The sequence below is a fragment of the Pristis pectinata genome, chromosome 14, assembly GCF_009764475.1.
Source record: "Pristis pectinata isolate sPriPec2 chromosome 14, sPriPec2.1.pri, whole genome shotgun sequence".
In the NCBI taxonomy this organism is placed as follows: domain Eukaryota; kingdom Metazoa; phylum Chordata; class Chondrichthyes; order Rhinopristiformes; family Pristidae; genus Pristis; species Pristis pectinata.
Genome location: NC_067418.1, coordinates 50402387 through 50546565, shown reverse-complemented (window position 1 = coordinate 50546565; position 144179 = coordinate 50402387).

Below are 144179 nucleotides of genomic sequence, written 5' to 3'. Positions count from 1 at the left end.
AGCCTGGATGCGTCGATCTCCCTAGCCACCAGGCTGGACAACCAATTCTGGGAATGGCAGAGAGAGAGAGAGGACGGTCTGTCCAACACCTCCAGTCACCCCATGGGTCACCTTCCCAACCTCTCCTGGCCGGAGCTTCTCTGCTCCTTCCGCTCCTAGAGGCACTCCTGACCCGGCCGATTGCACCACCCCGCCTTTCTCCCTCCGAAAGATGTCGGAGGCTAAGAGCTGGGATTTGCCTCTATTGCGGCCAGCCTGGCCACTTTCTTGCCATTTGTCCCCTTCGGCCAAAAGGAGATGGCTCACCAGTGGGGGGGGGGGAGGGGGGGTGGTCCTGGCTCACCAGTAGTGGGGGGGGGGTGGTCCTGGCTCACCAGTAGTGGGGGGGGTGGTCCTGGCTCACCAGTAGTGGGGGGGGGAGGGGTGGTCCTGGCTCACCAGTGGGCGGGGGGTGGTCCTGGTGAGCCAGTGGGGGGGGGGTGGTCCTGGTGAGCCAGTAGTGGGGGGGGGGGTGGTCCTGGCTCACCAGTAGGGGGGGGGTGGTCCTGGTGAGCCAGTAGGGGGGGGGGTGGTCCTGGCTCACCAGTAGGGGGGGGTGGTCCTGGCTCACCAGTGGGGGGGGGGGGTGGTCCTGGTGAGCCAGGCAACTTTCCCTTTTGTTCCCCAGAACCGGATGCTGATCCCAGCTACCATAAGACACCTCCAACAGTCCCGGTCCCTTTCTCTTTCCACCTTGGTGGACTCCGGCACCGAGGGAAATCTTGGATAAAGACGTAGCCCCTGGGTCGGGATTCCTCAGGAGCCACTAAGTACCCCTCTAGAAGTTCAGGCACTAGATGGCAGACTGTTGACCTGAGTCACGCACCGTACCCCTCCGCTCTCATTGCTGATCTCTGGAAACCATTGAGAACAGGTCCAATTTCACCTGATAGCCTCCCCGCAGACTCCGATGGTTCTTGGGTACCCCTGGTTGAGCTACAACAATCCCCACCTCGATTGGACCACGGGCAGGATAGTCAGTTGGAGTCTGTTCTTCCATTCCACGTCTCCAGTCGGCCCTTTCTCCGGTACAAGCTACCGCTAGTTTGTCGGCCGCCGAAGCCCCAGACTTGTCCAGGGTCCCATCAGAGTATCACGACCTGGGGCAAGTATTTAGCAAACAAGGAGCTCTTTCCCTGCCCCAACACCGGCCATACGATTGCGTGATCGACATTCTCCCCAGAGCCCCGCTACCTACCAGTCGGCTATATAACTTGTCCCGACCAGAGAGGGAAGCCGTGGAGGAGTATATCAATGAATCTCTCTCGGCAGGTATTATTCATCCCTCATCCTCCCCAGTAGGTGCAGGGTTCTTCTTTGTGGGGAAGAAGGACGGCTCACTACATCCACTACTGGGGCCTAAATAACATAACTGTCAAAAACAAGTGCCCACTGCCTCTGCTTTTGAACTACTTCATGGGGCCACCATATTCTCTCAAATTGATCTACGAAGCGCTTCCCACCTGGTCAGGATAAGGGAGGGAGACAAGTGAAAACAGCATTTAAGACCCCTCCCGGCCACTTCAAATACCTAGTGATGCCATTCGGCCTCACCAATCCTCCCGCTGTTTTCCAAGCTGATGTCCTACGGGTCTTCATAAATCACTTTGGTGTTTGTCTATCTGGATGACATCCTGATCTTCTCCAGGAGTCTCCAGGAACACACCCATCAGGTCCTCCAGAGGCTTTGGGAGAACAAGCTCTTCGTCAAGGCGGAGAAATGTGAATTCCATGTTCCCTCCGTCAGCTTCTTAGGATACATCATTGAGACCTGGCGGATCCCGAGAAGATCAGGGCGGTGGTGGAGTGGCCTCGACACACGACACGCAAACAACTCCAACGGTTTCTAGGGTTTGCGAATTTCTATCGCCGTTTCATGAGGGATTATAGTTGGGTGGCAGTGCCCCTAACTCAACTCATTTCGCCTACGACCCCTTTCATTGAAACCCCGAAGCTGACTCGGAGTTCTTGGAGCTGCAGAGATGCTTCACGTCCTCCCCCATCCTGGTCCAACCAGACCCCTCCAGCCAATTCATTGTGGAGGTCGATGCCTCTGACTCCAGGGTGGGAGCAGTCCTCTCAACGCTCAGGTCCGGATCAGAAACTGCACTCCTGTGCTCTTTTTTTCCACACCGGTTGTCCCCCGCTGAATGTAATTACAATGTGGGGAACCAGGAGTTACTGGCAATCGAGCTTGCATTAGAGTGGAGGCAATGGCTAGAGGGAGCAGAACATCCATTTATTGTTTGGACAGACCACAAGAACCTGGAATATATACAAACCGCTAAATGCCTGAATTCCTGTCAAGCCCGGTGGGCATTATTCTTTGGCAGGTTCCAGTTTACGTTAACATATCATCCTGGGTCCAAGAACGGGAAGCCCGATGCTCTCTCCTGGCAATACACTATCGAGGAGGACCATCCTAACCCTGAGACCATCCTTCCCCGGTCCTGTCTGGTGGCGGCCCTCACCTGGGAGGTCGAAGCCGTAAGGAAAGAAGCCCAACAGACCCAACCTGACCCAGGTAACGGACCACCCAACTGCCTTTTTGTACCAGAGTCCCTGCGATCTCAGGTTCTGCAGTGGGGACATTCTTCTTGTTTCACCTGCGTTCCGGTGATTGATAGGAATCTCTTCCTCCTGAAGAAGCACTTCTGGTGGCCATCCATGGATGCTGATACTCGTTCTTTTGTTTCTGCCTGTTCTGTCTGTGCCTGTGGAAAAGCCTCCCACCAACCACCTGCTGGACTGCTTCATCCCTTACCCGTACCTAGCCGTCCATGGTCACATATCGCCCTGGATTTTGTCACGGCACTGCCCCCTTCTCACGGGAACACCGCTGTCCTCACCATAGTGGACCGCTTTTCCAAAGCAGTGCATTTTGTGGCCCTTCCCAAACTCCCTACAGCTCGGGAGACAGCCGACCTGCTCATCCAACATGTCTTCCACCTCCATGGAAACCCTGCAGACGTTGTCTCCGACCAGGGCCCCCAGGTTGTCTCTGCAGTATGGAGGTCCTTTTGTCAGGCCCTCAGAACGTCCGTAAGCCTATCATCCAGTTTCCATCCACAGATGAACAGCCACACAGAACGGGCGGATCAAGATTTGGAAACAGCACTATGCTGCATAACGGCGAACAACCTGTCCACATGGAGCACCCACCTCGCTTGGGTTGAGTACGCCCACAACTCTCTGGTCTGCACTGCCACCGGCAGATCCCCCTTCAAATACTCCCTCGGTTACCAACCTCCTCTGTTCTCCATCCGTAAGGGGGACATCGCCGTGCCCTCAGTTCAGGACCATCTCTGCCATTGCCACAAGGTCTGGGAGGACACGCGCGGCCCTGCTCCGTACTGCCGACCACAACTGGAGAATTGCTGATCGTCGGCGGATTCCCGCACCAGTGTACCAGACTGGGCAGGTGGTTTGGCTCTCAGCTAAGGACATCCCCCTCAAGGACGAGCCCAAGAAACTAGCTCCTCGCTTCTTGGGACCTTTTGAAATTGAGTAGATTGTCAATCCCACGACTGTTTGGCTCAAATTGCCTACGACTGAGGATACATCCCACTTTCCATGTGTCTGGTGAAGCCAGTGACTAACAGTCCATTGTGCCCTCCAGCCGATTCCCCCCCCCCCCCCCAACTGCACAGAGTACAGGACAGGGATGTCCCAATAAGAAGGAAGGACAAGGATGGCAAGGTCAGGGAACCTTGGATGTTGAGAGAGGTGGTGAACTTAGTCAAGAAGAATAAGGAAGCATATGTAAGGTTTAGGAAGCTAAAATCAATCAATGCCCTTTAGGACTATAAAGAAGCCAGAGAAGAACTCAAGAAGGAAATTAGGAGAGCCAGGAGGGGCCATGAAAAGTCCTTGGCAAGTAGGATTAAAGAGAATCCCAAGGTATTCTCAAGGTATGTATATGATATATACATACACCAAGAGCAAGCGGATAACTGAGGAGAGGGTCAGACCACTCAAGGATAAAGGAGGGAATATGTGCTTGGAGGCAGAGGATGTGGGTGAGGTTCTAAGTGAGTACTTTGCATTGGTATTTACCAAGGAGAAGAGCGTGGAGGATGGTGAGATCAGTGTGGAGTGTTCTAATATACTACGGCATTTTGATATAAAGAAAGAGGTGGTGTTGGGTCTGTTGAAGAACATTAAGGTGGATCAGTCCCCAGGGCCTGATGGGATATACTCCAGGTTATTGAGAGAGGCAGGAGATGAGATTGCTGGGGCCTTGACCAAGATCTTTGTGTCCTCTCTAGCCACAGGTGAGGGCCCAGAGAACTGGCAAGCAGTTAATGTTGTTCAAGAAGGGAAATAGGGATAATCCTGGAAACTATAGACCGGAGAGTCTCACATCAGTGGTTGGGAAGCTATTGGAGAGGATCCTTAGGGATAGGATATGAGCATATGGAACACCAAGGCCTAATTAGGGACAGTCAGCATGGCTTTGTGTAGGGCAAGTCTTGTCCTACCAACTTGATTGAATTTTTTGAGGAGGTGACGAGGGTGATCGATGAAGGTAGAGCTGTGGATGTTTTCTACATGGATTTTAGTAAGGTGTTTGACAAAGTCCCACATGGTAGGCTCATCCAGAAGATTGAAATCCATGGAATCCACGGTGACTTGGTCATTTGGATTCAGAACTGGCTTGATCATAGAAGACAGGGTTAGTGGTCAATGGATCTTATGCTGGCTGGAGGTCTGTGACTAGTGGTGTTCCACAGGGATCTGTACTGGGACCTCTGCTGTCTGTGATATATATAAATGACTTGGATGAAAACATGGATGGGTGGGTTAGCAAGTTTGCAGACGATACAAAGATAGGTGGTGTTGTGGATAGTGTAGAAAGTTGCCAAAGTATACAGTGAGATATAGATCAGTTGCAGATATGGGCAGAGAAATGGCAGTTGGAGTTTAATCCGGGTAGTGTGAGGTGATGTACCTTGGGAGTATACATTTAATATCAGGACCTTTAACAATGTTGTCCAGTAGGATCTTGGGGTCGAAGTCCATAGCTCCCTGAAAGTGGCTGCAGGGGTTAATAGGGTGGTAAAGAACGCATATGGCGTGCTTGCCTTTAGTCAAGGAATTGAGTTCAAGAAGTTATGTTGCAGTTTTATAAAACTCTGGTGAAGCCACATCTAGAGTATTGCAGTCAGTTCTGGTCGCCCCATTATAGGAAGGATGTGGAGGCTTTGGAGAGGGTGCAGAAGAGGTTTACCAGGATGTTACCTGGATTAGAGGGCATGTACTGTGTGATAAACTTGGGTTGTTTTCTCTGGAGCGGTGGGGGCTGAGGGGAGACCTGACAGAGGTTCATAAGATTATGAGAGGTGTCGATAGGGTAGACAGGTGGTATCTTTTTCTCAGGGTCAAAATGTCTAATACTAGAAGGCATGCATTTTAGCTGAGAGGGGGTAAGTTCAAAGGAGATGTGTGGGGCAAGTTTTTTTTTTAGTGGTGGGTGCCTGGAATGTGCTGCCAGGGCTGGAGGTGGAGGCAGATACAACCGATATTTAAAAGACTCTCAAATAAGCACAGAAATGTGCAGAGAATGGAGGGAGATGGACACTGGGCAGAAGGGATTAGTTTAGTGAGGCATTCAATTCCTTGTTTAATTAGTTAAACACAACATTGTGGGCCTGTTCCTGGGTTGTACTGTTCTATTTCCAACATAAGATCTCTTTATTAGTCACATGTACATCGAAACACACAGTGAAATGCATCTTTTGCGTAGAGTGTTCTGGGGGGCAGCCCGCAAGTGTTGCCACGCTTCCAGCGCCAACATAGCACGCCCACAACTTCCTAACCCGTACGTCTTTGGAATGTGGGAGGAAACTGGAGCACCCGGAGGAAACCCACGCAGACACACGGGGAGAACGTACAAACTCCTTACAGACAGCGGTGGGAATTGTACCCGCGTCACTGTAATAGCGTTGCACTAACCGCTACGCTACCGTGACTGCTGCCATCTGCAGTTCTTTCAATTTTTAAATGTGAACCATGTCACTCCTCGTGTGATCTAAGTGAAATGGCCTGCTCTGTGCACAGGGACTCCTTTATCCATGGATGTGGGCTTCCCTCAAGTGCTGGATAGCATTGTTACACATGCCACATTGATGTCACATTGAGCCAGAGGCAACAGTGCAGGCTAATTCACAAACAGGTACTGCAAAAAAGCATCAAACTTTATTTAAACATGATTCCACGCATTGGTAGTGCTGAGGCCTGTCCTGGACACTGCAGACAAACCTGACCTGATACATCAGAGTGGACATTTATTTTCTCTTTGGCTCCCATTTAGGTGACAGCTTCTATCCCACAGTGATAAGACTATTGAATGGTTCCCTTATACGATGAGATGGACCCTTGACCTCAGAATCTACCTTGTCGTCACCCTGCACCTTATTGTCTACCTGCACTGCACTTCCCTGTAACTGTGACATTTTACTCTGTATTCTGTATTGTTCTTACCCTGTGCTACCTCAATGCACTCTGTACTAACTCAACGTAACTGCACTGTGTAATGAATTGACCTGTACGATCGGTCTGCAAGACAAGTTTTTCACTGTACCTCGGTGCAAGTGACAATAATAAACCAATACCATTTTAGATGAATCAAATTTCTGGGCCAAATTATCCAACCCAATCCCAGTCTCTCCCTGTGACGGTGCTGCACATTCCTCCCACTGCCCAAAGATGTGTGGCTCGGCAGGTGATTGGCCGCTGTAAATTGCCCCGAGTGTGTTGGTGGGTGGTGTAGTTTGGAGGCAGTTGATGAGAAAGGGGGGAGGTGGGGTGAAAAAGTTACAGGGAAAACTATTGGGAAGTGAGGTGACTCTGTAAATGGAATGGACTCAATTGGTTGACAGGCCCCTATTCGTAAGGAAATATGGAATAAGAAAGTGTCTGCTGTGGAGGGATCTGGGATTGTTCAGCTGTAACTTCCCCTGATGTTTATATGGTGTAGCAACATAATTTAATTTGACCTCATTTATTGGCATTGCAGTTTCATAGGTTTATTCTGTAAACACCAACATAAATTCTCTGTGAAGCCAACAGATCCTATCTATCAACCTCAGGCACTTCAGTGCACGGGTTTATTTATGTATGGGCTGTAGGCTGTACTTTACATCAATCTTTCTTGCTGAATCCTTGCAATTACAGGTGCATGACAAGTTGCAGAAATATCTGTGCCAATGTAAGTAAAATGAACATCGGTCGAACAACCGAAAAGTAAGTGTCACATTGGTAAGCTGCACGATAAGAGAAATACCTGTGTGAATACAAAACATATCCCCTGAGGAAAGAACAAAAGCTGCCAGTCCTGATGCCATAAAAAGTGATGTCATGGAGCCTGGAGACAAAACTGTCAAGGTGACCTGTTTGCCCAAGTGGTAACTGGTTGTGCAAACACTTGGCATTTGTCTCCGTTTCCAGCTAACTTATGGACAGATACAACAGATAAGGCATTGAAGCAACAAGCTGTGGGCTGCACTTTTTTTTTGCAACAGAACAGCTTTCAAATGCAGCTTGGCCCTTTCAATATTTCTCCCTTCTGATGGCAGAATTGTTCTCTTTATGGGTCTGCACACCTGACCGCAACCTTGTGGTCTGTACATCTGCATGAAAATCCCAAGGTTACTTGACAGTTACACAGAAATGTCAGCAGCTCTGTGTGTGTATATTTTGTATGCATGCAAATTCTACGTCTATATTTTGTGTATATCTGTCGTGTATGTGTGCATGTTGTGTGCATCTGTGTACATGTGTGCGTGTGTTTGTTATATGAAACTCCCTGTGGATGTTGGAGTCTACAGGAACTGCACAAGCTCACAGTTCTCCCTGTGTTGTGTGTAGCAGCTTTAGTGTAAGATCCACAGTGTTCTGGAGAAATTCTAGTTCTCTCATTTGCTTTGACCAGTTCTGTCAACAATTCGAAAATCCACATTTTTTTGTCATCAGTGCCAGACTGTTGGAGGGAAACAAGAATATTTTTCCTCGGTTTGCTGGAGATGCTTGCTAAAAATATCTATCACCAACTGCAAAACATCAGTTTCACAGTTTGCAAGCAGAAGACACCAGGGTACATTTAATCTGCTCATCTCAACCAAAGCTACAAACCTCAGGTCCTCTCCATTCCTCACTCCTGACAGGAGAGCCCCCTTCCCTCAGGTATCATCTGCATTTCCTGTTCAACGACAATCATTGCTGTCATTTTACAAACCAGCCCTTGGTATCGGTTTATTAGTGTCACTTAGAAGCATGGAAAATCTACAGCACAATTCAGGCCCTTCAGCCCACAAAGCTGTGCCGAACATGTCCCTACCCTAGAAATTACTAGGCTTACCCATAGCCCTCTATTTTACTCAGCTCCATGTACCTATCCAACAGTCTCTTAAGACCCTATCGTATCTGCCTCCACCACCATTGCCGGCAGACCATTCCATGCACTCACCACTCTCTGAGTGAAAAACTTACCCCTGACATCTCCTCTATATCTACTCCCCAGCACCTTAAACCTATGTCCCCTTGTGGCCACCATTTCAGCCCTGGGGAAAAGCCTCTATCTACCAGATCAATACCTCTCATCATCTTATACACCTCTATCAGGTCCCCCCTCATCCTCCGTCTCTCCAAGGAGAAAAGGCCGAGTTCCTTCAACCTACTTTCATAAGGCATGCTCCGCATTCCAGGCAGCATCCTTGTAAATCTCCTCTGCACCCTCTCTATGGCTTCCACATCCTTCCTGTAGTGAGGTGAACAGAACTGAGCACAGTACTCCAGGTATGTACTCAGGTATATAGTCCTTGTACAGAGGTATGGTGAAAAACGTGTCTTGCATACCGTTCGTACAGATCAATTCATTACAGAGTGCCTTGAGGTAGCACAGGGTAAGTTTTTACACAGTGGTGGGTGCGTGGAACGCACTGTCGGCAGAGGTTTTGGGGGCAGATACATTAAGACTCTTAGATAGACACATGAATGATAGAGGGATGGAGGGCTATGGGGGAGGGAAGGGTTAGATAGATCTCAGAGCAGGACAACATCGTGGGCCGAAGGGCCTGTACCGTGCTGTAATGTTCTATGTTCTCTGTTAAACAATACAGAATAAACTGTCACAGCCACAGAGGAAGTGCGGTGCAGATGGACAATAAGGTGCAAGGTTCAGTTCTGATGAAAGGTCATTGACCTGAAATGCAGACTCTTTCTCTTTTTGATGCTGCCTGACCTGCTGAGTATTTCTGGTGCTTTCTGCTTTATTACCTACAGTAGAAACACCTCTTTGCAAGTATAAAAAATGACTATCACTTTTTTGTTGATCTCAATTTGAAAAAAAAATCACTGTAAATGGAGGTGTTGGGGCGGGGTGTTGGTGGCTGGACCAGCCTCAAGCTGGATTCTGTTACTTAATTGAAGAAAATGTCCTTCTTGAAAGTATGGCTCAGGCTGTGAATGCTGAATCAAATAACATTGTGAAATGGAAGTGTTTTGGTCAGGTAAGGGCATCAATGGTTGTGGGAGAAATGCAGGTCGATTGAATCGAAAGACAGATCAGTGGTAAACTGATGAAAGAGCAGGGCATGAATCTCTCGGTGCCTCTTTCCGGGATCAAGTCCTCTTCTGTTTTACTAACTACCCTCCTTCCACTTTGTTTTCTTTCTGCATCTTTTCCCATTTCACGTCCCCCGACTTTCTCAAAACCCCTCGTTCAGCTTGTTTGAGGTGCAACTTCTAATTGTCAAAGGTGCCGGCTTCGTGCCCTCGATCAGAACATTAAGAATAGAAAAAATAAGGTTATTAGTCGCACGTACATGGGAACACACAGTGAAATTGGGTGGTGACTGAGTTAGATCAAGCACAGAAGTTTGGTTAATTCACACCATTTAGATGCTGATTTAGTTAAGATAAGATCTCTTTATTAGTCACATGTGCATCGAAACACACAGTGAAATGCATCTTTTGCGTAGAGTGTTCTGGGGGGCAGCCCGCAAGTGTCGCCACACTTCCGGCGCCAACATAGCACACTCACAACTTCCTAACCTGTACGTCTTTGCAATGTGGGAGGAAACCGGAGCACCCGGAGGAAACCCACACAGACACACGGGGAGAACATACAAACTCCTTACAGACAGCGGCCAGAATTGAACCCGGGTCGCTGGCGCAGTAATAGTGTTACACTAACTGCTACGCTACCATTCCTGCCCACTCAATCCCAAATGTTCCCTTATTTCTACTTTGCTTATTTTTTTGCTCCTCATACATCAAGCAGGTTAACTCCCCTGAAGTTTATTCTGCATTACTTTGGCAAAAGCCCCACATGGGGGGTTCTTTAGCCTTGTAGGATATAGAGTAGTAGAACCTTTGATGAAATGCATCTTAGATTTTTATTATACATGTTTGTATATTTTATCGACTGTTGTTTGACAAGATACTTGCTGAACAATATTGAGTTTACATCATAAAAACAGTAGCTGGAACTGAGCATGGCCTGCCATTGGACATGTTCTTTCCTTGTACTGGTGGAAATGCTTTTGGCACATTGACTGTAAGGTGCAAGATAGAAGCCCACCTCCAGCTTCTCGCAAGCAACTGCCGAAGCTTCATCAGTGGGCTTTGCAAGTAATCCCAACAATTTGAAAACAATCTGAGGCATAAGCTGGGAAATGTTAGTTTTGACAAATAAGGAATTTTTCAGCAAATGCTGTTAATCTTTCATGAGGAGAGCACGCCAAACAGGATCTGGTTTATCTGTGAATGCAATCTGTGGTTTCAGAGGGTGTGACGGTGTCTGTTGTCTTATATATAAAGTTCCAAAGTAGTAGTGTGACCAGTGGTTGGAACAGCTCTGACAGCGAGCCCACATGTGGCCCGAAGGGCTCTCACAATGTTTATATTGCTGAATACGTTGATCTTCTCCAGCTCCATCATCAGCCCTGGTAAGCTCTGTGCAGGCAGAACTGCATTACTGGCCGTTTCTATTGGGACTTGGCCAATGTTTAACAGCTAATATTCATTGTGTGTTGTGCTCTCTCAGTATTCCACTTGCTTTTTTCCCCAGAATTCCAATTATCAGCAGATCCATCCTTGCTACCGCTCCTATGTTTACCTTCTCTGACATTCCTTCTCTCCGCAGGTATCACCTTGTATGTATGCAACAGAAGTTCACTGCTGGTTTCTCATCCACACCCCAGTTTGATAATCTGTTGGTCTTTCTTAATTTAAATTGTCCCTGCTTATGCTCTCCTTTCAAACCACTTTTTTTTCTCTTGTAGTCCATGTTTTAGCAGTAATTGATGTAATCTATGTAACCTTGATGTAATCTATGTAACCTTGTGTGTTACATAGAGCACTACAGCACAGTACAGGCCCTTCAGCCCACAATGTTGTGCCGACATTTTATCCTGCTCTAAGATCTTTCTCACCCTTCCCTCCCACATAGCCCTCCATTTCTCTATCATTCATGTGTCTATCTAAGAGTCTCTTAAATGTCCCTAATGTATCTGCCCCCACAACGTCTCCCTTACATTCTGGACATACATTGCTATTTCTTTTCTGATGATATAACAGAAAGAAAAGTTAATGGGATGTCTATAGTGGAGAAAACTGTTATTTCCCCAAACTTTTTTATGGAATTCCCAAAAATAAGGATGTTTCTTTGGCTGGATGTGGGATTTGTATTGTAAGTGTAGAGCAAATCAATGTAAAATACATGAAATGTAACACCTTCACAACTAGAGATATCTTTATCGGTCACCTGTACATTGAAACACACAGTGAAATGCATCTTTTGCGTCGAGTGTTCTGGGGGCAGCCCGCAAGTGTCACCACGCTTCCAGCGCCAATATAGCACACCCACAGTTTCCTAACCCGTATGTCTTTTGGAACGTGGGAGGAAACCGGAGCACCTGGAGGAAACCCACGCAGATGCACGGGGAGAACGTACAAACTCCTTACAGACAGCGGCGGGAATTGAACCCGGGTCGCTGGCGCTGTAATAGTATTACGCTAACCACTACACTACCGTGCCTGCCTACCTGAGATTATTTGTTAGCACGTGGTTTCTCAGTCTGCATATGTGTCTGGGGCGGTGTGTGGGGAAATAGGGATTGCTCCTGCACTTCTCAGGCAGCTCTGAGACCCATTCTGGAAGTTTGTTTTGGGGTTGATTTTGGAACAGTTGCTTAATTCTACATCTACTGCAAAGAGCTTTGAGGTTGCAAGTTTAAGCACAGAAATTCATAGAAGTGAAATCAGCAATTTATGGGTGGTTCAGTAAAACTACCAGGCTAAAAATATTGACCAACCATTCAAAAATGAGTTTCAAAATTTCTCACACACCCCCAACACAGACCTGCCACATCTCCCTCACTACAGGGATACCTCATTCATGCCATAGAACTGAAGATAAGCTCAAGTTAATATTCCTCCATTGGTTCAAAATCAGACTAAGATTTCAAACATTCAGGCTGCTACTTGGCAGGAGAAAATATTCTTTTAGTTGATCTGCCACATATATGTCGTCTTCCCGGATTTATTCAACTCACTACAAGCTTGAATTTGAAACGGGAGGGTAGGCACGGTACCGTAGCGGTTAGCATAACACTATTACAGTGCCAGCGACCCAGATTCAATTCCCGCCGCTGTCTATAAGGAGTTTGTACGTTCTCCCCGTGTCTGCGTGGGTTTCCTCCGGGTGCTCCAGTTTCCTCCCACATTCCAAAGACGTACGGGTTAGGAAGTTGTGGGCGTGTTACGTTGGCGCCAGAAGCGCGGCGACACTTGCGGCTGCCCCCAGAACACTCTACGCAAAAGATGTATTTCACTGTGTGTTTTGATGTACATGTGACTAATAAAGAAATCTTATCTTAAAAGATGGCAAAGGAATGTGTTACCCATACAGATTTCCAGAAGGCATTTGATAGGGTTCCAATCAAGAAATACTCAGCAAAGTTGAAAGCACTTGGGTTGGATCTAACCTTGTTAATTGGTCTGCAATTGACTGCAAGGTTGGAGGGTCAGTCTCCAAGAGGGAAGTAGACGATGAGTTCAGCGGGGATGATATTTTTAAAAGATTGTGGACTCACCATTATCATGTTTTTGTGACCTTGCACCTTATTGCTCTGCACTTTCTCTGTAGCTGTGACACTTTACTCTGTACTGTTATTGTTTTTACCTGCACTACATCAATGCACCCTGTACTAGCTCAATGTAACTGCACTGTGTAATGAATTGACCTGTACAATTGGTATGCAAGACAATTTTCACTGTACCTCGGTACAAGTGACAATAATAAACCAATACTAATAACAATTTTTGGTCAGAGCTTTGATTTGAGGAAGTTTGGTGGGAATATTGCAGATTTCTCCTGTTTTTAGATTACTCTGGTTTGGACTGGGAGTGGGTGGGCACTTGAAGTCAAGTTTCTCTGCCCAACATGTGACGTATGTTTGAAGATATTTGTGAAGAGTTTGCTTGTTGCCTGACAAGATGTGAAAGCTGATGGCTCTGGTCCTGTGGCTTTTCCATGGATGTAGGGAAAGTCAGATCCGCATCCACAGAGACACAAAATCTGCAGATGCTGGAATCTGGAGCAACGCACACAAAATGCTGATATCAACTTGTAGGGCACGGCAAGGCAAACGATGGAAGCAGGCGTCTGTCCTAGGGACATAGTCAGTGATGTTGCCCCAGAATAGAAACCGGTACTGCTGTTTTCACCATGAACACAAACACCTTCAGCTGAGGAGCCCTGTGCAGAATTTCAAAATCTGTGGATGGCACCTCATGACGGGAATTTTGTCAGCATCTTCCAGCTTTATTTCAGATTTCCAATATTCCTGGTATTTTGCTTTTGTAGCCCTTATCTCAAATGCTTGGAAGGTAGAAGTGAGGTGGTGAAAAACACAACGATGCTGGAGGAACTCAGCAGGCTAGGCAGCATCCGCGGAGAAAAGCAGGCGGTCAACGTTTCGGGTCAGGACCCTTCTTCAGGACTGACGATGGGAAAAGGGGGAAGCCCGATATGTAGGAGGGGAAAGCAGAGCAATGATAGGTGGACAGAAGAGGGGAGGCGGGGTGGGCACAGGGTGGTGATAGGTAGATGCAGGTAAGAGACAGTGATGGGCAGGTGCGGGGGAGGAGGGGAGAGCAGATCCACCAGGGGATGGGTCAAAAGTAAGGAGAGAGAGGGGAAAAAGGGGGAGAGAAAAGAGAGAAAGGCTGGAAAAGGGAAGAAACGTGGTGGTGGGGAGGGGGGTGGGGATTACCTAAAGTGGGGGAATTCAATGTTCATGCCGTCAGGCTGCAAGGTTCCCAGATGGAAAATGAGGTGCTGTTCCTCCAGTTTGCAGTTGGGTGCCTGGAACGTGCTGCCAGGGGAAGTGGTGGAGGCAGATACGATAAGAGGTGTTTAAAAACCTGTCAGACAGACACACAAGTATGCAGGGAATGGATGGACATGGACTATGTACAAGCAGAAGAGAGGTTAGTTTAATTTGGCATCGTGTTCCTGTGCTGTACTGTTCTAAGTTCTATGGACCAGATCGCAATCAGTGAGAAACCTCAGGGCAAAACTCGGCTTATTCCTCACTTCCGAAACTGCACATGGGAGTCAGGAGTCTGCGCACCGCGCCGACATGGGTTACCTCAGGAATCTCTGGTTTCCTCCCCACCTCCCAAAGCTGTGCAGGTCAATAGGACAATTGGTCTCTGAATCACCCCTGGTGTGTCAGTGAATGGGAAAGCTGGGGGAGTTCATGAGAAAGTGGGAAGAATAAAATGGGATGGGTGTAGGATCACTGGAAATGGATGCTGGATGGTTGGCACAGACCCAGTGGGCCAAAGGGCCTGTTCCATGCTATCTGACTTATTGGCACCCAGAACTCGTGTCCCCAGGCCGAGGCTGAGACACGTGGTAGCCTCGGCCCGATTGGCCAGGTCCCGAGGGGTCCTGACATAGGAGAGAATTTTAAATTAAATTAAATTTTAAATTAAGTTTTACTTACAGCGTGGTAACAGGCCCTTTCGGCCCAACGAGTCCACACCACCCATTTTAAACCTTAAATTAACCTACCCGTACGTCTTTGGAATGTGGGAGGAAACCGGAGCACCCAGAGGTATCCCACACAGACACGGGGAGAACGTACAAACTCCTTACCGACAGCGGCGGGAATTGAACCTGGGTCGCTGGCGCTGTGATAACATTGCGCTAACCACTACACTACTGTGTCGAGGAAGAGGGAGGTGGAGTGTAGAATGGAGGGAGGGAGGTGGGGAGGGGAACCGGTGGGGGATGGGCAGATAGAGAGGGTGGGGGGGGGTAGGAGACAGGGTGATGGGGGGGTGGGTGGATCAGGAGGAGAGAGAAAAGGGGTCAGAGGGGAGCGGTTACCAGAAGTTGGAGAATTCGATGTTCATACCACCACGTTGGAGACTGCCCAGGCGGAATACGAGGTGCTGATCCTCTCGTCTGCGTTTAACCTCATCTTGGCAGTAGAGGAGTGGGACATGTCAGTGTGAGAATGGGGAGGTGAATTAAAATGGCTAGCCGCCGGGAGACCCCGTCTGGTACGGTAGACGGAGCGAAAGTGCTCGGTGAAGCGATTCCCCCCAGTCTGCGTCCAGTCCCACCGATGGAGAGGAGGCCGCACCGGCCGCACCGGGAGCACCGGATGCAACAAGTAATGTTGGGGGATCCACACGTGAAAGGCTGCCTCATCTGGAAGGGCTGTTTAGGGCCCTGGATGTTGGTGAGGAGGAGGTGTAGGGGCAGGTGTTACATGTCCTGTGGTTACCGGGGAGGGAGGGGGAGCGGTGAGAGAAGGTTTCATTAGATTACTTGTTTTTGGGAGGATCACTGCAGGTTAAGTAAGATGATGTCAAGTTATTTGTTACTGGAAACATCTCTGTAGGTTAAGTCAGATATGGTTCTCTTAAGGAACATTGCTGGAAGGGTTACTATAGGTTAAGGTCGAGTACTTGTTACTGGCTGTGTCACTGTCGGTTAAGTTCAGGTAGTTGCTGGATGTGTTGTTGTAGGCTAGTTCGAGCACTTTTACTGAAAATGCCAGTCTAGGTTAATTTAGAGTACCTGTAACTAGAAGTGTCCCTGTGGAGTATTGTTACTGGACATGTAACTATAAGTTAAGTTAAAGTACTAGTGACTAGAAGTGCCCTTTTGGGTTAAGTTAGTATAATGTTACTAGAAGGGTCACTATAGGTTAAGTTTGTGAAGGTCAAGTTAGAGTACTTTTTAGTGGATGTAACTGTAGGTTAAGTCAGTGTACGTTACTGGAAGTGCATCTGTTGGTTAAGTTAGTGTATTTCTTACTAGAAGTGCAACAGAAGGTTGAGTTAGAGAAGGTTTACTTAGAGTACTTGTTAATGAAAGAGTCACTGTAGTTAGAGGAGGTCAAGTTGAAATACCTGCTACTGGTAGAATAAATTAGAGTACTCGTTACTGGGAGTTTAACAGTAGATTAATTTAGAGCACTTGTTACCAGGAGTGACTGTGCAGGGTAAGTCAGAGCACCTGTAACTGGCAATGCATCTGGAAGTACTTGTTATCCTCCTTCCACTGCTTTCTGAAGGAGCGGGTTCCATCCTCAGAGGAAAGTGCACCCATCTCTGTTAAGTGGACGATCTCTTGTGGTTAAACAAGTGACTCCTCCTAGATTCTTAGCGCGGTGCTATTACAGCGTCAGCGATCGGGGTTCGAGTCCTGTTGCTGTCTGTGAGGAGTTTGTACGTCCTCCCGTGTCTGCGTGGGTTTCCTCCGGTGTGCTATGTTGGTGCCGGAAGCGTGGCGACACTTGTGGGCCGCCCCCCAGAACATTCTCAGTAATGCAAAAAGACGCATTTCACTGTGTGTTTCGATGTACATGTGACTAATAAATAAATATCTTCTCTTCTGCCTGTTACAGCACCCCTGCCCCTCACCTGAATCCACCTATCACCCGCCAGCTCTTGCTTCAGCCCTTCCCACGACCTTTTTACACTGGCTATCTCTCCTCTATCTTTCAGTCCAGATGAAGGTCTCCACCCGAAACACAGATGCTGCCTGACCCGCTGAGTTCCTCCGGTTTTTTGTGTGTTGTTTCTCTAACAACCTACAGTTACACTTCCAGTAACAAGTATTCTAACTTAACGTACTGAGACACTTCTGGTAAATAGCACACCAACTTAACCTAGTTACACATGCGGTAACAAGTACCCTAACTTAACCTACAGATACCCTACCAATAACCAGTACTTGAAATTACCTACAGAGACACTTCTGATAACAAGAACTGTAATTTGACCTACATCATAATTAAATACCCCGCCCGCCCAGGTCATTCTCTCTTCTCCCCTCTCCCATCAGGCAGAAGATGCAGGAGCCTGAGGGCACAGACCACCAGGCTCAAGGACAGCTTCTACCCCACTGTGATAAGACTATTGAACAGTTCCCTTATACGCTAAGATGGACTCTGATCTCACAATCTACCTTGTTATGACCTTGAACCTTATTGTCTACCTGCAATGCACTTCCCTGTAGCTGTGACACTTTACTCTGTATTCTGTTATTGCTTTTACCCTGTACTGTCTCAATGCACCGTGTAATGAATTGACCTGTACAATCGGTCTGCAAGACAAGCTTTTCACTGTACCTCGGTACAAGTGGCAATAATAAACCAATACATTTACACTTCAGGTAAAAAGTACTCTTACTTAACCTAAATTGACAATTCCCGTAACAAAAACTAAACATACTGCAACACTTCTACAACAATTTCTCTAACTTAATCTCCTCTAACTTAAGACACAAGAAATTTTGCAGATGCTGGATGGATCTGGAGCAACACACAACGCTGGAGGAACTCAGCAGGTCGGGCAGCATCCATGGAGGGAAATGAACATTTCGGGCCGTGACCCTTCATCAGGACTGGAGAGGAAGAGGGCAGAAGCCAGAATAAGAAAGTGGGGGGAGGGGGAGGAGCACAGGCTGGCATGGGACAGGTGAGTCCAGGTGATAGGTGAGTCCAGGTGAGAGGGGGAGGAGGGGGGAGAAGATGTAATAAATTGAGAGGTGATAGGTAGGCCGAGGGCTGAAGAAGGAGGAATCCGGTAGGAGAGGGCAGTGAACCATTGAGGAATCCAGCACTTTTCGTGTATTGATCCTCTAACTTAACCAAGGCGGATCTTCCAGTAATGAGTACTTTTCCTTGGTTACAGGGAAATCAGAAAACCTTCAGGATTACTGGCCTAACACAGATGGTAAGATCATCGACAAAAGTAAGTTCACCTTCACCTCTTTTAAACATAAATGCTGCATGTGGAGCAGTGAAGACATCAATACTGATGGAAAGGATTTTGTGCAAATCATTCTTAATGTGCAATGTACAAGATGATAAGAGGCACAGACCGAGTGGACAGTCAGAGACTTTTTCCCAGGGTGACAATGGCTAACTCGAGGGGACATAATTTTAAGGTGATTGGAGGAAGGTATAAGGGGGATGTCAGGGGTAAGTTTTTTTACACAGAGAGTGGTGGGTGCGTGGAACGCACTGCCGGCAGAGGTGGTGGGGGCAGATAACATTAGGGACATTGAAGAGACTCTTAGACACATGAATGATGGAGAAATGGAGGGCTATGTGGGAGGGAAGGGTTAGATAGATCTTAGAGCAGGATAAAATGTCGGCACAACATTGTGGGCCGAAGGGCCTGTACTGTGCTGTGATGTTCCATGTTCACTCTCCAAGCATCAGCAATGGCAGCTGTGGCAGTGACAACATCCATGGCCGTAGGGTACATATGGAGTGCAAGGAGTAACCCCTGAAATGCCCCAGTGCACATCGCCTCTCTCCCCAACGCACATAAACAGACTCATCCAACTCAATGACATCCCCCAAAATGTATTTGCTATCTTTCTGTGATCACTTCGTGTCCGCTCTTCAAGTCCAGGAACTCATAGCATCTGATACATTTGAACAAAGAGCCAGATCACAAGATGCCCAATTTTGTGAACTTAGTGAAATTATTTTGCGCGTCATTTGGTGCTTGCAAATATCTTCCAGGTCCCACGAGCTGAGAGATTTACTTCTTGCATCTGCTGTTCCTCCAGTCCTGTGTCCAGGTGAACATTGTTGGACTCCACAGTGATCACTAACAGGCTGATCCAATCCTAGCAGATGGCCACTGTTCACGGGTAGGAGAGGACGAGAGGGTTTGGATGGGGGGTAGTGGGGGGGGGGAGGAGTGCAGGAAGTGAGGGCAGGGATATGAGAGGAGGGGATGGGATAAAAGGTGAGGGACAGGGAGCAGAGGGGCATGGCGGTCAGGGGCAGGGAGGAGGAGGGCAGGGGTGGGAGCGCTGAGCGGTGAGGGTGCATGGTGTGAGTGATGGGACGGGGGGGGTGGTCAGGGGAAGGGAGGGGTAGACATGCATAGAAGGGAGGCAGGGAGGACAGCGGAGGGAAGAAGGATCCAAATCTCCTCATTGCCGCATTCCTTCCCACCTCAGCTCGTGCCGTCGACAAACTTGAATGCCTTGCGGTCTGTTCCCACCTCCAAGTCAGTAATGTAGATGAGGGCCAAGGACTGACCCAGTTATTTAAACTCTTTCTTCTACGTCATAACCAGCCTTCAATCCATGTTAATACAGGCAGTTCCCATTCCCCTAACACCATATCTTATGCGCCAGTCTTTATGTGACCGCTTATCAGAGGCCTTCTGGAAATCCAAATACATTTCATCTACAAGGTTCCCACCTCAGAATCAGATTTATTATCACTTACCTATGTGAAATGTGTTGTTTTGTGGCAGCAGTACAGTGCAAACTCATAAAAATCTGTAAATTACAAATATAAATAAATAGTGCGAAATGAAGGAATAACGAGGTAGTGTTCAAGGGTTCATGGACTGTTCAGAAATCTGATGGTGGAGGGGAAGAAGCTGTTCCTGAATTGCTGAGTGTGGGTCTTCAGGCTCCTGTACCTCCTCCCTGATGGTAGTAACGAGAAGAGGGCACGTCCCGGGTGGTGAGGGTCCTTAGTGATGGATGCCGCCTTCTTGAGGCACCGCCTCTTGAAGATGTCCCCGATAGTGGGGAGGGTTGTGCCTGTGAGGGAGCTGGCTGAGTCTACAATGCTCTGCAGCCTCTTGCAATCCTGCACATTGGAGCCTCCATACCAGGCAGTGATGCAACCAGTCAGAATGCTCTCCACCGTACATTTCTGGAAGTTTGTAAGAGTATTTGGTGACATACCAAATCTCCTCAAACTCCTAACGAAGTAGAGCCACTGGCGTGCCATCATTGTGATTGCATCAATGTGTTGGGGCCAGGATAGATCCTCTGAGATGTTGATGCCCAGGAACTTGAAGCTGCTCAGCCTTTGCACCGCTGACCCCTCAATGAGGACTGGTGTGTGTTCTCCCGACTTCCCCTTCCTAAAGTCCACAGTCAGTTCCTTGGTCTTGCTGACGTTGAGTGTGAGCTTGTTGTTGCGACACGCCTCAACCAGTCGATTTATCTCACTCCTGTATGCCTCCTCGTTGCCATCTGAGATCATCCCATATATTGATACTGCTTGTAATATCTTCAAAGAGCTCCAGCGCATTTTTCAAACATGATAAAACCATGACTTGGTTTGATTGCATTAAGCTGACCTGAACGGCTAGCTATGATGTGAAAACTGATGAAAATATTGATTTAAATAATATGCCTTTTCCTTGTTCCCGACCTCTCTGAGTAGGTGGTAGAAGTGCGTACTCTCAACATTTAAGATAAGATCTCTTTATTAATCACATGTTCATTGAAACACACAGTGAAATGCATCTTTTTGCGTAGAGTGTTCTGGGGGCAGCCCGCAAGTGTCACCACGCTTCCGGCGCCAACATAGCACGCCCACAACTTCCTAACCTGTACGTCTTTGGAATGTGGGAGGAAACCGGAGCACCCGGAGGAAACCCACGCAGACACACGGGGAGAACGTACAACTCCTTACAGATGGTGGCCGGAATTGAACCCGGGTCGCTGGCACTGTAATAGCGTCACACTAACCGCTACACTACCGTGCTGTTAGACAAGCCCTGAAGTTGCCAAGTCACTGAGAGCTAAAGACCAAGTAAAGGGATTAGTGTAACTGTCTAACTTAGTATGTTGGGCTGAAGGGCCTGTCTCTGTGCTATATGACACACTGAGCCTCACTCTCAGGTGTCCCACTCCTACTTTATCTGCCCTCCTCCGTAAAATCTCTTGCTGTTTGTTTTGATGTTTTATGCCAATTTTCTCTCGCAATCAATTTTCTTCCTCCGCCACTAGTTCCCGAAAAATTCAGTCTTTGTGTCTACCATCAGCTTCTGCCACTTTGTGTGCCCTCGTTTTCGAATTAATATTTCTCTTGACGCTCACCACTGATGGTTCAACTTTCCCGCCGAGTCCCTCTCTTTGATTGGGATCAATTTCCACAGCGTTATGAAACTAAGTATCTGCCAGTGTTCATCTACAGGCTGCCTCGCGCTATGGCGTTCGGGTTACGGAAATTCGCTCTTACTGTATTCATAAAAGTTGAGATGAGGGATCAAACTCGCTCTCGTGGAATTTATGTGAAACAAACTAAATCAACACAAATCTTTTCTCAGCTCGGGGCATCTCGACACGTGTAGATGACATGGTGTCGTGCTGCGGCAAATTGAGACACAGCCCATTTTCGAGGAACGTAACCCTCCCCTTCCCTTAACGTGGTCACCCGTACTGACTTTTCCTTCAGCCTACTTTCTAGCCCGTTAACTCTTCCTTCATACTTTTGTAATAATTGCCCTTATTTCAGTTGAGGGCGCTGATGATGGACCCAAGGTGTTGGCTGTATCATGTTGCGACAAACTTCTCCTGAGAGGGTCCTTAGCTACAGGGTCTCATATTAATCTGATCTCAGGATACGTAACTAAATCTTAATGGGATTAGGAGAGGTGGGCACATGATGGTCAACGTGAACATGGTTGGCTGAAGGACCTGTTTCTGTGCTGTATGAGGTAAGACAAGATATCTTTATTTGTCACATGTACATTGAAACACACAGTGAAATGCATTTTTTACATAGTGTTCTGGGGCAGCCCACAAGTGTCATCACGCTTCTGGCACCAACAAAGCACACCCACAACTTCCTAACCCATACGTCTTTTTGGAATGTCTGCATCCAGAGGAAACCCACGCAGACACACGGGGAGAACGTACAAGCTCCTTACAGACAGCGGCAGGAATTGAACCCGGGACGCTGGCGCTGTAATAGCGTCGCGCTAACCATTACACTACCGTGCCTGCCCTATTCTCTATGATTCTGAAATACCCAGTGACATACTGCTTTAAGAATCCCTGATGGACTCCACAGATGCCCTGGCCAATATGATCAGCCCAATCAGTATCCTGTGTAAAATCACCTGTGATAGTTGCGATTTCCTTCTTAAATCCCTTTAACATTTCCCCATTTACGTTTTGGCGCCTTGTGGGTCCAGAGACCAGTCCCACCTCTGCCTTCTATCCTCTGCTGTTGAAACCCTCTGTTCTTTCCATCCAACCCTGTTCCACATCACTATCCAGTGTCCCTATATCATGGCTCATCGTAATCTTCATTAATAATTCCCAACCCCCTCCCTTCCCTTTCTGCCTCTTCTTCCAGAAGACCAAATTACCCCAAATATTTAGTTCCCAGTCCCGTTCGCCCTGCAACCTCTTCTCTGCAATGGTTATTGAGTCAAACTCATTCATGCCAGCAGTTTGGAACAAATGCTACATGCATTCAGGTCAGGAGCCTCAAGCTTTGATATGTTACACTTGCTACTTACTCCGAATTTAATTCTGCCACAACATTTTCCTCACATAGAACAAAGAACAGTAAGCACGGGAACACGGTATTGTGCCAAACTAATTTAAGCTATCAACACTTAATTCCTTCTGCCTACACGTGGTCCGTATACCTGCATTCCCTGCATTTCATGCGCCTGTCTACAAGTCTTTTGAAGGCCTCTGTCATATTTGCCTCCACCACCACCCCCGGCAGCACATTCCAGGCACCCACCGCTCTGTGTAAAAAAAAATGTATCCCGCACATTTTTGAATTTACCCCTTCTCACCTTAAATTTATGCCCTCCAGTATTGATCCTGGGAAAAAGATACCAGCTGTCTTCTCTGTCTATGCCTCTCATAATCTTATAAACCTCTATCAGGTCTCCCCTCAGCCACTGCTGCTCCATAGGAAAGAACCCAAGTTTGTCCAACCTCTCCTTATGGTTTATACCCTCTAATCCAGGCAGCATTCTGGTGAACCTCTTCTGCACCCTCTCCAAAGCCTCCACATCCTTCCTGTTGTGGGACAACCAGAGCTAAATGCAATACTCCAGTTGTGGCCTAACCAGAGTTTTATAAAGCTGCAACATAACTTCCTGACTCTTGAACTCAGTGCCATGACTAATTAAGGCAAGCGTGCCGTACGCCTTCTTTACCGCCCTATCAACCAGTGCAGCCACTTTCAGGGAGCTATGGACTCGTTCCCCAAGGTCCCTCTGTATATCAACGCTGTTAAGGGTCCTGCCATTAACTGTGTCTTTTCCCTCTACATTTGATCTTGCAAAGTGCAACCCCTCACACTTGGCCGGATTAAACTCCATCTGCCAGTCCTCCACCAATACCTGCAACAGATCGATATCCCACTGTATCCTTTGGCAATCCTCTACACCATCCACAACACCACCAATCTTTGTATCATCTGCAAACTTACCAACCCACCCATCTACATTTTCATCCAAGTCATTTATATACGTCACAAACAGCAGAGGTCCCAACACAGATCCCTGTGGAACACCACTAGTCACAGACCTCCAGCCAGAGTAAGTCCCATCGACCACTACCCCCTGTCTTCTATGGGCAAGCCAATTCTAAATCCAAACAGCCAAGTCACCGTGGATCCCATGAGCCTCCCATGGGATCTTGTCAAACTAAAATCCATGCAGACAGCATTCACTGCCCTCCCTTCATCAATCATCTTCATCACCTCCTCGCAAAACTCATAGCATGACCTGCCCCGCACAAAGCCATGCTGACTGTCCCTAATTAGGCCATGCTTTCCCAAATGCTCATAAATCCTATCCCTAAGAATCCTCTGCAATAACTTCCCTGCCACTGACATGAGATTCACTGGACTATTTCCCTTCACGAACAACGGAACAACATTAGCGACTCGCCAGTCCTCCTGGACCTCACCTGTGGCTAGAGAGGACACAAAGATCTTGGTCAGGGCCCCAGCAATCTCTTCTCTTGTCTCTCTCAATAACCTGAGGTATACCCCGTCAGGCCCTGAGGACTTATCCACCTTAATGTTCTTCAAGAGACCCAACACCACCTCTTTCTTTATATCAAAACGCCCAAGCATATTAGCACGCTCCATGCTGATCTCACCATCCTCCACGCCCTTCTCCTTGGTGAATGCCGATGCAATGTATTCATTTAGGACCTCACCCACATCCTCCACCTCCTTTATCCTTCAGTGGTCCCACTAAGAGTAGCATGAGATAGCCTTGGTAGTGAAGATTAAGGAGAAACCAAAGCGATGTTATGAGTATATCGGGGGAAAAGAGTAATGTAACAGAGAATAGGGCCCCTCAACGACCACAGCGGACATCTTTGTGCGGAGCCGCAGGAGATGGGTGAGGTCCTCAATAAGCAGTTCTCCTCTGTTTTTACTGTGAAGAAAGACATGAAGACTTTGGACCTTGAGATAGTTGATGGGGATGTCTTGGGGATAGTCGGCATTACAGCAGAGGAGGTGCTGGATGTCTTAGAACGTATGAAGGTAGATAAATCTCCAGGGCCTTACCAGGTATATCCAAGATTAAGTACTGCACACTTGGTCCGTGAAGAGGGGGAAAGAGTGTGGCCATGAGTGAGAGACATATGAATTGGGCTGGAACCAGATTTCTCATAAATTCAGTAACTAGATCTATGGATAAAATTTTAACTAACGGGGGAAGTGGCTTCCGGTGAGGGGGAGGTTAAAGCGAAAGGACAAGGCAACATTGAGAAGCAGTGAATTGGGTAATCATGTCCCAGGAAGGAATCGAGCATATAGACATTACGTATGTTCCAATTAGAGACAGAGCAGGTGGTTCAAAAGACAAAATTGAAGGCCCTTCATCCGAATGCAGGCAGCATTTTGTAACAACATAGAAATCAATGGGAGTGATATAACAGCCATTGCAGAGATGAGTTTTCAAAGTGACCAGTGTTGGGAATTAAATATGCAAGTTACTTAACTCTGAAAGGAGAAACAAAAGCCAGAACAGGAGCAGCAGCCCCGATAACAAAAGGTGCAGTAAAGGTTGCAGGGAGTCGGGGTCTGAGCTCAGGCAGTAAAGGTTGCAGGGAGTCGGGGTCTGAGCTCAGTAAAGGTTGCAGGGAGTCGGGGTCTGAGCTCAGTAAAGGTTGCAGGGAGTCAGGGTCTGAGCTCAGGCAGTAAAGGTTGCAGGGAGTCGAGGTCTGAGCTCAGGCAGTAAAGGTTGCAGGGAGTCGAGGTCTGAGCTCGGACAACAAGAAAGAAGAACCGGGTTGGGTGGAACTCAGAAGCAGCATGTGGCAGGAAATTTTGGCAGGCGTGGTCAAAAGGGCCCCAGATAATGCTGGTAATGTGGGACATGGTATAAATGAGAAGGTTCGAGGTGCATGGAACAAGACTAACACAGTGATTAGTTAATCTATGGATAGGTTGGGCAAACCAAACAGACAGTAGAGTTATGGAGGATGAATTAGAAACATAGAAACATAGAAAACCTACAGCACAATTCAGGGCCTTCGGCCCACAAAGCTGTGCCGAACACGTCCCTACCTTAGAAATTACTAGGCTTACCTATAGCCCTCTATTTTTCTCAGCTCCATGTACCTATCCAAAAGTCTCTTAAAAGACCCTATCGTATCCGCCTCCACCACCGTTACCGGCAGCCCATTCCACACACTCACCACTCTCTGAGTAAAAAACTTACCTCTGACATCTCCTCTATATCTACTCCCCAGCACCTTAAACCTGAGTCCTCTTGTGGCCACCAATTCAGCCCTGGGGAAAAGCCTCTGACTATCCACATGATCAATGCCTCTCATCATCTTATACACCTCTATCAGGTCCCCCCTCATCCTCCGTCGCTCCAAGGAGAAAAGGCCGAGTTCCCTCAACCTGTTTTCATAAGGCATGCTCCGCATTCCAGGCAGCATCCTTGTAAATCTCTTCTGCACCCTCTCTATGGCTTCCACATCCTTCCTGTAGTGAGGCGACCAGAACTGAGCACAGTACTCCAAGTGGGGTCTGACCAGCATCCTATATAGCTGCAACAATACCTCTCGGCTCCTAAATTCAATTCATGAAATGTATAAGCGATTGTGTTCTAGATCGGTATGTGGAGGAATCAATCAAGGTATTTTGCTCCCACTGTACAACAAAATGGTTAATTAAGGGGCCTTTATAGAGTCAGAGGTCATACAGCACGGAAACAGGCCCTTCGGCCCAACTCCTCCATACTGACCATAAGTCTATCCGAGCTCGTCCCATTTGCCTGCATTTTGGCCCATATCCCTCTAAACCTTTTCTGTCCACGTCTCTGTCCAAATGTCTTTTAAACTTTGTCATTGAACCTGCCTCTGCAGCTTTGTCTCGAGGCATGTTACAGATACCCTCCACCCTGCTCTGTGAAAAGTTACCCCTCAGGTCCCTGTTAAATTTTTCACCTCTCATTTTAAACCTGTGCCCTCTAGTTTTAGACTTCCTGACCCTGGGAACAAGGCCATGACCATCAACCTTATATGGTCATCTATATGGACTTCAGTGAGGCATTTGACAAGGTCCCACATGATCAGTTAATCAAGAAAGTTCGGATGCACGGGGTCAGTGGAGAATTGGCTGCGTGGATCCAGAACTGGCTTGCCCATAGGAGACAGAGGGTGGTGGTTGAAGGGACTCATTCGGGCTGGAGGCCTGTGAGTGGTGGTGGTCCGCAGGGATCTGTGCTGGGACCTCTGCTGTCTGTGGTGTACATAAATGACCTGGATGAGTATGTTGATGGGTGGGTTAGTAAGTTTTCAGATGATACCAAGATTGGTGGAGTTGTGAATAGTGTAGAAGACTGGCGATGGATACAGTGTGATATAGATCAGCTGCAGATGTGGGCAGAGAAATGGCAGATGGAGTTTAACCCGGATAAATGTGAGGTGTTTCACCTCGGTAGGACTAATGTCAAGAGGCAGTACACTCTTAAGGGCAAGACCCTTAACAGTGTTGAAGAGCCAAGAGACCTTGGGGTGCAAGTGCATAGCTCATTGAAAGTGGCTACACAGGGAGATAGAGTGGTGAAGAAGGCTTATGGAATGCTTGCTTCATTAATTGAGGTATTGAGTACAGGAGTCAGGAAGTTATGATGCATCTCTATAGAACTCTGGTCAGGCCGCATTTAGAGTATGGCGTGCAGTTCTGGTCACCTCACTATAGGAAGGATGTCGAGGCTTTAGAGAGGGTGCAGAGGAGGTTTACTAGGAAGCTGCCTGGATTAGAGGGCATGTGCTAACAGGAGAGGCCGGACAAACTTGGGCTCTTTTCTCTGGTGCGGCGGAGGCTGAGGGGTGATCTGTTGGAAGTGTATAAAATTATGAGGGGCATAGATAGGGTGGACAAGCAATATCTTTTTCCCATTATTGAGCGATCCAATACCAAAGGGCATGCATTTAAGGTAAGGGGGGTAGGTTCAGAATGGATGTGAGGGGTACGTTTTTTACTGAGAGAGTGGTGGATGCCTGGAATGTGTTTCCTGATAGGGTGGTGGAGGCAAATTCATTGGGGGCTTTTAAGAGGGGCTTGGATGGGCACATGACTGAGAGGAAAATGGAGGAATATGGGCATTCTGTAGGTAGGAGGGATTAGCTATGTCGGCACAACATTGTGGGCCGAAGGGCCTGTTCTGTGCTGTACTGTTCTATGTTCTTATCTATGACCCTCGTGATTTCGTATACTTCTGTAAGGTCATCCCTCAGCCTCCTGCGCTCCAGAGAGAAAAAAAATCCCAGCCTATCCAGTCTCTTCTTATAACTCAAACCTTCCAATCCCAGTAACATCCTCATGACTCTTTCCTGCACCATTTCCAGCTTCATGACAACCTTCTGATCGTTGGGTGACCAGAACTGCAGCAAGGGAAGAGAAATCATAACGTGATAGAACTTCCTGTCAAGGTTGAAAGTGATTTAGTTCAATCGGAAACAAGGGGCTTAAATTTAAACTGAGCAAACTACAAAGGCTGAGGCCTGATCTGGCTGCACTTACCTGGGAAGCTGCACTAAAGGGTCTCACTGGAAACACAAAATAGTTCCTGTTTGAAGCAGTAACAGCCAATCTATATTCCTTTAAGGCTCAGAACGTTAAGGTGATGGCTGACAAGCAAAGCTAAAGGGAGTATTAGATCAAAAGAAAATTGTTGTTAAAATGTTGAGGCGGTGGTGGGGGGGGGGGGGGGGGGCGAGGCCTTGTTAAGGAGAAAATGAAAATCGAGGCACGGGTGACTGCAGATGCTGGGGTCTGGAGCACAGACCGAGCTGCTGGAGGAACTGTGGAGTCTGTGGAGGGAGATGGACTGTTGACGTTTTGGGTCGAGACCCGAAAAGTAAAAACTGAAACTGTTGGAAATGCTCAGCAGGTCAGTCCGTGTCTGTGGGAAGTGAAACGAGAGTTAATGTTCCAGGTCAAAAAGCCAAGCTCACGGCCCACTGAGCAGGAGTGATCCCAACCCTCCTGCCTGCTTCCGAGAAGTGAACAATTTGCCATGAGCACCTCAGAACACAGGAAAGATATGACCAGCACTGCTTCAGCAATCTCCTCCCAAACACTGACAGGTTAAACAAACCAATGGCGGTGTCCTTTCCAACATCTTCACCATTGAGGCTCTGAGGGGTGAGTCACGTGGTCCACATGCCTGACACTGGAATCCTGAACATAACCATGAAAGAACTAAAAGGAGTGGATCACTTAGTTGCTTGTGGCTGCTCTTCTAGTCAAGGAGATCGCGGCAAATCTTTTCCTTGCTGCCATTATCTTGTATTAACCCCGCGTCCCTCGGTTCCCTTTGTAAAGCAAGCACTGTGAACTCCATCACTGCAGGTGACTTCAAGGAGGACGTTGCTCCATGGATGTCCCCTGAGCCTCTAAGTGCAACGTCTTCACTGGTTTGGTGGGAATTGCTGGCCAAGGATCACTCAAAATGGCAGGAAAGCAACGAGCAGCAAGTCTCTCCAGAGGAAAGCATGTTTAGGCCAGGTGACAGTAGCTGGAGTGGGAGAATCATGTAGCAATCCAATCCACCCATCCAACCTTCCCTGTCAAACACATTCTGCCCCACCTGTACAAGTCTTCAGATCCCCCACTGGTTTCATCAGCCACCTACAAACCCACAGAACTGGTGACTGAGTTGCTGGGCTAGCAGGCAGAGCACCAGGTCATTGATCAAGATCAAGAGTTCATATCTCACCATGATCAAGAGATAAGAGTTCATATCTCACCATGATCGAGAAATTTCATATCTCACCATGATCAAGAGATAAGTTCATATCTCACCATGATCGAGAGATGAGTTCATATTTCACCATGATCGAGAGATATGTTCATATCTCACCATGATCGAGAGATAAGAGTTCATATCTCACCATGATCGAGATATTTCATATCTCACCATGATTGAGAGATGAGTTCATATCTCACCTTGATCGAGAGAGAATTCATACCTCACCACATCGAGAGAGAACTCATATCTCACCACGATCGAGCGGTAAGAGTTCATATATCACCATGATACTGGGGAATTTCAATTCAAATCATTAATTTATTCTGGAATTTAAGATACGGCTCTTCTAAGTGAAGATACCCATGAAATCTGTACATTGTTCTTAACAATTGATCATAGTTTATGTATAAAAATGTGGGGGAAGTTAAATATGCTTTTGCATGCTTTATCAGAAGAATAATTTAATGACAGAGCTGAAACATAATTCCAAAAGAAACTGAATATATATTTCACAAAAAAGAATGTTAAGAGATGTACCGAAATGGGAAAGGACAGCTCCAATTGATGAGGAAATTTTAACCAAATAGAACATCGGAAATAGTTAATCATTTTCAAATTAAAAATGTTTGTTTCCCTGCAGGCAATGACTCTGTGCCATCTCTCTCTGTTCAAAGACAGCGTCTTTATTACTGTGAGTATTTGTAAACTCCAGATAGGTTTCTGTAAACAGAAAATTGCTTGAGGGAAAATTAAACTCAATGATGTGATCCGATTGTGTGGGTGCCAAATGGTGCTGATGCTGCAACTGTTTTGTGGTAAAATATAGGGGGTAAAATTCATCTGTTTAAAATACACAACGAACAATAATATTTGCCAATAAAAATGTGCTGCTCTGAAATTGCATCTTTGAGACCCTGTATACTTCAATTTATTCATTACACCGTAAAGATTTCATTGAAGAAGATTGTTTGAACTTCTTGATTCAGTAAAAACGAACATAATAATTGCACATTTGGAGTGAATTTCCTTGCATCTATTTTCACTATGATACCTTTAGTTTGTGGAATCTATGAATAAGTAATTAAATGGTCTTTTAAGATAAGATATCTTTATGAGTCACATGTACATCAAAACACACAGTGAAATGAATCTTTTGCGTAGAGTGTTCTGGGGGCAGCCCACAAGTGTCGCCACGCTTCCGGCACCAACATAGCACGCCCACAACTTCCTAACCCGTACGTCTTTGGAATGTGCGAGGAAACCGGAGCACCCGGAGGAAACCCACGCAGACACACGGGGAGAATGTTCAAACTCCTTACAGACAGTGGCGGGAATTGAACCTGGGTCGCGAGCACTGTAAAGCATCACGCTGACCACTACACTACCGTGACTGCCTCAACTTTCTGATATTAATGTGACAGAGCAGAGAATCGCTGCCCTTTCCACCCCCCCCCCCCCCCTCCCAACTAACATCCATGGACAATTTTTAGCTGGATGCGCTTACTGGCATGTCAGTTAAAGTCTGCTAGTTAATAAACTTTTGAGCAGTAAATGGTGAGGTTGTGGGGCATACCCAGCAGGCCAGGCTAACAGAATAGCATGAGAAAAACTGAACCAACGTGAGTGCAGGAAGAAGTGACCAGTTCTGGTGGAGGCACAAAAACAATCTAAAGTTGGAGGATTCGATATTGAGTCCAGAAGGCTGTAATGTGCCTGGATGGACATCGAGGTGGAATACGACCTTATGAGGCCCCAGGCCTGTATTTTCTTCACTGGCCCCATCTCTTGCTCTCAGATTCCCCATTTTCTCACATAACTGGGTTGCCACACTTTTTATTAATTAAATTTTTATTAAATTTTATTTACAGCGTGGTAACAGGCCCTTCCAGCGCAACAAGTCCACGCTGACCATTTTAAACCCCAAACAGAGGAAACCCATGCAGACACGGGAGAACGTACAAACTCCTTACAGACAGCGATGGGAATTGAAACCCAATCGCTGGCGCTGTAATACCTTGCCAGCCAAGAATTTCTTGGACCATCCCTGCACAAGTGCCAGGGCTCTGTCCTGTTGCAGTCGTTAAGCAGATTGGTATTGGTTTATATTGTCACTTGTACTGAGGTACAGTGGAAAACGTGTCTTGCATACCGATCGTACAGGTCAATTCATTACACAGTGCAGTTACATTGGGTTAGTACAGAGTGCATTGAGGTAGTACAGGTAAAAACAATTATGGACCTTCACCCACAACCGACCGAGAAGAATCTCTGATGAAGGTGAAACCATTCTGCCCTCGTTTTGCCCCTGACTTTGTCTGAACATGCATCCACCAAAGTATCTAAACTATCATTAATTATGGCCATGGCACTGCCAGCATTTACCAACAGGACTAGCCCCAGTGGTTCTGCAGCAAAATCGCAGGTTGGGATTATTTTAATATTGGGACTAAAATAGTAAACAGAAAACGTGTCGAGCAGAAAAACCTGACTCTTTAATCCAACACAATAGTCTTAATCTATACAAGGAACTGAACCTCAAAGCTCATTTCTCCCAATAATTCAAGAGGTTTCTGAACTGTCCAAAGATCTCCTGAGCCAAACAGATCAAAGGATATTGCCTGTTCTTTGATCCGACATAATGGGGTTAGTACTATCAGCCTTTTGACTGAGTTAACAGTGGGGATACTGTATTGGTATTGGTTTATTATTGTCACTTGTACCGAGGTACAGTGAAAAACTTGTCTTGCATACTGTTCGTACAGGTCAATTCATTACACAGTGCAGTTACATTGAGGTAGTACAGAGTGCATTGATGTAGTACAGGTAAGAACAATAACAGCAGAGAGTGAAGTGTCACAGCTACAGAGAAAGTTCACCTTTGGGTTAAGTTGTTGCTGGAGGTTCTACTATTAGTGGATTAACTAGGAAGAATGTGACGACATTACATTTTAATGCAATGATGGAATTACTTCTGTTGGCGTCAGCCGAGGCAATGGTGAGAAAACTTGAATCTGCCTTTCAGCTGGTGTGGAAGTGGGAATACTGCTACTTGTCTCTTTACTGTAATGTTGAGGATAACACTATTGGCCGTTCAGCCGGAAGCTACTCTTGACAGAAGGTGCACGCTGATAAATGTGACTGGCTTGACCCTCATTCCCCAACGAAGGTAAGTTGCCAATACACGGGCATGGATGGGCAGAAATGGATAATCCGCTGGCACATCAGAAGCCTTTCGGAGCCCATGAAGTTATTACCTGACTTAAATCAATGGCTCCAGAACACATGGTGGAAGTTTGGAAGTGTGTTATTGTTAATTTGAGTCATTGCAAAATTGTCTTTCAGGAGTTAACAATATACAAGTCCTGGTCAGTAACAAAGTTTTCAATCTGTTTCTTTACAGCTTCTACAAGGGCCACCTGTACGACGTGGGGTTATGAACACTTCAGAACCTTTGACAATTTCATTTATGGATTTTCATCAACCTGCAATTATGTCTTTGTCAGTGACTGTTCAGAAAACCTCGGAGCGTTCAACATCCAGATCCGTAGGGAAGAGAACAGAATTCTAAAAAAAATCTCAATCAATATCTGGGGCACCTTGATCGTAATTGAGAATGCAAAGATAGTTGTAAATGACAATGGGTATGTTTGCAGTCCATTTAATTTAAGGGGGAAAGTAGAATGATTACAGTTTTTAATTAAATCCTTTCATGTTGCATCAATGTGTTTTGGGTGTGAACTCAATCCTATTGAGATGCCACTCAGGTTCGCCTCTTAAGGATCATAGTGAAGGTGCAGTTGTCACCTCTGTATGCTTCAATGACGATGTACCTGCTGCAGATGAGGACCTGTTAACTGGTTTCACGTGGATCTTATTGAGGCACAGTGCCTGTCCATTTGCCAGTTGAAATAAGATGCTGAGTCTCAATTGGATGCCGCCTTCTTGAGGCAGAGGCACTGCCTCTTGAAGATGTCCTCGATGGCGGGGATGGTGGTGCCCGCAATGAAGCTGGCTGAGTCTGCAATCCTCTGCAGCCCCTTGCGATTCTGTGCAATGGAGCCTCCATACCAGGTGGTGATGCAACCAGTCAGAATGCTCTGTAGAAATTTTCAAGAGTCTTTGGCGATGTACCAAATCTCCTCAAACCCCAAATGAAGTAGAGCCACTGGTGTGACTTGCATTAATGTGATGGGCCCAGGGTAGATCCTCGGAGATGATGATTAGTAATAAAATTATGCTCACTCAGTTGACAAGATGTTATAAGGTGGCCAAAACCCTGTTGAGAGTGTGCCGTCACGCTGAGGCAGGAGGAGTAAGAATGTTATGTTCTCTCAACATACTCGTTCCTCTGGTTTCTCCCTCCCTCAGTAGGAGAATGTGTGCTCTCAGCTTGGATATGGCTGTTCGAGTCACCGAGCCCCTCAACACTGAAACAGGCCCTTTGATCCACGATCTGCACCAACCGCCGTACGTCCATTTACACTAATCCGACATTAATCCCATTTTATTCTCCCGACGTTCCCATCAACTCCACCCAGATTCCGATACCTCACTCCACACAGACAGTACACCGAGGTCAGGATTGAACCAGGGTCGCTGGAGCTACGAAGCAGCAACTCTACCAGCTGTGCCCCTGTGCCACCCTGCAGCTGGGTTCAAGCAGAACCTACAAACTTATTCATGATCTCACGCTATTGTTATGATGCTTACAAAGTCGAATGAAGGACGTTTGCAGATTTGAACTAACAGTCTTCAGCCATAAAGGAAATCATAAATGTAAATGCCGAGAACACAGGGATTTTGTTGACAAATTAAATTAACAATTCATATTTAAATCACATAAAAATTCTTCTTTACGTCAGATTGATTAAGCTTCCGTACAACTTAAATGGAATGCAGATCAAATTGTTTGGAGGTAGCACCAGACTGACTGCAAAGCAGAAGGGCTTGGATCTCGTTGTTACCTGGAATGACAAGGACTATCTGATGGTGTGTAACACTTTCTAACTCAATCATACACCATTACTTATAAAGTTACATATTTAATTATACCATTACGTATAAAAGTAAGGATGTGTTGATGAGGCTCTGTGGGGCACTGGTGAGGCCTCATTTGGAATACTGTGCGCAGTTTTGGGCCCCATATCTTAGGAAGGATGTACCGATGTTGGAGGGGGTTCAGAGGAGATTTACGAGGATGATTCCAGGAATGAAAGGGCTTGCATACGATGAACGATTGTCGGCTCTTGGACTGGACTCACTGGAGTACAGAAGAATGAGAGGGAACCTCAGAGAAACATTTCAAATGTTGAAAGGACCGGACAGAGTAGATGTGGCGAAGTTGTTTCCCTTGGTGGGTGAGTCCAGGACTAGAGGGCACAGGTGAGGGTACCCATTTAGAACAGAAATGAGAAGGAATTTCTTTAGCTAGAGGGTTGTGGATTTGTGGAATTTGTTGCCACATACAGCTGTGGAGGCCCGATCATTGGAGTTGTTTAAGGCAGAGATTGATAGGTATCTAATCAGTCAGGGTATCAAGGGATATGGGGAAAAGGCCAGGAATTGGGGCTAGATGGGAGAATAGTTTAGCTCATGGTGAGGTAGCGGAGCAGACTTGATGGGGCGGATGGCCTACTTCTGCTCCTTTGTCTTGTGATGTTGTGATCTTAAGCAGTTATAACATGCATGTGCCTCATGTACAGGTTGAATATTATTCTTGAATCCAATACTTTGGGGTTCAGTGTTGTTGAGATTTAATACCAATGAATAAGGTTTGTTCAAGTTACAATGCATTAAAATGGCTTGCACTAAAGATATGACATTTTAAATTGAAAATTATTGGCTAATTTTGATTTTGTAAAATCAGCAACATCAATTCAGCCATTCTTTATATATCAAAGTCAGTCAAAGTCAAGTTTATTGTCACATGCACAAGTCCGTGTGTGTACAGGTGCAGTGAAAAACTTACTTGCAGCAGCATCACAGGAACAGAGCATCAGATAGGCTGCATTCACAAGAAATGAAACATAAATTATACCCAATGTACACAAGAAAGGACACAATTAGAACAAAAAAAAGTCCACTATGGTCAAAGTGGTCCCAGTGTTGTTCTACTGAGGCAGTGATTAGGGTTGTGCAGGTTGGTTCAAGAACGGAATGGTTGAAGGGAAGGTGCTGTTCCTGAACCTGGTGGCGTGGGACTTCAGGCTTCTGTACCTCCTGCCCGATGGGAGCTGCGAGAAGATGGCACGGCCCGGATGGTGGGGATCTTTGGTGATGGATGTTGCCTTCTTGAGGCAGTGCCTCCTGTAGATACCACCGATGGTGGGGAGGGATGTGCCCGTGATGTATTGGGCTGAGTCCACTAATCTGTGCAGCTTCTTACGTTCCTGCACATTCGAATTGCTGTAACAGGCCATGATGCAACCAGTCAGGATACCTCCAACAGCACATCTGAGGAAGTTTGTTAGAGTGTTCGGTGAGAAGCCAAACCTCCTTAACCTTCTAAGAAAGTAAAGACACTGGCGCGCCTTCCTTGCGATTGCATCTACTTGCTGAGCCCAGGTCAGGTCGTCCGATATGTTAACACCCGGGAATTTAAAGCTGCTGACTCCCTCCACCGCCGATCCCCCAGTGTAGACTGGCGCACGTTCTCCCTCCTTCCCCTTCCCGAAGTCAACAATCAGCTCTTTAGTTTTACTGACGTTGAGCGAGAGGGTGTTGTTGCAGCACCACCCAACTGTCTTGCTCCTGTACGCTGACATACGCTGTATATTTCATCTGGTTTTTGTTTTTATTGAAGTGGGTGTCTGTCTAAGTGTGTCATGTTGACATGTGCTGTTGCACACTGAAACCTGAAGTAAAACCTATCAGCACCATGTTAGTATCTTTCAAAGGCCCCCACCCCTCCCTGCATGAAATCTAGCATTCCTCACCTCACTGGGTGTGCAGCCCTCCATCGATGTACAGGGCCCACCCTGAGCCCCTGGAGTGGAAATGATGGTATCGCTTGTCTCTCCCACCCTCGCACCCTGGATTCACTTAACACAAGGCGCTTCTGCACCTGAAGAGGCAAATTGAAAACTTCTGGGAAATGACCTTCTGCAACCTCTGCAGTTTCTGATATTTCTCATCCCCCCCCCCCCACCCCCAGAACCGAGGTTCCGCTGTGCATTGTGTCAAATTGCAGTCAAGCACAGGGGCCTCCTGTCTGTCACCTGCCACCACTGTGCGCTGGGGCGCTGATGGGGTGCGAGTGGAGGTGAAAATGATTTATGAGGAAGACTGCAGAGGGACGTCAAGGGAAGTGGTCCTGAAGGACACATTTACGGGTGGAGGGGGGTGGGCGGAAGCATTCCCAGGCCATATGGGAGCAGCTGACAGGGAGAAATGAAGCAAGGCAGATCCTCCCTTAAATTTAGGCACGTGTGTGATTCACACCAGCTCGGTGACTCTGAGCCATGGTGACTCAAGGCAGAGACACTCGCTGCAGGAAAACACAGACCAGTGCAGTGCAGGGACAGGCCCCTTTGGCCCACAATATCTGCCCTTGACCATGATACCAATCTAACCGATCCCATCTACCTGCATGTTATTCCTGCGTCCCTCTCCTCCCTGCCTGTTTATGTGTGCATCCAAATGCCACCACCTCCCCCTGCAGCCATTCCAGGCACCCACCACAATCACTGTGTGAAAACAACCTGCCTCACACACCTCCTTCAAACTTTCCTCCTCTCACCTTAAACCTGCTCCTTCCAGTGTTTGACATTTCTGTGAAAAAGACACGATCTACCCTGTCCGTGTCTCTCTTGACTTCTATCAGGTTGCCCCCTCAGTCTGTTACGCTCCAGGGAAAACAATCCAAGTTTGTCCAACCTGTCCTAAGAGTTAGTGCTCTCTAATCCTGGCAGCATCCTGGTGAACCTCTTCTGCACCCTCTCCAAAGCATCCACACCCTTCCTGTAATGGGGCGACCAGAACTTCGCACATCAAATGTGGCCTGACCAAAGTTTAATACAGCTGCAACATGACTTCTCTACTTGCCCCGACCGAGGAAGATGCCGTAAGCCTTCTTACCACCTGTGTCACTACTTTCAGGGAGCTATGGACCTGCACCCCAAGATCTCTCTGCATCTTTCAGTCCAGATGAAGGGTCTCGACAAGAAACATTGACAGCCCATTTATGCTGCCTGTCCTGCTGAATTCCTCCAGCTTTTTGTGTGTTGCTTCAGATTCCAGCATTTGCGGTCTCATATAGAGTACGGTACACGAGACTGCAGATGCTGCAGACACGGTACGGGCAAGCATGGTAGCATAGCGGTTAGCATGACGCTATTACAGCGCCAGCAACCCGGGTTCAATTCCCGCCGCTGACTGTCAGGAGTTTGTACGTTCTCCCTGTGTGTCTGCGTGGGTTTCCTCCGGGTGCTCCAGTTTCCTCCCACATTCCAAAGATGTACAGATTAGGAAGTTGTGGGCCTGCTATGTTGGCGTCGGAAGCATGGCGACACTTGTGGGCTGCCCCCAGAACACTCTACGCCAAAGATGCATTTCACTGTGTGTTTCGATGTACATGTGACTAGTAGATAAATATTTTATCTTATGTGTCTCCAAGAGACTTTTTTGTGTTTGCGGTGGTGTTGTTATCATTTAACTAACAAAACTTTGGTGTCTCTACCAATATTCTTCTGTTGAGATGATCCTGAGGGTAAATTGATAATGGGAACAGCAGAAGAAGGGGAAATGGTTCCATGGGCTGCACGTATGAACCATTGGGAGTGAACTTGGTTTCAGTAAATGGCGGAATTAACAGAATAGAGAAGAATCCACTGTTGCTCTTTGTCTAATATAATTGTTTCTCAAACAAGATTGGATTTATGTGGTATCCACTGCACACTATAGTCTGCAAACCATCTGTAATTGGATATTGTAAATTCTGGTTTGTATTTTTGTTTGAAGGTTGAACTTGGAAAAGACTACAGAGGCAAAACATGTGGACTTTGTGGGGATTTCAATGGCCACCCTCATCTATATGAGTTCATCCAGGATGGTAAGTGCTGTTTTTAATTTGTCCTTGACATGAAGACAATGAATAAAAAAATGTTCAAACAATTAATGACCTAAAATTACCCACTTAAATTGCTTGTTTTCTTCTTTCAGTTAACGTTGTTATATTCTATAAGTCATGCCAATGTCGATAGAAGAATTGTATACTTGCCTCATAATTAACCACATAATATTCTCAAAATAAGTTCTGGACAAAATTGAAATTTAAAAGGTTTTGCAGTTAAAATATATCTCCACTGAAAAGCCCTGTCCAATCCAATAACTATCAATGTGCACATTTGGTGAGATAAATTCCTTAGCAATACACACAGCTTGCATTATGAGTTTAACTGAGAAAATATTCAGTGAAAGTGTGAAAATTTCATTTTAAAGAAGCGTTGTTTAAATATTCCGACATATCTCATTGTAAGTGCAGTTCCACAGTCAATGGAAGATAGGCTATTGGTGGCAACGTTTACTGGACTTTATGATGTGAATCTGAGTCTGAGGTTTACACTGGCAAGCACTGATTTTATTGGCATCGCAAGGTTCAATACGAAGGGGCAAGACAATACAATAGAAGGCAAATCAGCCAAAAGGAGACTTCAGGGAAGCTCAAAGTTGGTCTTATTTCATCAGTTGAAATAAACCAAGACACTGCATCACAGATTCCAGCATCTGCAGTCCTTTGTTTCTCTGACTCCAAGAACAAGTTCTCACTGTGCCTTTGCCACCGAATGCAGCACCATTTCCTATGCCCTCAACACAGTTGCAGGGAGAATGTGCAAGCTCCATGGAGACAGCATCCAAATGTAGCAGGGCCTGAGTTCCGGATATGGGTTGGGCAGGCCGGGACTTTATCCCTTGGAGTGTGGGGGGCTGAGAGGTGACCTTGTGGAGGTGTCTGGGACCATGAGGGGACTGGATGGGGCCAGTGCACACAGTCTTTCCCCCCTCCCCCCTCCAGGGGAAAGGGAACCAGGGCATGGGTTTTAGGGTGAGAGGGGAAAGATTTAGGGGAGACCCGAGGGGGCAGCGTCTTCACGCAGCGGGTGGTGGGTGTATGGAATGAGCTGATGGAGAAAGTGGTTGAGGCGGGTACAAGTTCATTGAAGAGACATTTGGATAAATCCGTGGGTAGGAAAGGTTGAGAGGGATATGGGACTAGCTTAGATGGGCACCTGGGTCAGCATGCACAAGTTGGGCTGAAGGGCCTGTTTTCCATGCCAACTACTCTATGACTCTATGGCATCCGAGGTCAGAACTGAACCCAGGTCTCTAGCACTGTGAGGAGGCCACTGTTTTATTGGCACCACTATGCCATCAGAATGTAGAGCTGAGTGACTTCTTCCTAATGTCTGCCCACACTGTGTGTTAGTAGATAGAAGTAGCCTAAACAGGCATTTTTAGGCATCAAATGATCATGAGGATTGAGTTCACTGCTACGCATCTCGCTTACTTCAGGGTTTGCTTATGAGTTATCCTGTTATCAGTAATACAGCACTTCCTGTTGTTGCAAAACTGAATCACAATCACAATTGTGTTTAAAGGGAACCAGTAGTGCATAAAAAAGCCTACTCAGATATACTTCTGTGCTGGTGTACTGTTTAGGCAGGCTATTTTACGTGAACACGTGCCGTTTTTGTCACCATCTGAAGAATTTTTGCCAGCTTTACAATTATCAGCATCATGTATTTATGCATCGAAATTATTGTTGTTTAGGGAAAGCGATTTCAACCCCTGAATTCGCCAGTAAATACCAATTAGATGATCCTACAGAAACATGTCAACTATTGAACCAACCGAAATTAGAGGAAAATTTTGCTGATTACGTAAGTATATCACATGAAATATTTGAAAATGTTATCTGGACCAGATGAGTCTGTTTCATGAGCAATGTATTGTGTACGCTGAGCACATCATGTGGACTGTTTGAGCATGTTATCTGGACTGTGAGTGTATATTTTATTTGGATTGCACATTATGTGAACTGTAGGTGTTTATTGAGTAAATAATGAATTTTTTTGGCTGTGCCAATATTATGTGGATTGTGACTCAGGTACAAGGTGGATCTACACTGTAGAATATGAATTTATGATGTGGTTAATGGTAATGTCGATACATTAGAACTTTGTGATAATATATGTGGACAATGTGAATGTAACTTCACTAAACGTCAAAAAAGTATTGAATATTCATTTATTTGAAGTTTGTTTCGGAACTATTTTTCAAATTAAGTGATGATAATAACCTCTTGTCCTGAATCTCATATAGTCCCGATGATTATTTTGTCTGGAGGCACAAGAGACTGCAGACGCTGGGATCTGGAGCAAGAAACTACCTGCCGGAGGAACTCAGCGGGTCGGGCAGCATCTGTGGGAGGAAAGGAAGCTCCGAAACGCTGACAATCCCTCTCCTCCCACTTACACTGCTCGAGCCGCTGAGCTCCTCCAGCAGATCGATTTGTTTTGTTTGTCCAAATTCTGACAGCAAGGACCCAACAAAAGTAATAAGGAATCTTTTGTTCTGGCAGCACACAAATATGAAACCCGAATTCTCTGAAAGTCGACTCCTCCGGTTTGTCTGTTGATGCAAACAGTGACCGTGTCGGTTTTTGGATTTTGAGCAGTGTCGTTGGTTATCAGGAGCATAGAAATTTCTAAAATCTCTGGTACATTTATGGAAAGCATGATTACACTATCTGTGGCAGTTTTGTTAAATAATTGGTCCACAGCCAGTTTACGTTTTATGACGCTTTATTGTACAGTAAGCACCATCTAAAAGTGCCATCGTGGTCACATAATGCACTGGGTTCTGCCATGCGATGCTATATGCCCCACTCTGGTGAAATGAAGTCCATTTCCTGTAAGGCTGCAGGATCTTGTCAGACCAATGAAGTACATTTATCTAACTGATGGTGAGTTATGACATCGGGGGCATACATAGTAAGGTGAAGCCAAAAAGCAAAGCTAATGACAAATGTCAAGAGCTCCCTGACAGAGATCCAAGAGGAATATCTGAAGTGCAGGCATGAAATCAAAAGGACAATCAGCAAAGCAAAGGCATGAAAAGGTCCTGGCAGGTAAAATCAGGACAGCCTTTATAACTTTATGTAAAGTTGAAGAGGATTATAAGGGAAAGAGTGAGCCGATTAGGAACCACAATGGTAACACGGGTGTTAAGGCAGAAGTTGGGTGGGGTTCAAATAAATATTTTACATCTGAAATGTAAGGAACTCAGCAGGCCAGACAGCATCAGCGGAGAAAAGCAGGCGGTCAATGTTTCGGGTCAGGACTGTAGATGGGAAAAGGGGGAAGCCCGATATATAGGAGGGAAAAGCAGAGCAGTGATAGGTGGACAGAAGAGGGGAGGCGGGGTGGGCACAGGGTGGCGATAGGTGGATGCAGGTAAGAGACAGTGATGGGCAGGTGCGGGGGAGGAGGGGAGAGCAGATCCACCGGGGGATGGGTCAAAGGTAAGGAGAGAGAGGAGAAAAGGTCGAAGAAAGGGCTAGGAAGGGAAGAAGAGAAGCATGGTTGGTGGGGAGGGGTGGTTGTGGGGAAGGGGGGTGGGGAATATTTTGTATATCCCTTTCCATAATTACTTTGGAACTTGCAGCGTTATGGCTGCTATCTCCAAAGCGCTATCCCACTGACGTGTCAATCACTTGTCCGTGTCGTTCCCTGGGATTAGGTCAACACAGTTCCATCCTTTCTCGGACCATCAACATTCACAAAGTTCCGCTGAATGCACTTTAAAAACGCCACCCCATCCAATGCTTTTGTGCTGAGGTGATCCAGGTTACCACTGGGGTGTTGAAAGTGCCCACTACCGTAACCCGATCTCTCTGATTTGTGGAAACCGAGCTTTATCAGCCAGAATGCAGTATAAAAACAGGGAGGCCTATCAGAATTGTGTAAAACATTAGTTCAAACACAGCCAGAGGAAGGTGTTCAGATGATGGAAAGTGTCAGGAAATCCTGGTGTAACAAAATAAGCTGAGGCCTAATATTATAGACCTTTGCCTGCTTTCTGCTTATCTGTGCTGGTGTAACATCCATTCCCTGAGTAAGGCAATATCTCAACGTCCTTTAATTGAACATTAATTTTACTGAACTCATTCTTCAATCATTATCTCCTCTCCCACATTATCACACCAAAACATGACCTTATTTAACTTTCAGGAATCTGATTGCTCTTCACTGCTGAATAAAGTGGCCCCTCTTTGTAAATTACCAAAGAAGATTTACATTACAGAGTGTCAGCGTGACCTGTACAAGTGCTCATCCAAGGGAGACACGAAATGCGGTTGTCAGACTTTGTCGGAATATGCCCGGCAGTGTTCCAGGCTACTGGAGCCCGTTTACAATTGGAGAAATATCTCTTTTTGCCGTGAGTACGACATCCATTATCGTCTGAATTTTGTGATAAAATTTGCAAGGTATTTTGCCGTCCGTTACTGTCTGCAGATGCGTTTACACGTACATTCTCTTCGGGAAAAGCACTACTGGAGGAACTCAGCGGGTCGAGCAGCAACTGTGGGGGGAGGAGGAGAAGGGAACCGTCGACGTTTCGGTTTGGGACCCTGCATGAGGACTGAGAGGGGAGAGAGCCGGTTCTATAGAGGAGGGGGAGGAAGGGTGAGACGGGCCAGTAGGTGAGAGGTGGACCGAGGAGGGGTAATGGGCAGAGAGAGGCAAGTGGGGGAGGTGGAGGGGTGGCGGAGAGAGACAGGGGTTGGTAGGTGAGAGGTGGAGGGGTGGAGCAGGGAGACAGGGGTTGGTAGGTGAGACATGAGAGCAGACAAGTAAAAAATAGAGACAACAGGAGCCAGGTCGGTGGGGAGAGAAGGGTTAAAGTGGAGACAGCGGCTGGAAGGAGATGAGCAAGACATGAGGAGTTGGTGCAGGGAGGCAAGGTTTTAGATTTTTGTATCATTGGGATCTCCTCTGGGGAAGGTGGGGCCTGTACAGAGTGGATGGGTTACACCTGAACTCAAGGGGGACCAGTATCCTTGCAGGCAGGTTTGCTGGGGTGGTTCGGGAGGGTTTAAACTAGTTTGCAAGGGGGATGGGAACCGGAGGGATAGGTCAGTGGAAGAAGTGCATGGAGTAAAGTCAGATCTAACGTGTAGAGAGGCTTTGAGGAAGGAGAAGCAGAGAACAGGGTATAAAAGTAGAAAGGTGGATGGGCTAAAGTGCATTGACTTAAACACATGAAGTATCAGGGATAAGGGTGATGAGCTGAGAGCTTGGGTAAGTACATGGAACTATGATATTGTGGCTCTTGCAGAGATTTGGCTGTCACCAGGGCAAGTATGGGTGCTGAATATTCCTGGATTTCAGTGTTTTAAAAGGGATAGGGAGGGGGGAAGAAGAGGAGGAGGGGTGGCATTACTGGTCAGGGACACTGTTACAGCTGCAGGAAGGGTGGATAATAGAACCATAGAACAGTACAGCACAATACAGGCCCTTCGGCTCACCATGTTGTGCTGACCTTCAAACCACACCTAAGACTATTTAACCTCTTCCTCCCACATATCCCTCTAACGTAAATTCCTCCATATGCTTATCTAACAATCTCTTGAACTCGTCCAATGTATCAGCCTCCACCACCACCCCAGGCAGCGCATTCCATGCACCAACCACTCTCTGGGTGAAAAACTTCCCTCTGACGTCTCCCTTGAACTTCCCACTGAATACGTTAAAGCCATGTCCTCTTGTATTGAGCATTGGTGCCCTGGGAAAGAGGCGCTGGCTGTCCACTCTATCTATTCCTCTCAATATCTTGTACACCTCTATCATGTCTCCCCTCATCCTCCTTCTCTCCAATGAGTAAAGCCCTAGCTCCTTTAGTCTCTCCTCATGATCCATACTCTCTAATCCAGGCAGCATCCTGGTAAATCTCCTCTGCACCCTCTCCAATGCCTCCACATCCTTCCTATAATGAGGCGACCAGAACTGGACACAGTACTCCAAGTGTGGCCTAACCAGAGTTTTGTAAAGCTGCATCATTACTTCGCGGCTCTTAAACTCAATCCCACGACTTATGAAAGCTAACACCCCATAAGCTTTCTTAACTACCCTATCCACCTGTGAGGCAACTTTCGGTGATCTGTGGATATGAACCCCCAGATCCCTCTGCTCCTCTACACTGCCCAGAATCCTTCCATTAACCTTGTACTCCACCTTGGAGTTTGTCCTTCCAAAGTGTACCACCTCACACTTCTCCGGATTGAACTCCATCTGCCACTTCTCAGCCCAGCTCTGCATCCTATCAATATCCCTCTGCAAGCTTCGACAGCCCTCCACACTATCCATGACACCACCGATCTTTGTGTCATCTGCAAACTTGCTAACCCAGCCTCCAACCTGCTTATCTAAGTCGTTAATAAATATCACAAAAAGTAGATGTCCCAGAACCGATCTCTGCGGGACACTACTAGTCACAGCCCTCCAATCTGAATGCACTCCCTGCACCACAACCCTCTGCTTTCTACAGGCAAGCCAATTTTGAATCCACACGGCCAAGCTTCCCCGGATCACTTGACCGCTGACCTTCTGAAGAAGCCTACCATGTGGAACCTTGTCAGACGCCTTACTAAAATCCATGTAGACCACATCTACTGCACTACCCTCATCAATCTGCCTGGTCACCTCCTCAAAGAACCCTATCAGACTTGTGAGGCAAGATCTTCCCTTAACAAATCCATGCTGGCTGTCCCTAATTAGTCCATGATTCTCTAAATGCTCATAGATCTTATCTCTTAGAATCCTTTCTAGCAGCTTACCCACCACAGACGTAAGGCTCACTGGTCTGTAATTCCCTGGACTATCCCTACTATCTTTTTTGAATAAGGGGACAACATTCGCCACCCTCCAATCCTTTGGTACCATCCCCGTGGACAACGAGGACTCAAAGATCCCAACCAACGGTTCAGCAATCTCCTCCCTTGCTTCACGAAGCAGCCTGGGGAATATTCCGTCAGGACCCGGGGACTTATCTGTCCTAATATTTTCTAACAGCTCCAACACATCCTCTCTCTTAATATCTACATACTCTAGAACATTACCCTCATCTACACTGTTCTCAGCATCATCAAGACCCCTCTCCTTGGTGAATACTGAAGAGAAGTATTCATTGAGAACCTCTCCCACTTCCACAGCTTCCAGGCACATCTTCCCACCTTTGTCTTTAATCGGACCCACCTTTAGTCTAGCCATCCTTCTGCTCTTCACGTACAAGTAAAAAGTCTTGGGATTCTCCTTAACCCTACTCACCAAAGCCTTTTCATGTCCCCTTCTCGCTTTCCTCAGCTCTTTCTTAAGTTCCTTCCTTGCTACTCTATATTCCTCACGAGCCCTGTCAGATCCTTGCTGCTTACACCTTATGTATGCTGCCCTCTTCTTCCTAACTAGTTGTTCCACCTCTCTTGTCACCCACGGTTCCTTCACCCTGCCATTCCTTCTCTGCCTCACGGGACAAATTTATCCCTAACATCCTGCAAAAGATCCCTGAACATCGACCACATCTGCATAGAACATTTCCCTTCAAAAATGTCATCCCAATTTACACTCCCAAGTTCTCACTTTATAGCCTCATAATTTGCCTTTTCCCAATTAAATATCTTCCCATCCTCTTTGCTCCTATCCCTGTCCATGACAATTCTAAAGGTTATGGAGCAATGGTCACTGTCCCCCAAATGCTCACCCACTGATAGATCTGTCACCTGTCCTGGTTCATTACCTAAAACTAGATCTAAGATGGCATTCTCTCTAGTCAGCCTGTCAACATACTGTGTCAGGAATCTGTCCTGGACACACTTAAACTGCACCCCGTCTAAACCTTTGGCACTAAGTAGGTGCCAATCAATATTTGGATAGTTGAAGTCTCCCATTATAATAACACTGTTATTTTCCCACCTCTCCAAAAACTGCCTCCCAATCTGCTCCTCTGTATCCCTACTGCTACCGGGGGGGCCTTTAGAATACTCCCAGGAGGGAGTATTTCTTGTTCCCCTTTCTTGTTCCTAACTTCCACCCATATTGACTCTAGAGAGGATCCTTCTGCATTATCCACCCTTTCTGCAGCTGTAACAGTGTCCTTGACCAGTATCGCCACCCCTCCTCCTCTTCTCCGCCCCTCCCTATCCTTATTAAAACACTGAAAACCAGGAAAATTCAATATCCACTCCTGTCCCAATAATAGCCACAATATCATACCCATGTACTTATCCAAGCTCTCAGTTCATCTCCCTTATTCCTGAAGCTTCTCGCATTCAAGTAAATGTACTTTAGCCCATCCACCTTACTACTTTTGTAGCCTGTGCTCTGCTTCTCCTTCCTCAAAGCCTCTCTACCTGTCAGATCCGACTTTTCCCCATCCCCTTTTTCCTCTGACCTACTCCTCCGGTTCCCATCCCCCTCGCAAACTAGTTTAAACCCTCCCGAACCACCCTAGCAAACCTGGCTGCAAGGATATTGGCCCCCCTCAGGTTTGGGTGTAACCCGTCCTCTCTGTACAGGTACCACCTTCCCCAGAAGAGATCCCAATGATCCAAAAATCTAAAACCCTCCCTCCTGCACCAACTTCTCAGCCATGCATTTATTTGCCATTTCCTCCTACTCCTACTTTCACTAACGCGTGTCACTGGCAGCAATCCCCAGATCGCTACCCTTGAGGTCCTGTCCTTCAGCCTTCTGCCTAGCTCCCTAAACTCACTTTTCAGGACCTCATCCCTCTTCCTACCTATGCTGTTGGTACCAACATGAACCACGACTTCTGGCTGTTCTCCCTCCCGCTCTAGAATCCTGTGGACCCGATCAGTGACATTCCAGACCCTGGAACCGGGGAGGCAACAAACCATCTGGAATTCATGCTCACTGGCACAGAACCTCCTAACTGTTTCCCTGACTATCGAGTCCCCTATCACTACTGCCTTCCTCTTCTCCTCCCTTCCCTTCTGAGCAGGGGGAGAAGGATCCTCTCTAGAGTCAATATGGGTGGAAATTAGGAACAAGAAAGGAGCAGTTACTCTACTGGGAGTATTCTATAGGCCCCCCCGGTAGCAGCAGAGATACTGAGGAGCAGGTTGGGAGGCAGATTTTGGAAAGATGCAAGAATAACAGGGTTGTTATCGTGGGAGACTTCCCAAATATTGATTGGTACCTTCTTAGTACCAAAGGTTTAGATGGGACAGAGTTTGTTATGTGTGTCCAGGACAGATTCCTGTCACAGTATGTTGACAGGCTGACTAGAGGGAATGCCATATTAGATCTAGTATTAGGTAATGAACCAGGTCAGGTGACAGATCTCTCAGTTGGTGAGCATTTGGGGGACAGTAACCACTGTTTCCTAACATTTAGCATTGTCATGGACAGGGATAGGAGCAAAGAGGAAAGGAAGATATTTAATTGGGGAAGGGCAAATTATGAGGCTATAAGGCTAGAACTTGCGAGAGTAAATTGGGATGACATTTTTGAAGGAAAATGTACTATAGGGATGTGGTTGTTGTTCAGGGATATCTTGCAGGATAGAAACATAGAAAAACTACAGCACAATTCAGGCGCTTCGGCTCACAAAGCTGTGCCGAACATGTCCCTACCCTAGAAATTACTAGGCTTACCCCTGGCCCCCTATTTTTCTCAGCTCCATGTACCTATCTAACAGTCTCTTGAAAGACCCTATCATATCAGCCTCCACCACCATTTCCGGCAGCCCATTCCACACATATTTAGGGATAAATTTAGGGATAAATTTGTCCCAGTGAGGCAGAGAAGGAATGGTAGGGTGAAGGAACCGTGGGTGCCAAGAGAGGTGGAACAACTAGTTAGGAAGAAGAGGGCAGCATACATAAGGTGTAAGCAGCAAGGATCAGACAGGGCTCGTGAGGAATATAGAGTAGCAAGGAAGGAACTTAAGAAAGAGCTGAGGAAAGCGAGAAGGGGACATGAAAAGGCTTTGGCGAGTAGGGTTAAGGGGAATCCCAAGGCTTTTTTCTTGTATGTGAAGAGCAGAAGGATGGCTAGACTAAAGGTAGGTCCGATTAGAGACAAAGGTGGGAGGATGTGCCTGGAAGCTGTGGAGGTGGGTGAGGTTCTCAATGAATACTTCTCTTCAGTATTCACCAAGGAGAGGGGTCTTTATGACGCTGAGGACAGTGTTGGTGAGGGTAATGTTCTAGACCATGTAGGTATCAAGAGAGAGGATGTGTTGGAGCTGTAAGAAAATATTAGGAGAGGTAAGTCCCCAGAGCCGGACGGAATATTCCCCAGGCTGCTTCGTGAAGCAAGGGAGGAGATTGCTGAACCGTTGGTTGGGATCTTTGAGTCCTCGTTGTCCACGGGAATGGTACCGGAGGATTGGAGGGTGGCGAATGTTGTCCCCTTATTCAAAAAAGGTAGTAGCGATAGTCCAGGGAATTACAGACCAGTGAGCCTTACGTCTGTGGTGGGCAAGCTGTTGGAAAGGATTCTTAGAGACAGGGTCTATGGGCATTTAGAGAAACATGGTCTGATCAGGGACAGCCAGCATGGCTTTGTGAAGGGCAGATCATGTCTCACAAGCCTGATAGGGTTCTTTGAGGAGGTGACCAGGCAGATTGATGAGGGTAGTGCAGTAGATGTGGTCTACATGAATTTTGGTAAGGCGTTTGACAAGGTTCCACATGGTAGGCTTCTTCAGAAGGTCAGAGGGCATGGGATCCAGGGAGGCTTGGCTGTGTGGATTCAGAATTGGCTTGCCTTTAGAAAGCAGAGGGTTGTGGTGGAGGGAGTGCATTCAGATTGGAGGGCTGTGACTAGTGGTGTCCCAGAAGGATCGGTCCTGGGACCTCTATTTTTTGTGATGTTTATTAATGACTTGGATGAGGGGGTAGAAGGGTGGGTTAGCAAGTTTGCAGACAACACAAAGGTTGGTAGTGCAGTGGATAGTGTAGAGGATTGTTGGAGATTGCAGAAGGACATTGATAGGATGCAGAGCTGGGCTGAGAAGTGGCAGATGGAGTTCAATCCAGAGAAGTGTGAGGTGGTACACTTTGGAAGGACAGAAGAGAAAATTCAAAGTATGGAAGTACGAAGGGACTTGGGGGTCCTCGTGCAGGATACCTTGAAGGTTAACCACCAGCTCGGATCGGTGGTAAAGAAAACGAATGCTATGTTGGCATTCATTTCGAGAGGTATAGTGTATAAAAGTAAGGAAGTGTTGATGAGGCTCTACGGGGCACTAGTGAGGCCTCATTTGGAATATTGTGCTGAGTTTTAGGCCCCATATCTTAGGAAGGATGTGCTGACGTTGGAGAGGGTTCAGAGGAGATTTATGAGGATGATTCCAGGAATGAAAGGGCTTACGTATGATGAGTGTTTGTCGGCTCTTGGACTGTACTCGCTGGAGTACAGAAGAATGAGAGGGGACCTCATAGCGACATTTAAAATGTTGATAGGAAAGGACAGAGTAGATGTGGCTCGGCTGTTTCCATTGGTGGGTGAGTCCAGGACCAGAGGGCACAATCTTAGAATTAGAGGGCACAGTTTCAAAACAGAGATGAGGAGAAATTTCTTTAGCCAGAGGGTGGTGAATTTGTGGAACTCCTTGCCACGTACAGCAGTGGAGGCCAGATCAGTGGGGGCGTTCAAAGAGGAGATAGATAGATATCTAAATAGTCAGGATATCAAGGGATATGTGGATAAGGCCGGAAATTGGGATTAGAATAGGTTTTTTTCCCCCCATTCCCCATTTTTCCCTTTTCCTTGGAGCAGACTCGATGGGCCGAATGGCCTGCTTCTGCTCCCTTGTCTTGTGATCTTGTGATCTTGTGACAAACTCCAAGGTGGAGTACAAAGTTAATGGCAGAAGTCTGGATAGTGTGGAGGAGCAGAGGGATCTGGGGGTTCATATCCACTGGTCACTGAAAGTTGCCACACAGGTGGAAAGAGCAGTTAAGAAGGCCAATGGGATGTTAGCTTTCATAAGTCGTGGGATCGAGTTTAAGAGCCGGGAGGTAATGATGCAGTTTTACAAAATTCTGGTTAAACCACACTTAGAGTACTGTGTCCAGTTCTGGTCGCCTCATTATAGGAAGGATGTGGAGGCGTTGGAAAGGGTGCAGAGGAGATTTACCAGGATGCTGCCTGGATTAGAGAGTATGGATTATGAGGAGAGACTAAGGGAGCTAGGGCTTTACTCATTGGAGAGAAGGAGGATGAGGGGAGACATGATAGAGGTGTACAAGATATTGAAAGGAATAGATAGAGTAGACAGCCAGCGCCTCTTTCCCAGGGCACCAATGCTCAATACAAGAGGGCATGGCTTTAAGGTAATGGGTGGGAAGTTCAAGGGAGATATCAGAGGAAGGTTTTTTACCCAGAGAATGGTTGGTGCATGGAATGCGCTGCCTAGGGTGGTGGTGGAGGCAGTTACATTGGTCAAATTCAAGAGATTACTAGATAAGCATATGGAGGAATTTAAAATAGAGGGATATGTGGGAGGAAGGGGTTAGATAGTCTTAGGCGAGGTTTAAAGATCGGCACAACATTGTGGGCTGAAGGGCCTGTATTGTGCTGTTCTGTTCTATGAAGGCTACAAGTGCTGGACTCCGAGAAGCAAGGGAGGTGATAATGGGAACCATTTAGGGAGAGGTGACGGGCAGGTGGGGGAAGGGATCCAGTGGGTGAAGTGGGTGATGGGGGGTGGAGGGGTCAGGTGGGGGCTATGGGAAAGGGAGCAAATACAGGTGGACCAGAGTTGGATCAGAAGGAGAGCGGGGGGTAGGGAGCGGGAAACACAAGGGGCAAGGGTCAGCTGAATTTGGAGAATTCAATGTTCAGACCACTAGGTTGTCGACCACCCAAACGGCATCTGAGGTGCTGTTCCTAGAGTCTGCATTTGGCTTCACCCTTGAAGTGGAGAAGGCCGAGGACAGAGGGGTCGGTGCGGGAATGGGAGTGGGGAGCTGAAATGGCTCGCGACCGGGAGCTCGGGATGACCCCTGTGGACAGAGCACAGGTGCTCTGTAAACTGGTGGCCTAGCCTGTACTTGGTCTCTCTAAGGAGCTGAGGAGGCCCCATTGGGAGCATCGAATATTACGGACGGGTTTGAAGGAGGTGCACGTAAATGTTTTGCTCCATGTACCAGCATCAGAAGCCTCTTTTTGGTATTGGAATTGGTTTATTATTGTCACTTGTACCGAGGCACAGTGAAAAACTTGTCTTGCAAACCAATCGTACAGGTCAATTCATTACACAGTGCAGTTACATTGAGTTAGTACAGAGTGCATTGAGGTAGTACAGGTAAAAACAATAACAGTGCAGAGTAAAGTGTCACAGCTACAGAGAAAGTGCAGTGCAATAAGGTGCAAGGTCACAACAAGGTAGATCGTGAGGTCAGAGTCCATCTCATTGTATAAGGGAACCATTCAATAGTCTCATCACAGTGGGGTAGAAGCTGTCCTTGAGCCTGGTGGTCTGTGCCCTCAGGCTCCTGTATCTTCTACCTGATGGGAGAGGAGAGAAGAGAGGATGACCCAGGTGGGTGGGGTCTTTGATTACGCCGGCTGCTTCACCGAGGCAGCGAGAGGTAAATTGTGTCTCCGTTCTCTTATCCTTCTCTGTTTACTGCATCCTTACTCCCACTGTGCTGGTCAAACCCAGATTGGGTTCTGGACCTCATACACACATTTTGCACATTATAATTGCCCGTATTCACCACTTGTCCCATGATCCTCATCTCACCATCTGGCTGCGTCCATTTCAACTCCCCTTCCCATTCCCCACTTGGAGTACTGTGCTCAGTTCTGGTCGCCTCACTACAGGAAGGATGTGGAAGCTATAGAGAGGGTGCAGAGGAGATTTACAAGGATGCTGCCTGGATTGGGGAGCATGCCTTATGAAAACAGGTTGAGGGAACTCAGCCTTTTCTCATTGGAGCGACGGAGGATGAGGGGGGACCTGATAGAGGTGTATAAGATGATGAGAGGCATTGATCTTGTGGATAGTCAGAGGCTTTTCCCCAGGACTGAAATGGTGGCCACAAGAGGACACAGGTTTAAGGTGCTGGGGAGTAGATATAGAGGAGATGTCAGGGGTAAGTTTTTTACTCAGAGAGTGGTGAGTGCGTGGAATGGGCTGCCGGCAACGGTGGTGGAGGCAGATACGATAGGGTCTTTCAAGAGACTTTTGGATAGGTGCATGGAGCTCAGAAAAATAGAGGGCTATGGGTAAGCCTAATAATTTCTAAGGTAGGGACATGTTCGGCATGGCTTTGTGGGCCGAAGGGCCTGAATTGTGCTGCAGGTTTACTATGTTTCTATGTTTCCCACACTGACCTGTCAGCCCTCAGCATCCTCCACCGTCAGGGTGAGGCTCATTGCAAACTGGAGAACCTCATATTCCATCTGGATAGTCTCCGACCCAATGGTACCCTCCTGCGTTTCCCCCTCGCTCTCCGTCCGATCCAACCCCAGCCCTCCTTGATTACGTCCAAGATAAAGTGAAGCAGCGGTCATCTCTGAGAAACGTGGGAGACCACAGTTGCTGGGAATGTGGAGCAACAAACAATCTACTGGAGGATCTCAGCGGCTCGAGTGCCGCCCGTGTGGTGGGGGGAGGGTTTGGGAGAGGGACTGTCGATGTTTTGGGTCAAAAGGCCTGAGGGTGGAGAGGGGAGGCGGCCAGTGTAAAGAGCAGAAGGGGAGTAGCTGAGACGAGGGCCGGGGGGAAGGGGTGATTGGTGGACTGATGGGGTGGGGGGCCGGTCATGGGGCGTTGAAGGACGACAGGCAGGGGAGGGGAGGGAGTGGGTGGGGTTGGCAGGCACAGTAGATGGAGGCAGACAAAGATAAGGAGCGAGGTGGGTCGTGGGGAGTTGTAGAATCATAGAAACAGGCCCTTCGGCCCATCTGATCCATGCCAACCAACAGCCCCATCGAAGCTAGTTGCTATTTGCCCACGTTTAGCCTGTATCCCTCCAAACCTTTCCTCTCCATGTACCTGTCCAAGTACCTTTTAAATGTCGTTGATGTACCTGCCTCACCCACTTCCTCTGGCAGCTTGTTTCATATACGGACAACCCTCTGGGTGAAAAAGTTTCCCCTCAGGTTCATAGACCACTACAGCACAGTACAGGCCCTTTTGCCCACAAGGTTGTGCCGACGTTTTATCCTGCTCTGAGATCTATCTAACCCTTCCCTCCCACATAGCCCTCCATTTCTCTATCATTCATGAGTCTATCTAAGAGTCCCTTAAATGTCCAGTGCGTTCCACGCACCCACCACTCTCTGTGTAAAAAAAACTTACCCCTGACATCCCCCTTATATCTTCCTCCAATCACCTTAAAATTATGCCTCCTCGTGTTAGCCATTTTCACCCCCGGGAAACAGTCTCTGACTGTCCACTCGATCTATGCCTCATCATCTTGCACACCTCTATCAAGTCACCCCTCATCCTCCTCCTCTCCAAAGAGAAAAGCCCTAGCTCGCTCAACCTATCCTCATCCTATTAAATCCATCCCCTCTCACCTTAAATCTCTAGTTCTTGATTCCCTGAACCTGGGAAAAACCCTGTGAGCATTCACCCTATCTATGCCCCTCATGATTTTATACACCTCTGTAAGATCACCCCTCATTCTCCTACACTCCAATGAAAAACTTCCCAACCTACTCAACGTCTCTCCATAACTCAGTCCCTCGAGTCCAAACATCCTCGTAAATCTCCTCTGCACTATTTCCAGCTCAATGGTATCTTTCCTGTGGCAGTGTGAGCAAAACTGAACACAATATTCCAAATGTGGCCTCACAAACGTCTTGTACAACAGCTACGTAACTTCCCAACTTCTATACCCGACGCCCTGACTGATGAAGGTCAGTGTGCCAAAAGCCTTCTTCACCACCCTGCCTACCTGTGACGCCGCTTTCGGTGAACCATGTACTTGTACCCCTGGGTTCCTCCGTTCTACAACACTCCCCAGGGCCCTACCGGTCACTGTGTAAGTTCTACCCTCATTTGTCTTCCCAAAATACGTCACCTCACACTCATATGAATTAAACTCCATTTGCCATTCCTCGGCCCACTTACCCAATTGATCAACAGTCCTATGTAAATCCTGATAAGCATCTTCACTGTCAATGACACCACCTATTGTAGTGTCATCTGCAAACTTACTAACCCTGCCTTGTACATTCTCATCCAAATCACTGACATAAATAACAAACGGCAATGGGCCCAGCACCGAGCCCTGGGGAACACCACTGGTCACGGCCTCCAGTCCGAGAAACGACCTTCCACCATCCCCCTCTGCTTCCTGCCATCGAGCTAAATGTGGATCAATTAGCAGCTCTCCCTGGATCCCTTGCGATCTACCATGCAGAACTGTATCAGAGGCCATATTGAAGTCCATATGAACTACCTAGGGAGGGTGAAAGTAGTTGTAAGCGGGAACATTAAGGCGACTGATGCTGAAATTGTGTGGGAAATCATGTCTCATAAATCTGTTCAAGTTTTTTGAAGAGGTAACCAAGAGGTGGTGGCGGTGAACGTTGTCTATATGGACTTTAGCAAGGACTTTAGCAAGGCCTTTAACAAGGTCCCTCGTGGAAGGCTACTCTGGAAGGTTGGATCGCAAGGGAGAGCGATTGAACTGGAAACGTATTTGGCAATGGTAGGAAGCAGGGAATGGATGGTGGAAGGTTGTTTCTTGGACTGGAGGCCAGTGACTAGTGGTGTTCCCCAGGGCTCGGTGCTGGGCCCATTGCTGTTTATCGTTTATATAAACGATTGGAATGAGAATGTTCAAGGCACGTCAAGTTTGCAGTTGATACTAAAATAGGTGGTGTTGTAGACGGTGAAAAAGGTTATCAAAAATTACAGGGGGATCTTGATCAGCTGGGTTACCCTGTTATACAAAGGACTCTGTTTGGCCGGAAAGATTGCAGAGAAGATTTACGAGAATTTTTCCAGGATTCGAGGGATTGGGTTAGAGGTTAGGCAGGCTCAGACTTTGGAGCATTGAAGACTTGGGGTGACCTTCATAGAGGTGTATAAGATGATGTGGGGCACAGATAGGGTGAATGGTCACAGTCATTTTTCCAGGGAAAAGGAACCAAAAACTAGAGGGCACAGGTTTAAGTTGAGAGGGCAGAGATTTAGAAGGGACATGAGGGGCAACTTCTTCACACAAAGGGTGGTACATATGTGGAACGAGCTGCCAGAGGAAGTGGTTGAGGCAGGTACAATGACAACATGTAAAAGACATTTTTACAGGAACATGGATAGGAAAAAGTTTAGAGTGACATGGGCCATGCTCAGGCAAATGGGACTTGCTTAAACAGGCATCTTGGTCAGCACAGATGGGTTGGGCTGAAGGGCCTGTTTCCATGCTGTATAACTCTATAAGTAAGGATGTCGTGGTTCCGAGTGCTGGTTCTCGATTCTGCCCCTTATCCCCATTGATGGGGCCTTGTTGTACAGCACATGGTTTCCATGCACTACTATTTGCCTAATGACACACACCTGAGTTCCATCAGGAGACTAGTATAAGAACCCTGGTTTCACAAACACTGGTTGCCAGATTATTGGTCCATCTCCTGGCTGCTTAGAGCCATTAACTCTAGAGCAGTCCTGGTTTCGCTGTTTCTCCTAGAGACCCCTGTTTCTGTGTTGGGAATCCATCTCAGAGTCCTGAGGCAGAATTCCTTTGGTTCTGCGTTTGGTACTGAGGAAGAATCCTGACTCCAGTCTTGTTCTGGTGTTCTGCATTTGGGTTCTCTGCGATCTTGCTCTTTGTGTGACTTTGTGACAAAGGAAGGTGATAGTGGGAACCATTAGGGGAGAGGTATGTTCTACCAACATTTCAAATTAGTGTGGAGTTTCACTACCCCTTCTCTTTCCTGACTGAATTCTGGAGATGTACCAGAGAAACAAAGGACCACAGATGCTGGAATCGAGATGAAAAACACGACGATGCTGGAGGAACTCAGCAGGCCGGGCAGCGTCTGTGGAGAAAAGCAGGCGGTCAGGATGCTTCTTCAGGACTGAAGATAGGAAAAGGGGGAAGCCCGATTATATAGGAGGGGAAAAGCAGAGCAGTGATAGGTGGACAGAAGAGGGGAGGCGGGGTGGGCACAGGGTGGCGATAGGTAGATGCAGGGAAGCGATAGTGATGGGCAGATGGGGGGAGGAGGGGAGAGCAGATCCACCAGGGGGTGGGTCAAAGGTAAGGAGAGAGAGAAAAACAAAAGCTAGAAAAACAGAGGTTAGGGAAGGGAAGAAGCACGGTGGGGTGGGGGTGTGGGGAAGGGGGGTGGGGATCACCTAAAGTGGGGGAATTCAATGTTCGTGCCGTCAGGCTGCAAGGTTCCAAGATGGAAAATGAGGAGCTGTTCCTCCAGTTTGCGCTGAAGGACTGGGAGAATTTCAAAGTGCATCAGTAAGGAATGAGGAAGCAGTTCACAGGAGTGATCGACCGAGAAGCTTCACAAGATTGTGAAAAGGAAAAGATTGGCGAGAATTAATGCGGGTGCCTTGCAGTCAGGAAAGCAACCTTCCACTGCCCTCTGCCCTCTGTTTCCTTTCACCAAACCAAGGTTGGATCCAGTTTGCCAAATCACCTTGGGGATAAGCCGAAGATCCGTGAGCCTCACTAATTATACTCCCAACATTCTCATCCTCCGTGGATTCTTGAATGGTTCTCACAGATCGGAAGGCTTCTCATCCTTCCACACTGTTCAATGGTATCATGGTTGATGTTTTACCTCTGTTACTTCCGCAGGGTCAGAGAGCGGCACAAGAGACTCATGAGGCTTGTTGTACTTGAATTAAATTCCACTTAATTGAATGGTCAAATTCCTCTTAAATAATACTATACACTTTAATTTAGACTGCTTGAAAGAAAAGCTATTTCTTAACTGACAAATTTTAAGGAGATTGGAGGAAGACATAAGGGGGATATCAGGGGTAAATTTTTTTACAGAGTGCTGGGTGCGTGGAACGCATTGCTGGCAGAGGTTGTGGGGGCAGATACATTAGGGACATTTAAGAGACTCTTAGATAGACACATGAATGATAGAGAAATGGAGGGCTATGTGGGAGGGAAGGGTTAGATAGATATTAGAGCAGGATAAAATGTTGGCACAATATTGTGGGCCGAAGGGCCTGTACTGTGATGTTCCATGTTCTCTATGTTCTAAATTCCACAGATGCATCAAGTGACACAAGTTGGCCCACACCAACTGTCAAGCACCACTTGCGCTAATCCTTCATTAACCCTATTGTTGCTCACCCCAACCTACTCCTCCCAGATTCCTCCACTCACCCACACACGAGGGACAGCTTATGGCGGCCAATTAACCGACGACCACGTACATCTTTAGGAGGTGGAGGGAGCACAGTGGGGAGGTTGGGGGGCTGGTTCCCAAGGGCTGGAGGTGAAGAAGCTGTGCAGTGGGGAAAGAGATCCAGGGGCTGTCGAGGGTCATGGGGATGGGGATGCCGGCCTTTGGAAATATTGCAGTGAGGGCGCAGTTTTGCAGTGAACGGACCTGAAATCAGTTCTGCAGCCTGGTCATCTTATTGAACACTGGAGCAGGCACAGGGAGTCAAATGGTTCACTCCCTGTTGCTTCTCCTGTTCCTCTGTTCTCATATCAATCATCTTCCCTCCACAAATGCGGATGATACGAAAATAGACGGTGTTGTAGACAGCGTAGAAGGTTATGAAAAATTGCAGCGGGATCTTGATCAGCTGGGTATGTGGGCCGAGGATTTGCAAATGGCTTTCAATCCAGATTAACGTGAGGTATTGCATTTGAGAGATCAAACCAGGGTAGGGCTCGGGGAGTGTTATGGGACCAGGGGCCAAGGAATGCAAGTGAATAGTTCACTGAAAGTGGGGTCTCAGGTAGATAGGGTGGTGAAGAAGGCCTTTGGCACGCTGGCTTTCATCGGTCAGGGCACTGAGTACAGGAATTGGGAAGTTATGTTGCAGTTGTATGAGATGTTGGTGAGGCCGCATTTGGAGTACTGTGTACACTTTTGGTCGCCCTGTTATAGGAAAGATGTTACTAAACTAGAAAGAGTGCAGAAAAGATTTACCAGGATGTTGCCTGGACTTGGGGGCCTGAATTACAAGGAGAGGTATGTAGACTAGGACTTTATTCCCTGCTAGGGGATTGAGGGGTGACCTGATGGAGGTGTATAAGATCAGGAGGGCCATAGACTGGGTGAAAGTATGTAGTCTTTTTCCCAGGGAGGGTGTGTTTAAAAACAAGAGGGCAGAGGTTTAAGATCAGAGGCGAGAGATTTAAAAGGGACATCAGGGGCAGCTTCATGCAAAGGGTGGTGCGTATTTGGAATGAGCTTCCAGATATAGTGGCTGTGGGCACATCAGCAACGTTTAGAAGCCATTGAGGTAAGTACAGGGATAGGAGAGGTTTAGAGGGCTATGGGCCAAACATGAGCAGGTGGGACTAGCTCACTGGGCAACACAGTCGGCATAGATATTGGGAGACCTTCATCATAGGAATCATTTCAAAGTATTCTGAGAAGCATAATGGGATTTATCATAAATATCATGGAAGGGGAAGTGGGAAAATCATGGAAGAGCTCAGAACGGATCATTGAGAATTAGGGCACCCAGATGGGATGGGGGGGGGAGTGGTGAGAAGATGAAGGTAATGAGGTTTTGGTTTCAAAGCAGCCGTCAGATGTTGAGAGAGACGACGATGTGTTGAAGTTGACACGTGGTGAGACTGCAGAAGGAACGCTTGTAGCTAATGCTAACTGAATCCTCTTTTATTTCAGCTCCCATACCTTGTCCGGGAAATCAGGTGTACCAAGAATGTGGCTCCCCCTGCTTATCGACTTGCTCGAATCCACAGACCACCTGTGATAGTTATGGCACGTACGGCTGCTTCTGCCCTGCAGGTATACTGATGTCTGTGGGTCAAGATTCATGTAAAGTAGTCATGCAGAAGGGAAGAAATATTTGTTTAAATAGGTGCAAATAACGCAAACACATATTGCCTGAAAATAGCTTTATTGAAGGCTTAGATTTTTATACTAAATTTGATCAATGAATTTCTAATAAGGAATACACTGCTGTGTCAGAAAGACAACTCAGCAGAAGTAAAACTGAGGTCAAGGAAATATGGGGTAAACATACATAGAAATGATAGGATGCAGAGCTGGGCTGAGAAGTGGCAGATCGAGTTCAACCCGGATAAGTGTGAAGTGATATCCTTCGGGAGATCAAATTTGAATGCAGAATACAAGGTTCATGGCAGGACTCTTAGCAGTGTGGAGGAACAGAGGGATCTTGGGGTCCATGTCCATAGATCCCTCAAGGGTGCCATGCAGGTCGATAGGGTTGTTAAGAAGGCATATGGTGTGTTGGCCTTCATTAGTAGGGATATTGAGCTCAAGAGCCGCGAGGTGATGTTGCAGCTCTATAGAACTCTGGTTAGATCATGTGGAGTATTGTGTTCAGTTCTGGTCGCCTCATTATAGGAAGGATGTGGAAGCTTTAGAGAGGGCGCAGAGGAGATTTACCAGGCTGTTGCCTGGATTGGAGAGCATGTCTTATGAGGATAGGTTGAGCAAGCTGGGGCTTTTCTCGTTGATGAGGATGAGAGGTGACTTGATAGAGGTGTACAAGATGATAAGAGGCATAGATCGAGTGGACAGTCAGACTTTTTCCCAGGGTGACAATGGTTAACACAAGGGGACATAATTTTAAGGTGACTGAAGGAAGATATAAGGCGGATGTCTAGGGTAAGTTTTTTTTACTCAGAGTGGTGCAGCGAATGCACTGCCAGCAGAGGTGGTGGGGGCAGATACATTAGGCACATTTAAGAGACCCTTAGATAAGATAAGGTCTTTATTAGTCACATGTACATCGAAACACACAGTGAAATGCATCTTTTGCGTAGAGTGCTCTGGGGGACAGCCCGCAAGTGTCGCCGCGCTTCCGGCGCCAACATAGCACGTCCACAACTTCCTAACCTGTACGTCTTTGGAATGTGGGAGGAAACCGGAGCACCCGGAGGAAACCCACGCAGACACAGGGAGAACGTACAAACTCCTTACAGACAGCGGCCGGATTTGAACCCGGGTTGCTGGTGCTGTAAAGTGTTATGCTAACCGTTACACTACTGTGCCTGCACACACATGAATGATAGCAAAATAGGGGGCTATGTGGGATGGAACGGTTAGATAGATCTTAGAGCAGAATAAAATGTTGGCACAACATTGTGGGCCGAAGGGCCTGTACTGTGCTGTAGTGTTCTATATTCGATTGTGAAATTGTTTAGTTGAAGTTGAGAGATTACAGTAGCATTAATGTAATAATTGACACTTGGATACCCGTCCCTTTCTCTCCATGCCACTTGTTCCAAGCTGAACTCCATGTACAACGCACACAGAATGCTGGAGGAACTCAGCGGGTCTGGCAGCATCCATGGAGGGAAATGGACAGTTGACATTTCAGGCCGAGCTCTTTCATCAGGACTGGAAAGGAAGAGGGCAGAAGCCAGAATAAAAGGGTTGGGAAGGGAACACAGAGGGGCATGGTTACCAGAAGTTAGAGTTCACTGTTGATGCCGTCAGGTTACATCAACATCGATTTCTCTAACTTCCAGTAACCACTCCCCTCTGCTTCCCTCCCCCCCCCCCCCCCCACTTTGTTTTCCTTTATCCCTCTGGCCCCATCACCCTGTCTCTATCCCCTCCCCCAGCCTCACCACCTGCCCCTCACCCACACCTTCCTCTCTCTGGTTCTGCTCCTCCTCCCCTTTATTCCAAGGTCCACTGCCCTCTCTGATCAGACTCCATCTTCTTCAGCCCTTTGCCTCTTCCACCCCTCACCTCCCAGCCTCTAACATCAGTCCCACTTCTCCCCCCAGTCCCGCCATCCACCTACCAACCTTCCCCCACCTCCCCCCTCACCTGGACTCACCTGTCACCTGCCAGCTCCTCCACCTCCCCCGCCGTTTTATTCCGGCTTCTGCCCTCTTCTCTTTCCAGTCTTGATGAAGGATCCCAGTCCTGATAGACGGTCTCAGCCCAAAATGTCGACTGTTTATTTCCCTCCACGGATGCTGCCCGACCTGCTGAGTTCACCCGGCATTTTGTGTGCGTTGCTCTGGATTCCAGCATCTGCAGAGTATCTTGTGAACTCTGTGTACACGTGGTCGTCCTGCGTCCGACCCAACAACGATCCAATGAGGCCCGACTGCAGTGTCTGACCAATAAGATATCTTTATCAGTCACATGTACATCGAAACACACAGTGAAATGCATCTTTTGCGTAGAGTGTTCTGGGGGCAGCCCACAAGTGTCGCCACGCTTCCGGCACCAACATAGCATGCCCACAACTTCCTAACCTGTACGTCTTGGAATGTGGGAGGGAACCAGAGCACCTAGAGGAAACCCACACAGACACATGGGGAGAACGTACAAACTCCTTACAGACCGAGTCTCATATCCCTCATGCACTACCTTAGTGGCTGAGAGGTCCTACTAATTGAAGCACCTCTCCATTAACAGTGGAAGCGGCAGCTTGTGATTTGATCTGACACTCAGTTTCACATTCCCTCTCTCCGGTACCACACGTACAGCTCTCTTCCCCTATCCTTTCTGGTGAGGGGAAGATGCACATTAGTGCAGCAGGTAAGTTACGGGACCAGCATCACGAGTTCTGGACCACTGCTCCGGAGTCATGAGTTCAAATCCCACCACGTCAGCTCAGGAACCCAGATTGAAGTGATTATGTTTGTAGCATGGTGGAGCAGAGAGTGCCTGCTGTCTCACACCTGCAGCAACCTGGGTTCAATGCTGACGTCTGTGTGCACAGCACATTCTCCCTGGTGCTCCCGTTTTCCTCCCACATCCCAAAGACAGCAGGTTAATTGGTCACTGTCAGTTACCCCCAGTGTGGGGGGTGTGAGTGGCAAGAAAATCGAGGGGAGGGAGCTGATTGGCATGTTAGGGACAATAGATTATAAGGAAAATCAGTGAGGAATAGTGTTGCTCTGAGAGCTAGCATTGACTCAATGGGTCAAATCTAAGAAAATATGGGAAATAAAAGAAAAAATACGAATACCTGTAATGGTTGTTTGAGAAAATTTCTATTGTTGCAAATTTACAATTCTGAATTATATTCACAGTGATTCAACATCAGTTCGGTGCTTGCAATGAGGTGCATTTCACTTCTATAAGATTTTAGCTGCAATGCCAGTTCATCGTAGGATATATTTTAGCTGTGGAAATGAAAACTCTGAAATTATCTCTGCCGTTGTTGCTCAGCTCTGCTGTTGAAACCTTTATCGGAAGGATGTGAAGAGGGAGCAGAAGAGGTTTACCAGGACGTTGCCTGGATCAGAGGGCAGGTGCTATCAGGAGACAATTGCACAAATTTGGGATGTTTTCTCTGGAACAGCGGAGGCTGAGGGGAGACTTGTTAGAAGTTTATAAGATTATAAAGGGTACAGATAGACAGCCGGTGTCTTTTTCCCAGGGTTGAAATGTCTAATACCAGAGGGCATGAATTTAAGGTGAAGTTTATGAAATTATGAGAGGCATAGACAGAGCATTCAGCTGATATCTTTTTCCCAGGGTCGAAATATCTAATACCAGAGGGCATGCATTTAAGAAGGTTGAGGTGGATAAGTTCAAAGGAGATGTGTTGGGCAAGTGTTTTTGCACAGAGCGGTGGGTGCCTGGAATGTGCTGCCAGGGGTGGTGATGGAGGCAGATACAACAGTGGTGTTTAAGAGGCTCTTAGGTGCATGAATGTGGCAGAGGATGGAGGGATATGGACCTTGTGCAGGCAGTAGGTATCATTAGCTTAATTAGTTCAGCACGTCGTGGGCCGAAGGGCCTGTTCCTGTGCCGTACCGTTCTATGCTCTAAGGTGACCCCATGCTTTGCATAAACAGACAACTCTGACAGGTTGGTATTTGATGAAGTCAGAGTCATAAAGACTCTTACAATAGCTGGGACGTGGAGCCTCTATTTTATAACTGTGTGGGAATACTATAGCGGTGTGGAGGTTAGACGCATTCCCTGTCGCTGTTCTCACAAGCACGCACATCCCCAGACCTTGGTTCTCTCACAGCACACTGGGATATCACACCCAGATCATCTTCTGGAGATGTGCAGCACAAACATTCTCCTCCCATACAGCCACCCGCACAGCAGTCTGTCTCCATTAATTCGGTGACGCCAGCCACTCTTCCTGCGAATATTGTTCCAATAACCAACAAGACGGCTAAAAAGGCGGATGCTCACTCAATAAATGACAGTTTAGTTACACCCGAGGTCTGATTCAATTAGTCCAGCAAATGTGGAGTGTGAACACAGGCAGCAAGTCAGGTCAATGATGCAAAAAGACACATAGGACACTTTCCTGTATCAGCTGAAGTCCAGGAGCGGCGGGGGGGGGGGGTTGTGCTCAGAGCACGTATGATGCTGCTTAGACCACGGTCTGAGTACCGCCTACAGCTCTGTTCGCAGAAGATACATGATTACACTGGAGAGGGCGTGAAGGAGATTTACGGAGACGTTGGCAGGTCTGGAAATCGTGGCTGGAAGGAAAGACCGCATTTGTTCACCGGGGGACAGAGGAGACGGCCGGGAGACAACCAAGACATGTAGCATTATGAGGGGCCCAGATCAGTCCACCCCATTCCCTCTGTTTGCCTGAGCAGAGAGGTCGTTGCAGAGCAGATTTAAATTGATTGGTGAAAGGTTCAGCAGGAAGATGAGGAATATTATTTTAACCCTGCTGGGGGTCCGGAACTCATTGCCTGAGAGGGTGGGAGAGGCAGAAACGGCCACCACATTGAGACAGTAGCTGGGACGTGCGCTGGAAGGGCTGTCACCTGCAGGGCTGCAGACACAGTGCTGGGATGGTGAGAAGCTGCCGGCTCACTAACTCACCATAGGCTGCCACTTTTTTGTTTAGATCTGTGATTCTATCATCGCTCTTTTGTCAAGGTCTGTGAGGAATGGGCAATGTAGGTCTGAAAAATCCACCATCGACCTTGTGGACCTGGCTTCTGAAGTTACTGGTGCTGGCACTGAACCGAGAGTCACGGGGGGACACAGCACGGAAACAGGCCCTTCAGCCCAATCGGTCCATGCCGACCAAGATTCCCATCTAAACTAGTCCCATCTGGCCTTTATCCCTCTGAACCTTCCCTGTTCTATGCACCTGTCCAAGTGCCTTATAAATGTTGTTAACATACCTGCCTCAACCACTTCCTCTGGCAGCTTGTTCCATACGCTGACCACCCCCTGGGTGGTAAAGTTACCCCTGCAAGTTCCTACTAAATCTCTCCCCTCTCACCTTAAACCTATGCCCTCTAGTTCTTGATTCCCTGACCTTGGGAAAAAGACAGTGCGCATTCAGCCTATCTATGCCCCTCATAATTTTATCCACCTCTATAAGATCACCCCTCATTGTCCAACAATGAAGTCCAAACCTGCTCAACCTCTCTCCGTAACTCAGTCCCTCGAGTCCCGGCAACATCCTCGTAAACCTCCCCTGCACTCTTTTCAGATTAATGGAATCCTTCCTGTATCAGGGTGACCAGAACTGAACACAATATTGTAAATGTAGTCTCACTACCTTGTACAACTGCAACGTAACATCCCCACTCGTATACTCACTGCCCTGACTGATGGAGGTCAGTGTGCCAAAAGCCTTCATCACCACCCTGCCTACCTGTGACGCCATTTTCAGGCAGCCACGTACTTGTACTCTGTAGTCCCTCTGTTCTAAGACACTCCCCAGGGCCCCACCGGTCACAGTGTAAGTTCTACCCTCATTTGTCTTCCCAAAATACAACACCTCACACGTATCCGAATTAAACTCCATTTGCCATTCCTCAGCTCACTTACCCAATTGATCAACAGTCCTACGTAAATCCTGATAAGCATCTTCACTGTCAATGACACCACCTATTGTAGTGTCATCTGCAAACTTACTAACCCTGCCTTGTACATTCTCATCCAAATCACTGACATAAATAACAAACGGCAATGGGCCCAGCACCGAGCCCTGGGGAACACCACTGGTCACGGGCCTCCAGTCCGAGAAACGACCTTCCACCATCCCCCTCTGCTTCCTACCATCCAGCCAATTGTGTATCCAATTAGCCAGCTCTCCCTGGATCCCATGTGATCTAACCTGGCAGAGTAGCCTACCATGTGGAACCTTATCAAAGGCCTTACTGAAGTCCATATAGACCATGTCTACTACCCTGCCCTCATCGACCTTCTTGGTTACTTCTTCAAAAAACAAACTCAAAAGAACCTATCTGAGATGAACAGAGTGATAGGATTGGCCTGGGCTTAGGATGAATAAACCTGTACTCCAAGGTCCCCCTGTTTTACACACTCCCCAGGGCCCTACTGTTCACTGTGAATGTCCTACCCTCCTTTGTCTTCCCAAAATACAACGCCTCGCACTTAACTGAATTAATGTGCTTACCTAATGTGCACTTATGGTTTTGTGGAAATTAAGCCGTTTTCTGGCTGAATTAATTGTCAGCAGATTTTGTTTAGTGTGCCCAAACACAGACAGTCATGGTATGCCTTACATAGAAAACCTACAGCACAATTCAGGCCCTTCGGCCCACAGAGCTGTGCTGAACATGTCCCTACCCTAGAAATTACTAGGCTTACCCATAGCCCTCTATTTTACTCAGCTCCATGTACCTGTCTAACAGTCTCTTGAAAGACCCTGTCGTATCTGCCTCCACCACCGTTGCCGGCAGCCCATTCCACACACTCACCACTCTCTGAGTAAAAAACTTACCCCTGACATCTCCTCTATATCTACTCCCCAGCACCTTAAACCTGTGTCCTCTTGTGGCCACCAATTCAGCCCTGGGGAAAAGCCTCTGACTATCTACCCAATCAATACCTCTCATCATCTTATACACCTCTACCAGGTCTCCCCTCATCCTCCGTCTCTCCAAGGAGAAAAGGCCGAGTTCCCTCAACCTGCTTTCATAAGGCATGCTCCGCATTCCAGGCAGCATCCTTGTAAATCTCCTCTGCACCCTCTCTATGGCTTCCACATCTTTCCTGTAGTGAGGCGACCAGAACTGAGCACAATACTCCAAGTGGGGTCTGACCAGGGACCTATATAGCTGCAACAATACCTCCCGGCTCCTAAATTCAATTCCCTGATTGATGAAGGACAATACACCATTTGCTTTCTTAACCACAGAGTCAACCTGCGCAGCCACTTTGAGCGTCCTATGGACTCGGACCCCAAGATCCCTCTGATCCTCCACACTGCCAAGAGTCCTACCATTAATACTATATTCCGCCAACATATTTGACCTACCTTGAAATCAGTTGATAAATTTCCCTGTATTACCCCCTCAGCTGATACCATCAGAAAGGGTTGAAGAGGCTGACTGTCTCATTGTCATTTAGGTAATCGTGTGCGAAATGACTGAGTTCCCTCCAGAACATCACAGTAATTCACCGTACACAACACGCTTCGGGGAATTTCTGAAACGTGGTCAAGATGGGACCTAACTGAGAGTCTGTTCTGTGCCTTGCAGGAACTGTTCTTGATGACATTTCTGCCAAAGACAGATGCATCCCTCTGAGTCGCTGCCCTTGTACTCTGAATGGACAAGTCTACGCTCCCGGAGGCTCGGTCAATTCACCCTGCAAAACCTGGTAAAAAGAAACTTTGGAAAAATAATCGATACTTTCTGTTCATCATATTCTTGGATGCAACTTCTTTGGGTTGGGGTGGAGGGATTTATAATGTTAATGGGATCGAGGTTTGCCATCAGTTTACTGACCCCTTTATCTGCTGTTGCCAGAATCTTGGTCTTTGTTAGTACGTCCTTTGGCAGTTCCAGCCACTTGCACTACATCATGTGAGTGAGAACGGTTATACTCTAAAACCCTTCCAGTTACGCTGCTGTTGTTTTTAGAACCATATTTGGCCCTTCTAGTCTGTGCTGAAACTTTATTCCGCTAGTCCCATTGACCTGTACCCAGTCCATAACCCTCCAGACCTCTCCTGTCCATATATCTATCCAATTTATTCTTAAAACTTAAGAGTGAGCCCACATTAACTTAAGAGTGAGCCCACACGTCAGATGGCATCCCATTCCACACTCCCACCACTCTCTGAGTGAAGAAGTTCCCCCTAATGTTCCCCCTAAACCTTTCCCCTTTCACCCTAAAGCCATGTCCTCTCGTACTTCTCTCTCCTAATCTAGGTGGAAAGAGCCTACTCACATTAACTCTGTCTATGCCCCTCATAATTTTGTAAACCTCCATCAAATCTCCCCTCATTCTTCTGCGCTCCAAGGAATAAAGTCCTAACCTGTTCAATCTTTCCCTGTAACTCAACTCCTGAAGACCCGGCAACATTCTAGTAAATCTCCTCTCCACTCTTTCAATCTTACTGACATCCTTCCTATAGTTTAGGTGAGCAGAACTGCACACGTCATTTGCATAATCACGTGCAAATAAGATTTCATCATAAATTCCACTGCATTAAACACCTCATCATGTGAAAATCAAAAATCTGTAGATGCTGGAAATAAAAACAGAAAGTGCTGAAAATACCCAATAGGTCAGTCAGCATCTGTGGGAGACGAAAACACAGTTAGCGTTTCAGTCTGTCGGAACTAAAGAGACTCCCTGAACACAATGATGCCGGAGGAACTCAGCAGGCCGGGCAGCATCCGTGGAGAAAGGCAGGTGGTCAATGTTTCGGGTCAGGGCCCTTCTTCAGGACTGAAGATAGGAAAAGGGGGAAGCTCGATATATAGGAGGGAAAAGCAGAGCAGTGATAGGTGGACAGAAGAGGGGAGGCGGGGTGGGCACAGGGTGGTGATAGGTGGATGCAGGTAAGAGACAGTGATGGGCAGGTGTGGGGGAAGAGGGGAGAGCAGATCCACCGGGGGATGGGTCAAAGGTAAGGAGAGAGAGGGGAAAAGGGCCGTAGAAGAAAAGAGAGGGAGGTTAGGAAAGGGAAGGAGAGAAGAAGCATGGTGGGGGTGGGGGGTGTGGGGAAGGGGGTGGGGATTATCTAAAGTGGGAGAATTCAATGTTCGTGCCGTCAGGCTGCAAGGTTCCACGATGGAAAATGAGGAGCTGTTCCTCCAGTTTGCGCTTGGAATTCTCCCGGCAGTGGAGGAGGCCGAGGACGGACATATCAGTGATAGTGTGGGAGGGGGAGTTGAAGTGACCGGCGACGGGGAGATGCAGGTCGCGGTCACGGACAGAGCGCAGGTGTTGTGTGAAACGGTCACCTCGTCTGCGTTTGGTCTTACTAATGTAGAGGAGGCCACACTCGGAGCACTGAATGCAGTAGATGATACTAAGGAGGTGCAGGTGAATCTCTGTCTCACCTGGAAGGACTGGTTTGGGTCCCTAGACGGAGGTGGTGTAGGGGCAGGTGTTGAACCTATGGCAATGAAATACACCTTTTTGCGTAGTGTTCTGGGGGCAGCCCGCAAGTGTCGCCACGCTTCTGGCGCCAACATAGCACGCCCACAACTTCCTAACCTGTACGTCTTTGGAATGTGGGAGGAAACCGGAGCACCCGGAGGAAACCCATGCAGACACGGGGAGAATGTACAAAAGTGGCTGGAATTGAACCCGGGTCACTGGTGCTGTAAAGCGTTACACTAACCGCTACACTACCGTGCCTGGCCCCGGAACGCTCTACGTAGTTGGATTTCACCTCAATATTTAGTACTTAAGGAGGTACTTGGAATGTAAATCCTGTGTCAGCCAATCTCCACTGGAAGTCAAGCCAGAACATAGAGAGCAATGAACTGTAGAATTAATCATTGTCGAAAATACCACCACTGATGTGAATGATATGAAACAGATTTTACTGTCATCTGTACAGCAAATGCAGTATGGGAAAATGGAACTGTATCGATCTGCCGTGTCCTGGCCGATGTTCGATTGAAGGAGGCTCATTTGTCACCACGTTTGATTCCAGACAGTACAGATTCCACGGAGTCTGCCCTTACCTCCTCATCAAAGTAAGGTTTTACTCTTTTATGCTGAACTTTTAAATCATTGAGGAATTAAAAAATAATTGGAAGTGTGTGGCTCAGAATTGGTTGAGGAAGGAGTTCATGCGGTTTCAGGCATGGAATCTTTATTTCTCAGTGAATTTCCAGGAATTCATCATTTTCGTCATCAGATTATTCTCAAGGATTAATTGACGCAGTATTAATTTAATATGATTCCAGCCAGATGTGTTATCATTAATGGAATGATTATGGAGTCATAGAGTCACACAGCATAGAATCAGGCCTTTTGGCCCACTGTGTTCATGCCACCCACTGACACTAGTTCCCTTTACTGGCTTCTGGTCTGAAACCCACTGTGTCTTGGTGACTCAAGGGGACATCCAGATGCTCCTTAGACACTGTGAGAGTCTCTGCCTCCGTCTCTTCTCTGGTGGGGCGTTCCAGACTGCAGCCACTGTCGGTGCGGAGAAAATTCTTCCTCAGATCCCCTCTTGAAACCTCTTCCTCCTCACCTTAGACCCTTACCCTCTGGTCTCGGACACTTCTGCCCTGCTTTCTCACCACCTACCCTGTTTCTGCCCCAGATAATTTTCGATGCCTTTTGTCAGGCTCACCCCTCAGCAGCCCCTGCTCAAAGGAAAACAAACCCAGCCTCTCCGGTCTGTCGCCCTGGCAACCTGGGACAGAGAACCTGGTGGGAGAGGGGAAGCATTTTCCTCGCATCCGGAATCATAGGGACACGGAGTCGTATGGCACAGAGACAGGCCGTTCGGCCCACCATGCTCATGCCGACCTTTCTGCCCATCTACACAGATACTACTTGCCCTCGTTAGGTCTAGAACCTTCTATGCCTTGTCCACTAAAGTGTCTGTCTAAATGCCCCATGAAGGTAGTGATTGTATCTGATATCAACCAGACCCTGGGTAAAAACCTACACCTGAGATCCCCTCCATGGGTGCTAAGGGTGCAGAAGAGGTTCACCAGGATGCTGCCTGGATTAGAGGGCACGTGTTACAAGCTGGACAAACCTGGAGCGTTGGGGGCTGAGGCGAGACCCGCTAGAAGTTCATGAAATTATGAGAAGCATAGACAGAGCATTCCGCTGATATCTTTTTCTCGAAACGTCTATCGCTAGAGGGCATGCATTGAAGGTGAGTGGGGGGGTAAGTTCAAAGGGGATGTGCGGGGCGTTTTTTTTTACACAGAGACTGGTGGGTGCCTAGAATGCGCTGTCAGGGGTGGGGGTGGAGGTGTCGTGGTTACCCGCAATAAATAGATGACCAGGAGAAGCAGAAGATTCCTCAAGAATTTAAGCTTTTATTTGCAAACAAAAGTTGTGACGGTCAGACAGCCAGTTGCCAATCACCCTCTGATTACCGCTCTCTCTGACTGCCCCCGAGGAAAGCTCGCGGGCCTTTTTTTTAATACCTTTTTTCATAGCTCAATTACATTGTCACAACCCATCATGTTCTCTCTTATCTTCACAGTTTCATCCTTCGCCATTTGCCTCCTTTCACAGTTGTCTCCTGGCTCACAACCATTTGTCTTTCGCCACAGTCATCTGCTATGCTTTGTCCACTAAAGTGTCTGTCTAAATACCCCATGAAGGTAGTGGTTGGATCTCTTCTCGGGAAGCTGGGACCTGTACAGGGAGGATGGGTTACACCCGAACCAGAAGGGGGCCAATATCCTTGCGGCCAGGTTTGCTAGGGTGGTTCGGGAGGGTTTAAACTAGTTTGTGAGGGGGAAGGGAACCAGAGGAGTAGGTCAGAGGAAGAAGGGAATGGGGAAAAGTTAGATCAAACAGGTAGAGAGGCTTTGGGGAAGGAGAAGCAGAGTACAGGCTATAAAAGTAGTAAGGTAGATGGACTGAAGTGTGTTTACTTAAATGCAAGAAGTGTCAGGAATAGGGGAGATGAACTGAGGGCTTGGATAAGTATGGGGGACTATGATATTGTGGCTATTACTGAGATGTGGCTGACGTCAGGGCAGGAGTGGATATTGAATATTCCTGGTTTTCGGTGTTTTAAGAGGGATAGGGAAGGGGGGAGAAGAGGAGGAGGGGTGGCGATACTGGTCAGAGACACTGTTACGGCTGTGGAAAGGATGGATGTTGTAGAAGGATCATCTCTAGAGTCCGTATGGGTGGAAGTAAGGAACAAGAAAGGAGCAGTTACTCTACTAGGAGTATTCTATAGGCCCCCCGGTAGCAGTAGAGATATAGAGGAGCAGATTGGCAGGCAGTGTTTGGAGAGAACCAAAAATAACAGGGTTGTTATAATGGGAGACTTCAACTTCCCAAATATAGACTGGAACCTGCTTAGTGCCAAAGGTTTAGATGGGACGGAATTTGTTAAATGTGTCCAGGAGGGATTCCTGAGGCAGTATCTTGACAGGCCGACTAGAGGGAATGCCATGCTAGATCTAGTTTTAGGAAATGAACCGGGACAGGTGAAGGATCTATTGGTGGGTGAGCATTTGGGGGACAGTGACCATTGCTCCATAACCTTTAAAATTGTCATGGACAGGGACAGGTGCAGAGAGGACAAGAAGATATTTAATTGGGGAAGGGCGAACTATGAGGCTATAAGGAGAGAACTTGGGAGTGTAAATTGGGATGTCCTTTCTGAAGGGAAATGTACCACAGAGATGTGATCGATGTTCAGGGATCTTATGCAGGATGTTAGGGATAAATATGTCCCGGTGAGGCAGAGAAGGAATGGCAGGGTGAAGGAACCGTGGGTGACGAGAGAGGTGGAACGACTAGTTAGGGAGAAGAAGGTAGCATACATAAGGTATAAGCAGCAAGGTTCAGACAGGGCTCATGAGAAATATAGAGTAGCGAGGAAGGAACTTAAAGGGCTGAGGAGAGCTGGAAGGGGACATGAAAAGGCGTTGGCTAGTAAGGTTAAGGAAAATCCCAAGGCATTTTTCACGTACGTGAAGGGTAGGCGGATGGCTAGGGTGAAGGTAGGTCCGATTAAAGACAAAGGTGGGAGAATGTTCCTGGAGGCAGTGGAAGTGGGAGAAGTTCTCAATGAATACTTCTCTTCGGTATTCACCAAGGAGAGGGGTCTTGATGACGCGGAAGGGAGTGCTGGTAAGGGTAATGTTCTCAAGGTTGTAGATATCAACAGAGAGGATGTGTTGAAGTTGTTAAATAATATCAAGACCGATAAATCTCTGGGGCCTGACGGGATTTTCCCCAGGCTGCTTCGAGAGGCGAGGGAGGAGATTGTTGAACCACTGGTAAGGATCTTTGAGTACTCGTTGTCCACGGGGATGGTGCCAGAGGATTGGAGGGTGGCGAATGTTGTCCCCTTGTTCAAAAAAGGTAGTAGGGATAGTCTAGGGAATTACAGACCAGTGAGCCTTACATCTGTGGTGGGTAAGCTGTTAGAAAGGATTCTAAGGGATAGGATCTATGAGCACCTGGAGAATAATGGACTGATTAGGGACAGCCAGCATGAATTTTCACAAGCCTGATAGAGTTCTTTGAGGAGGTGACGAGGAAGATTGATGAGGGTAGTGCGGTGGATGTGGTCTATATGGATTTTAGTAAGGCGTTTGATAAGGTTCCTCATGGTAGGCTTCTTCAGAAGGTCAGAGGCCAAGGGATCCAAGGAAGCTTGGCTGTGTGGATTAGGAATTGGCTTGCCTGTAGAAAGCAGAGGGTTGTGGTGAAGGGAGTGCCCTCGGATTGGAGGGCAGTGACGAGTGGTGTCCTGCAGGGATCGGTTCTGGGACCTCTACTTTTTGTGATATTTATAGATGACTTAGATGAGGGGGTGGAGGGCTGGGTTAGTAAGTTTGCGGACGACACTAAGATCGGTGGTGTTGTGGATAGTGTGGAGGGCTGTCGGAGCTTACAGACGGATATTGATAGGATGCAGAGCTGGGCTGACAAGTGGCAGATGGAGTTCAATCCGGAGAAGTGTGAGGTGGTACACTTTGGAAGGACAAACTCCAGGGCAGAGTACTGGGTAAATGGCAAGGTACTTGGCAGTGTGGAGGAGCAGAGGGATCTGGGGGTTCATATTCACAGTTCACTGAAAGTTGTCTCACAGGTGGATAGAGCAGTTAAGAAGGCCTATGGGATGTTAGCTTTCATAAATCGTGGGATTGAGTTTAAGAGCCGTGAAGTGATGATGCAGCTTTACAAAACTCTAGTTAGACCACACTTAGAGTACTGTGTTCAGTTCTGGTCGCCTCATTATAGGAAGGATGTGGAGGCGTTGGAGAGGATGCAGAGGAGATTTACCAGGATGCTGCCTGGATTAGAGCGTATGGAATATGAGAAGAGGCTTAAGGTGCTAGGGCTTTATTCACTGGAAAGGAGGCGGATGAGAGGAGACATGAGAGAGGTATATAAAATATTGAGAGGAATAGATAGACAGCCAGCGCCTCCTTCCCAGGGCACCAATGCTCAAAACGAGAGGGCATGGCTTTAAGGTTATGGGTGGGAGGTTCAGGGGAGATGTCAGGGGGAGGTTTTTCACCCAGAGAGTGGTTGGTGCATGGAATGCACTACCTGGGGTGGTGGTGGAGGCAGATACATTGGACAGGTTCAAGAGTTTGTTGGATAGGCACATGGAGGAACGTGAGATAGAGGGATATGCGGGAGGAAAGGGTTAGGTAGTGTGAGGGTGGTTTGATGGACGGCACAACATGGTGGGCCGAAGGGCCTGTTTTGTGCTGTATGGTTCTATGGTCATTTCCTGACTCAATCACAGGGTGCCCCAATTACTTATGGGCATTGGGAGTACTGGTACTAGGCTACAGAACTATCAGTTATAATACAATACTCGGCTTATTCACTACAAGGCTAACAGTTATAAACCATCACAATGTGCCCCTATTACCTATGAGTTCTGAGACTTGCTGGCACCTGGCTTATCAGTTATAAAAACTAACAGCTACAGAACTGCTACAAAACATTAGTCGCACTAACCCTAATGACCATTAGCTACACAATAGATCAACAGTGTCTTCCTAGGAATGGGCTAACCATCTGTTTAATGAGCTACACTAAATCAGAAGTGTCTCCCTAGGAAAGGGCTAACTATTTCTTTAATGAGCTATATGTTTCCCGCACGAAGAGCTTCCCGCGCTCGGGCTGGAGAAGAAGGAGGTCCAGCGGCCATCTTAAGGAGATCAGCAGCCACCTTAAACACAGAGCAAGAGCCTCTATTTTATGTATATTCTATATATTTCCCCCCTTTGAGACCTAATGGTCTCACATAGAGAGAGAATTCAAAAGGGCACGTTATTTAGATGCTAAAGCCAATTATCCCAAAAACAGGTATAATGTACTTTTCGTGCATGGGCCCCATGAATTCACTCTCTATTTCCTGAGCCAGAGGGCCAAAAACCCATCCCTCCGTAACGGGAGACGGGGAAAAAGACCCTGAGGCCCTCACAGACTATTCCCAACATCAGCATAATTGTCGTCCGCAGTGTTACCATCATCATTCGACACATCTCCCTGAGTCAGATCATAGAAGTATGTCGTTGCAACTTCCTTCTCCGGGGGGTTCGACTCAGCCATTGCCCGAAGCATCGGAAACTGTTTCACTGCGGCGCGCACTAGGAGGGACTTAAAGAGTGGAAGGAAGCAGCACAAAATAAGTGTAGACATAAGCAATGCCATACCCACAACCATTGCAATTTTGGTTAACCAGGCTCCCCAACCACCTAACTTACTTTCCAGCCAATCAAAAAACTGATGTCTAAACCCTGCGTTCTGTTTAACCTCTTTCCTCACATTTTTCAGTTTATTCATCGCCTCAGCAAAGGATCCCTCCGGGCTGGTGTTATTTGGTACAAAAGTACAACAATGTTACCCAAACAGTACACAGACACCTCCTTTCTCTGCTAGTAACCAATCTAATGCCTGTCTATTCTGCCAGGCCATTCTGCTGGTCGCATCCAATTGCTGTCCTAATGCAGAGAGTGTGACTGATAAATCGCTGCTGATTATAACAGATGTAATTTATCCATTCCACATTCTTCCTGATCCCAATAACGGGGATTATCGATTCCCATCCAGCTGCAATCTCGTTCCTTGCCTTAATTTCATTGGGGGTACCCCTAGGCTGACCTATACTGTTAATGCGAACTGCTGGGTCAGGGGTATACTCTCTCTTATTACGCTGTAGTGCCTGCTGTGGTGGTGTGTCCAGTTTTACACTTGGAGATAAAGCAAGGGGCTGCAGTAACATGACGCGAGCGCAAGTCCCATCCCATCTCAGCGGAAGTGTCGGTCTCAACCCTTCTCCCAGACCGCACAACCACCAGGTGTCAGCCAATGGGATATCCTGGACATCCAGTGCGCCAATCGCGCGTTTTGCAGTCACATTCTAAGTAGTACTACAAGGGCCTGTAAAGTTACCAACAGGAACATCTCCCTTTCGTGTATAGCATTCGAACTTAACTCCCTCTGTCAGGTGTACCCTCTCAACTGGAAGCGTCTGATTATTATGGATGGTTGCCCAAGGCCTATTACAATTAAAAAATGAGTGAGTCCTGGTCATAATGGGAGGACCCCTGGAACAACATGCACCAGAAAGGACAGTATTGTATCTCCTTGATACATGACTGATAGCACGTATTTTTAATCACACAGGGGTTTTCTGATACACAGGTCTGATTCACACCGTTGCTTACATGATTCCCAATACTCACGTTCCCATTGCCTGCAGTTGCAGGAGTTCTGTGGCATGGGCACTATGTGATGTATTGCCCTTGCCTTGGTACAATAGTAGCAGTCTGTTCTGGCCATCATTGCTGCTGTATAATTTGCCCATTGGTACCAATAATTAGTGCGTGTCTGCAGCCATGGTAAGGAAGTAAGGATCACACTTCTTTTAATCCTCTCTCTTAAGTCTCGCGAAGCCCTAGTATTACCATGCCAGGTCTGCCAACTCTGCCAGATTGATGGTTTCCAAATCTGCACAGGAGTTGACAGTCTCGTTATCACAGGGGGTGGGTCTGGTCGTCCCCAACTCATCCCCATCCCCACTATCTGGAGAAGGGTTATGCTCCACAGGCTCATTACTGTCGTTCTCAGAGCTGTCAGTGTGTCCGAAAATCTCACTTACTATCTGGTTAAGATCTGGCGGCAGGATGGTGGTTTCCTGATTGTCTTCCACTGCCCTTTCCACACTCTCACTTACCGCAGGCTCGACACCAGGCTGTACCTGTGAAACAGCCTTGGTGTAGTGGTTAAGATGGTACCAGGTGGACCGTCCTTCCAATTGAACTGCGGTGGGTGATGCCTTGGTTACCGTAAAGGGCCCTTCCCTTTTTGGCTTGTTCCACTTTCTTCAGAATATCCGCACATAAACCTGGTCTCCGGGTTTAACAGGTCCTTCCTCCAGATCTGTCTTTATCTCCTTTTGTTTTTCCTGTGCACAGATAGACTTGTGTATCATAATTAGTTGTTGCATGTACTGTTTTAGTTCCAGATCTAATTGTTCCAAACTAGGTCCTTTGTATGGGCCCCTCCATTTAGGTGCTGGCATGGGTCTGCCAGTGAGCATGTTATGTGGTGTCAGGCATCTTATACGATTAGTCTGCATGCGATAGCTCATCAGCGCTAAAGACAGGGCATCAACCCAGTTGAGCTTAGTGTTTGCACAGATCTTATTCAGTTTAGTTTTCAAAGTCCCATTAATTCTTTCCACCAGACCCTGTGGCTGGGGATGATATACACATCCAAATCTCTGTTTTATCCTCAGAGCTTGCAATACCCATTTAACCACTTTTTGGATAAAGGCTGACCCATTGTCCGAACTGATCTCTGAGGGTATTCCAAATCTTGGAATTACCTCGTTTGTCAAAAATTTCACCACAGTTCCTGCTCCTAAGTCTTTAGAGGGCACTGCCTCTCCCCACCCACTAAATCTATCAATCACCACCAGCATGTATCTCTTTCCTCTTACTGCCTTTATCATATCCACAGAGTCAATCACTAAATGTTTGAATGGTCCTTCGGGTATATGACCTAGAAGAGTCGTAATTCCTTTCCTAACGTTGTTTTGTGCGCACACCTCACATTGCGACAAGATGTGATCTACCAAAGCCTGTAAATAGGGTGACCAGAAACCATCCTTTTTTACCTTTCTCATCACTTCCCCCTTTGCAAAATGGTCCAGACCATGTGCCCCTGAAACGAGGGTAGTCAACAAGGGGGTGGGTGCTATCAACAAACCGTGATCCGTGCTCCATCAGCCTTTCTGGTTCCGCTCGGCTCCTCTTTGTCTCCACCTTGTTTGTTCTGCTAGAGTTGCCTCACCTTGTATTTCAATTATATCCTCCATTACGGGTCCTGGACTCAGACTCACCTGAGGTGCAATAACAGCCAAACGACATCCAGAAGCTCTCCTGGCTGCTTCATCCGCAGCCTGATTTCCCTTTGTCACCAGGTCATTTCCCTTCTTATGCACCTGGCACTTTATAACAGCCGACGCTCCAGGTTTCATCATTGATGTTATTAAATCTAGAATTTGCTGACAATGCTGTATAGGGTCTCCATTGCTTTTCCTGAAACCTCTTTGTTTCCATACTGCTCCAAACAAATGACATACTCCATGAGCATATGCTGAATCCGTATAGATATCAACTTTCTCACCCTCCATCATCTCATATGCTGCTGTCAGAGCCTTAATCTCCGCTAATTGGGCTGAACAGGGTTGCGGACAAGCTTCCAACCTAATTGTTTTAAACTGAGACTGATCCTGTCGCACCACTGAAAATCCTGCGTGATTTCCATCGTGGTCTCTGTAGCAGGAGCCATCCACAAACAAAATCTTTTTATCCTCATCATCCAACGGTTCTGACTGTAAGTCTGCTCTTAATTTGGCAAATATCATCATTTCCTTCCCACACTCATGGGGCCCTCCTTCATAACCCAGTGGAACATAATCAGCTCTGTTACTTGTGGTACACCTTTGTATAGTTATGTCTGGAAATGTCAATAACATCCGAAACACAACGATCCTGGCTGGTGTCAGTACAAACTTTCCCTTTTCCAATAATTCTGCTACCTTATGATGCATGTACAGAATCACAGGATAACCCATGGTCACAGATGATGCTTTCTCATAAACATAGTACAATGCTGCCAGTCCCTGATAACAAGGCGGATATCCTTGGGCCACCTCATTCAGTCTCGCACTTTATTATGGTATTGGCTGTTTAGTTCTCCTTATGCCCGTCTCCTGTGTCAGCACTGCTGCAGCATAACCTTCCTGTCTGTTCGACACATAGAGATGAAAGACCTTTTCATAATCAGGCAAAGCTAGCGCTGGGGCTGACTGCAATTCCTGCTTAAGAGTGTTAAAGGCTATTTCTGCCTCCTCATTCCACTGCAGAACACTCTTCAGGTCTGTATGTCCAGCTTCCTTCATCATTTTCCTCAACGGCGTCACAATTTCAGCATATTCTCCAATCCAGTCTGAACTATATCCTGCCATTTCCAAAAATGTTATCATCTGTCCTACTGTCTGAGATTTAGGAGCTTTAGTTATTGCCACAATTTGATCCGGCGCTATTGACTTTGCTCCCTTAAATATTAATCTACTCAAATATTCTACCTGCCATTTACAAAACTGCAGCTTCTTTCTGGATACTTTATGACCTCCACATGCCAATCTTTCCAATAAGGCCAGAGTATCCCACTCACACAGTTCCTCGCTTTCGGAACAAACCAACAAATCATCCACATACTGATTCAGTGCACTTTCCAATGTTATACCCTCTAGGTCTGCTTTCAGTGCCTAGTTAAAAATATGCGGTGAATGCTTAAATCCCTGCGGCATTCTAGTGTAAGTATACTGGTCACCTCTGTAAGTGAAAGCAGACAAATACCGGCATTGCTTCACTAAAGAAATGCTGAAAAAAGCCGAACACAAATCAATCACCGAAAAACCAACTGCCTCCGGTGGAACATTAGTCAACAGCGTATGTGGGTTTGGGACTACAGCTGGCCAATCTCCCACTACCTCATGCACTGCTCGCAGATCATGTACCAGTCTCCACTTGGACTTGTCTACTTTCAAGACAGGTAACAGTGGAGTATTACAGGGGATACTTGTGCTCTCAAGCAATCCCTGTATTGTTAGCGCTAATCCTTCTTCTGCTTCTGGTTTCAGGGGATATTGTGGCTTTTTAGGTGGAATCGCTCCCTGTTCTAGTTTTATTTCTACTGGGCTCACTGATCTTACTCTGCCTACATCTGTATCGTGTTGTGACCATAACATGGCTGGCAGTGCCTCCAGCCTTGTATCCTTCTGCTGGTCCACTTCTTCTACTAGCAATGTCATATGTCATTGAGGGGTTACCTCAACCTCCTTATGGTTTCCTACCATCTCTATGTCTATTGCTACTCTGACATAATTATCGTCCCCAGACTTCCAAACCCTTCGTGTCACTATCTGCCAATCAGTAAATTTTTCCTGCTTGCCTCACAATGGGCCCCAAATGTTTGGACTGGTCTCCCTCATTTACTAACAGCGTTACATAGGCTGCAGCTCCTGGCACCCTGTACCATTTCTCCAGAAATGCATTTTGTTTTATCTGTAAGGCAGCTCCCTGTTTCCTTATTATTATTGCCTCACCTTTTAAGTGCTGCTGAGTATTTACTTCATTGTGCCATTGCCTCTCTATCTCCTTACACTGAGTCTCATCAAAAATCACTGTACAATGCAACTCAGTCTTAGGCGGCTTGGCCTTAGGTAATATTGCCAGAGCGCCCTCTTTCCATTTTCTCCAAGTTTTCCAGACTTAAACTTCTATGTCCCCTTTCCAATACACATTCACTCTTTCAGCTGCCTGCACCACGAGCTAAGTGCTTATCTTTCCCACGCTTAATCCCTTTGGGGTGCATTCTAATTTCAATCCCAGTTTTAGCTGTGCATCTCTGCCCAACAAATTGATCGGGGTTCCTTCGAACACTAGAACCAGTAAAACTATTTCATTATTTCCCATCTTTAAACTCACTGGAGCTGTAAATTGTGTTAACTGTGCTCTTCCCGAGAACCCTACAGTTTTAACAAACTTTTCTGACATGGGAAGGTGGGAGGCGTACTGTGGCTGTACACAAGTGTACGTGGCTCCAGTATCTGTCATCATTGGTGTTATTTGCCCTTCTAGAATGATCTGAACAATAGGCTCTTCTTCTGCCTCCCGTGTTATCATTGGGTACCGTCCCTTCCCACCCGCGTTCTCAGGGCAGCCCTAGCACCTTCCATAGGGGTTGACAGGTCCAGTCGGACCTGCCCGGGCTGGTCTTTGATTAAACTGCTGCTCTCTACTCATTGCTTCCTGCTGAAATGTGGCAGGCCAAGGTTTGTACGGACAGTCTCTCCTGATGTGCCCTGGCTGATTACATCCCAAACACAATCCTCCTGTCCCCCTTTCTACCTGTCTGTTCCCTGGCCCTTTTTGCCAATTACCCCTCTGCCCCCTACCTTGGAAGTTCCAGTCCTGTCTGGGCTGTTGTCTAAATTTATTTTGTCCCTGATATGACTTTTGAGGAAACGCTCCCCCAAAGACGTTTATTACTGGCACAGGGCTTTCTGGCCCATGTCTGGCAGTATAACAGGTTCCTCCAAAAGCTGGCGCTTCGTTCATTTCGGTCGGCACAGTCAGATCAGTTGTTGCTGGCAACATCTTGTTGCCTTTTTCTTTTTCTTTCTTTTTAAGCTCCTCAGGCTGCATCTGTGTCAGCTCTCCATGCACCTCCTCCTGCCGCTCACTCAGCTTTTGTTTGTTTTTTCAGTATTTCTCGACTGCGTGGACTACGTGGTCCCTAAGTTCTTGGTGGGACATCGACATCAGCCCTACCACCTCCTCGAGTCTGGACTTGACTTCGGGGGGGGGGGGGGGGGGGGGGGGGCATTGCATCTACAACAGCAGTCCGAAACAACGTGGTCATCAACTGGTTGCCCTCCACCTCTTGCTCTGTTTCCAGTCTCCACTTTTTCAGCTGGTTTTCTAGGTACACTGCCGGGTTTTCAGTCTCTCCCAGTGGATCTCCTTTTAAAGCTTTGGGGTCCACTTTAGGTGGATAGCAGTCTCCGAGGGCCCTCCATACCCTCTGCCTCACTCCGTCAAAACCGCTTCCATCAACCTTTGGGTTGTCTGCCACATTCATTAAGCCAGCTGAAATCATCAGTTCTCTTAGTTTTGAGGTTCCCACTACCTTCACCAGTAGTGCCTTCAAGTCACCTATTGCCAGTAAATGTCCTGTGGTCTCATCCTCAAAGGCTCTAATCCATTTACCCGCTCCTTCATATATACTGGGTAATGCATTTATCAGCCCTTCCAGGTCCTGGGTCCCCCAAGGAATGTACTGCTTCTGTCCTGGTCCTTTCACTAACAGTGGATACACTCCCCTTCCCCCTTCCGAGCACTGACCTGCTGGTCCACTGTCCGATTCCTCATCAGCCTCTGATCCTGGTTCTATGTCTATTTTCTGCCACCCGCATTTTGCCGGGGTCTCCCTCGCCCTCCTGTTCCCTCTTCACCCGAAGTAGCTCAGTGTACTTTTGATACGTTCAGAATTCCTCGTAGTCCCTCCGTTCTCGGTCCTCCCGCAATTTCCTCCTCTCTTCCTGTAATTCTAACCTGTGCCTCTCCATTTCCTCCTTTGCTGCTGCAACACTCTCTTTTCTCCCTCCCTTCTCTCTCTGAAATCTCTTATCTGCCGCTCATCGTCATAGAATTCTCCCTCCCCTTCTACCCCCACTCTTCCTCTCATTATTGGGCACTGGTTTGGATTCCCTTGGTCTGGATATGGAGGGGGCTTTTCTACCTCTTTTAAGTCCGGATATAAAGTCGACTTTCCCTCCCCTGTGATGGGAAGCTGGCTCTCTGGTTTCTTGGCGCCCTCTCGTGATGCCTGATCTGGTTTTCTCAACTTTTCTCCTTCCGTCCTGAAAAGTTTTAGTATCTCTACCTCCGGCTCCCTCTCCTGGTTCCTTTTTTCAGGTTTGTCATTTGGTTTGTAGGTTTTAATTAACCCCTCCATCTCCTCACACGGACTTAAGTCAAAAGTTCCCTCTTTTGGCCATTTCGTAACTAGATCCACGCTTCTCTTTTCTCATTTTTCCGAAATTTTTGTGGCATCACTTCTAGATCCTGGAATTTTTTTTACTTAATATTTCAACTGCAGCACCTTTTCCCATCATGTTGTTTTACAGGGTGTTTCTCAGAATCTCACAACTCACTTGCGAGCGCTATTGTTCCCTCTACTCTTTCGACACCTAACTCTATAATTTTACTGCCCAATTTGCCGGCTTTTGTATTATTTAATCTTATCCAATTTATCAAAAGGTTCTTACCTCTTTTGTTCTGCCCGTGCAGACCCCTTCCTAGGGCAGTATCCGCAGAACCTTCCTTTACACCTCATCCGTTCAGACCCTCATCTCCTGCGAGGGGGTATCCACGAGGGGCCCTGCCCGTTCAGACCCTCGTCTCCTGCGAGGCGGTAGCCACAGGGACTTCTTTTACCCTGTCCACACAGACCCTTGCTCCCTGCGAGGCGGTAGCCACAGGGACTTACCAACACCACGTGGAATTTTTACTTTAATCAATTTCTATCATCTCATCTCGACTCACCCCACTGCGCAGTTTTCTTGATCAATCCTCTGAATCTCCTTCAATTTCAATTTATACCAGATTTTTTGGATCGGAGAGACCCTTCGACAATCATTTAACACTTCTGCGTCCGGAGACCTCCCACACCCAACAGAGTTTTGGTCCGAATTTACAGCGAAAACGCTTATCTTTTTTCTGGGTCGTCACCCTTTGCTCTGCTGGTCTCCTGGGGCTCCCCGAGGGACTGGGAAGTGTCCTTGATTTGTCGTTCTTTTCTTATGGGTCTCTTTCCGACCCTGCTCGCAGCACCAGATTTGTCGTGGTTACCCGCAATAAATAGATGACCAGGAGAAGCAGAAGGTTCCTCAAGAAGTTAAACTTTTATTTGCAAACAAAAGCTGTGACAGTCAGACAGCCAGTTGCCAATCACCCTCTGATTACCGCTCTCTCTGACTGCCCCCGAGCAAAGCTCGCGGGCCTTTTTTATACCTTTTTTCATAGCTCAGTTCCATTGTTCCAACCCATCATGTTCTCTCTTATCTTCACAGTTTTATCCTTCACCATTTGCCTCCTTTCACAGTTGTCTCCTGGCTCACAACCATTTGTCTTTCGCCACAGTCATTTCCTGACTCAATCGCAGGGTGCCCCAATTATTTATGGGCATTGGGATAGTACTGGTACTAGGCTACAGATCTATCAGTTATAAAATAATACTAGGCTTATTCACTACAAGACTAACAGTTATAAACTATCACAATATGCCCCTATTACCTATGAGTTCTGAGACTTGCTGGCACCTGGCTTATCAGTTATGAAAACTATCAGCTACAGAACTGCTACAAAATCATTAGTCGCACTCGCCATAACGACCATTAGCTACACAATAGATCAACAGTGTCTTCCTAGGAATGGGCTAACCATCTGTTTAATGAGCTACACTAAATCAAAAGTGTCTCCCCAGGAAAGGGCTAACTATTTCTTTAATGAGCTATATGTTTCCCACACTAAGAGTTCCCCGTGCTCGGGCTGGAGAAGAAGGAGGCCCAGCGGCCATCTTAAGGAGATCAGCAGCCATCTTAAACACAGAGCAGACTGTGAATAAAAAATGTACAGCCTCTATTTTACAGCATTTAAGAGGGTCTTAGAAAGGTGCATAGATGTGCAGAGAATGGAGGGAGATGGACATTGTGTGGGCAGATGGGAGTAGTTTAGTCAGGAGTTTAATTACTGGTTTAATTAGTTGGGCACAACATGGTGGGCTGAAGGGCCTGTTCCTGTGCTGTACTCTTCGATGTTCTTTGTCAGGCGGAGTGGTCTGTAGTTCCCAGTTTTCCTCTCACTCTTTCATCTAATAGTAGGATTACACTCTCCTGGCAAATGACCAGCAATGCATCCATTGTTTCCATGGCCACCTCCTTTACTATTCTGGGGATCCATCAGCTTTCGGTTCCGTTTCTCTCAAACCGTGACAAAGAAGGGTGAAAAAGCACGATGATGCCGGAGGAGCTCAGCTGGTCAGGCAGCATCCGTGGAGGGAAATGAACAGTCGACATTTCGGGCTGAGACCATCCATCAGGGCTCTAATGTAGTGATGTGTTTCTCAGACAGCTGTGATCTGTGGTTCCCTTGAACCAATGTTGACCACATAGTCGGGTGTCGAGCCACATATAGACCAGCTTGGGGAAAGGCAGCAGACTTTCTTCTCTGCAGGACATTGGTGAACCAGATGGATTTCTGCAAAAAATCCCCATGGTTTCATAGTTATCATTACTGAGACGATCTTTTTTAAATTCCATGTTTATTTAATTACTCAGATTCAGATTTCCAAGTTGCCATTGTGAGATTCAAACTCTTATTTCCGAATCCAATCTGCTACACTGCTCTAACCTTTACACACGTTCCTCAGTATTGCCTTTCTGTTTTGCAGAGTGTTAAAATGCCCGATAATGGTACAATTGAAGTAGTCTTTGAGCAATCTGGAGTTAGATATTCAGAAACCCAGCTGACAAGCATAATCTATGCCACAAATCAGGTAAGGATGCCGCTTTTGGTTTTTCTTGCACCATTTCATTTAGAATAAAATATACCGTAGTGAATAAGCTTTTATTTTCTGATGTGAAAACAGAAATTACAACAGAGTAAACTTATTCCAGCTGCTGATAAGCCAGCCCTCTCTGAGGGATTTTTAACATAGCCGTGACGCTATTACAGCACTGGTGACCCGGGCTCAATTCCGGCCACTGTCTGTAAGAAGTTTGTACATTCTCCCTGTGTGTCTGTGTGGGTTTCCTCTGGGAGCTCTTGTTTCCTCTCACATTCCAAAAAAATGGATTAGGAAGCTGTGGGCATGCTATGTTGGTGCCGGAAGCGTGGCGACACTTGCGGGCTGCCCCCAGAACACTACGCAAAAGATGCATTTCACTGTGTGTTTCGATGTATATGTGACGAATAAAGATATCTTGTCTAATTGTAACAAATTACTTATGCCCATTTAAACATACATTGCCTGATCCCATGTTAGCGTAGAGCAATAACCGTACTTCAGCAAGGAGAAAGAATTAAATTACGATTTGAGATTGGCAAGCTTCACTGTCACTGTAAGCAGCAAGTGCCACACTGTTCATTAAAGCAGTTTGCCCAGTTCTACATTTTTCTGGATGCATCAACATCCTCATTTTCAGCCGCTTACAAATGTAACGAGGGGTGGAATCATACCACGTTGATGGAGGTTCACACAGTCGGAGAGGCCAGATGATGAGGTCAGATTTCCTTCCCTGAAGAACATAGGTAAACCAGTTAGGATTTTCCAGTTCTTTCATTATCACTTTCACTGACAGCATCTTTTATTTCCTTTCTATTGATGATTTGGCATTTATCATTTAGTGGGATTGGATTCTCCTAGTTCTTGCTCCTTAGATGGATCCTCACGTATCTCCACACTATGGCATTTAATCTGTCCAGTCCACCGTGTCCACCAGTAAAACACACTTGTCTTCACGGTCACAACTTCCATGGTCATATTATTTTAAAACGGTGAGACGGTGTTCTGTCCCCTCAAATCCAATTCTTTGATCAGTACTGAGATCAGTGTGAATCCAATACTAATGCTCGGTTTTGTTTACGTTCTCCTCTCTGTCCTTTAGTCAACTTCCCATCATCCCTTTAGCACAACAAGCTTCATTTTCATCTAAAGCACATCATCAAATGAATCCTTATATCCTTGACTATAAATCCTTACATCTACCTTTGGTCAACATACTGAATTTGATCATATTTGCAGGCAATGTCATCAAGTCTGAGTGATAACAGGGGCTCCCCAGGGTACAGAAGACCTGAGTTACAGGAATCTGACTTTACACAAATTCTCTCATAAATGTTTAAAGAATTTTTCATGATAGGAAAGTTAGTTACAGAAATGCAGACATCTTAAGGAATCATAGAATGGGTGGTAGCAGCTAGTTAAATCAAAAGACAGCCAGTCTTCAAAGAAAAACTGCTTACATGTAACCTCCCCCCCAATAATCAACTAGACACCATTGTCTTTAAGAATGCAGCTGCTGGTTCACAGCGGGAGGCCACTTAAGAGATTTGCTTTAGAAACTGACAGGGCAATCTCTTCCATTGACAGGTGTAAAATACTTAAACTTCCATCAAAACTTGCCATTGGATGTGGGACATTCTGATTCTGTACCATTGTAACTACACAGGGGAAGGCAACAAATAAATGTTCATGTTAATCAACCCTCATTGAAATTGTTCTTTTCTGACTTAGGGAAAATTCGGTTTACTAACAGTTCTCAGGAACAGAACCAGGGACCGCCTGTACATTTCCAACGCCAGTGACCTAATTTTGACAAATTGGTTATAGTTCAAGAGAATGTGACAGTGCAGGCAGAGCGTTACAGAGTTAGTCAAAAATATATATTTCATAATATTCCTTGTTAAGGCTAGGCTTTTTTTTGATATTCAATATTCAGTAAATATTGAATAATTTCTAAAATGTCTGCAACAAATCATAATTGTTTCAGTGATTATGATTGATGATTAGACTTGTTAATTTATAAAAGATAAAGGTGGAAGGACATATATTCCCTCTGCTAAATGTCCAAATGTAACCATTTCACCCAATGTGGATTGATCACAAACTGATTAGCTCGGTGATTGAAACTGATAACCTTGCTGATTTCATGATGGCAGCTTCACCTTCACAAGTTTGTCCAACCTCTCCTTATAGCACCTGCCCTCTAATCCAGGCAGCATCCAGGTGAACCTCTTCTGCACCCTCTCCAAAGCCTCTGCATCCTTCCTGTAATGGGGTGACCAGAACTGCACACAGTACTCCAGGTGCAGCCGAACCAAAGTTTTATACAATTGCAACATGTCTTCCTAACTGTTATACTCAATGTCCCAGCCAGTGAAGGCAAGAATGTGTCTGCCATTTATTGATCTCTTTAGCTGAGCTCATTCTAATTATTCATTTGACAAATGAATTATGAATCACAGGCCTGGATAAAGGTCAATAAGGGACCTGCTGTCTGATGGGCATTGCTACTCTCTCTCACACATACACTAACCTTAACACTACCATCTGAGGGAAAACTCCTTCACTCAGAGGGTGGTGCGAGTATGGACTGAGCTGCCAGCAGAAGTGGTAGGTGAGGGTTCAACTGTAACATTTAAGAGAGGTTTGGACGGGTACATGGATGGGAGGGCTTTGGAGGGATATGGTCTGGCAGGTAGATGGGACGAGGTAGGTTGGCACGGATTAGATGGGCTGAAGGGCTTGTTTCCGTGCTGCATTGCTCTCTGACTCTACCATCACTTCCACTGTCTGTTCTTATTCTCCTCTCTCTGTGTTTCTGCTTCTTCCCCCTTCCCCCCCCCCCCCCCCCCCCCCCCCAGTTCTTGATCCCTTGCCCACTCACCATATGACAAATCGATGAAACTCTGTCAAATGACAAAAAGCACCATTTTGTTCCTGTGCTCTTATTCATTGTTTGGGCTGGATTTTCGATGGCTTCTTGTGTAAAACTCTTAATTTAAAAGTAAGATAAGATTTCTTTATTAGTCACATGTACATCGAAACACACATTGAAATGCGTCTTTTGTGTAGAATGTTCTAGGGGCAGCCCGCAAGTGTCGCCACACTTCCAGCACCAACATAGCATGCCCACAACCTCCTAACCCGTACGTCTTTGGAATGTGGGAGGAAACCGGAGCACCCGGAGGAAACCCACGCAGACACGGGGAGAACGTACAAACTCCTTACAGCCAGCGGCCAGAATTGAACCCGGGTCGTTGGCGCTGTAATAGCGTCACGCTAACCACTACACTACCGTGCCTGCCTGTGCACCTAATAGAAAAAAATCAATTAATTTTGATGAAAATGAAAAATCAGTTTCTGTAACCGGCAGCCAATTCACAACAGGGTCGAAACCTTTCATCAGGGTTTTGGTTTTGCTTGACCTGCGTAGTTGTGATGTGTACCACGGAGGTGCATTGAACCAGAGTGATGCGACCGACCGCCAGGGGTAGGGTGGTGAAACTCTGGCTGTCTGACACTTGTGGCTTAGCTCACCTTGGACATCCACAAACCCCAGGCCAGACTGGGGGTGGGGGAGGGAGAAAGGGAAGACTGGGACCAGTTGGAGGTCAGATACTGGTGAACCACTGGACTCTCTATTGAGCCCAGACATGCAGGTTAGAGGAGCGGGATGCTGTTCCTAACCGCACCCCACTGTACATTACCTGCTGGCTTTTAGAATGGGGTCACTGATCCTGTGGAAGTATTTGAATTCTTTTAAGTTTTCTTTAAGTTTTTAATTACATTTAATTTGTTTAATGTTTTAAATAACACTAGTTTTTTTGTTGTTTGAATAAATTTTTAAACATCTCTATCAGGGCACTCTGGCTACAGGGCCTCGGCCTGATATTGCCAGAGGTTCGTTGACCTCTCAGAACGCCCTCTACTTCATGGGACACCCCTCGATCTGGAGTTCAGCTCACTCAGCTTCCGATGTTCAGGAGAGGGAGATCCCAGCGGGCACCGTGGATGGAGGTCTGAGCACTGGGCAGATCCACGGTGGCCCGGCCCATCGAGTGTTAGCCACGCTTTGGGGTGCTCCATGTTGCCTCTGGGCACATGCATGTTGGTTAATGTTTTAATTGGAGGTTGATTGTTTTGTTCTTCTACACAGAAAAAGATCACGATTTCCAAACAAGGCGTGGTGGAAGTTGACAATGAATTCAAGAAGTTACCCTATCAAGTTGGTAAAGGAAACATTACTGTTGTCTCGAATCTCATTGAGTCTGAAATTAGGTGTACGAGGACTGATCTTATCTTTACAGTCTTAAAGTCAAAGGAATCAGATTTAGAATCAGAATCAGGTTTATTACGACATGAAATGTGTTGTTTTACGGCAGCAGTACAGTGCAAAGACAAAATTACTATAAATTGTGCAAAAAAAGAATAACGAGGTAGTGTTCATGGGCCGTTCAGAAATCTGATGGCAGAGGGGAAGAAGCTGTTCCTGAGTCGTTGAGGCTCAGGCTCCTGTACCTCCTCTCAATGGTGGTAACGTGAAGAGGGCATGTCCCGGATGGTGAGGATAGTGCTGGATGCTGCTTTCTGAGGCACTGCCTCTTGAGGATGTCCGATGGCGGGGAGGGTTGTGCCCGTGATGGAGCTGGCTGAGTCCACACCCTCTGCAGCCTCTTTCGATCCTACACATTGGAGTCTCTGTACCAGGCGGTGATGCAACCAGTCAGAATGCTCTCCAACACATATCTATAGAAATTTGCAAGAGTCTTTGGTGACTTACCAAATTTCCTCAAACTCGTAATGAAGTAGAGCCACTGGGGTGCCTTCTTCGTGATTGCATCAATGTGCTGAGCCTAAGATTGATGTTGATGCCCAGGAACTTCAAGCTGCTCACCCTTTCCACCACTGACCCGTCAATGAGGACTCGTGTGTGTTCTCCCGACTTGCCCTTCCCGAAGTCCACACTCAATTCCTTGGTCTTGCTGGCGTTGAGCGCAAGGTTGTTGTTACGACACCGCTCAACCAGCTGATCGATCTCACTCCTGTACACCTCCTTGTTGCCATCTGAGATTTTACCAACAGTGGTGTCATTGGCGAATTTATAAATGGCATTTAAGCTGTGCTTAGCCACACAGTCATGAGTGTAGAGAGAGTAGAGCAGTGGGCTAAGCACGCATCCTTGAGGTGCGCTTGTGTTGATTGTCAGTGAGGAGGAGACATTACTACCAATCTGCACTGACTGTGGTCTCCTGATGAGGAAGCTGAGGATCCAGTTGCAGAGGGAGGTGCAGAAGCCCAGGTTTTGAAGCTTGTTGATCAGTACTGAGGGAATGGTGGTGTTGAACACTGAGCTGTAATTGATAAACAGCAGGCTGCCGCACGTTTTGCTGTTGTCTAGGTGCTCCAAAGCAGAGTGGAGAGCCAGTGAGATTGTGTCCGCTGTAGACCTGTTGGATGAAGACTTGAATGAAAATGTAGATGGGTGGATTAGTTCGTTTGCAGACATCACAAAGATCGGTGGAGCTGTGGACAGTGAAGGAGGTTGCCAAAGGGTACAGCGGGATATAGCTCAGCAGCAGATATGGGCAGAGAAATGGCAGATGGAGTTTAATCCAGGCAAGTGTGAGGTGTTGCACTTTGGGAGATCAAGTGTAAAGGGAAAGTACACAGTTAATGGCAGGATCCCTAACAGAATTAATTAGGGTCCGTCCATAGCTCCCCAAAAGTGGCCAAGCAAGTAAAAAGGGCAGTAAAGGCAGTGTATGACATGCCTGCCTTCATTGGTTGGGGCACTGAGTTCAAGAGCAAGGAAGTCACGTTACAGCTGTACAAAACTCTGGGTCGGCTGCACTTGGAGTTTGGTGTGGTACGAGCTACAAGGAGAGATTAGACAAACTCGGCTTGTTTTCCCTGCAGCAAAGAGGAGATCTGATAGAAGGTTATAAAATGATGAGAGGCAGAGACAGAGTAGACAGCTGGTATTGTTCTCCCAGAGTAGAAATGTCACATACCAGAGGGCATGCATTAAAGTGAGAGGGGGCAGTTTAACAGAGATGTGCTGGGCAAGTCTTCTACCCTTGGATATTTAATTCCCAATGACTTCCACCCTGCAACCACGTTTCTGTAATGGTCACTAAATCATACTCCTTGGTACTGATTTGTGCCACAAGTTCACTGACCTTGTTTCAAATACTGTGGGCATTCAGATAGAGTGCCCTCACACTCATTGTCCTTCTGGAATCTAATCTTTGCGTCCTTTGCATTTGACTTTTCTGTACTCCACTCATCTCTTTTCTAACTTTTGCTCTGGTCTCTGCTTCCCCATCTTTCTGCATGGATTCCCATCCCCTGCCATATTTGTTTAAACTCTCCCCAACAGCACTGGCAAACAATCCCCCTAGGACATTGATCCCAGTCCTGCCCAGGTGTAGACCGTCTGATTTGTACTGGTCCCACCTCCCCCAGAACCAGTTCCAATGCCCCAGGAATCTGAAACCCTCCCTCCTGCACCACTGCTAAAGCCACATATTCATCCCAACTATGCTGCTATTCCTGCTCTGAGCAATGGTACAGGTAGTCATCCTGAGATTATTACCTTTGAGGTCCTACTTTTTAATCTCTCCCCTAGCTCAGTAACTTCAGCTTGTAGGACCTCATCCCATTTTTTCCCTATATCATTGGTACCTACATGCACCACAACAACTGGCTGTTCACCCTCCCCTTCCAGAATGCCCTGCAGCCCCTCTGAGACATCCCTGACCTTTGCACCCGGGATGCAACACACCAACCGTGAGTCCCGCTTGCAGGCACAGAAGCTCCTCTCTACTCCCCTTACCACAGAATCCCCAACCACTACGGCTCTGCCACTCCCTTCCCTGCCCTCCTGTGCAGCAGAACCACTCACAGTGCCATGATCCTGGCTACTGCTGCCTGCCCCTGATGAACCATCTCCCCCAACAGTATCCAAAGCAGTAAATCTGTTTTGGAGGGAGATGACCGCAGGGGACTCCTGCACTACCTTCTTGCTACTGGTCTGCCTGTTGATCACCCATTCCCCACCTTTCCCTCGGCCTTTAAACTACAGTGTGACCAACTCACTAAACGTGCCATCCACAACATTCTCAGCATCACAGGTGCTCCAAAGTGAATCCATGCACAGCTCCAGTGCCATCATGCGGTCTGTCAGGAGCTGCAGCCAGACACACTTCCTGCACATGTAGCCATCAGGGACACTGGCAGCCTCCCCGAGTTCCCACATTGTGCAGGAGGAGCAGGACACAGGTCTGAGCTCACCTGCTACGAATAAAAAGCTTTGAGAGAAGTTAAAGAGACAAAAGAAGAATAAGAACCAACCCTAACAGTTTTGCTCGCCCTCCTCACTGAAACCCACGCTGAGACAGGCCTGCAGCCACTCTCAAAATGGCTACCCTACTTGACCCTAACTTCTTTTTATCAGCTGCTCATAATTAGGTAATTAGCCAATCACCTATTAACTAACGATTAGCTGACTTGCCTCTTAAATTCCTGCAAGTGAAGCTCACAAGCAAGCAACCAGACTCACCCCTTGTTCAATTCTCCTGCTCTTGCTCCAAGTCCCCAACTCCTGCAGGTCAGCTTGGAGGACCTCAGTCCGATCTGGAGAGGAGACACAAAGAAACCTGTGAAGCTGCGGAGGGGGAGGGAGGGATAGGGGGAGAGGGAGATAGGGAGGGAGGCTGGGTGGGGGAGTGGGATGTCTGTGATGGGGTGAGACCCGGGGTAACCACTGGGGATCAGCTGCGAAGAACGTTATCTGGTCGATGCATGACCGGGGAGTAGTTAGAGAGCGAGAATGCAGATGGAGGAACGTCGACAAAAGAATGTGGGAGTTGCGAAATCCGGAGCAGGAGGACAAGTCCCAACGAGGGTCTCGACCAGGGGCGCCGACCATCCCTGCTGATGCTCGACCGCCGAGTTCTTCCAGCGGTTTGTGTTTTGTTGCAGGAGGACAATCCCGGTAGGTCAGACTGGGCGTGTCCTCCGCCCCCAGAGAGAGAGAAAAACAAGCGTCGCTAATGTGAGACCGAGGCTGCGTCCTCCTCCTCTGCACTCGTGTGGAACCTGCCCATTTCCCCACCTTTGCCACCAGCCTCCACCCTGCCCTCAAATTCACCCGGACTATGGCCGACACGTTCCTCACTCAACGGCAGCAAGACCGAGGTACCGATTGCGGACTTCAGGAAGGGGAAGTCGGGAGAACACGCACCGGTCCTCATTGGTGGAAAGGGTGAGCAGCTTCAAGTTCCTGGGTGCCAACATCTCAGAAGATCTGTCCTGTGCCCAAGACATTGATGCAATCATGAAAAAGGCACACCAGCTTCATTAGGAGTTTGAAGAGATTTGATACGTTTCCAAAGTCTCTTGCAAATTTCTACAGATGTACAGTGGGGAGCATTCTGACTGATTACATCACCGCCTGGTATAGAGGCTCTAACGTGTAGGATCGAAAGAGGCTGCAGAGGGTTGTAGACTCAGCCAGCTCCATCACAGGCACAACCCTCCCCGCCATCGAGGGCATCTTCAAGAGGCGCTGCCTCAAGAAGGCGGCATCCAACACTAAGGACCCTCACTACCCGGGACATGCCCTCTTCTCGTTACTACCATTGGGGAGGAGGTACAGGAGCCTGAAGACCCACACTCAATGATTCAGGAACAGCTTCTTCCCCTCCGCCATCAGATTTCTGAACAGTCCATGAACACGACCTCATTATTCCTCTTTTGCACTATTCATTTATTTTTGTAACTTATAGTAATTTTTATGTCTTGCACTGTACTGCTGCCGCAAAACAACACATTTCACAACATACATCAGTGGTAATAAACCTGATTCTGATTCTGACTTCTCTTTCTTCTCTGGATCTCTCTGTCTTTGTCCTAGGAGACAAACTAACCCACCAATATCTCCCTTAAACCTAGGGATTCCACAGCTACTGAGACTACACCCCTTCCCATCCTGTAAGGACACAGTCCCTTTCTCTCAGTTTCTCTGTCTCTGCCACATCTGCTCTCAAGATGAGGCCTTCCCTTCCAGGACATCTAACTTGTCCTATTTATATCTATCTATGCCTCGCGTAATTTTATATAGAAATATAAAATTTGTACATAAAATTACTATATAAAACTCTATAGAACTCTGGTTAGGCCACATTTAGAGTATTGAGTGCAATTCTGGTCACCTCACTACAGGGAGGATGTCGAGGCTTTAGAGAGGGTGCAGAGGAGGTTTACTAGGATGCTGCCTGGATTAGAGGGCATGTGCTATCAGGAGAGGCCGGACAAATTTGGGCTCTTTTCTCTGGAGCGGTGGAGGCTGAGGGGTGATCTGTCGGAAGTGTATAAAATTATGAGGGGCCTAGATAGGGTGGACAAGCAATATCTTTTTCCCATAATTGAGTGATTCAATACCAGAGGGCATGCATTTAAGGTGAGAGGGGGTAGGTTCAGAAGAGACGTGAGGGGTACGTTTTTTACTGAGAGAGTGGTGGATGCCTGGAATGCTTTGCCTGATAGGGTGGTGAAGGCAAATTCATTGGGCTTTGAAGAGGAGCTTGGATGGGCACATGAATGAGAGGAAAATGGAGGGACATGGGCATTCTGTAGGTAGGAGGGATTAGCTATGTCGGCACAACATTGTGGGCCGAAAGGCCTGTTCTGTGCTGTACTGTTCTGTGTTCTATATGTTGTATATAGTTGTTTCAAATCCCCTATCATAAGGTGCTTATATGTGTCTTAGTATTAAAAATGATGATTATCTGTGCATTTCCATTAAAGTACTTGGAGATTGAAGGTAGCTTGAGCACTGCTCAGGTCATTTAAGATTAGGAGTCACACACACAGTGGGAACCTTGTAAGATTTTGTGGCAGCTTGTCCCTGAGTCACAGGCGGATGGCCAGAACTCAGAGAAGACATTCTTAGGTGGGTCTGCTTTTCCAGATCAATTTACCATTAACACTTACCGTCTTCATGATGGTAAACGTTAAAGCCAGATTGTTTGGAAAGGTCCTCCCTTGACAGGGACGAACAAGCGGTCTTCAGAAAGAATGGAGGCTGCTTGATCTGCACTGTTCATCCCACCCTGCCAAGATAAGATAAGGTAAGCTCTCTCTGTTAGTCACATGTACATCGAAGCACACAGTGAAATGCATCTTTTGCGTAGAGTGTTCTGGGGGGCAGCCCGCAAGTGTCACCACGCTTCCGGCACCAACATAGCACGCCCACAACTTCCTAACCCGTACGTCTTTGGAATGTGGGAGGAAACCGGAGCACCCGGAGGAAACCCACGCAGACACGGGGAGAACATACAAACTCCTTACAGACAGCGGTGAGAATTGAACCCGGGTCTCTGGTGTTGTAATAGCATCGCGCTAACCACTGAGCTACTGTGCCTGCTCCATCGGTAGAGGATGCAGACATTGTTCCGGAGACCTCAACCCCTTCCTGAGTCCTGAGTCTCAACCCGAAGGATCGACCATTTATTTCCCCTGCCCCCCCCCCCCCCCCCCCCATAGATGCTGCCTGATCTGAGGAGTTCCTCCAGCACTATGTGTGCATTGCTCCAGATTCCAGCATCTCCAGAATCTCTTTTGTCTCTCTCTGCTTGTCTGGACTTCAGTGTGAACAGTTAGTGGCATGGAGGCAGTCTCAGACTCCTGGTCAAAAGCACTCCAAGTCTGAGGGCTGCATTAGAGGTCTTCTCCACTGATGATTCAGATCATTGAACCTTCAACTGGCACAGGTCTTGCTGAGTACATCATCTGAGTTCTTGTAAAGGATTTGTGAATTGGCGTCTGAAATGAAACACCGACTGTGTTGGAAACCAGTGGTCAGGCAGCCTGTCCTAGCTCAGAGGAGAGTGAGCACAGAGATCTGGCTTCCTCATGTTCAAGCAGCCAATGAAAACAGTGCCGGAAACGCACTGTCAGCGCTGCGGCTGTCGATATGTCACGGGTGAAAAACACAGTGATGCTGGAGGAACTCAGCAGGCCAGGCAGCATCCATGGAGAAAAGCAGGCGGTCAACTTTTCGGGTCGGGACCCTTCTTCAGGACTGTAGATAGGGGAAAAGGGGGAAGCCCGATATATAGGAGGGAAAAGCAGAGCAGTGATAAGTGGACAGAAGAGGGGAGGCGGGGTGGGCACAGGGTGGTGATAGGTAGATGCAGGTAAGAGACAGTGATGGGCAGGTGCGGGGGAGGAGAGGAGAGCAGATCCACCGGGGGATGGGTCAAAGGTAAGGAGAGAGAGGGAAAAAAAGTTAGAGGCTAGGAGAGAGAGAAAAGAAGCACGGTGGGGGTGGGGGGGTTTGTGGGGAACGTGGGTGGGGATTACCTAAAGTGGGAGAATTCAATGTTCATGCCATCAGGCTGCAAGGTTCCAAGACGGAAAATGAGGAGCTGTTCCTCCAGTTTGCACTTGGAATTCTCCCGGCAGTGGAGGAGGCCGAGGACGGACATATCAGTGACAGTGTGGGAGGGTTATGGGTGATTACACTGTATGTACATCATGGGTGATGTCCATGTTCATCTCTTTCAACAGCTACCAGGGACATTCTTCTCTTTGTCTGATTCTCCAGGAAATGCAGATGAAATAAATTCAGAAATCCAGAACACAGTACAGCACAGGAACAGGCCCTTTGGCCCACGATGTTGTGCCCAACTAATTCAGCTGTGACACCTCATCCCTTCTGCCAGCACATGGTCCATATCCCTCCATTGTCTGCACATCCGTGCACCTATCTAAGAGCCTTAAACACCTCTATCGTATCTACCTCCACCACCACCCCTGGCAGCACATTCCAGGCACCCACCAATCTGTGTGTAAAAAAAACTTGCCTCGCACATCTCCTTTGAACTTAGCCCTCTCACCAAAAATGCATGCCCTCTAGTATCAGACATCTTCGACCCCGGGAAAAAGATACCAACTATATTCTAGCATAGAATACTTAGAAACTTCTGAGAATAGCATTCTTAGAAACTTCTATCAGGTACTGATCTGGGTTTTCTGCATCTCTGCTTCGGCAAACCTTCATTTTACCGCATGGACTGTTTTTGGAAACATGAGCAGTCTTCTAGTTTTCGTGGAGCCAAACACTTCAGATGTGGTGATTGTCTTGCAATATTAAAGCCGAGAGTGTTTAAGCAAAGTAAACTAAACTTTATCGCGTTCTCTTACAGGACAACAAAAGCAAACAGAGTAGAGCTACGACAATGGACAAATTACTTTTTACTTTGAATAAATTTAAACCTAATAGTTCTAAGCAGTTAATTTTAACCACTTCTTTTGAATAGCAAAATCAATTTTGTGCATTGGTTTTTGATTTTATCTTTTCAAGTACAATATTAGTTCTTAGTAACTCTCCTAACTGTGTTCTTTTTAGGGAATATTGCAATTTACAGGCAGTCTTCCAGCTACATTCAGGTAGAATCCAACTTTGGCCTGGAGATGCAAGTTCAAATTCACCCATTTTTACAGTTGTATGTTATTGTGGATGAAAGCTTTAAAACAACCACACATGGTAAGAAGGATTTAATTGCATTGTTGAATGATTAGTGCACAAATCTGGAAATTGTACTGCGGAAAGTTATCATGCAAATGTTTCATGTATGATAACTAAATTCTTTAGTGTAATGATGCTGTAATGATTACACTACACTTTGACCGCACGTCGACCACATCCCTCCCTTCTCTGCACATCCATCTGCCTATCTAAGAGTCTCTTAAACCCTCCTGTGCTCTCTGCCTCCACCACCACCCCTGGCACATGTCCTCCAAACCAGGCAGCATCCCGGTAAACCTCCTCTGCACCCTCTCCAAAGCCTCCACATCCTTCCTACGATGGGGTGACCAGAATAGACAAAGAACACAGAACATTAAGCACAGTACAGGCCCTTCGGTCCACAATGTTGTGCCGACATTTTATCCTGCTCTAAGATCTATCTAACCCTTCTCTCCCACATAGCCCCCCATTTCTCTATCGTTCATAGATTGCAATACTCCAGATGCGGCCTAACCAGAGCGTTATAAAGCTGCAACATAACTTCCTGGCTCTTGAACTCAGTGTCTTGACTAGTGAAGGCAGGAATGGTTGGATGAAGTTGTCAGTGATGCATTCATTCTCTGAATCCAGTCAAGCTGCCAAAATCCGCTATCAGCTCATTCAGACATCCTGATGGTTTGGCATTTGGCTCATCAGGTAATGTTTTCCGCTCTCCCTTCCACTCAGTGGGGCCTTAGCTCCCATGCTCTGTTCCCACTTGCCAGGATCCTGCTTCCCACATTCCCTTCCAACGTCCCAGCATCCGGCTTTCCAAAATTCCATACACATCCTATATTTCCTTTCCACTTGTGGGAGCCCTGGTTCCCACACTCCCAGGGCCCAGGTCCTGCACTGGCATTGAACTCACTGGGGCCCCATTTCCCCACACTGACCAGGGTCCTGCTTCCCATGCTCCCCAGAGGAATAGCATCCAATAGTCTGTGAAATCTGCTGTCGGGCACCTCCAAAAGCCCACGCATGGCAGATTATCAGATGTTTATTACAGTTTGTTTTGCAATTCATTTTACAGTGAGATACGTCAGAAAGCAACCAAACCGTAGACAATTAATCTCCTCCCCAGTTCAGGAGAAACAAGGTCACTTTTAGCATCAAGGGACAGTGGTGAAATCGAATTGGTAGTTGGTTTATTATTGCCACATGTACCGAGATACAGTGAAAAGCTTTTGTTTGTGTTCCATTCAGACAGATCATTCCGTACATAAGTACAGCGAGGAGGTACAAAAGAAAAATAACTATTTTCATCAAGATTCATCCAGATTTTTCATCTAGATTCCAGCATCTGCAGTCCTTTGTTTCTCTAGAATGCAGAATGTGTTGTTGCAGTTACAGAGAAAGTGCAGTGCAGGCAGACATATAAAGTGCAAGGGCCTCGACGAGGTAGATTGGGAGATCTACCTTGTTGTGACCTTGCACCTTATTGCACTGCACTTTCTCTGTAGCTGTGACACTTTACTCTGTACTGTTATTGTTTTTACCTGCACTACCTCAATGCACTCTGTACTAACTCAATGTAACTGCACTGTGTAATGAATAGACCTGTACGATCGGTATGCAAAACAAGTTTTTCACTGTACCGCGGTACGTGACAATAATAAGCCAACACCAATACATGTTCTCAGGCTTTTGTATCTTCTGCCCGATGGGAGGGTGGAGAGGAGAGAATGACCAGGGTGAGAGGGGTCCTCGATTATATCCGCTGCTTTTCCGAGGCGGTGGGAATAGAACACTGGAGGGCAGGCTGATTTGTGTGATAGACTGGGCTGCGTCCACAACTCTCTGCAGTTTCTTGCGGTTTTGGGCAGAGCAGTTGCTGTACCAAGTTGAAATAAGAAGCCGAAATCTTCTGTTGGCACATTTTAGTATTGACCGGTCAGCCAACTCAGAAGACGCATCATCTCTTTTCATTAAACTAGCAATGTTGACATAGAACATGGAACAGTACAGCACAGAACAGGCCCTTCAGCCCACAATGTTGTGCTGACATAGCTAATCCCTCCTACCTACAGAATGCCCATGTCCCTCCATTTTCCTCTCATTCATGTGCTCATCCAAGCCCCTCTTAAAAGCCCCCAGTGAATGTGCCTCCACCAACCTATCAGGCAACGCATTCCAGGCATCCACCACTTTCTCAGTAAAAAGAAGTACCCCTCACGTCTGTTCTGAACCTACCCCTCTCACCTTAAATCCATGCCCTCTGGTATTGGATCGCTCAATAATGGGGAAAAAGATATTGTTTGTCCACCCTATCTGTGCCCCTCATAATTTTATACACCTCCAACAGATCACCCCTCAGCCTCTGTCGCCCCTGAGAAAAGAGCCCAAGTTTGTCCGGCCTCTCCTGATAGCACATGCCCTCTAATCCAGGCAGCATCCTAGTAAACAGTAGTGTAGTGGTGAGCATAACACTATTACAGCACCAGCGACCCGGGTTCAATTCCGGCCACTGTCTGTAAGGAGTTTATACGTTCTCCCCGTGTGTCTGTGTGGGTTTCCTCCGGGTGCTCCGGTTTCCTCCCACATTCCAAAGACGTACGGGTTAGGAAGTTGTGGGCGTGCTATGTTGGCACCGGAAGCATGGTGACACTTGCGGGCTGCCCCCAGAACACACTACACAAAAGATGCATTTCACTGTGTGTTTCGATGTACGTGTGACTAATAAAGAAATCTCTCGCTCTCTCACTCTCTCTAAACCTCCTCTGCACCCTTTCTAAAGCCTCGACATCCTTTCTATAGTGAGGTGACCAGAATTGCACACAATACTCTAAATGCAGCCTAACTAGAGTTCTATGGAGAAGAAATTCTGAAGAAATAGATTTGTTTCAGGAGGCAGAAGCATTTGATGGACTGCAAATAATTTGGTGAATTTAACTGCAACATTAAATGCTGTGCTTCCTTCACTGCACTGCAGGTGGTGATGTACCTTGTTCTCTTTCAGGGCTGTGTGGCAATTTTGATGGACTTTCTCTGAATGACTTCAACAGTAGTATGGGGATTGAGGAGGGGACGGCTGGCAGTTTCGTAGACTCCTGGAGAGTGGTTGAACATTGCCAGTCTGCCCATGATAAAGACATTGACCCATGCTCCTTAAGCCAGTCGAACAGTAAGTGGAAAATATCAATGTGGTGGCTCCACATGACGATAACCTACAACTGAACAGTCACACGTCCTATAGTTAACTCATTTCTGTGATACTGTAGATTTAACTCTGTAGCTGATGTTTACTTGCAGTTCAATGAACAAGGATGTCATAACGTTTTGCTGGTTTTACTCTGTGTAGTACAGAGATGCGAACAGAAGATCAAAAGCGCTGGCTCAGTTCTGATGAAAAGTCTTCAACCTGAAATGTTAACTCTGTCTCTCTTCCCCCAGATGTGTCTTGACCTGCTGAGTACTGGCAGGATTTTCTGCAGAGATGCTCACAGACTTGACATTGCAGAACTCCAGACTCCATATTCCTGAGGAATATGGAACGTTGTCAATATAATTGCTTCCTTTTTTGTATTTCAATTTATCTTCTGAAAAGAAAAAAAATGCTTTGAATTCTATTTCAAGAAACTAAATATATAAACCAGCAGAGCAGAAATTGAAATATATCTAAGAATTAATTTCAACAATTTAAGTCGAATTTGGATGTAAAATTTATACGTAAAACTGTGAAAGGTTGCATGGTTTTCACACAAATGCTATATTTCTCAGCAGGGTAGTTACCAGATCTTACACTGATTATTCAGTTGTATATTTGTTGAACATATTATTTATTTGTTGTTTATTTGTTTATTTATTATTTGTACCGTATAACACCTGGGTACAGTACTGGTGGGGACGGCTCTGTCACTGTATAACACTGGGGTACAGTACCGGTGGGGCTGGTCTGTCACTATATAACACTGGGGTACAGTACTGGTGGGGACGGGTCTGTCGCTGTATAACACCGGGGTACAGTATTGGTAGGGACGGGTCTGTCGCTGTATAACACCGGGGTACAGTATTGGTGGGGACGGGTCTGTCACTGTATAACACTGGGGTACAGTACTGGTGGGGATATGCTGGGCTTGTCAACACATGCAGATTGAAAGATGCCTTTCTATGAGCGGTTACAGTTTACTTTTGAACACATGGTTTACCCTTTATCACAGGGTTTAGCTGTGAACATTGGCTTTACCCCAGAACAGAGGGTTTGTGTCATAAGTTGCCATTGCACACAGTTTGCTGACAGAAGTGGTTACCTTGCGAGATCTGTGTAATATTTTCTAGTTCCTATTTCAGATCAGTTCCTACAATATTCCCTGTTACAGCAACATTTGGTCCGCTGAGTCCGGTGTGCATCCTGTCATAATTTAACGTGTGGGAAATGCTAATATTACATGGAACATAGAACGGTACAGCACAGGAACAGCCCCGTCGGCACACGAGGTCTGTGCTGCCCATGATGCCAAATTAAACTAATGCCTTCTGCCTGCACCCGGCCTGTTTCCCTCCGTTCCCGGCCTGTTTCCCTCCGTTCCCGGCCTGTATCCCTCTGTTCCCGGCCTGTTCATGTGCCTGTCTAAATGCCTCTTAGGTTGATATAGGATAGGTTGAGTGAGCAAGGGCTTTTCTCTTTGGAGAGGAGGAGGATGAGAGGTGACTTGATAGAGGTGTACAAGATGATAAGAGGCATAGATCGAGTGGACAGTCAGAGACTTCTTCCCAGGGTGACAATGGCTAACGTGAGGGGACATCATTTTAAGGTGATTGGAGGAAGGTATAAGGGGGATGTCAGAGGTAAGTTTTTTACACAGAGAGTGGTGGGTGTGTGGAACGCACTGCCGGCAGAGGTTGTGGAGGCAGATACATTAGGGACATTTCAGAGGCTCTTAGATAGACACATGAATGATGGAGAAATGGAGGGCTATGTGGGAGGGAAGGGTTAGATAGATTTTAGTGCAGGATAAAATGTCAGCACAACAGCGTGGGCCGAAGGGCCTGGACTGTGCTGTAGTGTTCTATGTTCTACGTTAAACATTGCTGTTGTATCTGCTCCCACCACCTCTCCTGGCACTGCATTCTTGGCACTGTTGGATTCGACCGTCTTAAGTAGTTTTTGAACATATGCAGTGTTTAATACACCTCAAGTGGATGCACAAGGTATGGCCGCTTCTTAGCTTATTGGTTCGTCCATCAAGTGAATACGTGTTGGTTGGTCTTGCCACAGGTTTCAAATAGGTTTTCTGATTGGATGATTGTTAGCGAAGGAGAACCTCTTATCTAAGGTATAAAAGGTGTCGTTTTTTGTTAATCTCTCTCTCTTGCTCTCGCTCTCTCCCCCTCCCCCAGCTCACTTTTAGTTATTTTGTCTCAGCTCATCTCCCAGTAGTGAAACCAGTGCCATGTGCTCTGTGACTGTCTCTTTGTTTTAAACTTTTCCAATAAAACGTTGTGAAGCACCAAGTTGTTTTCAACTCTTTCTTGGACTCAAAGTACCTGCGAATTCAAAAATAACCGAATCTGACAGCACCCACCACACTCTGTGCGAAAAAAAATTGCCTCGTAAATCTCTTTTAAGCTTTCCCTCTCTCACCCTAAAGCTATATCCTCTAGTATTTGACATTTCTATCCTGGGAAAAAATTTCTGACTGTCTGTCCCATCTATGCCTCTCATAAACTTCTATCAGGTCTCCCCTCTGTCCAACGCTCCAGAGAAAACAACCCAAGTTTGTCCAACCTCTCCTCACAGCTCATACCCTCTAATCCAGGCAGCATCCTGGAGAACCTCATCTACACCCTCTCCAAAGCCTCCACATCCACCCTGTAATGGGCCAACTACCTTCACGAGGACTGTCATGTCATGAACAAACAGCATTTCTGGTAATTATGATGAAAAACACGATGATGCTGGAGGAACTCAGCTGGTCAGGCAGCATCCGTGGAGAAAAGCAGGCAGTCGATGAGGAGGGGGCCGCGGAACAGACTGAGGGCGGATTTGCGGAGGATTAGCGCAGTCACTGCAGCCGACACCAGCTCAGACACCGGAGCTGTGAAGGCAGCCGAGGTTAGGTGACGCATTCCACGAGGAGAAATGTTGGCGTTGTCGGCTGCAGGCAGCGAAGAGGCGAAGGAAAGCCACCTTGTGGGCTTGCTGGAGGTGTAGTCCCCACGTTGGTACTCCGAGAGCTTGGACGAGGATTACAATGGAGAAGCGCCCATGGACAAGCTGGTGCAGATGCAGAATACAATGCTCGCTGCCTTGTCCAGCTCGCAGAAATGATTCCAAAAGGCGGGAAGAAGCAGGAGGGAGCGTGCGAGGGTTTGTGCGGTGTTGTTTTCAGTCTGGAAGTGATAAGGCAAGATTTCTGTATTAGTCACATGTACATTGAAACACACAGTGAAATGCATCTTTTTGTGTAGAGTGTTCTGGGGGCAGCCCACAAGTGTCGCCACGCTTCCGGCGCCAACATAGCACACCCACAACTTCCTAACCCGTACGTCTTTGGAATGTGGGAGGAAACCGGAGCACCTGGAGGAAACCCACGCAGACACAGGGAGAATGTACAACCTCCTTACAGACAACAGCAGGAATTGAACACGGGTTGCTGTAATAGCATCACGCTAACCGTTACACTACCGTGCCTGCCCCCTACACTACCATGCCTGCCCATGTGATACACACTTCCGTGTCAGCAGTACCAACACCACTGCATTACTGGATCTGCTTCCTTGGAGCACAGGGTCAGGCCCTGTGGAGTATCAGCCTGACACCGGCCGAGCTGAGCTGAGTGACAACTGGCAGTCGATGTGAGGGTCCAGAGGTGTGCCGCCTCGGAACAGCTCACCGTCAGCTGGGAGAAGATCGCTGTCCTGCAGGGATAGAGGGATGCCGCCCATGAATAGGTTGGCCTCCTCTCTGAGCAGAGAGCACACCCCTGTGAATAGTGAGCTGGTCCCTGCAGGAACTTGGGGAGTGGACAGCTCTACTGTGCAGTTTAGTTACTGAGCCGTTGTTTGTCTGACCCTGGAGACCTCCGTTGCCAAACTCATTCAAGACAGCGTCATGTGGGGTAGTACCCTCACCTCTGTCCCATAGCGAGTGAAGGGTTAGAGAATATTGCTATTGGTTTATTATTGTCACTTGTACCGAGGTACAGTGAAAATCTTGTCTTGCAGACCGATCGTACAGGTCCATTCATTACACAGTGCAGTTACATTGAGTTAGTGCAGAGTGCATTGTGGTAGTACAGGTAAAAACAACAACAGTACAGAGTAAAGTGTCACAGCTACAGAGAAAGTGTAGTTCAATAAGGTGCAAGGTCACAACAAGGTAGATCGTGAGGTCAGGGTCCATCTCATCGTATAAGGGAACCGTTCAATAGTCTTATCACAGTGGGATAGAAGCTGTCCTTGAGCCTGGTGGTCTGTGCCCTCATTCTCCTGTATCTTCTACCTGATGGGAGAGGGGAGAAGAGAGAATGATCCGGGTGGGTGGGGTCTTTGATTATGCTGGCTGCTTCACCAAGGCAGCGAGAGGTATAGACAGATTTTGATGGCGCTCAGGGCATTGATGCAGCAGGTATAAGGAACATGGTAGCAGAACTGTAGTCTGCCTGGTCATGTTGGAATTGTGGGTTTCTATGAGATCCCCTGTCATCCTTCTGTACGTAAGTGAATATAAACCAAACTGAACCAATCTCTCCTTACACTTGTGGAAGACACACCATTTGCTTTTTGAAAATCTAAAGTAACTTCATTTGTCAACCTGGTAATTTTCTTAAAGAATTTGCCATGTTGGTGAGACCTGACCTTTTCTAGGAGCAGCGTTCCTTGACTCAGACAATCCTTCTCTGCACAGAGAACTTTTAATGAAACATTTGAGTAACTTAACGATAAGTGAAATGAAGTGCATGGGTCATCGGCTTTGCTTGTTATTGCTCCTTTAGAATGAAGTTGCAGAGAAAACAGTGGAGGCAAATTTGATTGTGGAATTTAAAAGGGAACTGGACGAGTACTTGAAATGGTCGGGTAAAAAGCAGAGGGGAAGGTGGGGAGTGGGCCCATCTGGAGCGTAGCACCAGCTCGATGGGCTGAATGGCTTCCTTCCAAGCTGTAACTTTGAAATTCTGCAATTACATCTACTTTTATTCATTTAGGAGTTGTGTTTCCGTACACTGTGGAAAAGGTTCTGTTTATTAATGAAGTTTGCCAATCCAGTATTATCTGAACAATCTACATTCAGCGATCTGGGAGAGGAGAACCTCGCCATTAAAAATAAAGTAAAAACTCAAAATCTGAAATGAAAACAGAAAATGCCAGAAACACTCAGCAGGTCAGACAACATCTGTGGAGAGAGAAAGACAGTTAATGTCCAAGATCCTTTTACATGTGTATACAGGCTGACAAATAACTCGATGACAGAACAACATGTTTCTTTCTGTGACAGGTGTGTATGCCCATTTTCACTGCTCCGTACTGATGGATAAATCAAGCATATTTGGAAAATGTCACTGTCTGGTGGATCCAACAGATTACTATGAGGTAAAGTTTAATTCTACTCGAAGAGCATTGCAATGATTTTAATTTAAAAAAGTGTGAAAATGTTCAACTGGCCAGGCAGCAGCCATGGAGAGAGAGGGAAACAGAATAGATATTTGATGGGGTTGCGCTGAGCTGGCAGAGACTCAAGGAGGCAAATGGCCTCCTCCCATGTCCTAAGGAAATAGAGGAGAATATACGAGAATTCAATCATCCGTCATCAAAACTGTGAACGTGAGAAAACACTTTTTTTATTATTTTAAATTGTGAGACGGGTATTGGTTGAGATTACGGAGGGACTCAGGTGGAGGTCGAGGTTATCCAGGTGACACAATGCCCTCAGGACTGTCTGTTCAGTCCTTGAGCTTCCAGCTGCCTGACACTTTAATGCTTCACGTCACTTCCAAACTCTTGTCTCTGGGCTCCTACACTGTGCCCACGAAACCCAACCTAAGTCTGAGGAGCACTCCTTCCGCCTAGGTACGTTACAGCCCTAGGATCGACTACATAACCCGTTGTGTCAGAACTGGCCGGTTTTAAAGGAAGGTCTGAAGAAAGACCCTCCAGATGCTGGAAATCTGAAATAAAAAATGTGAGGGATATTTAGCTGGTCAGGTAGAATCTGTAGAAAGGGAAGAGGGCCAGGTTTAGGTCTGGGACCTTCACCAGAAGCAGGAAAGAGAAAAGGTCTAAGCAGCTGGGAAAGGTGAGCAGGAGGAACGGATTTAATGTGGTGAGAGTCTTATCTTAAGAGGCAGTTAAGATCAGATTAAGCTTCTTTGGTGTGTAATGTGTGTTGCTAATAGTAAGAATGTAGGCCAGCAGGCCAGACTAAAAAAAAGGAGAAAAAAAACATTTGATGAACTGAGTCAAACTGATGATGGCCAATCAGAAAGAGACAGAGTGATCTCGACTTGGAGAATTCAGTCCCGCCAGCTGCAACCTTTCCAGATGAAAGATGAAGAGTCGCAGAGTCACAGAGTCATCCAGCACGGAAACGGGCCCTTCAGCCCGACTGGTCCACGCTGAGCAAGATTCCCACATCCCTCTAAACCTTCCCTATCCATGCACCTGTCCAAGTGCCTTTTAAATGTTTTTAATGTACCTGCCTCAACCACTTCCTCTGGCAGCTCGTCCCAGATACGGGCCACCCTCTGGGTGAAAAAGTTGCCCCTCGGGTCCCGATTACATATTCGCCCTACCTTAAACCGACGCCCTCTAGTTTAAGGCTCCACTATGCTGGGGGACAAAGACTGCGACAACCTGCCTTATCTATGCCCCTCACGGTCCTGTTACCCTCGATGAGTTCACCCCTCAGCCTCCTCCGCTCCAGGGAAAACAGTCCCCAGCCCGTCCAGTCTCTCCTTCTCACGCAAGCCCTCAGTCCCGGCGACCAATGCGGGCGGCAATGAGGACTCACTGCCAGACCTGGTCGTGTGAACCAGTTGCGGCATGTAAATCCGAAGGAGCTGTGGAACTGAGGTGGCGTTGACCCCGGGAAGAAAGATTCCATATGGATATCATGTGACTTTGTCCCAGCACTGGGTGCCAGCTACCTGTGCACTCTGTCACTTGTAGACATGGGCTTGATCCCCCACTACATGCCAGAGGCAGTGAAGCAATCGTTGTCTGATGAGAATGTGGGGTGAACAAAAGGTTGGATAAATGTAGGAATTAGTTGTAAATCTGTGGTTCATGGTCAGTCTGGACTCAGTGGGCCGAAGGGCCTCTTTCTGTGCTGTATCTCCCTCTCTCTTGCTGAACAAAATGACATGAATCAGTAAATATCTTTCATGCGTCTTGTCACGTTCATTTTCACTTTCAAAGCTTCACGTACAACTCCGAAGTGCCTGTGAAATATTGACGCTGACAATATACCACCAAGCGTTGGTTGATTCCCCGAAAGGCCAATGAACTGCTTGGTCCACTTACTGTTCACAGGCGACAGAACGGAAATCCGCCGCTGAATTTCTTGTATTGCCAAGTGAAAAATCCCGAAATACATTTTGGTCTTGATAAAAATAACTTCTTATGGAAGGAACTGCTGAGTTCGTCCAGCATCATCGTGGTTTTCATCTGGACTCCAGCATCTGCAGTCCTTTGTTCCTCTAATTTCTTACTGATTTTTTTTCATTTCTTCCAGAGGTGTAGGTTTGAAACTTGCAATTACGAAAGAAGCCGGGACTTCATGTGTGCGTCCCTCGGTGTCTACGTCCGAGCCTGTGCTATCAAAGGCCTATTATTGAAAGACTGGAGAAATGTTGTGGAAGGATGCAGTAAGTGTTGCACGAATAAACCGTGCTGATATTTCTTGTACATTTTATTTAGTACTGATCTTTTGCTCCATTTTGGACTTCGAATTGGTATGAAATGGTTGGAAGGCTCTGATACTGCTGAGCTTTGGACCTGACAGTTTTGATGAAGCTACTAACATTTGGTTACATGTTTTGGTATATTGCTTCGATTGAAAGCCTTGGGATATTTATTAAAAAGGATTGTCCATGTAAGCAAAGGCTCGAATTTCCACTGGGGTGTCTACAGTTATCTGCTGTCCATTCTTTGGACATCAGAATGATAACAGTTCTGCAGCAAATGGTCTGGAGAACCCACAATGGGAATCTAGTTAGTTACCTGTTCTTATTAACTTGAAGTTCACCATTGAAATAGTTACAAAACCGCCCATATAACAAATGCAAAATGATTGCGCCTCATCTGAGAATGTTTAGTGAAACTGGGGTTAATTCTTGCTTCCAGAAATCTCTTGCCAGGCGGATCAGGTTTTTGATTATGACTCCAGAGCGTGTAACCGCACCTGCTTCTCATTGTCCAATCCGACCCTCGAGTGTTCTGAGAGCGGGGTTCCAGTAGACGGATGCATTTGCCCAGCAGACACCTTCCTGGATGATGCCAATACGTGCGTCAGTGCATCCAAGTGCCAGTGTTTTCTGCCTGATGATGTAATTATACTTCCTGGCAAGAGTGCCGAATATTTAGATCAGATGTGGTGAGTTGAAAAATGGCATGCGATTTTCTTGTGACGGGATCACAGCTGGGATATTTTTCATTGCTTTACCGATTTAGCGAGACGCACTGTATTTGAACCCTGGTTACAAGGTTAATGGCAGGACTCTTAGCAGTGTGGAGGAACAGAGGGATCTCGGGGTCCACGTCCATAGATCCCTCCAGGTTGCGTGCAGGTCGATAGGGTTATTAAGAAGGTGTATGGAGTGTTGGCCTTCATTAGTCGGGGGATTAAGTTCAAGAGCCGCGAGGTAATGTTGCAGCTCTATAGAACTCTGGTCAGACCATACCTGGAGTATTGTGTTCAGTTCTGGTTGCCTCATTATTGGAAGGATGTGGAAGTTTAGAGAGGGTGCAGAGGAGATTTACCAGGATGCTGCCTGGATTGGAGAGCATGTCTTGTGAGGATAGGTTGAGTGAGCGAGGGCTTTTCTCTTTGGAGAGGAGGAGGATGAGAGGTGACTTGATAGAGGTGTACAAGATGATAAGAGGCATAGATCGAGTGAACAGTCAGAGACTTTTTCCCAGGGCGACAATGGCTGACACGAGGGGGCATCATTTTAAGGTGATTGGAGGAAGGTATGGGGGGGATGTCAGGGGTCAGTTTTTTACACAGAGGGTGGTGGGTGCATGGAACGCACTGCAGGCAAAGGTTGTGGGGGCAGATACATTGGGGACATTTAAGAGACTCTTAGATTGATTGGTAAGGGAGTTAAGGGTTACCTTATCACCTCACACTTATCTAGGTTGAACTCCATCTGCCACTTCTCAGCCCAGCTCTGCATCCTATCAGTGTCCTGCTGTAACCTACAGTGACCTTCTGCACTATCCACTGTCCGGCCAAACGTGAGGTGTTGCACTGTGGGAGCTCAGATAGAAAGGCACAGAGCACTGTTTTCTCCAGAGCGGTGGAGGCTGCTGCTCATCCTGTCTGATGAGCTGGAGGTTTTCACAAGATTCTAAGGCCAGTATTGTCTCACCTCGGCAGTCCAATGTCGACCTATTGGCAGAAAGATCTTTTGCCCTCCATCCACTGGTCCCTGTCATGAAAGTCGCTGGCTCTCCAGATGGGGCAGACCCACCAAGCCGCAGGTTTTGCTTCATCAGCTTCACAACAGAAACAAAATAGCCGGCACAAGTCGGTAAAGGGTGCCTGGAAGGCAGACAGACTCTGCAGTGCTTTGTGATCAAAGCAACTTTTCACTCTGAGATTCAGAAACAGTAATCTTCTCTCAAGCACCTCTTATAACCTAAAGGGTAAGGTTTGTATAACTGCTAAAAGTTGTATTTTATTCTCTTTCTAGCTTCTGCGAGAGCGGAAAAGTTGACTGTTCCAACCGTTCACTTATCCCTGAAGGTAGGAAACTCTTCTCAACTTCCTAAATAAAGTCACAGCAGGCTGCATTTTTCAGCGGTTATGGGTCTCTTTCTGATTGTAATCGCACTGCATTATTTCAGCATGGCGTGCTCCGCTGACTAAATTGAATCTTGTAGCTGTTTGTGCCCTCACCAGTGGGAGGCAGAGCAAGCAGTTCTGTACGTCATGCTGATTTAGTGGCTAATCTGATCTACCGTGTAAAGTACAGGGGAAACAAGGTCTAAAGCACCCCACCCCAGTCTGAGCTACTCAAAGGGATGCTGAATTGCTCACAGCTTTGGTGAGGACTGAGGTAGAAGTGTTGAACTGATTGAAGAGCAGTGGTGTTACAAAATAGGAGCAGGAGTCGGCCATCTGGCCTGTCGAGCCTGCTCCGCCACTCAATAAGATCATGGCTGATCTGCCCGTGGACTCAGATCCACCTCCCTGCCTTTTCCCCATAACCCTTAATTCCCCTTCTGTGCAAAAATCTATCTGACTGTGTCTTAGATATATTTAATGAGGCAGCCTCTCCTGCTTCCCTGGGCAGAGAATCCCACAGATTCACCGGTTTCTAGGAAAAGCAGTTCCTCCTCATCCCCATCCCAAATCTGCTCTCATGATCGTTTGGATCTATGCTGAAGACAATTCGACTTTGCTGTGTGACAATTAGATCTGCAGTTTTTAAGTGGAACACCCAGACTTTGGCTTCGGCTGTGACCTGATGGAAGTCTGGGAAACTGCTAGAACACCTCTGTGTCGGGCAACGGGTTGCTGTGTGACCCCCCGCGGTCCAGGTTCCACATCCATTGCCGGGCATGACAATGGACTTGACTTTCCATCAGTGGAGGAAGGGCAGCTGTCCCTGATATCCGCAGCAGCTCTGTGTAATGTCCACACGGAGGAGTCTGTGACCAACATTTCACAGGTAGCTTAGCTTGAAAGCAGTGGATTCCACGAGAGCCTGCTCATAAGATAAGATAGAACATAGAACAATTACAGCACAATTCGGGCCCTTCGGCCCACAAAGCTGTGCCGAACATGTCCCTACCTTAGAAATTACTAGGCTTACCCATAGCCCTCTATTTTTCTCAGCTCCATGTACCTATCCAACAGTCTCTTGAAAGACCCTATCGTATCAGCCTCCACCACCGTTGCCGGCAGCCCATTCCACACACTCACCACTCTCTGAGTAAAAAACTTACCCCTGACATCTCCTCTATATCTACTCCCCAGCACCTTAAACCTATGTCCTCTTGTGGCCACCAATTCAGCCCTGGGGAAAAGCCTCTGACTATCTACGCTATCAATACCTCTCATCATCTTATACACCTCTATCAGGTCCCCCCCATCCTCCGTCTCTCCAAGGAGAAAAGGCCGAGTTCCCTCAACCTGCTTTCATAAGGCATGCTCCGCATTCCAGGCAGCGTCCTTGTAAATCTCCTCTGCACCCTCTCTATGGCTTCCACATCTTTCCTGTAGTGAGGCGACCAGAACTGAGCACAATACTCCAAGTGGGGTCTGACCAGGGACCTATATAGCTGCAACATTACCTCTCGGCTCCTAAATTCGATTCCCCGATTGATGAAGGGCAATACATCATATGCCTTCTTAACCACAGAGTCAACCTGTGCAGCCGCTTTGAGCGACCTATGGATCTTTATTAAGAGATCTTTATTAGTCACATGTATATCAAAACACACAGTGAAATGAATCTTTTGCGTAGAGTGTTCTGGGGGCAGCCCGCAAGTGTCGCCACGCTTCCGGCACCAACATAGCACGCCCACAACTTCCTAACCCGTACGTCTTTGGAATGTGGGAGGAAACCGGAGCACCTGGAGGAAACCCAATCAGACACACGGGGGAAGAACATACAAACTCCTCACAGACAGCGGCCGGAATTGAACCCGGGTTGCTGGCGCTGTAATAACATTGTGCTAACCACTACACTACAGTGCCTGCCTCATCTTCCCTGTGCTGTGCTCACCAGGACAGTATGCGGTACTCAAGCTGTGGCCCAACAAGCCAGTTCAACATAATCTCCCTGCGCCTGTGTTCCGTGCCTGGGTTCATTGAGGAAAGCTTCCAGTTGAAGGGTCTCAACCCAAAGGTCTCAACCCTTCAAATGTCAGCTGTCTGTTTCCCTGCATGGATGCTGCCTGACCTGCTGAGTTCCCCCAGCTGTTGACACTGTAATAGCGTTACGCTAACCGCTACACTACTGTGCCTGCCCCGTACACTACCGTGCCTTGCAGACAGCGGTGAAGCCAGCCAAGGCATGTGCTTGGAGTGGCAGCTCAGACTGTTCCACCTTCTACCTGTCGAATGGGAGTAGTTGAATGTCTCGGCATAAACGTCAGGCAGAGAAGCAGGAGGAGCCCATCACAGCATCCAGTTGTTTTTTGGGGACCTACTGTGCTAAACACTGTGATGCTCCACCTGACCAATGCAGCAGGCTACTTGAACGGATCGATGGGTTTCTGTGTTACACCTTCTCCTTATGGCAGACTGCGGTGGGATACACGCTGGAGACAGGGTGGGGAGGGCTTCCTGCATCGTGCCCCCCACCCCTTGTCCTCTGCACTCTTCTTCCCACGGTTTGTGTGTCCTCTGCTCGTCCTCCGGTGCATCCTGCACTGCAACGTGAATGTCCACTGCCGGACCCTGTCTGAGAAGAGCTGGTTGGCGCAGCAGTTTGAAGTTATGGCCCACCCGCACCCCTCGGTTGTGGAGGGCCGTGACTGTCACGTGACAGCACTGCCCCTACCTGGTCGGAAGACACACCACTGTCAATCAAGGATTGGCTCCACCCCACTCATCAGGGAACTACCTGGGCTGGACCCCCAAGCCCCCCAGCACTGTAAAGAGTGCCATGTGCTCAGTTCTCTCTCGTTTGTCTCCGAGGGATGCCCTGTTGGTAAGCTGTGCACTGTTTAAGAGAAATTAGTTAAGGACTCCTGGGAGCGTAGAGCCATGCCTGCACTGAGTCAAGGGGTGACAGGTAGCGTAGTGCTCTTCCTTGACTGTTTGTACCCAGTTTGTTGCGTGCGCGTGTGTGTGTTTGTTTTACCCTTGTTGCGATTTTCCCACGCTCGCTATCACTGATGCGCGTGTGCATGCGCATGCGTGTGTGTGTTGTTCCCGTTACCCTTTCCCAGCATTTACCTTTGTAAATAAATCATTTAACTCTAAGGCTGCGTTCGGAGTCCTCATCCTTCGAGACCCTCGAATTTGTGTCACAACAACCCCATCGTTGCTGCCGCGTCTGAACCCTGGAAGCCGCTCCCCAACACCACCTACAGCGGGACTGCAGCACCACCTCCTTCTTGAGGCCATTAGGGGGCCTTGCTAACAACACCCAGCTTTTGAAAATAAATGAAAAGCAATCCCACCGTTCGCAGACCGTTAACAAGTTTTATTTGAGGAATCCAGGACATACCAAACCTTTGAAGGATTACAGTAGGAATCTATCAGCAGCTGGACTGCTGGTAGTCATTGTCCCCTTCGAATAGTGCTGGTGGGGATTCCCCCTGTGCTGATATTCAGTGAAGTTCGAAGAAGGCAAGTCCAGCTCCAGCTAAGCAGCATTGACTTCCCATCAGATGTGCACTGACTTGATGAACTGTATCGTGTATTTTCAGATGTCGTTGGACCATAAGACAACAGAGCAGAATTAGGCCATTCGGCCCATCGAGTCTGCTCCACCATTTGATCGTGGCTGATTTAATTTTTCTCTCTCAACCCCATTCTCCCACCTTCTCCCTGTAACCTTTGATGCCCTCACTAATCAAGAACCCGTCGACCTCCGCTTTAAATGTACCCAATGACTTGGCCTCCACAGCCATCTGTAGCAATGAATTCCACAGATTCACCACCCTCTGGCTAAAGAAATTCCTCCTCATCTCTGTTCTAAAGGGACGTCTTTCTACTCTGAGGCTGTGCCCACTACTGGAAACATCCTCTCCACGTCCACTCTATCCAGGCCTTTCAATATTCGGTGGGTTTCAATGAGCTCCCCCCCTCAGCCTTCTAAACTCCAGTGAGTACAGGCCCAGAGACATCAAATGTTCTCATACGTTAACCCTTTCATTCCTGTAAACCTCCTCTGGACCCTCTCCAAGCCTGGCACATCCTTCCTTAGATACAGGGCCCAAAACTGCTCACGATACTCCAAATGCAGTCTGACCAACGCCTTACAAAGCCTCAGCATTACATACTTGCTTTTATATTCCAATCCTAGTTAGTATCATCTCTTCCATGCCTTACCTTTTTGACAGCTAGTTTAGCCCATGCCATAGGCCCACATGTGTGCACTGGCCACGATATTAAAACTAGTTTGGTGTTAATTAGTGATCTGATGATGTCTAATTTGTGATCACAATTAAATTCTGAATCTTAACTGAAAATATGTCGAGACAGGTGATGTGTTGGAGAACTCTCAACTGGATTTGGCTTTTGGACAATTCCCCCTATTAATTCAATTTGCCGTAAGATTTTTTTAATGCATATCATATGTATATTTTAGTAATAAAACATTCTTCTTCTTTAGTAATGTGTGATCCTCCAAAAATTTACTTCAATTGTGCAAATGGTGACTATCGAGCAGCCCATGCGTCCACGTGTCAGCTGCATGCTACAGAAACACCTTTTGTGAGTACAACCTTTTGGAGAGGCTGGACAAACTTGGGCTCTTTTCTCTGGGGCGGCGGAGGTTGAGGGGTGATCTGTTGGAAGTGTATAAAATTATGAGGGGCATAGATAGGGTGGACAAGCAATATCTTTTTCCCATTATTGAGTAATCCAATACCAGAGGGCATGCATTTAAGGTGAGAGATGGGTAGGTTCAGAACAGACATGAGGGGTATGTTTTTTTCCTCAGAGAGTGGTGGATGCCTGGAATGCATTGCCTGATAGGGTGGTGGAGGCAAATTCACTGGGGGCTTTTAAGAGAGGCTTGGATGGGCACATGAATGAGAGGAAAATGAGATTTCTGCAGGTAGGAGGGAATAGCTATGTCGGCACAACATTGTGGGCCGAAGGGCCTGTTCTGTGCTGTACTGTTCCATGTCCTTAATGTAGCCTGGAACTTCAAAGCTTATTCTGAGCAATATAAAAAAATGTTCCTTAACCCTTTGTGCCCTTGGTTCTCATTTTCTGCTTGTAGCTGAATAGATAATTAATTTCTAGAGCTGAACATTTGCAAAGGGCGCGAATGAAATTGGTGAAGCTTTACTGTAGGCCAATATACCAGTAAAAGCCAAAGGCACAGGTATCTCTGACCCTGATTTTCCAAGTGGTTCCTGCCTCCCTGACCACCAACACCAAGACCAGCTGCTGATATGCCTGATCTCCGGTCCATTCCGACCCTTCAGCACCATCAAGACTAACTGTGCGTACCCGAGGCGGTTTAGCCACCCAGCCCCACCCCGCTTCCACTCCCGTCTCCCGGTCCCAGTTCTTCCTTGCCAGCAAATGCCGGGCTCCAACGTCGCACGCCACCAATCGCAGAACGTTTCTTGGCTCTGAAAGTCTGCAGCACCTGCCTTCTTCTCCACACAAAACTGCTGTCCAATTTTTGGTATTGGTATTGGTTTATTATTGTCACTTGTACTGAGGTACAGTGAAAAACTTGTCTTGCAAACCGATCGTACAGGTCAATTCATTACACAGAGCATTGAGGTAGTACAGGGTAAAAACAATAACAGAATACAGAGTAAAATGTCACAGCTACAGGGAAGTGCAGTGCAGGTAGACAATGAGGTGCAAGGTCACAACAATGCAGATCATGAGGTTAAGAGTCCATCTCATCGTATAAGGGAACCATTCAATAGTCTTATCACAGTGGGGTAGAAGCTGTCCTTGAGCCTGGTGGTACATACCTTCAGGCTCCTGTATCTTCTGCCTGATGGGAGAGGGGAGAAGAGAGAATGACCCCGGTGGGTGGGGTCTTAGAGGCATCAAGGCAGCGAGAGGTATAGACAAGAGTCCAAGGAGGGGAGGCTGGTTTCCGTGACGCACTGGGCTGTGTCCACAACTCTCCGCGGTTTTTTGTGGTCCTGGGCAGAGCAGTTGCCATACCAAGCCGTGATGTATCCAGATAGCATGCTTTCTATGGTGCATTGATAAAAGTTGGTGAGTATCAAAGGGGCCGTGCCAAATTTTTTTAGCCTCCTGAAGGAATAGAAGCGCTGGTGAGCTTCCTTGGCTGTGGCGTCTACGTGGTTGAACCAGGACAGGCTATTGGTGGTGTTCACTCCTAAGAACTTGAAGCTATTAACCCTCTTGACCTCAGCACCGTTGATGTAGAGGTGCATGTACATCGCCCCCTTTCCTGATGACCAGCTCTTTTGTTTTGCTGACATTGAGGGAAAGGTTGTTGTCATGAAACCATGTCATTAATTGGCCGCTGTGCCCAGCAAGGGCTATTTACAGTGGCCAATTAACCAGCCTCTATGCAGTTGGACCAGGACAGGCAATTGGTGATGTTCACTCCATTTAAGGGCAAACATAACCCGTTCCACCTGATAGGAAGGGGGTGATCTGGAGGTTCGCAGCTTGGCCGGGAAATTGAATTGCGTCACTCCAGGTTACTGTGCGCTGTGTTGACTCAGTTTTCCTGTAAACCACTGGGCCATGAACATGCTGTGGGCTTTGTGAAATCTGCACCGTTCCTGGCTCGCCCCTGTGAGAGAGAGAGAGAAAGAGAGAGAGAGAGACCCAATCATTCACAGAGGGTGCTGGGTGTCACTCCTCTGATGTCGGATCACACCAGTGTTTGAACACCCTGCATGCACCTTCCCGGCACTCTCAGACCTGCGTCAGCCTTAGTGACATGGGGCTTTCCTGGGTGGGACCCTGGTCATGGAGTCCAGCACTGGACCAACAACACACCCCCAACCCCCAAATCCCAGCGAGGTGGTGGACCTAACAAAGATATTTCCCCATCACGAGGACTATCCCTTGGAGCTCCACATCAAAATCTCTTTATCCTCCACCACCACCCCCCCATCCCTGCTCCCCCCCCCACTCTATCCATTTCGATGACTGTGCTCCCATACCCCGCAAAACTAAATTGATACCTGAGCCAGCCTTCTGACCTGTGGCTGGATCTACAACACTCCTCATCTCCTTTGCAGTGACAGACCTTGAGAGAGAAGCTTTTGAGAATGTGATGTCCATCATGCAGTGCCCGAGGCCTTGGGCCAGAATGGTTGGCATGAACCCGATGGGCTGAAGGGCCAGTCTCTGGGAATCCATGACTCTCTGTTACAATGGCAAGCTTTCAGGTCAAACGTTCATCGCCTAGGGCAGGCACAGTAGTGTAGCGGTTAGCATGACGCTATTACAGCGCCAGCAACCTGGGTTCAATTCTGGCCGCTGTCTGTGAGGAGTTTGTACATTCTCCCCGTGTGTCTGCGTGGGTTTCCTCCGGGTGCGCCGGTTTCCTCCCACATTCCAAAGACGTATGGGTTAGGAAGTTGTGGGCATGATATGTGGGCGCCGGAAGCGGGGCTACACTTGCGGGCTGCCCCCAGAACACTCTGCGCAAGAGGTGCATTTCACTGTGTGTTTCGATGTACATGTGACTAACAAAGATTTCTTATCTTATCTTCTGAACCCTTAGCATCCTAATTCACCAGGTTGTCCAATGGCAGATGGTAATCTTCAATGTGCAGCTTCAGGTTATGAAGACGGGTGCATGGAAAGTCACCAAACTGTAGGCAGACACCCTAGGATGCTGGAGGAACTCAGCAGGCCAGGCAGCTTCCATGGAGAAAAGCAAGCGGTCAACATTTCGGGTCAGGACCCTTCCTCAGGAAGTTGACCACCTTCTATTCTCTATGGATGCTGCCTGCCCTGCTGACATCCCCCAGCATCGTTGTGTTTTTCATCTAGATCCCTTTGTTTCTCTGGGCAGACATTCTATTCATGTTAGCTGCTGGACAGATTGTCTGTGATTTTCACAGATTGCTAATGTCCAGAGGTTTGTTCTCAGGTTAAGTAATGGCTTCAATGTTGGATGGTCTTGGTCTTGGATGGCCCTTGTATTAAGATAAGATATCCTTATTAGTCAGATGTTCATCGAAACACAATGCTTCTTTTGCATAGAGTGTTCTGGGGGGCAGCACGCAAGTGTCGCCACACTTCTGGCGCCAACATAGCACGCCCACAACTTCCTAACCCATACGTCTTAGGAATGTGGGAGGAAACCGGAGCACCCAGAGGAAACCCACGCAGACACGGGGGCAGAACGTACAAGCTCCTTACAGACAGCGGCTGGAATTGAACCCGGGTCGCTGGCGCTGTAATAGTGTCACACTAACTGTGTCTGTGCATTGATGTGCTTCAGAAATGACAGGCCTATGTGTCTGAAATCAGTGGTGGAAAAGTTATTGGAAAAAGATGAATCCGCACTTGGAAAGGCAGGAATTTATCAAAGATAATCAGCGAGGGGCAGATTCAGTCTGATCGATTTGATTGGTGAATAGAGGCAGAGGGGGATGTCGGAGATCTGCTGTGATTGAAAGCTTGTGACCCAGAGTGAACCACAGGGATCAGGTCGTGAGCCTCTTCTGTACACTAACGACTTAGATGTGAATATTGATAAGTTTGTAGATGGCTTGAGAACTGGTGATTTTGATGATGAGGAGAGTAATCTTCAGCTACAGGACAATATTGAGGATGTGGCAATATGTACAGAGCAAGGGCCGGTGGAGTTTAATCCTGAGAAACGTGAGGTGCTGCATTTTAGATGGACAACAAGTGTGGGCAGAGACAATAAATGGCGGGTCCTTGGGGAGCAGAGCTGGGAGGTACAACAGATGCTGGAATCTGGAGCAACACACACATTGAATGCTGCAGGAACTCAGCAGGTCAGGCAGCATCTACGGAGGGAAATAAACCGTCAACGTTTCGGGCTAAGACCCTTCCTTAGGACTGGGAAGGAAGAATTAAGAACATAGAACATAGAACACTACAGCACAGTACAGGCCCTTCATCCCACAAAGTTGTGCCGACGTTTTATCCTGCTCTAAGATCTTTCTAACCCTTCCCTCCCACATAGCCCCCCGGATAAGAAAGCCGACCTTCTAATTCCGGCTTCTGCCCTCTTCCTCTCCAGTCCCGATGAAGAGTCTCGACCCAAAACATTGACTGTTTATTTCCCTCCGAGAGACGCTGCCTGACCTGCTGAGTTCCTCCAGCATCCTGTGCGTGTTGCAGGGAGGTCCAAGTTGTTTTTGTAAAACATTGATTGAGCCACGGCTACAGATCTGGTCGCCACACTATACAGGAAGGGCATGATCGCGCTGGAGAGGGTGCAGAGGGGCTTCACTAGGACATTGGCAGGGACGGAGCAGTTCAGTCGTGAGGGGAGACTGGAGAGGCCAGGCCCGCTCTCCTCGGAGCGGAGGAGGCTGAGGGGGGAGCCTGGTTAAAGGATATGAAAATTATGAGGGACATGCAGGTTTCTAAATCCAGAGGGGTGGTGGAAGCAGGCTTTTAAGAGGAATTTAAAAGAGGAATCGAGATGATCACTGGAATTGTCAAGGTACAGTAGACTGTGGACCAAGTGCTAGAAAAGGGAATGTATAGATGGATCCTTGTTTGCCTGCTCTGTGACTGTGTGGGAAGGGGAGGGTAGGAGAAGTGACTGGGCGGGGAGTAGAATTCAATGCCGGGTGCTTTGTATGTTGAAGGATCTGAAATGAGAAAGTCACTGAGAGTGACTGAGTGGGAGTGAAAGCCAGTCAGCTGAGGAAATAGTTCACTTGTCCATTTGGAATCACTTGGCCGTCAAAACGCCCAATCGTCGGCAGATAAGATTACTTGGCCCCTACTCCGCAGGCTCAAAGGCAAAATAACTGACAATTGATTTTCTTTAGTTGTCCATTCTGATCCTTCACAGAGCAATAACAGCACGGATACAGGCCCTTCGGCCCAACCACGGTGCCCACCCAGCTAGTCCCAATTTCCTGTGTTCGCCCCATATCCTTTCTAGTTAAGATAAGGTATCTTTATTAGTCACACATACATTGAAACACACAGTGAGATGCATCTTTTTGCATAGAGTGTTCTGGGGGGCAGCCCGCAAGTGTCGCCACGCTTCTGGCGCCAACATAGCACACCCACAACTTCCTAACCCATACGTCTTTGGAATGTGGGAGGAAACCAGAGCACCCGGAGGAAACCCACGCAGACACGGAGAGAACATACAAACTGCTCACAGACAGTGGCAGGAATTGAACCCGGGTCGCTGGCACTGTAAAGCGTTATGCTGACCGCTACACTACCGTGTTATCACTTCAATGCTTTGGTGTGTTCATTTATCCTTTGTCACATTTTTGAAAGCCTTGTCTCTACATGGTCTGATGTTCCATGTTTCTCTATGATTTACAATCCAATTTACTTACCTTTATAATTTGCCTGAACTTGTCAGAATGAAAAAAATACATTCATTAAAAATTTCCGATTATCCCAATTCGTTCACTTCCTATCTTTTGAATTTTGCAAACCGCTCTGACTTTCGATTCTCTTCTTTTATAGTTAGCAGCCACGTGTGTTCCTGGCTGTGTGTGCCCAGACGGAATGATGCTGAATGAGAAAGATCAATGTGTCTTCCCTGAAGACTGTCCCTGTGAATTCGGCGGGGTGTATTATCATCCCAAGGAGACGATAGTGAAGGAATGCCAGAAATGGTAAGGATTGGTGTATTGTATTCACTGAATGTAAAATAGTTATGAATTGCCTCGTCATATTAATTCCTTCAACGACAGAAAACTCCAAATAAGATGGGGTTTTAGACTTCCAGCAGGTTACCATGCTGTAGGACTGAATTGTTGTCCAAGGAGGCGTGTGAGTCTGCAGTAAGACATTGCCTATTTGTACACATGAAGCTGAATGGATGACGATCCTCCTGACTGCATGGTTCCATAGGTAATGCATGGCAGCGTGAAGCACACAGGGCTGTCGACTGTTCCTCCACACAAATTACACCTCAAGTATGAGCAATTACCACAGAGTGTGGACCACTCATGTGCAGTGACAGGCTCAGGCCCCAAGGAGTGTTGTGGAACAGAGGGACCAAGGAGTGCATGTACAACGGTTCGCTGAAAGCGGCCTCACAGGTAGACAGGGTAGTGAAGAAGGCGTTTGGCACTCTGGCCTTTGTCAGTCAGGCCTTGCTGAAGTCCACATAGACAACGTCCACTGCCCTACCCTCATCGGCCCTCTTACCTCCTTGAAGAAATTCCAGGAGATTTGTCAGACAACTTCCCACGCACAAAGCCATGCTGACTGTCCCGAATCAGATCCTGTCTCTCCAAATGTTGGTAGATCCTGTCCCTCAGAATCCCCACCAGCAATTTACCCAGTTGTGTCGCAGTTGTACAAAACATCAGTGAATCCACACTTGGAGTATTGTGTACAATTTAGGTCTCCCTATTATAGGAAAGATGTCATTAAACTGGAAAGAGTGCAGAGAAGATTTACGAGGATGTTGCCAGCACCTGAGGGTCTAAGTTATAGGGAGAGGTTGGCCAGGCTGGGACTTTATTCCTTGGAACGTAGGAGATTGAGGGTTGACCTTATAGAGGTGTATAAAATCACATAGTCAGGATGACCACACATCTTCTTCTGAGGGAAGGGGGCACAGGTTTAAGGTGAGAGGTGAAAGATTTAAAAGGGACCTGAGGGGCAACTTCTTCACGCGGAGGCTGGTGAGTATGTGGAACGAGCTGCACGAGGAAGTGGTTGAGGCAGGTACCATAACATTTGAAAGGCATTTGGATAACTACATGGATAGGAGGGGTTGGGAAGGATATGGGCCAGATCCGGGGAAATGGACTAACTTGATGGGTAGCAATGGTCAGCATGGATGAGTTGGGCCGAAGGGCCTGGTTCCGTGCTCTATTACTTTATAGAGTCATATTACTCTCTGACAGTAAATGCCATCACGTAGCCAGACCAACTGCTATTCCCATTGACGCCCCAGATTCTACCACAACCGTTATACTCACAAAACTCTAGGGGAAAAAAAATACAACGACGCTGGAGGCACTCAGCAGGCCGGGCAGCATCCGCGGAGAAAAGCAGGTGGTCGACGTTTCGGCTCAAGACCCTTCTTCAGGACTGAAGATAGGAAAAGGGGGAAGCCCGATATATAGGAGGGAAAAGCAGAGCAGTGATAGGTGGACAGAAGAGGGGAGGCGGGGTGGGCACAGGGTGGTGATAGGTAGATGCAGGTAAGAGACAGTGATGGGCAGGTGCGGGGGAGGAGGGGAGAGCAGATCCACTGGAGCAGGTCAAAGGTAAGGAGGAAAAAAGGGAGGGTAGAAAAAGGAGAGAGAGGCTGGGAAAAGGAAGGAGAGAAGATGGTGGGGGGATTGGCTGTAGGGAAGTGGGGTGGGGATCACCTAAAGTGGGAGAATTCAATGTTCGTGCCGTCAGGCTGCAAGGTTCCACGATGGAAAATGAGCTGCTGTTCCTCCAGTCTGCACTTGGAATTCTCCCGGCAGTGGAGGAGGCCGAGGACGGACATATCAGTGACAGTGTGGGAGGGGGAGTTGAAGTGACCGGCAATGGGGAGATGCAGGTCGCGGTCACGGACGGAGCGCAGGTGTTCTGTGGACCTGGGGCAGGGGGCACGCTGGTGGTCTTTGGGGAGAACCTTCCTGCAGCTTGTGTGATTGAAGTCCCGGGCGAAGGTGAAGAGGGCATGGGCGTTCGCTGTCTCACCGAGAGCAGAATTCACCCAGTGCGTCCCTGACAGTGGAAACTGACTGATCATCCCTCCTGGATCTGTGTCCAGTGGTGGAGGAAGGCAGCTTCTCACAGAGCAGCCACCCGCCCAACCCCCACCCCACCGACCCCTCCCACCCACCCACCCACCCCCCTGGCCCCACCTTCCCAACCCCTCCCTCCCTCCCACCCAGCCCTTCCCATCCACCCTCGGCCCCTCCCTCCCTCCCTCCTTCCCACCCAGACCTTCCCACCAACCCCCCGGCCTCTCCATCCCTCCCACCAACCCCAGCCCCTCCCTCCCTCCCTCCCTCTTGCCCACCCAGCCCCTCCCTCCCTCCTGCCCACCCACCTAGCCCCTCCCTCCCTCCCGCCCACCTGCTCACCCAACCAAGGAACATGGTGGGTAATGGTGGGGGGGTGGGGATCACCTAAAGTGGGAGAATTCAATGTTCGTGCCGTTAGGCTGCAAGGTTCCACGATGGAAAATGAGGTGCTGTTCCTCCAGTTTGCGCCTCCAGTGTCATCATGTTTTTCATCCAGATTCCAGCCTCTGCCGTCCTTATTTATCTAAACCCTTGGGATAATTTGCAGTGAGCGAGGAGGCAGCAGCTCTACCAGCTGTGTCACTGTGCTCCTTTCCATCGAAGCAAATGGGATCAATGTTCCTGGACAAGGGTTCAGGTCACCCCTCAATCTCCTACGTTCCAGGGAATAAAGTCCTAGTCTACACACCTCTCCTTGTAACTCAAGCCCCCAAGTCCAGGCAACACCCTAGTAAATCTTTCTAGTTTAATAACATCTTTCCTGTAACAAGGTGACCAAAACTGTACACAATGTGTTTAGTTCTGGTCACCTCATTATAGGAAGGATGCAGAAGCTTTAGAGAGGGTGCAGAGGAGAGTTACCAGGATGCTGCCTGGATTGGAGAGCATGTCTTATGAGGATAGGTTGAGTAAGCGAGGGCTTTTCTCTTTGGAGAGGAGGAGGATGAGAGGTGACTTGATAGAGGTGTACAAGAGGCATAGATCAAGTGGACAGTCAGAGACTTTTTCCCAGGGTGACAGTGGCTAACACGAGGGGTCATAATTTTAAGGTGATTGGAGGAAGGTATAAGGGAGATGTCAGGGGTAAGTTTTTTACACAGAGAGTGGTGGGTGTGTGGAACGCACTGCCGGCAGAGGTTGTGGGGGCAGATACATTAGGGACATTTAAGAGACTCTTAGATGGACACATGAATGATAGAGAAATGGAGGGCTCTGTGGGAGGGAAGAGTTAGATAGATCTTAGAGCAGGATAAAATGTCAGCACAACATTGTGGGCCAAAGGGCCTGTACTGTGCTGTGATGTTCTATCTTCTCCAACTGTGGCCTCACCAGCATCTTATACAACTGCAACATAACTTCCCAGCTCCTGGACTCAGTGCCCTGACTGATGAAGTCCAGGGTTCTAAATGCCTTCTTCACCACCCTGCCTACCTGTGACGCCACTTGCAGTGAACTATGCACTTGTACTCCCAGGTCCCTCTGTTCCACAACACTCCCCAGGGCACTACCATTCACTGTACAAGTTGGTTTGATCTCCAAAAATGCAATACCTCACGTTTATCTGGATTGAAGGCCATTTGCCAATCCTCAGCCCACATGCCCAGCTGATCAAGATCCCCCTGTAATTTTTCATAACCTTCTACACCACCACCTATTTTAGTATAATCTGCAAACTTTCTAAACATGACTTGCATATTGTAACTTACAAACAACAAAGGTCCCAGCACCGACCCCTGGACACAGGCCTCCAGTCTGAGAAACAACCCTCGACCCTCACCCTCTGCTTCCTATCACTTATGAATCCAATCTGCTATCTCCCTCTGGACCCCATGCGATCTAAACTTCCAGACTAGCCTGCCATGAGGCATCTTAACAAAACCCTTGCTAAAGTCCATATGGACAACATCCACTGCCCTCCCTTCATCTACCCTCCTGGTTACCTCCTTGAAGAACAAGAGATTTGTCATACACAAAGCCGTGCTGACTGTCCCGAATCGGATCCTGTCTCTCCAAATGTTGGTAGACACTGTCCCTCAGAATCCCCTCCAGCAATTTACCCACCATCAATGTCAGATTCACTGGTCTGTAGTTTCCTGGCTTGTTTCTTGCTACCCTTTTTAAACAATGGTACCACATCAGCCACTCTCCAGCACTCCAGAACCTCCCCCATGGGCAAAGATGAAGCAAAGATCTCTGCAAGGACCTCCTCAATTTCTTCCCTAGATTCCCACAAGGTCCAAGAATATGCCAGGTCAGGCCCTGGGGATTTATCGGCAGGGCTGGATTATCCCTGGCAGCAGTACCTAATTTCCACTGTTTGGACCTCGCAGCTGCTGTCGAGATGCTCCAGTCAGGGGGCTGTCCATCTCAAATAAATGTGAGGGGTTGCACCTTGGTAGGACTAATGTCAAGAGGCAGTAAACTCTTAAGGGCAAGACCCTTAACAGTGTTGAAGGTCACAAGACAAGGGAGCAGAAGTAGGACATTCGGCCCATCGAGTCTGCTCCAAAGAAAAGGGAATAAAAAAGAAAAAGAAATGAGAATTGGGGGGGAAATCTATTCTAACCCCAATTTCTGGCCTTATCTCCATATCCCTTGATACCTTGACTAATTAGATGTCTATCCATCTCCTCCTTAAATGCTTCCAATGATCTAGACTCCACTGCTGTACATGGCAAGGAATTCCACAAATTCGCTACCTTCTGAGCAGAGAGACCTTGGGGTGCAAGTCCATGACTCATTGAAAGTGGCTACACAGGTAGACAGGGTGGTGAAGAAGGCTTATGGAATGCTTGCTTCATTAATCGAGGTATTGAGTACAGGAGTCAAGAAGTTACGATGCATCTCGACAGAACTCTGGTCAGGCTGCATTTAGAGTATTGCGTGCAGTTCTGGTCACCTCACTATAGGAAGGATGTTGAGGCTTTAGAGAGGGTGCAGAGGAGGTTTACTAGGATGTTGCCTGGATTAGAAGGCATGTGCTATCAGGAGAGGCTGGACAAACTTGAGCTCTTTTCTCTGGAGTGGCAGAGGCTGAGCGGTGATCTGTTGGAGGTGTATAAAATTATGAGGGGCATAGATAGGGTGGACAAGCAATATCTTTTTCCCATTATTGAGCGATCCAATACCAAAGGGCATGCATTTAAGGTGAAAGGGGGTAGATTCAGAAGAGACGTGAGGGGCACGTTTGTTACTGAGAGAGTGGTGGATGCCTGGAATGCGTTGCCTGATAGGGTGGTGGAGGCAAATTCATTGGGGGCTTTTAAGAGGGGCTTGGATGGGCACATAAACGAGAGGAAAATGTAGGGATTTGGGCATTCTGTAGGTAGGAGGGATTAGCTACGTCGGCACAACATTGTGGGCTGAAGGGCCTGTTCTGTGCTGTACTGTTCTATGTTCTAAGATATCTTTATTAGTCACATGGACATCGAAACACACAGTGAAATTCCCTTCCATAAATCCATGTTTGCTCCAACAAATCTTATTATTATTTCCAAAGTGTCTTGCCACCACTTCCTTAATAATAGCCTTCCTCTTTGGCTGAAGAGATCAGCAGTGAGGGCACAAGGATTTGGTCAGGTTGTGGACTGACAGACTGCCTCGTGCAGCGCTCTGGGCTCCACTTACCAATCTAGAGCAAGTCACCAGTCATTTCTGGAACCTCCAGGTTACTGACAATAGGTCCTCATGGTCGATGGCATCGAACTCACATGGCACACCCATCCTGGCAGCCCAGTGTGCCTCCCAATCCTCAAGTTGCTGAGCCAGTTGGACAGGTGGATCTTTGAGGAGGAAGACTTTGCCGTCTCTCCCCAGTCCAACCTCCCGGTCACGCTTGAGGCAAGACTTATGTTTGGAATCACGATGTAATGAATGCTGTCAGGGTCTTTGCAAACTGGTTCCAGGATGGGAACTTTCCAGAGCATGCCGCCGTAATGACATTCGGCATGATACTGCTCTTAGACACATGAACGATAGAGAAATGGGGGGCTGTGTGGGAGGGAAGGGTTAGATAGATCTTAGAACAGGATAAAATGTCGACACAACACTGTGGGCCGAAGGGCCTGTACTGTGCTGTAATGTTCTATGTTCTATGTCCCCTTTGACACACACCAATTTTTATCAATGCACCATAGAAAGCATCCTATCTGGATGCATCACGGCTTGGTACGTCAACTGCTCTGCCCAGGACCGCAAGAAACTGCAGAGAGTTGTGGACACAGCCCAGCGCATCACGGAAACCAGCCTTCCCTCCGTGGACTCTGTCTACACCTCTCGCTACCTCGGTAAAGCGGCCAACATAATCAAAGACCCCACCCACCCCCGGCTATTCTCGTTTCTCGCCTCTCCCATCGGGCAGAAGATAAAAAAGCCTGAAAGCACGTACCACCAGGTCAAGGACAGCTTCTATCCCGCTGTTACAAGACTATTGAACCGTTCCATAGTACGATCAGATGGACTCTTGACCTCACAATCTACCTCATTATTGCCTTGCACCTTATTGTCTTATTCTCTGTAACTGTAACACTTTACTCTGTATTCTGTTATTATTTTACCCTATACTACCTCAATGCACTGTGTAATGAATTGACCTGTACGATCGGTTTGCAAGACAAGTTTTTCACTGGACCTCGGTACAAGTGACAACAATAAACCAATTCCAGTTCCAATTCACAGGGTCCCATCCTCTTTTGCATCTACTACATTTTATAAAAGCTGCCAATCACAAAGACACATCAGTCCCTTCTGCACCGCAGGAGATGACGGAAGAGGAGGGTGAAGGAGTAAGGCAACAGGTCACAGAGGGGAGAGGCCTTTTATTGTGCTGCCACCGTGCACTTCACAGCCTTGAGCACTGTTACATCACTCACTGAGAGGCAGTCCACACAGTAATGCAGCTAGACCTTGTCACCACTTGATCTTGGCATTGGTATTGGTTGATTATTGTCACTTGTACTGAGGTACAGTGAAAAACTTGTCTTGCATACCGATCGTGCAGATCAATTCATTACACAGTGCAGCTACATTGAGTTAGTACAGAGTGCATTGATGTAGTACAGGTAAAAACAATAACAGTACAGAGTAAAGTGTCACAGCTACAGAGAAAGTGCAGTGCAATAAGGTTCAAGGTCACAACAAGGTAGATCGTGAGGTCAGAGTCCATCTCATTGTATAAGGGAACCGTTCAATAGTCTTATCACTGTGAGGCAGAAGCTGTTCTTGAGCCTGGTGGTACGTACCCTCAGGCTCCTGTATCTTCTGCCTAATGGGGGAGGAGAGAAGAGAGAATGACCCAGGTGGGTGGGGTCTTTGATTATGCCGGCTGCTTCGCCAAGACAGCGAGAGGTAAAGACAGAGTCCACGGAGGGGAGGCTGGTTTCCGTGACTCTCTGGGCCGTGTCCACAACTCTCTGCATTTTTTTGCGGGCCCGGGCAGAGCAGTTACCACTTTATTGGTTCATTACTCATTGGTTTGTTATTGTCACAGGTACTGAGGAACAGTGAAAAACTTTGTTTTGCATGCCATCCGGACAGATCGTTTCCGCATTGAGGTAGGACAAGGGGAAGCAATAACAGAGTGCAGAATAAAGTGTCAAGCTTCAGAGAAAGTGCAGTGCAGGTAGACAGTGCAGGGGCCATAACCAGGTAGATTGTGAGGTCAGGAGTCCATCTCATCACACTAGGGGATCGTTCAATAGTTCTATAACAGCTGTCCTTGAGCCTGGTGGTACGTGCTTTCAGGCTTTTGCATCTTCTGCCTGATGGGAGGGGGGAGAAGAGAGAATGTCCGTGGTGGGTGGGGGTCTTTGATTATGCTGGCTGCTTTACTGAGGCAGTGGGAAGTGTAGAGAGAGTCCATGAAGGGTGATGCACTGGGCTGTGTCCACAACTCTCTGCAGTTTCTTGCGGTCCTGGGCAGAGCAGTTGTCGTAACAAGCCGTGATGCATCCAGATAGGATGCTTTCTGTGTTGCATCGATAAAAGTCGGTGAGGGTCGATGGGGACATGCCAAATTTCAAACCTACAGTTTTGAAAAAGGTGTAAAGTTCTCCAATTTGTCCAGCTGACAGCAGCTCAGTACACTGCCATGCCCATGAACCATCTGAGCTGTAACTGTTATACAACAGCGTGCCCCACCTAGCAAATGGATGGTAGCAGCTCATCAAAGCTTCGTCCTTCTCAGAAGAAATCCCCTCTTCCTGTACCATCTAGAAAGGCAAGGGCAGCTGTCTCTCACGTTCCTCAACACTGCAAGGTAGATTCCTCCTCATGCACATCATCAGCTGGGAAAACACTTTGCTGTTGCTGTGTGCTCACCCATGTGGGCTGTTACAATGGCTTGAACACGTCATTCCATCAGTCCAACTTCTCATCAAAACTGTTGCCTGTATCCCTGACTTGCAGAAAGACCCATTGTCTCTTTACTTTGCATCTGCAGTTCTTTTGATCTTCTTTTACTTTGGCTCTTGGTCATAGAGCCATCGAGTCAGCGAGGAGACAGGCCCTTCGGCCCAACCAGTCCATGCTGGCCAACCTCCCGGGCCCTCTGGTCCCGTCAACATCCTCGTCAATCTTTTCTGCGCTCTTTCCAGCCTCACCACGTCTTTCCTACCGCAAGATGACCAAGACTGCGTACAGTGCTCCAAGTGCGGCCTCACCTACAGCAACGTGTCCCAACTCCCGTACTCAGTGCCCTGACTCAGTGTCCTGTAAGGCCTGGCTTCTTCCTGCCTCTTTTTCCTCCGATAAACCCTCGAGATCTCTGCACTCTTCCAAGTCAGTCTTTTTACTTATTCCATGTTTTCATTTTTTACTGCTGGTATCCGTGATCTCAGCCACCTGGGGAATAGGGAGGAATTCTCCCTCTAAACCTTTTGCTCAGCTATCTCTATCCTCCTTTAGGAATTACTGCCTCTTTGAGAGAGCATTTGTTCTGATAGCCTCTCTGTGGCTTGGTCGTTTTTTTTGGACAATGCTCAGAACATGTTGCTTTATCCAAACTGTACTTACTAAATAAGGCGTTACTTCTTTTCAAGTTCATTGACAATTTGGGATGTGGTTTTGTCATCTATTTATGAGTTAAGACATCTTATGAGAAGTTGTACATGATCTGTATTTAAATTTTCTAACACTTTGTATTTAAATAGTATTTGCTTCAGAGGTAAATGGGAATGCACTGGAGATGCAAAGTGTCCTTCAACCTGTGTGATCCATGGAGAAGGGCACGTTAGAACCTTCGATGGAAAGCAATATGTATTTGACGGCAGTTGTGAATATACTCTCGTTCAGGTACTGGACAAAAGTGCGTTAAATTTGTCACTTTTCTGTGTTTCATTTTTGTGTATTAACCAGTTTGTTCAAATCTTTCAGGATGCTTGTTCTGTTAGTTACAGACTGCCATCATTCAAGATTGTATCAGAAAATATTGTTTGTGGTAAAAAGGGTGTGGTCTGTACAAAATCCATAAAGATCTACCTTGAGGTAAGGAAGTTAGCACGTGAATTGTGCTTTAATTTATCTCAATTCAGATATGTAACCATAATCAAAGTCAAAGACCCCACCCACCTGGGTCATTCTCTCTTCTCTCCTCTCCCGTCAGGCAGGAGCCTGAGGGTACGTACCACCAGGCTCAAGGACAGCTTCTATCCCACGGTGATAAGACTATTGAACGGTTCCCTCAGATGATGAGATGGACTCTGACCTCACGATCTACCTTGTTGTGACTTTGCACCTTATTGTCTACACTTTCTCTGTAGCTGTGACACTTTACTCTGTACTGTTTTTACCTGTACTACCTCAATGCACTCTGTACTACCTCAGTGCACTCTGTACTAACTCAATGTAACTGCACTGTGTAATGAATTGACCTGTACGAACGGTATGCAAGACAAGTTTTTCCACTGTACCTCGGGACAAGTGACAAGAATAAACCAATACCAATAACCATGAATTGTAAAATAACCTGTTCCATGCTATGAAGTTAGTCATTTGTCTGACTTCTGTCATCACTTTGCCAATTTCCCCACCAGCCTTTATATTGTCACTGTTGAAACATTCTGTAAGTTAAACCTTAAGCCATTGCTAGCAGGAATCAATGGAATCAGAGAGGAAGCAAAAATTCTCATAATTTTAGAGCGATGTAAATTATTTGTCAGCCAAAAATTAGTATTGGTATTGGTTTATTATTGTCACTTGTACCGAGGTACAGTGAGAAGCTTTGTTTTACATGCCGTCCATACAGATCATTTCATCACATCAGTGCATTGAGGTAGTACAAGGTAAAACCAATAACAGAATGTAGGAATTGGTGTTATAGTTACAGAGAAAGTGCAGCACAGGCAGACAATAAGGTGCAAGGGCCATAACGAGATAGATTGTAAGGTCAAGGATTTATCATTAACGTACAAGAGGTCTGTTCAAGAGTCTTAAAACAGCGGGATGGAAGCTGTCCTTGAGCCTGGTGGTACGTGTTTTCAAGCTTTTGTACCTTCTGCCCAATGAAAGGGGGAAGAAGAGAGAATGTCCGGGGGTGGGTGGGGTCTTTGATTATGCTGGCTGCTTTCCCGAGGCAGCGGGAAGTGTAGACAGAGTCCACAGAGGGGAGGCTGGTTTCTGCGATGCGCTGGGCTGTGTCCACGTCTCTCTGCAGTTTCTTGCGGAATTGGGCAGAACAGTTGCCGTACCAAGCCGTGATGCATCCGGATACGATGCTTTCTATGGTGCATCTGTAAAAATTGGTGAGGGTCAAAGGGGACATGCTGAATTTCCTCAGCCTTCTGAGGAAATAGAGGCACTGGTGAGCTTTCTTGGCCATGGCGTCTACGTGGTTGGACCAGGACAGGCTATTGGTAATGTTAACACTTAAGAATTTACTCACAATATGGCATCCGTTACTAAATACAGATTGCAGATGCTTTGTAGAACACCTCCATTCAGTGTCCAAGGGTGACCCTGACCTTCCAGTTGCCTGTCACTTTAATTCTCCACCCAACTCATACTTTGACCCCTCTGTCTTTGGGCTCTAATAATATTCAGATGAAATCCAACAGGGGCTGGAAGAGCAGAGTCTCATCTTCCAGCTTGGCACGTTGCAGCCTTCAGGACTCAAGGCTGATTTCAGCATTTTTCAGGTTGTGTCAGACCTGGATAATTCCGACGGAAGGTCATCGACCTATAACTTTTAACGTCCTTCTTCACAGATGCTGCCTGGTCTGCTGAGTACTTCCGGCATTCATGTAGCATAATGTCGGATCCGGTTATTTTCGAATCTGCGGGTTCCTTCAGGAGTCCAGGAATGAGTTGAAAACAACTTGGTGCTTCACAACGTTTTATTGGAAAAGTTTAAAACAAAGAAATAGTCACAGAGCACGTGGCACTGGCTTCACTACTGGGAGATGAGCCGAGACAAAGGAACTAAAGATGAGCTGGGGGAGGGGGAGAGAGCAAGAGAGAGAGATCAACAAAAAACGACACCTGTTATACCTGAGATAAGAGGTTCTCCTTCACCCCAATCAGAAAACCTATTAGATAACTGTGACAAAACCAACCAGTGAGAAGACACGTACTCACCTGATGGACGAGCCAATAAGCTAAGAAGTGACCATTCCTTATGCATCCACTTGAGGTGTATTAAACACCGTACATGTTAAAAAAAACTACTTAAAACAGTTGAATCCAACAATAATGAGTTGTTTAAGTACCAAAGATTATGATTGCATTATTATTTCATTACCAACAACAAGGTCCATATCTGGAATGTATTACATTGAGGAAGTAATTATCACTGGTAGTATTCTGTTGCTTTACTGAAGATAAATTATCTGTGTCCTTCATAAACAATACGTATCACATGCTTTTCTCTCAGGAAATCCTGATTAAGCTGGCAGATGGACACTATACGTTAACACCTCCAAATGCTGTCAGGCACTTTGAAGTGGTCGACAACCCACTTTATCTGAAATTTGATTTAGTGATTAAGGCAAAACTTGAACTCACGGTCATCTGGAATAGGAACATGAATGTGCACATTTCAATTACAAGACTCCGCAAGGTAAGACAAACTTGTGACAGTTTCTTATATACAGACGTATAGTGTAAATTATTGATATAACCAGTGTGACGAGTTTCAGATCCGTTCAGCTTATATCTTATAACAACACAGGAGGCCCTTCGGCCCACCAGATTTGTGCTGGATCCCAGGGGAGAAATCCCATCAGTCCCTTTCCCCTTCTCCTCATTTCCCCGAATCTCTATAACTTTTTCTCCCTAACATGCCCAACAACTTCCCTTTGATCTTTTTCTAAGAGGCAACTTAAAGTAGGCAGTTAGTCTCCCAGCACATCTTTGTGATGTGGCAGACAGAGAAGTACCTGAGGGAGAACTTGCAGACTCTATCCACATCAGGATAGAACCCGGCCCACTGACAGACAGATTGCAGTGGAAATATAATTTACACAGAGCTAATATTGTACTTTTATAGGCTTTATAGCCTCACTATTTTCGGTGTGAAGTTTTCTTCACTTTACGGGGACACACAAACTCTGTGTGTGGTAGAATATGTCCCTACTCTACGAGCTTCCTCTACAGAGGCAACATCAACGAGAAGATTGAAAGACCTTTAAATAAATTTCTCAAGCGGCAAACCTAAAGCCCCCAAGTCACAAACGAACAAGTGCCTGTACAGCTCTCACAGTCAGGGTCACCCTCACTCTCAGAAACCTGCCCTCAGGGCCCTTAAGAGTTATGGAAACAGGCCCTTTGGCCCAACTGGTCCATGCCAACCAACATCCCCATCCAAGCTGGTCCCAGTTGCCAGTGTTTGGCCCATATCCCTCTAAACCCTTCCTATCCATGTGCCTGTCCAACTGTCTTTTAGAAGTTATTATTGTACCTGCCTTGACCACTTCCTCTGGCAGCTCATTCCACATACACACCACCCTTTGAGTAAAAAAAAGTTGCCCCTCAAGGGCAACCTCTTCAGGAACTTTCAGTCCTGAATAAGGGTCCTGACCTGAAACGTTGACCACCTGCTTTTCTCCATGGACGCTGCCCGGCCTGCTGAGTTCCTCCAGCATCATCGTGTTTTTCATCTAGATTCCAGCATCTGCAGTCATCTGTTTTTCGACATATGTCGTCCTGTCCGTCCTTAAATGTGTATTTTGGAAACTTAAATCCATTAAATATGTGGATTCAAATTTACAGTGTGCCCAATAGATTGTTGGTTAAGCTCAATTTTGTTAATCAATTTCAAATCTACAATAATTGTCACAACAAATGAACCTCTGATATAATGGTCTTTCTCTTAGTTTGCAGTGTGCGGACTGTGTGGGAATTACAATGGGAATGTGGACGATGAATATATAACCCAGAACAAATACCTCGTGTCCAATCTACTGGTCTTTGCAAACTCTTGGAAGGAAGATGCCATGTGCACGGACGTCACTGAAGTTGCAACTCCATGTCACAAAAACCCGTATCGTTTTGCGCGGGCGGAGAAAATGTGTGCTATAATTAAGAGTAAAGTGTTTGAGCCTTGTCACAAATTGGTGAGTGTACTTCACCGATGACCTTATTACACTGCTGTATTTCCCTGCCAGGTTAAATAAGTAAAAAGACAGTGCAGGATCAGAGATGGGAGGGTGGGATTGGTATTGGTTTATTATTGTCACTCGTACTGAGGTCCAGTGAAAAACTTGTCTTGCAGACCGATCGTACAGGTCAATTCATTACACAGTGCAGTTACATTGAGGTAGTACAGGGTGCATTGAGGCAGTACAAGGCAAAAACAGTAACAGACTACAGAGTGAAGTGTCACAGCTACGGGGAAGTGCAGTGCAGGTAGACAATAAGGTGAAAGGTCAAACAAGGTAGATTGCAAGGTCAAGAGTGCATCTCATCGTATGAGGGAACCCTTGACTAGTCTTATCACTATGGGATAAGATAAGGTATCTTTGTTAGTCACGTGTACATCGAAACACACAGTGAAATGCATCTTTTGTGTCGAGTGTTCTGGGGGCAGCCCGCAAGTGTCGCCACGCTTCCGGCGCCAACATAGCACGCCTACAACTTTCTAACCCGTACGTCTTTGGAATGTGGGAGGAAACCGGAGCACCCAGAGGAAACCCATGCAATCACAGGGAGAACGTACAAACTCCTTACAGACAGCAACCAGAATTGAACCCAGGTTGCTGGCGCTGTAATGGCATTAGACTAACTGCTACACCACCGTGTGATACCTTAAACCTATGCCCTCTGGATATAGTCATATCTGCCAAGGGGAAAAGTTTCTCATTATCTGTTGTCGAATCCGGTTATTTTCAAATCACAGGTTCTTTCAGGAGTCCAAGAATGAGTTGAAAACAACTTGGTGCTTCACAACGTTTTAGAACACAGAACACTTCAGCACAGTACAGGCCTTTCGGCCCACAATGTTGTGCCAACATTTTATCCTGCTCTGACATCTATCTAACCCTTCCCTCCCACATAGCCCTCCATTTCTCTATCATTCATGTGTCTAAGAGTCTCTTAAATGTCCCCAGTATATTTGGAAAAGTTTAAAGCAAAGAAACAGTCACAGAGCACATGTCACTGACTTCACTACTGGGAGATGAGCTGAGACAAGGGAACTAAAGGTGAGCTAGGGGGAGAGGGATGAGCAAGAGAGAGAGGGATGAGCAAGAGAGAGAGAGATGAGCAAGAGAGAGAGAGATGAGCAAGAGAGAGATTAACAAAAAACGACACCTTTTATACCTGAGATAAGAGGGACTCCTTCGCTAACAATAATCCAATCAGAAAACCTATTAGATACCTGTGACAAAACCAACCAATGAGAAAACACGTATTCACCTGATGGATGAACCAATAAGCTAGGAAGTGGCCACTTGAGGTGTATTAAACACTATACATGTCAAAAAAAACTACTTAAAACAGTCAAATCCAACAGTGTCCTGTAACAAAGGTCTTTGACTTGATCACTCACTCTCACGCTCATTTCACTGGGCATTGCGTTGGTTAATGCGTGTCCTGAATATCAAGGAGTGAAAGAGTTACACTGCTTAAACCAAGTCACACTGAACCTGAATAGTGACCTGATCCTGAATTAAAAAATTAGTTTGCCAAAGAATTCTGAAATGATACATCCAACAGTTTTGAAAACAGTTTGAAAAACTGTGCACTAACATTCAGAGAGAGCAGAACCCAACTCCTTGCCCATTATTCCCCACTTGTATTTCCCCACTTATATAATGGCAGATGGTAGTGTAGCGGTTAGTGTAACACTATTACAGCGCCGGTGACCTGGGTTCAATTCCCGCCGCTGTCTGTAAGGAGTTTGTACGTTCTCCCCGTGTGTCTGCGTGGGTTTCCTCTGAGTGCTCCGGTTTCCTCCCCCATTCCAAAGACGTACGGGTTAGGAAGTTGCGGGCGTGCTATGTTGGCGCCGGAAGTGTGGCGACACTTGTGGGCTGCCCCCCAGAACACTCGACGTGAAAAGATGCATTTCACTGTGTGTTTCAATGTACACATGATTAACAAAAATACCTTATCTCTTATTTTGCCTGAATCACACACTTTCAGTTCTTGTTTTAGGTCTACCGAATGCCATATTACGATAATTGTGTCCGAGATGTGTGCGGCTGCGAACTGGTTGGGGACTGCGAGTGTCTCTGTGACGCTGTTGCAGTCTATGCTAAAGCATGCGTCGATGCTGGAGTGTGTATTGACTGGAGGACCCCAGACTTCTGCCGTAAGTCATTTTTATTGGACAAAATTTCAAAAGCAGAAGTAAAATTTTCTTTGTTAACACTACTTGTTATTTGTTAATACTGTAATTAATTAATGAACAAATTAATACTCAGCTATCTATCTGACTCTATGTTAAATTTATTCATCAAGGTCATTTATCAGTCCTGGGTTCTATCTTTCTGCCATCATCCATCTGTTTTTCAGATATTACAAGTGTGACACATTCCGTGCATTACTCACATACCTCACTGTGTATGTGTATTTGGTTCTGCATTACATGCCAACATCTTAGGGTCAGAATTTGTTTACCAATTCAGAGTCATGGATTCATGCAGCACAGAGACAGGCTCTTCAGCCCACCTGGTCCATGCTGGCCAAGATTCTCATCTAAGCTAGTCCCCTTTGCCCCACTTAGCCCATATCCTTCTGAACCTTTCCCATCCATGGACCTGTCCAAGGATCTCTTCAATGTTGTTAATGGACAGTCAGAGACTTTTTAAGATATTGAACTCCGTGAGAGATTTCAGCAACATTACTCACTCGTTCCATACATCGCATTTTTGTCAAGCCAGTACATACATCTGGAGACCGGCAGTGACTGAACACAGGTCATTCAACTGTAGAAAGTGAAGCTTTCACCATTCAGGTGTTTCAACCTTTACAGTAAATCCTGTTCTGGAACTAAACATAATCCTGCAAATATATGACTTGACAGAGGTGTACAAGATGATAAGAGGCATAGATCGAGTGGACAGTCAGAGACTTTTTTCCATGGTGACAATGGCTAACACAAGGCGACATAATTTTAAGGTGATTGGAGTAAGGTATAAGGAGGATGTCAGTGGTAAGTTTTTTACACAGAGAGTGGTGGGTGCGTGGAACGCACTGCCTGCAGAGGTTGTGGGGGCAGATACATTAGGGACACTTAAGAGATTCTTAGCCACATGAATGATAGAGAAATGGGGGGCTATGTGGGAGGGAAGGGTTAGATAGATCTTAGAGCAGGATAAAATATCAGCACAACATTGTGGGCTGAAGGGCCTGCACTGTGCTGTAATGTTCTTTGTTCTATGTACCTGCCTCAACCACTTCCTCTGGCAGCTCGTTCCAAATACTGACCACCCTCTGGGTGAAAAGGTTGCCCCTCAGGTTCCCATTAAACCTCTTCCCTCTCACCATTAACCTTTGTCCTCTAGTTCTTGATTCCCCAACTCTGGGAAAACGACTGTGCGCATTGACCCCATCTATGCCCCTCATGATTTTATACACCTAATTTAAATCAACTGATTAATTAATTTACATTTAAAATAAAACAACATTAAGTGGGCCAGGATTCGAAAAGTTCAAGAATAGGGACTGCCTCCATTAGTTGGGGTATTGGTACTGGTTTATTATTGTCACTTGTACTGAGGTACAGTGAAAAACTTGTCTTGCATATGGAATATAAGAACAGGGAGATTTTGGTACAACCTTACAAAACATTACAAAAGAGGGCAGGCACTGCAGTGTAGCGGTCAGTGTAACGCTACTACAGCATCACTGACCCGGGTTCAATTCCAGCCGCTGTCTGTAAGGAGTTTGTACGTTCTCCCCGTGTGTCTGCGTGGGTTTCCTCCGGGTGATCTGGTTTCCTCCCACATTCCAAAGACGTACAGGTTAGGAAGTTGTGGGCGTGCTATGTTAGCGCCGGAAGCATGGCGACACTTGCGGGCTGCCCCCCAGAACACTCTACGCAAAAGATGCATTTCACTGTGTGTTTCAATGTACATGTGACTAATAGAGAGAGTTTGTCTTATAAACATTGGTTCGGCCTCACTTGCCTTATTGTGTGCAGTTCTGGGAATCATACTCTGGGAAGGATATCATCGCACTGGAGAGGGTGCAGAGGAGATTCACCAGGATGGTGCCTGGGATGGTGGGTCTTGGTTCTGAGGAGAGACTGGATAGTCTGGGCTTTGTTTCTCTTGGAGCAGAAGAGGCTGAGGGGGGAATCTGTTCGAGGTATATATGGGGTAGATAGGAAGAAACTCCCAGATGTATCAGGGAATCAAATGTCTGGAGAGAGGGAAAAACTGAAGGAAGTTAGAATTAGGAACGAGATAAGGCTGTGAAAATAAATGGAGCTAAAGACTGACAAATCCCCAGAGCCTGATATTCTGCATCCAAAGGAAGTGGCCCTAAAAAAAGAGAGGATGAATCTTCCAAAACTCTTTGGCCTCTGGAGCGGTTCCTACAAATTTTAGAGAGGCGAATGTGACCCTACTATTCAAGGAAGGAGGGAGAGTAAAAAAACAGAAAATGATAAACCAGTTCAGCTTAATATCAGTAGAGGAAAAATGCTGAAATCTATTATCAAAAAATGTAACAAGTCAATCAAAAAGCCTTAACAGAATTGGACAAAGTCACCATTTTATAAAAGGGAAATCTTGCTTAACCAGTGTAGACGTTTTTGAGACTGCAACTCATAGAATGGATAACAGAGAATCAGTAGATGTGATTCGGACTTGCAGAAACTTTTAGATTAGGTCCCACGTAACAAATCAGTGTGCAAAATTAAAAGTTATTGGGATTAGAGGTAACACACCGGCATGGACCAAGAACTGGTTGACAGATGAGGAACAAAGAGTAGGAATAAACAGGTCTTTTTGCCAGCGAACAGGTAGGACACAAAGAAAATATGACTTACACTAATTGGGTGAATTCTGAAAGCAGAAAGACAGATTATTGTCAGAATGGGGATAGGTCGGGAGAATGCAACAAGACCTCAGTGTCCTTGTCCATTATTTGCTGACAGCAAGTGTTCAAGGGGAGCAGGCAGTTAGAAAGGCAAATGGTACGTTGGCCTTCGTTGCAAGTGGATTTAAGGACAGGAGCAAGGATGACTTGCTGCGTCTGTACAAGGCCTTGTTTTATTAGAGATAGATCTCTTTATTGGTCACACATACATCGAAACACACAGTGAAATGCATCTTTTGTGTAGAGTGTTCTGGGGGCAGCCCGCAAGTGTCGCCACACTTCCGGCGCCAACGTAGCACGCCCACAACTTCCTAACCCGTACGTCTTTGGAATGTGGGAGGAAACCGGAGCACCCGGAGGAAACCCACGCAGACACACGGGGAGAACGTACAAACTCCTTATAGGCAGCAGCTGGAATTGAACCCAGGTCGCTGGCGCTGTAAAGAGTTACACTAACCGCTACACCATGCCTGCCCCATCCAGTGTTTTGTGCACAGTTTCTTATCTGAGGGGCAATGTTCTTGCCAAGGAGAACTTGCAGCAAAAGACTGACTCTTGGGATGGCAGGAGAAATGATTGGGTTGGTTCACTGAGATCCACTGGAACGGAGAAGAACGAGAAGGGGACTTAATGCAAAACAATTCCAACAGGAACGGACAGAGTAGATACAAGGAGGACGTTACCGATGGCCCGAGTATCCAGAACCAGGAGTCATGGCAGTGGAGACCAAGTCATGAAATAAAATACGACTGGATTTGAAATCCTGAACATGAATCTTTCCTGATTTATTTCAGCGGTGTACTGTGACTACCTCAACTCCCGTCAGCTGGATTCCACCATGGCTCGATACGCTCGGAAGGCCAAATCTAGGTGGCACTACCAGCCGTGCCTGTGCCCGGCCAACATTCACATCTTCGGGAAGTTCAATATGGAGGGTAAGGCTGTGGCGTATTTTGTTAACGATTTACAAAATCAGAGAACTGTGAGCCTTCGTCTAGAGCAAAGGCAGATGTGACCTGACAAGCGAAATTAATTCTTGTGGATAAACATACTTCGATATCTCCAGTCGGTGCTGAACAATGTTCCCTGCACAACAGGAGGATTTCATACAAATCAAGTTATTTTATATGTGATTTTAATGGATGTTTCTGTGCAGTCAGATGCATTAATTTCTACTGAAGAAGTTAAAACGGTTTCTGCTGATACAGTTTTTGCAACAGTCTGCAGGAAGTTATGGAATCCAATGTTTCTTTAAAGGTTGCTACGTCTGTGGTAAAGATGAATACTTTCATGGAGGCCTAAAACGTTGTGTATCATGTGGTAAGTCCAGAGTTTGTTCACTGGTCTTGGTGAAACGTGTGACTGTCATCTCCTGCCATGTGCTTCCCTTTTCTTTCAAACAAACCCTCAATTATCCCTGACGCCCAGGGCTCCCCAGACTTGATTTCCTCACTGTTCCCTGACCAGACCTTTCCATTCTCCTCCCTCCCTCCTCCACCCCCCCAGCTCCATTGATCTCTGCACCCCTGATCCTTCTGATCTCCCAGCACTCCGACCTGAAATGTTTCGAAAAGGGGTACAGGAACAGAGGGAGGGATCTGAGCACACTGTTTGTTGAAAGTTGAAGGGTGGAGAGAGAAAACGTTTAATGAAAGCATACAACATCTTGGGCTGGTAAAACAGAGGCAGAGTGCTCAAGAGCTGGGACATTGTACAACAAATGGCAGGAGCATTGATGTGCAGAGGGATCGTGGGACGCAAGTCCACAGCTCCCTGAGAGTGGCCACTCAGGTGGTAAAGAAGGTGTACAGCATGCTCGCCTTCATACAGCCCAAATTTGTCCAATGTTCTTGTTTTTTTAAATATAAATATTTACAATAGCTGCTTTCCGGCAGCACATGGGTTTGTCTCTCTACTTGTTAAATTTACATTCACAGAACACATACAAAATAAAAATGATTTTTAAAAGAAAAGTCGGGGCAGTGAGTATAAAATTTGAGAAGTCATGTTACGGGTGTATCAAACTTTGGTCAGGCCACACTGTGCGCAGTTCTGGTCGCCCCCATTACAGGAAGGATGTGGAGGCTTTGGAGAGGGTGCAGCAGAGGTCCACCGGGATGCTGCCTGGATTAGAGGGCATTGATTATGAAGAAGGATTGGACAAACTTGGATTATTTTCTCTGGAGCGTCAGAGGCTGAGCGGAGACCCGATGAAAGCACGTAAAATTATGAGAGGCATAGATAAGGTCAGTGTCTTTTTCCCAGGGTGGAAACGTCAAATACAAGAGGGTGTAGCTTTAAGGTGAGGGGGGATGGGGGGGGGGAGGAGCTTAAAGGAGATTTACAAGGTGAGTATTTTACACGGAGAGTGGCAGGGGCCTGGAACACACTGTCAGGGACAAGTGGTGGAATCGGATATGAAAACAACGTTCGCTTCGACAGGCACATGAACCGGCAGGAACAAAGCCAACGGACCATGTGCAGGCAGCTGGGATTAGGTAGATTGACGGGCATGTGCTGCACTATTCTACATCTGAGCATGAACCTTTACAGACCATGGTTCACCCTCTGCTGGAGTAGTGTGTTTGTTTCTGGGCACCGCACTGCGGGAAAGATGTGGAGGCTCCAGAGAGCTAACTGCCTCATAGCATCCAAAGTCACAGCAAGATCTGAGAAGTATTTAAACTCCCCCAAAAGGACATAGCCAGAGCAGACGGTGAGAAACTAGGCAAAGGGTCAGCAGACAAGGGACGTAGGACGGAGGGAGCTTGCATTCTGTTGATGACGTGGAGTTGCCGGCAGTGAAGGATCCTCGTGATTTTCTTCAATCAGAAGTGCTTTTTTTTTAACATTTGAAGGATCTGGAGCTAATGTGGGCAAATTGGTGGGCAAAATGGTTGGCATGGACGTGCTGGGCCAAAGGGCCACTTCTGTGCTGTACAGCTCCCTGACTGCGGTCACGTTGACTGTGTGGGTGGGGGATGTTTGTCTGAAGTTGCTCGGAACTATGACTGGCACAATAATGGTGTACACAGTTATAGTGTACACAATTATAGCGTACACAATTGTAGCATACACAATTATAGTGCACACAATTATAGTGCACACAATTATAGTGCACACAATTATAGTGCACACAATTATACTGCACACAATTATACTGCACACAACTATAGTACATGCAATTATAGTATACGCAATTCTAGTGTACACAATTATAGTATATGAGATTTTTGTCTACACAATTATAGTGTACACAATTATGGTATATGAAATTATGGTACAGACAATTGTGGTGTACATCATTCTAGTGTACAGAATTATAGTATATGAAACTATAATAAACACTATTCTAGTGTAAACATTTATAGAAGACACATTATAGTGTACACAATTATATTTTACACAATTATGGTCTACACAAATAGGGTGTACACAATTATAGTGTACATAATTACAGTATGCACAATTATAGTGTACTCTATTATAATGTACACAATCATGCTATACACAATTATAGTATGCACAGTTATAGAGTACACAACTATGGTGTGCACGAATATCTGTCCATGTCAGGTTGCTTCACGCTTATTAAGAGAACTCAGAGTAATGAAGTACAAGTGCCCATCTGCAAAGTTTGGATTTGAAACCCTGTCTAACATTCCTCCTCAGGAAAGCCTCGTGTGATTCCACCACCAGGTAAGAAATAATTTTGACATATTTTAACATATTATCATTTATTGACACCTCGACCAAGGCAACATTCACGCTGGAATTGTGGAATTGGAGCAAAGCATTTTTGGTCCAACCATGAACAAAGGGGCTACAACTTCTGTCTCAACTGAAAGCACTGTCTGGGTCCCTGGATGGAGGCGATGGAGGTGGTGTAGGGGCGGTTGTTGCACTTGTGGCGGGGGCAGTGGAAATTTCCCGGGATGGGAGCGGAATAGGTGGGGGTGGGAGTGGTCTCGGGAGTCGTGGAGAGAGCAGTCCCTGCAAAAGGCAGAAAGGGGTGGGGAGGGGAAGATGTGCTTAGTAGTGGGTTCCCTAGGAGATGGCGGAACTGGTGGAGAATGATGTGTTGGATACGTAGGCTGGTGGGATGATATGTGAGGACGAGG